The 125,080-nt window shown below is 43.6% G+C and overlaps 5 protein-coding genes, 1 long non-coding RNA gene, 1 other non-coding gene and 1 pseudogene across 25 annotated transcripts; 4 read left to right on the top strand and 4 right to left on the bottom strand.

Annotated features, from left to right (window-relative positions):
- The first annotated feature begins 11,798 nt into the window (after positions 1 to 11,798).
- On the top strand, positions 11,799 to 17,911 carry CORO1A (coronin 1A). Its single transcript, XM_017677114.2, has 12 exons — positions 11,799 to 11,817; positions 12,358 to 12,453; positions 14,059 to 14,257; positions 15,422 to 15,544; positions 15,629 to 15,758; positions 15,846 to 16,030; positions 16,180 to 16,299; positions 16,514 to 16,618; positions 16,740 to 16,885; positions 17,002 to 17,059; positions 17,172 to 17,387; positions 17,702 to 17,911. Exons 3-12 carry the CDS (start codon positions 14,060 to 14,062, stop codon positions 17,804 to 17,806), a joined length of 1,386 nt encoding a protein of 461 aa, XP_017532603.2. The 5' UTR covers positions 11,799 to 11,817; positions 12,358 to 12,453; position 14,059; the 3' UTR covers positions 17,807 to 17,911.
- Positions 17,912 to 20,283: 2,372 nt separating this feature from the next.
- Positions 20,284 to 21,663, bottom strand: BOLA2B (bolA family member 2B). Of its 2 annotated transcripts, XM_017677111.3 has the most exons (4): positions 21,537 to 21,663; positions 20,916 to 20,980; positions 20,723 to 20,820; positions 20,284 to 20,424 (listed from the first exon to the last, which is right to left on the bottom strand). In XM_017677111.3, the coding sequence occupies exons 2-4, from the start codon at positions 20,976 to 20,978 to the stop codon at positions 20,325 to 20,327; spliced, it is 261 nt and encodes an 86-aa protein (XP_017532600.2). In that variant the 5' UTR covers positions 20,979 to 20,980; positions 21,537 to 21,663; the 3' UTR covers positions 20,284 to 20,324. The 2 variants fall into 2 exon arrangements, with proteins under 2 accessions (XP_017532600.2, XP_017532598.2); XM_017677109.3 differs by lacking the exon at positions 21,537 to 21,663 and having other exon boundaries at positions 20,916 to 21,293.
- SLX1A (SLX1 homolog A, structure-specific endonuclease subunit) lies at positions 21,433 to 24,505 on the top strand. Of its 4 annotated transcripts, none has more exons than XR_012122243.1 (6): positions 21,433 to 21,620; positions 22,152 to 22,203; positions 22,292 to 22,630; positions 23,913 to 24,040; positions 24,146 to 24,297; positions 24,383 to 24,505. XR_012122243.1 is itself a non-coding variant. In XM_017677107.3 (6 exons), the coding sequence occupies exons 1-6, from the start codon at positions 21,433 to 21,435 to the stop codon at positions 24,410 to 24,412; spliced, it is 825 nt and encodes a 274-aa protein (XP_017532596.2). In that variant the 3' UTR covers positions 24,413 to 24,505. The 4 variants fall into 4 exon arrangements, 3 of the variants coding, with proteins under 3 accessions (XP_017532596.2, XP_017532597.2, XP_073071448.1); XM_017677107.3 differs by having other exon boundaries at positions 24,210 to 24,297; XM_073215347.1 differs by lacking the exon at positions 21,433 to 21,620 and adding an exon at positions 21,868 to 21,959 and having other exon boundaries at positions 24,210 to 24,297.
- Positions 24,506 to 24,953: 448 nt separating this feature from the next.
- On the top strand, positions 24,954 to 28,603 carry LOC108407623 (sulfotransferase 1A1). Of its 4 annotated transcripts, none has more exons than XM_036992058.2 (9): positions 24,954 to 25,224; positions 25,527 to 25,668; positions 26,337 to 26,485; positions 26,571 to 26,696; positions 26,785 to 26,882; positions 27,350 to 27,476; positions 27,569 to 27,663; positions 28,145 to 28,325; positions 28,401 to 28,603. In XM_036992058.2, the coding sequence occupies exons 3-9, from the start codon at positions 26,338 to 26,340 to the stop codon at positions 28,547 to 28,549; spliced, it is 924 nt and encodes a 307-aa protein (XP_036847953.1). In that variant the 5' UTR covers positions 24,954 to 25,224; positions 25,527 to 25,668; position 26,337; the 3' UTR covers positions 28,550 to 28,603. The 4 variants fall into 4 exon arrangements, with proteins under 4 accessions (XP_036847953.1, XP_036847955.1, XP_036847952.1 ...); XM_036992060.2 differs by having other exon boundaries at positions 24,955 to 25,224; positions 26,414 to 26,485; XM_036992057.2 differs by having other exon boundaries at positions 24,957 to 25,224; positions 26,302 to 26,485.
- Positions 28,604 to 28,763: 160 nt separating this feature from the next.
- SGF29 (SAGA complex associated factor 29) lies at positions 28,764 to 96,543 on the bottom strand. Of its 11 annotated transcripts, none has more exons than XM_036992056.2 (11): positions 96,358 to 96,543; positions 41,352 to 41,441; positions 38,846 to 38,947; positions 38,299 to 38,374; positions 37,528 to 37,600; positions 31,446 to 31,510; positions 30,406 to 30,535; positions 30,185 to 30,331; positions 29,958 to 29,993; positions 29,692 to 29,854; positions 28,764 to 28,966 (listed from the first exon to the last, which is right to left on the bottom strand). In XM_036992056.2, the coding sequence occupies exons 2-11, from the start codon at positions 41,424 to 41,426 to the stop codon at positions 28,850 to 28,852; spliced, it is 984 nt and encodes a 327-aa protein (XP_036847951.1). In that variant the 5' UTR covers positions 41,427 to 41,441; positions 96,358 to 96,543; the 3' UTR covers positions 28,764 to 28,849. The 11 variants fall into 11 exon arrangements, with proteins under 11 accessions (XP_036847951.1, XP_036847948.1, XP_073071444.1 ...); XM_036992053.2 differs by lacking the exon at positions 96,358 to 96,543 and adding an exon at positions 96,086 to 96,199; XM_073215343.1 differs by lacking the exon at positions 96,358 to 96,543 and adding an exon at positions 95,995 to 96,012.
- LOC140844072 (uncharacterized) lies at positions 41,410 to 76,948 on the top strand. 2 transcript variants are annotated; one of them, XR_012122245.1, is made up of 5 exons: positions 41,410 to 41,511; positions 51,702 to 57,580; positions 58,336 to 58,491; positions 59,265 to 59,424; positions 76,815 to 76,948. It is a non-coding gene; the product is annotated as an uncharacterized lncRNA (long non-coding RNA). The 2 variants fall into 2 exon arrangements; XR_012122244.1 differs by having other exon boundaries at positions 51,702 to 58,491.
- Positions 96,544 to 103,472: 6,929 nt separating the features above from the next.
- On the bottom strand, positions 103,473 to 104,742 carry LOC108407618 (protein C3orf33 pseudogene; annotated as a pseudogene).
- A 48-nt stretch (positions 104,743 to 104,790) lies between these two features.
- LOC118967319 (U6 spliceosomal RNA) lies at positions 104,791 to 104,897 on the bottom strand. Its single transcript, XR_005054239.1, has one exon. It is a non-coding gene; the product is annotated as a U6 spliceosomal RNA (small nuclear RNA).
- Positions 104,898 to 125,080: the final 20,183 nt, after the last annotated feature.

Raw genomic sequence — 125,080 nt, forward strand, 5'->3', positions numbered from 1 at the left:
ATATTCCTCTAGCAGAGGATGGAAACAACTCTCTTGGAAATGCGTTAAAAAGCCGTCCGTAACACCAACTGCTGACAAGAAATCAATACCCTGTAATTGCAATGCCACCAGCACCTTTACAGTCCAAGATCAAATGCATAGTAGTTGCTATGACTCTGTCCAGAGCTGTCATCATAAAAACCAGACTTATCTGACAGCCATTCTAAAGACAACCCGCTGAGGTGCTGTACAGACCCATTCCCATAAGTCACCACTTTTAGCTAGTTGTGCAGGAACGCCAGGAAAACCTGTTTGTTGGAAGGTCTTGTCACCTATTCATGTGTCCGATGGAGGAGGTCCATCGGATAGGGCTCGTGAACAACTCGTGCAACAGCGTATAGAGCAACTCATAGAGTATATGTATCCTTCCTTAAAATATCACCCCCTGGCTCTCCCAAAACCCAGAGGAATCGATCTGAATTCACCCATGAGCAGCCTGCTTAAAGAAACTCACAAACTCCTTAATCTTACCAACCCTGACCTTCCGTCCCATTGTTGGCTTTGTCTGCCTTGGGGAACACCCATGCCTCTAGCTATTCTCACACCCAATATCACACAAAATCTCCAAAATAATAACCATTGCTCACTTTACTCTCCTTTTAAAGTGCAACCAGTATTACTAGATAACATAACCTGCTTGTACCAGAGATTTCAAAATAATTCCTATGATATTGACCTAGGGAACATTTCTTTCGGTCACTGCTCAGAAATTCTTGTCACTAATATTACAAACAGTATCCTATGCCCCCCCCAAAGACCAAATCTTTGTTTGTGGACTAACATGGCATACACCTCTCTACCCACCAACTGGACAGGGCAGTGCACCACTGCTAGCCCTTTACCTGATATATCCTTAGTTGACAGAAAAGAACCGGTCCCTTTGTCAACCTTTGATTACTACCCCGTAAGACATAAAAGAGCAGTTACTGTCCTTCCTCTGTTAATCGCTCTTGGAGTCACAGGCGGTCACCAGACCCGTACCGCAGGAATGGGCATTGCCATACACAAATATAATCAACTATCCCATCAATTAATTAATGATATTGAGGCTGTTTCAGGAACCTTACAAGATCTTCCAGACCAAATAGATTCCCTTGCAGAAGTAGTCTTACAGAACAGGCGTGGCCTAGACCTTCTCACCGCGGACCAAGGCGGCATCTGCTTAGCCTTAGAAGAGAAATGCTGCTTCTATGCAAACAAGTCCGAAGTAGTTCATGACAAAATAAAAAGACTCCAAGAAGATCTCGTGCAAAGAAAGAAAAACCTGTTTGAAAATCACCTATGGACTGGGATGAGTGGGTTTCTTCCTTATCTTCTCCCTATACTAGGACCCTTCCTTAGTCTCATGCTTGTGCTCTCCCTTGGCCCTTGGGCCTTCCAGAGAATTACCACCTTCATTAGAGAACAGATCAATACTGCCCTCGGCAGACAGATACAAGTCCACTATCACCGGCTTGACCTGGCGGACCAAGGCTATGATGTGCCAGATGACTCCCCTCCTTTAGAAGCTGCATAGGATTCAGACCTATGCATATCGGCTCACAATAAAGTGAGTGCGATATGGGCACCAATGTGGGTGCGAACCTAAGCATCGCAAGGGAAGGTCTATGAACCGCCTCTGAATTCCCTGAGAGAAAAACCTGGCTTGCATGGAGGTTGGTATCTAAAATAAATACGCCCTTCCTCCCCTCCACAAAAGATACCAAGGGCCAACGTTGACCCCCATCAATGGGGAGTCTCGGAGGAGCCAGGTCACTACTTCCCCAATTGGTTAATGCCCACCGCTAAATAGCGGGCCTCCCCCTCTTTTGTATAAAAGAAGGGAGGAAATTTCGGGAGCCGTAGGCCATAGAAACAATGGTCTCGCCCTTTTCGCCTAGGTCTCTAGTTTCTCAAGTCTGCCCCATTTACGAAAGATCAATTGACCCAGCTTGCGATTAGACCACTGGGATAGAGATTAAGCAGTTGCCGTGATAACATCTCCTCCTTAGTAAAACATTCTGTCTTTTCTCAGTAATCCCCCACCCATGATCTTTTCCAGAGAACATTCTTCAGTTAGGTATCCTAGCAACCTAGATAACCCTTGCCACTTCAGCTGGGGCTGTTTCCCCCTCCTAGCTCCTATATAATCTACCTTGTAAGAATAAACCTTGAGACCTTGATCAGACTTTTGACTTGGTCTCCTTCTTTGTGTCTGGTTTGTCTCTCATCCAGGTTAACTTCCCCTCGAGCCCTTGTTGAACTTCCCGCCGGCCGGGGCAATTGGTAAGTTAAATTAGCAAAGTATCATTAAATTCCTATGTTAGCCATGATTAGTAATTTCTCATAATTATTAAGGTGTACTTCACAATTCTTGTCCAAAAAAAGGTTTGTATTTTAGAAGGGTAATAAAATAAGTTGACAAGAGAGGCTTTATCTTTTCAATAAATGGTAGGAAAATATAGCATTCAATTCCTTTAAATTAGGAACACAGGAAGGCCATGTGTAATCTTAAAAAAAAGTTTTATTGAAATAAATTATTGTAAGTTTACCTATTTAAGGTGTACAGTTCAGTGGTTTTGGTCCTTAGTATATTCACAGAGTTGTACATCAACCACCACTGATTCCAGAACATATTTATCACCCTAAGGAAGAACCTCATACTCATTAACAGTCACCCCTCACCCACTCCCCACACCCCACACTATGGCAACCACTAATCCAATTTTTGTCTGTATGGATTTGCCTAAAAGTTATTTTAAATTAAAGTGATTTATTTCAGCTTCCATTTAATTAAAGCTAGTTTCTCATTGGACACCTTGGGGACATTACCACTAACCTTATAGAAATAAAAGGCTTATGAAGGAATACTAGGAGCAATGTATTCACATACCAATAAATTGGGTAACCTAGATGGAATAGACAAAATCCTAGAAAGACAAAACTACCAAATTTCAAGAAGAATTATAAAATATGTCCAGACCTATATTAAGTAAAGGAATTGAACTAGTAGTTATATTTTTTTCCATAAAGAAAACTCCAGGACCAGATGTCTTCACTAGTACATTTAACTAAACACTTAAAGAATACCACTTCATAAGCTTCCAAGAAATAGAAGAGAAAGGCAACTTGCCAGTTCTTTCTATAAGGCCAGTATTACCCTGATAAAAGTTAGACAAAGACAGCACAAATAAAAACCTACAGATCAATATCCCTTATGAATTTAGAGGCAAAAATCCCAACAAATACTAGTAAACAGAATCCAGAAACTATAAGTAGGATAATAGACCATGACTAAGTGAGAATTATTTTAGGAATGCAAGGTTGGTTTAATACCTGAGAATAAAGTGATACACCATATTATTAGAATGAAGGAAATAAAAACACAGTTGTCATAATAACAGAAAAAACAGAAACGTTTTTGATGAAATCCAATAACCTTTCATGCTGAAAACCAACTAGAAGTAGAAGGGAACTTCCTCTACCTGATAAATGGCAATTATGAAAAGCCCACAGCTAACTTCATACTTACTGGTGTAAGTTCTTGAAAGATCATGAACAAGACAAGGATGTCCACTTTTGCCACTTCTGTTTGACATTGTACTGGAAATTCTAGCCAGAAAAATTAGGCAAGAAATAAAAGACATCCAGATTGGAAAGGAAGAAATAAATGATCTGTTCACAGAGGTCATGTCCTTGTATACAGAAAATCCTAAGGTATCCACAAAAAAACTTAAAGCTACATCACCAGTCTTCAGGGAAATGCAAATCAAAACCACAATGAAGCATCACCTCACACCTGTTAGGATGGTCGTTATTCAAAACAAACAAGCAAACAAAACGCCCAGAAAATAACAAGCGTTGGTGAGGGTGTGGAGAAATTAGAACCCTTATGCACTGTTGGTGAGAATGTAAAATGGTGCAACCACTACAAAAATAGTATGGAAGTTCCTTGAAAAACCAAAAATAGAATTACCATATGATCTAGCAATCCTACTTCTGGGTATTTATCCAAAATAATTGAAATCAGGATCTTGAAGAGATATTTGTACACCAAAGTCCACTGTATCATTATTCACAGTAGCCAAGATATGGAAATAACCTGAATGTCTACTGATGGATGAATGGATAAAGAAAATGTGGTAATACATACAATGGAATATTATTCATCCATAAAAAGACCCAAAACTGGCATTGGTTGGGTCTGCTTCCACCCCTGGACAGTCATGCTGGGTAGGCAAAAAATATATGTCCACTAATGCAGCCCATGGACTTTGGATTTTATTCTAGGGAATAGAGGAATCTTGGAACGGGACTGATGTGGTGAGATCTGGGCATTAGGGAGAAGTCTGGCTGAAGGGCAGGCATTGGGGCAACAGGGGAGATGAGTTGGGGAGACTTAACAGGCTCTTGGAATCATTCTGGGCAGAAGTGAGGAGGGTTGAACTAGGGTAATGACAGTGGGAATGGAAGGTGGATTGGCCAGGAAAGAAAATGGAGAAGGTAGAGAGTACAAGAGCCAGTGCTTGGTTAGGAAGAAGGACTTAGGTTTATTGAATACCAACCACATACTGGGCCCAGTGCTGGGGAAAAGAAACAGTCTGGCAGAGGAGCTGGACCTGTAAACAGTTACTACGGAGTATGATAATTACCATGATAGAGGGACGCACCAAGGGCCACACACAGCGTGGGAATAGAGAAACCATTTGAGTAGTGAATAGGGGGAGAAGGCTGTCAGAGGAGTCTTCATGGAGAAGGAAATTTTCACTTGAGTCTTTAAGGATCAGTAGGGCATGTAACAGTTTGGTGGCAAACAAAGAGTAAGAGGTTTCAGGTCTGTGTCAAGGGCAAAGAACAGAGTCCAAAAATTTGTTGGCCAGAAAAACCACATCCAAACCAAAGACATACTTAGTTTTGTTCATATAACATTTTTAGAAATTGTGAATTAGTTGCCAACATTGAAAGATCTGGAGTTTTCATATAAAAAATCCACATTATTGACTTGTCTTGAAAAACCAGAAGATTTAGTGACACAGGACCTGTGCTCCTGCATGGCGACAAAGGGCTAGTGCAGCCACAATCCTGCCACTCTATGTAATTTTATAATTCACCTGGCCCACATCAACTATCCATGTTACCTGCCTGTCCTCTGTGGTAGATTAAAGATGGTTGCAAATTCTAACTCCACATCGAAAGGAGGAGTTAATTTCCCCTCTCTTGGAAACTGGGCTGGGCCTGTGATTGCTTAACTAACAGAATGCGGCAGATGTGACACTGTGCCAATTATGGGCCTATCTCTTGGAGCCCTCTCTCCCGGGCCACTCCTTCCCAAAACCTTAGAATAATGAGAAATACAGAAGCAGTTGTCATTTTAAGTCACAAGGTTTTGGAGTGGTTTACTCTGCAGCAGATAACCAGAAGACCCACCTTCACTTCTGCCTTGTAGACAGTGGAGGGTCCAGTTTCTGGACCAAAGGAATAAGGGAGCACAGTGAGCTTGGGTGAGGAGGGGCAGCAAGGTCATAGAGCAGAAGATCATGAAGTGCTTTCTATACCATGCTGAAGGAGTTTCAACTTTTTCCGAGAGGGGTTGAGCTTGTAGGGTCTTTTAAGGTAGGCATATTATGGCCAGGAAGGTGACCTTGGCAATGCTATAAAAGATGAACCAGAGGAAAGGGATTAGTCAATGAGCTAGCCCAAGGGTCCAAGCAACACAACTCAGGCAGTGGTGGGGGCATGGAGAGAGAGGGAGAGGATCAAGGTCAAGATTTCTTCCCTGAGGTGTTAATGGGACATACAAGTTATGCCATATAGTTGGCAGTCAGAACTAAGGTGGCTAGTTTGGGTTACAGACAGACTGGGGTTGTCAAAGTTGGTAGTTGAAGCTGCAGATGTGGACAAGATGTTGGTGTAGGGAGTTTGGGGGTTAATGAGGAGAGGCAGAGTCCTGGAGAGTGACCTACAGGGAACTAAGAAAGCAAACTTCAGAGCAAAGAAGAGGACTAGGAGAGAGTGGGCCAGACACCATTGAAGGGAAAGACTCCAGAGGGAGGGAGTAGGCCAGAGCATCAGATGGTCACTAAAAACATCCTTGCTTGATTTAATGATCAGGAGATCACTGGTGGCCTTGGTCAGGGCAAGTCTGTGTGGAATGGTGGCAGCAGAAGCAGACTCATGTAGGTGGAAGACTAAGTAGGAAATGAGAAAGTGGGGACAGTGTGAACAGCTCTTTCAAGTAACTTGATTGTGAACACCAAGAGTGAGATAGGGAAGTGGTTTGAAGTTGCCAAGTTGACATAGCGTCCTCCTAACACACAGGGGACTTCAGCCTGTTTTTATACCCTAAAAGACAGGGTCTGTGGAGAGAAGAACTTGGTTGTGTGGGAGAAAGGGGTTAAGCAATGGAGGGAAGTCACTGAGGAAATGGGAAGGAATGTGTCCCAGGAAGGAGGAATCAGCCTTGGGCCCCTGGACTCCTCCTTTGTGATAATAGTCTGTGGCCATGTGTAGGAACTGGAGATGCAGTTGATGGTGGGAGCAGAGGGGTTGAGAGTTCTCACCTCTTTCCTCCATAAAATAGGAGCAGTGACCATCTTATTAAGGCAAGGAAGGCAGTGTGGGTAGATGGCTACTGGAATGTGGCTGTTGAGGTTATATTAGGTCTGGGCCTGTGGATGTGGCATCCTCACATACCTCCTGCTGAAGTCCAGGTTGGTTCTTGAATGTGGGTCAGGGCTAAACCTGCAGGTGAATGGAAGTTCACAGCTGTGAGAAGGGCTGGGGACCAGGCTACCAGAGTAACTTCTTGCAAATGATAACCTGTCATTTCTTTACTCAGAGACTTGTGTGGGCTTCTCCTTGCCTCTGGGTGCAGACTTCTTGCAATGAGGCTGAGGTCCCTCATGATCTGCCTCCTGCTGGTCCTCCCAGCTTTATCACTTTCTCTTCCTCCTAAATACCTGAGGCCCCAGCCATGGTGAAGAGCCCCCCATTCCCTAAAATGCCATTGTCTTCTTGCCTTTATCAGAATTGCTTTTCTTCCTCTCTCCTTCTTTCTCTGCTTGGCAAACTCTTATTCAAGACCCAGTTTAAATGTACCATCATTCATCCATTCCACCAGCATCTATGAGGTGTCTCATGCTTTGTTCCTGGTTTGTTCCTGGCTCCACCACTCTCCACTTCTGTTGCACACCTCTGCTTTGGGAGGTTACTGGACAGTCTGAGTAGGCTCATGGGTTTCAAGGTCAGGGGGAATCATATTTGGGTCCCAGTTTGTGCGACCTTGGATAAGTCTTTTATCTCCTCAGAGTCCCAATTTCATCAACTGTAAAAGAGGGACAATACAGTACCTCATAGGACCTACTATTGTTTGGAGCAGTCAGGACTCTTCATTGTTAAGTGGCAGAACCTAATTAAAAAACCTTTTACAGTTGATTTATTTGAATCAGGATCCAGAGAAAGTCCACGTAGTTGGTTGATATGTTTTTTTAGACTCTTTAAATGTTTCTCCTCTTTTTCATTTAATGCCACTTGTTTGTTGAAGTCAGGTCATTTGTCCTGTAAAGTTTTCAATATTCTAGATTTAGTAATTGCTCCCTTATGGTGTTATTTAACCTGTTTTTCTATCCCCCTTAATTCCTATAAACTAGCTGTTAGATCTGGAGGCTTGTTTAGATTCAGGATGATTATGATGATAAAAATGATTTGGCCAAAACACCACAAAGGTGTTGCTACATACTTACTGTGTCATTTTATAGGAGCCATATGATGTCTGGTCATTCTACTTTTGGTAATGTTAAGATAGATGGATTCTTTTCTTTAGGCAATTGTGAACATGCGAACACAATTTGGGTATTAGATGATATTAAGAAATTATTGCTAAAATTTTTAGATGTAATTATGTATCACATAATGGTATTGCATTTAGGTAAAATAAAAATATTAACCTGACATACAATAACATGGATGAATCTCAAAACATGCTGAGTGAAGAAAGCCAGACCCATACTGTATGATTTCATTTGTATGGAATATTCCAGAACAGGTGAAACTAATCTATACTGACAAAAAAGCAGATCGGTGGTTGTCTGGGGCTGATCTTGAGTGTGGGGGATTGATTGTGGAGGGGAATGAAAAAACTTTAGGGTGATGGAAATATTTCATATTTTGATTATGATGGTAATGACATGGATATATACACTTGTCAAAACTAATTTAACTTTACACTTAAAATGAGTGTGTTTTATTGTATGGAAAGATGTATTATGTTGTATATAAATAAAGTTTATTTTTAAAGGAAATAAAAGTCACAACTAGAGTAAAGAGGACACATTCAAAATAGCCACAAAACTACAAGAGACCTATAAGGAAAAAGATCTAATGATATATAAGACCTTTATAGAGGAAATTATAAAATTATATAAAAGAAGACATAAATGTACGGAGAAATATAGTACATTCATGGATGGAAGTCTTAATATCCTTCCCAAATTGATCTATAAAGTAAATGCAGTTTTATTAAGAACTCTAAGAGGTTTTCAAAAAGCCTTTATCTGTATTAACTGAAAAAAGGAAGTGAAACTGAAAGAGAACAAAGGCCTTTTATTTGGGGTCTAAGAATTGCAATTTGGGAGCACAGATCTAGGTTGATACCCAAATAGTGTCCCATTTGTAGGGTGAAAGCAAGGGGTTTTTATGAAGAAAAGGAAAGAGGGGTGGCAATTACAAGAGTTAGGAAAAAGAGAAGAAGTGTTCCATGGGGGTTTTAAAAGCCAAGCTACTCTGGCTTATACATTGATTGACTGCTATTTTCAGATGGATTCTATCTTCAGAAAGTTCACATCCATCAAACTGTGATCCGGGTATCTGTTCTCCTGCTGATTTCCCAAACAATTGCTTAGAACAATTGCTGTTTTGCAGAGTCCAAAGGTTTTGGCACAGTTCAAACAAGGGCCTCTCTACAGTGATCTCTCCAGCCCTATTTTAAAATGGCTCCAATCATGCCACTTTTCCATATCTGTTAGAGGTAAATCCTGAACTATTTAAGTTGCAATGCTATGATGTCTGGAATTTGTTTTAATAGATTCCAAGAAAAAAATGTGGAAGAAGAGTGAGTCGGTATTGGCCATGCGTTGATAATTGCTGAAGCTGGGTGGTGGGTATATATTCTAGAAAGCAAGCAGTGCTGTGCACCTTTACAGGCAAGGAAATGTCACCAGGCCAGGGTAACAGGAAATGGTAAGCTATGGTCTCCAGGTCAGTCTGATTCCATCAGGCACTACAGCTCTTCAGGGTGGGACAGACCAGAGAAGGTCTTACAGGACTTGTTGAGGAATTTGGACTTTATTCTATGTTCAGCAGGTCAGTCCCTCTTTCCTGTGTGTACCTGGCACCTTGGAAGGGTCTCTGGTCCTCCATGGAGGGTGTACCAGTCAGAACTCTTTCAGCTGTGAGTGCCAGATATCCAACTCAAACTTATTGGCTTATGTGGAAATAGGAACTTAATGCCTTGTGAAGCAGAAAGGTTAAGGGCTTCAGGTACAGCCTGATCCAGATACTCAAATGATGTCAAGAATATGCCTGTATTCATTTCTTGTCTCTGCAGTCCTCTGTATTGGCTCATTTTGGCTGTCTTTTCCTACATGGTGACAGGAGGTCATTGCTAGCACTGGGCTTACAGTCCATCAGTTTACTAACCCCTAGGAGCAAGACAGCTCTTTTCCCTAGTAGCTCTAATGAGTCTCCATCTGGTTACATAGACTTGAATTCAGTGCCAATCCTGAGCCAACCAAAAAAGACTGCTTTGATGTGGGAAGCACAGGCCATGTGCCTACTTTGGGCCCTCTTCTGAATGTCAGGGACTGCCAGTGAAAGAATGTTGGCTCCTCAAAGGAAATCCAGATGTGGACACCAGTAAAGAAGGGATGGTGAGATGCTGGGCTGGCAGCACATGGCAGGAACACCATCTCAACACCCTTCATAGGGAGGCGTCAGCCCCTTAAACATGAGAAAGGGCTCATTGCAGGGCCTTCACCACCCACCACTGAACTAACTCTCTCCCTTGTATTCCCGGACGTCTGCACCCATGACTCCCACCACTGGCCTTGCATCTGTGCTCTGCAGCAGCCCCAGCCTGTCTGCCCTCGCCCTACACTGCAGACCAACTGGAACACAGAAGCAGCATCTGTGTTTCCTGACTTCTCCCTCTCCAGGCCTGTCAGGCTTTTGCCTTTGGGGCATGGATCTCAGGTCCCGCACCCACATGCTTGTCCTCTGCTTGCAAATGAGGAGCTCTAGGGCATGTGTGCTGCAGGTTCCTCTCTAAAATGGAGGTGGTATCTCCACCCAGAGATGTGTGGATTAAATGAGTGTAGCATACTTAGAGTGTTTAAAACAGGGCCCGACATAGTAGATGCTCAGTAAATGCCAGCTGTTATTTTTACCCCTACAGCTGGAGACTGCACATCACAGTCCCTGGGCAGCCCTCAGGTAGAGTACAGCCTGTAGGGTTTTATAGTTGACTAACGTGTAGAACACTTTACATACATTGTCTCATTTGAACACCATAACTTGGTGAGGAGGGCAGAACAAACCCTGTTTATGTCCCAATTATAGACAAAGGAACTGAGCCTCAGAGAAGACAGACCGCTTACCCAAATTATGAGCCAATTGGTGGTGAAGGTAGGATTTGAACCAGTGCCTTGAAGAAGCATGTTACTGGGCTTTCACTTGGGCTGCCTCTCAGCCTTCAGACCTCTATCAGTCATGTCCTGTGGCTCTTTCTCACCCCTTTAGACCCAGCCCAGTACTCTATAAGCAGTATGATGAGTAGAACTAACACTTGCTAAGCACTTGATGCACTCTGGATGACATGCACAAGGCTTTCCTTTCCCCATAACCATCTGAGGTAGGTGTGAGTCTATTGCAGAGGGAGAAACGGAGGCTGAAAGAGGTTGAGTAATCTGCCCAGGTCACTCCAGTATGATAGCCAGGAGTCAGTCTGATTTCAGAGCAGGCCTTTCTTGCCCTCTGTGTTGCCACCTCTGATGCCAGGGTTCTTGTTTGCAGAGTCAAAGAATGAACTTAGCAAACACCCAAGGTAGGAGCTCCTGGCTCAGGCCAGGAGGGGACAAGAGAGCCCGGGGTGGTGCATTGTCTAGGGGATTTATAGGCAGTTGAGGATTTTGGGGAATTGAGGGCTTAGGGTGTGAACTTGTGCTACCTGCCCTGCCCTCAAGGTGGGCTGGGTTGTTGTCTGTTTGCTAAGGCTGTTTATAGTGAAGTCACGGGTTATGCTGAGATACCCTTGCGGAACACTCAAACATTTCAGGCCAAGTTGCTTCTGGCCTTTTGACCTTTAACTGATCTCACTGAAGGTGTCTGTATTCCTAGTCTGGTATCTTTACCCTAGAGAATTAGTGTGACCTTGACTTTATATAATGCTGAACACAGAGTTTCGATAGGGACTTCACATTGTTACATTGCTTTGACTGTAAATATCTTGCCTTGCTTTTTCCTGAGGCTCTCACCCTACTGTGTCTAAGCCCATGGTCCCTGTCTCACCTCCATGACCTGGTCTCAGAGTCCAAGGATGAGAAGCAGCTCATCTGTCTTCCTGAGCATGAGGTTCCGGCTTCTGCCTCTGCTTGGCATCCTTACTGCTGTCACGGCTCCTCTCCCTGCAGTGGGCTGAGAGCCCTCGAGCCCTCTGCAGCGGCACCCTGACTGACTCCCCTCTGTACCCTGCAAACAGAGGCGCTCCACAATGCCAAATCATCTCACTGCTTTCCTGTGCTGCAGGTAGGGCGGGGGCGCTCTGAGGCGAACACATGAGACACCAGACATGACTCCCCCAAGGCCGCCCACTTGGGGATGCAGGTGCATGGACAAGGCCCCAGGCCTTCTGGCTGCAGCTCGGTGCAGGGCTCTCCCCTCGGCTCCCTGGCTGCGGGGCCAAGAGGCAGCTCAGCCTTAGCTGGGGGTGGGCTGGGGGTCTGTGCAAAGGCCTGATGGGTGCTTTTGTGAATGCCAGGGAAAGGATGGTGAGAGGCTGGGGTGAACGGGAGGAGCGAGGAAGAAGCAGGGTATTTTTGCATTTTGACATTAAAAAATTGCAGATTAGATTTTCCGCAACTGGCCAGCAGCATCTGTTTCAGTTTGGAATCGGCAGGGAAGCTGCTGAGCTTCCCCTGGAGGGAGGGGAAGGGAGACTGCAGGCTGCTGGGGAGAGGTGGCGCCTCTGCCGAGAGAAGGGCTCTCCCCTTTAAGAGCTCCGCCCAAAGGGGCGCTGCCACCCCTAAGGAGGCAGGCAGCTGTGCTTCTCATTCATTGTCTTGACAGGAGCATCCTCAGTGGGCAGTCTGTCTCCTCCAGCACCTTCCTCCTCCTCCTCCTCTCCCTCTTCCATCTGGGGGGTCGCTCATCTCCCAGCAGCAGGTATGCCCGGGGGCCCTGGGGAAGGGACTAGGCATTGCTGCCTTGGACTACCTGTGGGGCGGGCGAGAGCTTGGCAGAGCCGGCTGTGGGGGCTGACAGGCCATCTGAGCAAGCTGGCTCTGAGATGGGGAGAGAGCTGGTCCACGTCCTGTGCGGAGGGGACCCACCTGCAGCTGTGGGTGCGCGTTGGGGGGGTGTCCATCTGTGTGTCCCAGGGCCACAGGCTAGGGTGAAGGACCACCACAGCCAAGATGGAGGTCGGGGAGCCAGGGGATACATGTGGGCCCTGACTCTCCCCAGAATGCGAGTCTTTGGGGTGGGGGCAGAGGCAGGGTGGGGTGAACTGAGCAGCTACCCCAGAGCTAGGAGACAGGAAGAGGGTGAGAGCAAAACAAGAAAAGACCAAGTTCCCCTTTCTGTGGTTTCTGGGCCTGGTACCTGTGGTGGGGGAGGAGGCAGGGTGGAGCGATGGCTTCCTGTCTCCCAGCCTCTGGTTTGGGGCTCACCTCTCCCCAGATGCAGGCCTCTCACCTGGCACTGATAACCCTTCCCCCAGACTGCTTCTCCTCACACATGTTCACCTCCTTTGTGGGTAGGGAGACCCAGATCCCCCTGTAGACTCAGTGTGGGTGAGGGTGGCTATAGCGCCTAGTAAGTGGGGCCAGGACCAAAGGTAGGGCTAATGGGTGAAGCTGGGGAGGTGGAGCAGAGGCCGTAGGGAGGGTGTCCTCTGAGAAGGAAGCATCGCCCCTGCACCGAGCAGGAAGGTGATGCAGTTGGCACCAGGATTGGTGTGGAGCCTGGGGGGCCAGAGGCAAGCCCCTCAGCTCCACTTGCTCTCCTCCCAGCCACAGTGGGAAAAACCATCCTAGCTGAACCTCAGCGAAGGCAGGGATGGCTTCTCCTTTCCTGTGTCTAGTTCCAGTGGGGGTGGAGATGGCACTTCAGGGCCCCTGTTTAAGCAGAGCAAGAGGCAGAGATGTGGAAGGAGGAAATGCTGGGGCCTGGGCCATCTGCCTGTTTCTGGTGTACCCAGAGACCTCCTGGGGAAGCCATTCTGCCATTGTGGACGTGCCTCTTGGACAGGCCCATATACCACTTCCCTCTGCCCATCCACCCTGTGCCAGGAGGCAAGGGAGGGCCAGCCCAGCCCAACCCCTGCCTTTGGGAAGCTCCCCAAAGTGAGTGTGAGGAATGTGAGGTCTGGACACTGTGACTGAGAACCCACACTCCCAGCTGTCTGCACCGAAGCCCCCAGAGTGTAAACCATCAGTGGAAGGGCTCTGTGTCATCAGGCTGTCAGTCAATAACTCAGCCCTTGGTGCTGCCTCACACCGGGCTCTGCTGTAGGGACTGAGGATGCAGGAGTGAGGCCTGGGGTGGGTGGAGAAGGTGGGCCTTGCATGTTAGCCAGGTGTGAGGAGGGCTGGGGGAGGCAAACACGAGGGTAGCAGGATGCCAGTTACCTAGGAGAGGAGCGGGGAACCCAGGGAGATGTTGTTGGGGAAGTTATGCCAGGCTGATAGGTGTCCCGGGGGGATGGGGGCCACTGAAGGTCAGAGTTGACCCAAAGAGAGACAAGCTATCAACCCGTGTGCCCTCCAGGATGAGCCGCCAGGTGGTCCGCTCTAGCAAGTTCCGTCATGTGTTTGGACAGCCAGCCAAGGCCGACCAGTGCTATGAGGATGTGCGCGTCTCACAGACCACCTGGGACAGTGGCTTCTGTGCTGTCAACCCCAAGTTTGTGGCTCTGATCTGTGAAGCCAGTGGGGGAGGGGCCTTCCTGGTGCTGCCCCTGGGCAAGGTGAGCCCCTGGAGTACTGGGGGCAGCAGCCCTTCACCTAAGGGGGCTTCTGGTCATCCAGTGGCGCCCAGGGGTCCTGATAAGGTGACTGTTAACAAACCTTTCTGGGCTGCAGCCTTGTCGTCTGTAAAACTGAGCTGGGCCAGATGAGCTTTAAACTTCCTCCATCTCCTACATGGCGATGGTTGTATGGACATAGCAGCCTAGAGGGCAGACAGATCACACAGTGAGTCCTGCAGACCTAGGGCCAGGCCTTCCAAGTCTCAGCACAGGGCTTTCTTCCCTGGGGAGCACTGAGAGGGCTGGGTTGGGGTCTGGGCATGCCCAGTAGTACTCGTGGGTTCTGGGTCTGGGTTCGTCTGAGCCCTTGGAAACCCGGCCAGCTCTGGCCCCCAGTTCATAAGCAGTGATGATGTGAGAGGCCCTCTCCCCTCCCCAAGCCCTGTCCTCTCTCTGATCCTACTCCCTCTTGCCTGCTGTCTGTTGACCCCCACCCCCAGCACACTCCTGTACTCCTGGTGGGTGAGACAGGAAGGGGAGATTGGCCCTAAGTTATTACCTTAAAAGGGTCAATGGAAGCAAAGAGAAGAGGAAGTGGTTGTTGTGTGAGAGCTGGGCCAGCTCTGCACACAGGAAGCCCTGCTGCAGCTGTCCCCGGAAGTGGCCATTTCCAAACCTCTGTGCCTGCTTGGGAGACAGTTATGACAGACTTCCTTGGTGCCTGTCCTTTTAGAAGGACCCATCTCCACAGCCAGACCATTCACACACTTTTCCCTGCAGAGTCTCAACCTGTTGCAGGCCCAGGGCCTTGGCCTGTCATCCCATGGAAGCCCCAGGGAGGCTGGGGTGGTGTGGGGGTGCTGGCCCTCAGGACACAGATGAGAAACAGATAGAGAAAGCTGGGCTTGGCCAGGGTCTGACAGTAAGGCAGGACCAGGGTCCTGGTGCCCAGCCCCACTCCTCCTTCCTGTGGCCAGCCCTCCTGAGTTGCCCAGACAACTCTGGGACAGGAGCAGAGGACCAAGCCCTTTCACCCTAGGGGCCCCCTGCCTCCCAGGGACTCCACAACCCTCCTCTCTGTACTTCCCTGAAGGAGTGTGGGGAGGTTGGACTGGGTTTGGACAGTGAAAGTGTCCCATTCAAAGGCCCTACTGTGCTCTCCAGACTGGACGTGTGGACAAAAATGTGCCTATGGTCTGTGGCCACACAGCCCCTGTGCTGGACATCGCTTGGTGCCTGCACAATGATAACGTCATTGCCAGCGGGTCTGAGGATTGCACAGTTATGGTGAGTCCTGGGGGCCTGTAACGAGGCATCAGATTTGGATCTAACAGTTGGAACCCCCAAGACTTACTAGCCTCTTCTCTGCAGGTGTGGGAGATCCCTGATGGGGGCCTGACACTGCCCCTGCGGGAACCTGTTGTCACCTTGGAGGGCCACACCAAGCGCGTGGGCATTGTGGCCTGGCACCCCACAGCCCAGAACGTGCTGCTCAGTGCAGGTGCCTGTGGGGAGAAGAAGGGTGGGCTGGTTGCCCAACAGCGAGGGTGGGAGGCCCGTGGCTTCTGACTCTGGGGGCATCACCCAGGTTGTGACAACGTGATCCTGGTGTGGGACGTGGGCACTGGGGCGGCTGTGCTGACACTGGGCTCCGACGTGCACCCGGACACAATCTACAGTGTGGACTGGAGCTGGGATGGCGCCCTCATCTGCACCTCCTGCCGTGACAAGCGCGTGCGCATCATCGAGCCCCGAAAAGGCACTATCGTAGCTGTGAGTTGCCATGAACTGTGATCTCTGACCCTGGGGCCTTCACCCACCACCAGCCAGGCCCTTAGATGCTGTCCTTTCTTGTCCCCAGCTCAGATCAGGCCCTTTGGACGTGTGTAGGTGCCTGGCCAACCACCTCTCTTTCCTTCCAGGAGAAGGACCGTCCCCATGAAGGGACCCGGCCCGTGCGCGCTGTGTTTGTGTCACATGGAAAGATCCTGACCACAGGTTTTAGCCGCATGAGTGAACGACAGGTGGCACTGTGGGACACGGTGCGTGTTGGGCAGGGAGCAGAGAATGACTGGAGGCTCAGTCCCTGCCTGCCACTTGCCTGGTCATATAGTCTTGAGCCTCAGTTTACCCACCATGGGATGGAGGTTTCTGTGGTTGGTCTGTGAAGACCCTCCCCAGGCCACTGACTAGTGAAGAGCACCACCCCTGGGCCTGGCCTGGCCCAGCTCACAGTTACCTCCCACCTCTCTACAGAAGCACCTGGAGGAGCCGCTGTCCCTGCAGGAGCTGGACACAAGCAGTGGCGTCCTGCTGCCCTTCTTTGACCCTGACACCAACATTGTCTACCTCTGTGGCAAGGTGACCCAATTGTCAGAGGGTCAGGGGAGGGAGATGGGCAGGGGACTTGGAAAAGACCATGGTTGAGGCATCTGTCAGAGGCATCTGTCATTCTGACCTTCTCTTGCATCCACCCCTGCAGGGTGACAGCTCTATCCGATACTTCGAAATCACTTCTGAGGCCCCATTCTTGCACTACCTCTCCATGTTCAGTTCCAAGGAGTCCCAGCGTGGCATGGGCTACATGCCCAAACGTGGCCTGGAGGTGAACAAGTGTGAGATTGCCAGGTGACTGACCCCTGACCTTGACCTGACCATGCTCCTTGGGCAGTGCTGACTCAGTGCTGACCTTGAGTTCCAGCTAAACCATGCTGCAGGCGCTGCTTATCTTCCTGTTTCCACAGATTCTACAAGCTGCATGAGCGGAGGTGTGAGCCCATTGCCATGACAGTGCCTAGAAAGGTGATGCTCCCATGATCCTCCTTGCACTCTGGGCTAGTTACTGACCTCGTGGAGGTGTAGCGGGGTGGTGTGGCCTCAGCACTCTCCTAACCAGCCTTGGCCTTGCCCACAGTCGGACCTGTTCCAGGAGGATCTTTACCCGCCTACTGCAGGGCCTGATGCTTCCCTCACAGCTGAGGAGTGGCTGGGGGGTCGGGATGCCGGGCCTCTCCTCATTTCCCTCAAGGACGGCTATGTGACCCCCAAAAGTCGGGAACTGAGGGTCAGTCGGGGCCTGGACACTGGGCGCAGGAGGACAGCACCAGAGGCCAGTGGCGCTCCAAACTCGGTGAGAGGTGAACGGAAGCTGGGGAAACAGGTCTGGAAGACAGGGCCGCTCTTGATGTTGTCATTGTCCCAGTTGGAGAAGGTTGTTGTTTGGGGCACCCTAACTCACAATGTTGGGGGTCCTTTGGGAGCTGGGAGTGGGTAATCCTGAGGCTTCAGAAAAGTTTCGGGCTTGTAGGCCTGCAGATTTCTGGGCAGCAAGCAGCTGAGAGACAGAGGGCCCAAGCCCTGGCACTCTTGTGAGGAGGCTTGGGAGATGTGAGGGTAAGAGGAATCCGGGATGGAGCTGGGCCTAAAGCAGTGCTGGCTCCCCAGGATGCCGTATCCCGGCTGGAGGAAGAGATGAGGAAGCTCCAGGTCACAGTGCAGGAGCTCCAGAAGCGCCTGGATAGGCTGGAGGAGACGGTCCAGGCCAAGTAGAAGACCCAGAGCCTTCAAATGGGCCCCCTCCCTTCTGTTTATGTTCCCTCCCTTCAGGCCACAGTGACAGATTAAAAAATAATAAAATGGCTCTATTTTCTGGTACCTCTTAGACTCTAATGACTGATCACCTGAATACTGAACTGATGTGCTCCTGAGCCTCCCCCTTGGTAACCTTGATGGGAATGTCCCATGGCAGGAGCTGGGAGGTGCTTCCAAATGCCTTAGACCACAGGAACAGGCCCTGGTGGGTGGAAGCCACCCTATGCTGGAGTGGGTTGGGAGATGGTTTCCCAGCTCCTGCTCTGAACTGGCAGATCTGAGCTATTCGAGGCCCTAAGCCTGAGACCTCAGTAATTCCCAGGATTACCCCCCCAAAATTTTTTTTTTTGTAGATAATTATTTTTTATTGAAGGGTAGTTGACACACAGTATTACTTTAGTTTCAGGTGTACAACACAGTGATTCAACATTTATATACATGATAATTCTAGGTACCAGCTATCACCATACCAAGTTGTTACAATATTTTGACATTTCTTATGCTATACATTACATCCAGTTACTTATTTATTTTACAATTGGAAGTGTGTACTTTTTTTTTTTTTTTTTTGGTGAGGGCATCTCTCCTATTTATTGATCAAATAGGATTACCCAAAATTTGACTTTCTTAGTCAACCACATCAGGTTGCATGCAACTATAGTGATAGTAACTACCATTTACATGACATCTTTCAAACTATAGGTCCAAGGGGCTCTTTTGTGAGGAAAAAGCTTCAAACAAGAGCAACAGTACAACCCTGGTTTACAGGTTGGTGTGGCTTAAGCACTCTTAGTGAGGAAACTGAGGCACAGAGCAGGGGAGAGGCTTGCTGATGGGTAGGTCCTGAGTCATGACCTAAGTCTCCCTTTTCAGTTCAGGGTGCTTTTGTCCCAGTGTGGCTGCCTCTTAAGCCCAGTACTGTACGGTGGGATCTGTCTGGCCCTATCAAGTGGGAGCTTAGGAGTGGGTTTCTGATGCCTGACTTTGCAAGTGACCCTTGAGCTAGGGCACAGGGATATTAGGGATGGGGCTCCAGATCATAGTGGGGCTTCATTCCTACCATTCAGGGGCCTTAGTAAGGACTAAATGCTCCACTTACAAGTTCCTCCCTCTGCTGGATGCCAGCGCTGGGTAGAGAGCCCCATGAGGCAGCTGTACACTTGTCCCCATCTGCCCAATTCAGTCCCACCCTTTATGCAAGCCATGTGACCCTGGGCAAGGCACTTCTCTCCAGGCCTCAGCTGCCTATGAATACAATGGGGAGGGCCACCATCACAACTCTGTGAACACATTGAGGGAATCCAATCAGGGCTGTGATAAAGACAGAATAAAAAATCTGAAGCCTGGGCCTCTTAAAGAGGTGAAGTTCCTTCTCCGAGCCCCTCCTGCACAAAGGTGGTGATGGGCCTTTACAGGGAAGTGAACTTGAGTTGACGTAGTCACTCATTCTCCTCCTGGCTGAGGGGAACTGACAGTAAGTTCAGGAAATGACTCCTGGAACTCAGAAGGGTTAACCCGTCATCACCCTGACTTCCAGCTTTATCTGCCCACTATCCCTCTGATAGGAGTAAGAGAGGGAGATAGTGGGGCAAGGTGGAGGTATGGCCTTGAAAACAGGAGAAGAGGGTGGGTGGGTTGGTTGAAACCTACAATTTCTCCCTCCCAAAGAGCCCTGGCCCCAACCAGGTCACTTGCTATCCCTTCTGGGCCTCAGGGACCTCATCTGTGCAAGGCCTTACCAACTTTGGCTCCCGTGTTTAAAACCGATACTAGGGGAATCACCTGCCTCAATTTTGTGGCTCAGGTGGTCTTATTTTCCTGCTCTAATCCTATCCCTATTTCCCTACCAACAACTCCATTCCTGAAAACTTAATGGTCTGCCCCAGAGGTGGTGGTGGCCATATCAAGTCTAGGGCTAAAGGGTCACTGGACCTTCTCCAGTGGGTCAGGAAGCATCAGCATTCTAAGTGTTGGGCAGCCCCTATTGGGATACCAAGTTCCAGAGGCTGTAAAGGGCTGGGGGAAGCCTGCAGAGATGTATGGAATCCTCTATTATGTCTCTGACACTGGGTGTAGGGGAGGAAAGGGAATGTTTTGTTCAATTGGCCAACACTCTGAAACACTAAGTACTTTCTCATCTCTGTATCTTGAAAGCTGCCAGAGGGCAGGAACTCACAGCAATGATCAACAAATGGGTGGGTTGAGTGGCTGGAGGCAGTACTCCTAGGGGTCTACCAAGAATTACAGAAGCCTGTGAGGCCCACTCTGGAAGGGATTTTAAGGATACAATTTCATTTTGTAAGTGGGAACTCAGAAGGTGGACAGGGACTTGACCAACTTAAAACAACGGAGAGTTGGCAGGGCAGGGAGAATCCGGGCACTGGACTCAGCCCTTCCTGCTTCTCAACCCATAACACAATGACACAGAAGCTGGCCCTGTTTCATAAAATTTAATGGCTGTGCAGATTGTGGTCCCTCATTTCTGCTGCTCACGGGTCCACTGTTCTGGGGTCAGGGTTTTCTGCTCAAAAGCATGGATGTGTAGGAGTTCTTCCGCTAGGCACGTGTTCACCAGCCTGCGGGAGAAAGAGGGTTAGCAAATGGCAGGCCAGGACTGAGTTGCAATCCCCAAAGCTAGGGTGGCCAGGGAGGCTGGCGATGTCTCCCCCAGGTATATTTCCTGGGTCCTGGGTACAAGAAAGGTAGTCTAAGTGTCAACACTCGAAGCAGGGGACGCGAAGGCGGGATCCTTGGGGTCGTGGGCCATGATACTGGGCAGTATTGGCGGGGTTGAGGACGTTAGGTTGCGGGGAGTGGCCGGGGTTATGGTCCCGGAGCTGTGACCACACTGTACGAGGTGTGCCAGAATCTCACCGGTGTCTCTGAAGCAGCGGCTTCCCCTCGAACTTTGATGAGACCACGAGAACTCGGAAGCTGGACGCGCAACGATTAGGAGTCGTGTCCTCCACTTCCTGTGGGGCAGAATGGTGTGGATGATGCTCTTTCCCTCCTCCCACTCCCAGGAGCCCTTTCCCCTTAGACTGGCGGATCTGGGCAGCTAACTCACCACGAGCTCGGCCTCCAAGTCTCGCTGCAGTTTCTCCCGTAGGTACTGGGCACTGAGTTCCATCGCTGCTGCCCAGCGTGGGCGGCAGCCCAGACGGGAAGGAAACAGTTCAGACCTCAGCCACACTGCTTCCGCCCTTACTGCGGCCACTTCCGCTGAGGCCTCTACTTCCGCCCTTACTAAGGCGTTCATGGGCCCAGCACTTCCGCCCTCACGCAAGCCCGGCTTTTCAACAGTTTAGGTTTTTCGCGCTTACTATCAGTCAGCCAATCAGAGTCTGCATAAAGACGAAATGTACCCAAGCGGATGCTAATTGGTGCTCGCCGCCTGCACAGCAGCCTGGGTTGTGTGGGTCGGTTTGTAGGCCCTAACTCCAGCCAGGAGAGGGCCTCTGCTGTGACCATTAGAGTACCCCGGGATCGCCCCTAAGCGCTTTTCCCGAGACAGTCATCTTTCGACCTTGGCAACATAGCTGTCCCTGAAGTCATAGGCCACAGGAATCAACCCACAAGTCCTGATGGACCCCGCAAAGGGCGCGGCGAGACCCGGGCGCTTTTTCGGCGTCTATCTGCTCTATTGCCTAAACCCTCGGCACCGGGGCGGCGTTTATGTGGGGTTTACCGTCAACCCTGCTCGTCGGGTCCAGCAGCACAACGGGGGTCGCAAGAAAGGCGGGGCTTGCAGGACAAGCGGGCGCGGACCTTGGTAAGAGGGGTTAGCTGATCACGGTCTAAAGGACTACAAGCCAGAGGCGGGGCCCGGCGGAGGAGAGGCCTGATGGAGGCGGGACCAGGCCGGTGATAGTGGGTGGGACCGGGTGGGGCAGATAAGCAGGGTTGGAGGAGGGATCCTAGTGACGAGGGCGGGCCTCCGGCAGGGGAGGAACCTGAAGGGGAGACAGAGTCCTGTGCTACTCTGTGGTTGTACTCAGAGGTGGGGGCTGGGTAGGAAAGCGACTGATGATCTGGGCTTGGGCCAGCGACTGATGGCTAGTGAGCGAGGCTGGCTTTGGGATAGAGGGAACCTGAAAGGCAGAGGAACTAGGTAGGGCGTACCTGTGTAGGAAGCGGTGCCAGAGGTTGGCAGATACGAGCACGGCTTCGTGGGCTAGCTTGAAACTGGGTGTGAGGACTCCACGCTAGGGTAGGACAGGAGGCGAACCAAGACGAGGGCATTCAGCTTGACATGGGGGTCGAGTTGAGGACTCAGAGGCTGCGCCCTCGTTCTTTTCCCCAGGGAGATGGTGCTCATCGTGCACGGCTTCCCTTCTGCCGTGGCCGCCCTTCGGGTAAGAAAGGAGCAGGGGCAGAGGGAGGACTGGCTGGGCCTTGGGGCCTTCCTGGGGCGGCCCCGAAGCCTCATACTCTTTTCTGCAGTTCGAGTGGGCCTGGCAGCACCCGCACGCCTCGCGCCGCCTGGCGCACGTGGGTCCGCGCCTACGTGCCGAGGCCGCCTTTGCTTTCCACCTGCGCGTGCTTGCGCACATGCTGCGCGCGCCGCCCTGGGCTCGCCTACCGCTCACCCTGCGCTGGTTGCGCGCCGACTTCTCCCGTGATCTCTGCCCGCCGCCGCCGCCGCACGTGCCCCTAGCCTTTGGGCCTCTGCCTCCCCGGGCTTCTGCTCCGAGGCGCCCTGCAGTTCCCTTTGCTGACACACAGTCCGAGCCGGACCAGGCCCCTGAGGCCTGTTGCTCCGTGTGTGGGCGTGTGCTCAAGGTGAGATACTCCACCTGGTTCCGCAGGTAGCAGGGCGTCTAGGGTCCGGAGGACTTAGGACCAAGCTATTTATTGAGGGATGAGGCTGTGCAGTGACCCTTTGGACACTGCCCTCATCTGCAAAATGGGGATGGTAGTACTTGGAGCCCCTCCTCAATACCAGTAACCTTCTGTTAAGGGCCTTTGACCGGAAGGTTCTTCCCTAGACCTTCAGTCTTAATAAATGATACCTTCTTTACGAGGTCTTTGGCTTTCCATCTAAAATTGCAACTTTCTTGTGCATGTCCCTGCCTTTTTTTATAAAAACCTTAATACTTTTGTCTGACATACAGATGATTCCCACCCCATCTTAACGATTTTTGGGCTTCACGATGTTGTGAAAGCAATACACATACAGTAATTTTGGGCTTTTCCTGGCCAAGTGATAAAGTCATTCTCTTGTGAAGCTGAGCAGCAGCAGTCAGCTGTAACTCCAAGTCAGCCACTGGGTCTTGAGCCTACTTAAATATCATTCAGTACCCATTCAACCACTGTTATTCATTTTCTGTGCAGTATTCAGTAAGTTAGGTGAGATACACAACACTTTACTGTAAAAAAGGCTGTCTAGATGATTTTGCCCAACTGTAGGCTAATAATGTAAGTGTTCTGAGCACATTTAAGGTAGGCTAGACTAAGCTATGATGTTTGGTAAGTTAGGTATTAAATGCACTTTTTATTTAAAATATTTTCAATTTACGATGGGGTTTATCAGGAGGTAATCTGATTTTAAGTGAAGGAAGAGCTGTATATTTTATTTAAATCTTACCAGCCTCTTCTATCCTCCATACTAAACTCCTCAAGGGCAGTTCTTGTTCACTACTGTAAACAGGGTTTGCCACAGAGGAGGTGGCTGATAAATATTTAATAAATTAACTGAAATGGTGGGTCTAAGTCCTACTGAGCTCTCAGTAAATCTAAGTTGAGTGGGTGGATACAGAGATTCAGTGGCCTGCCTGGGATCATCAGCCTGTAAGGAACTCTAGGGCTGGCCTCAGTGGCCATGCTGTTACATAATCACTGCTAAGGCCCAGGGAAAACTGGCCAGCTCAGTGCCAATGGGTAAGCATTTTAACTTCTCTGTGCCTGTTTCCTCATGTATAAAATGCAAATAGTAATATGTGCCTCATAGGGTTCTTTTATGTAAAGCCCTTGGGGCAGGGTTTGATCCATAGATATTTTTTATGAGTATTAGCTACATCATTTACTACCCATTTTCTCTCTTACCTGCCTGCCACCCTGACAGGATGAAGAGGGCCCCCTCTGTTGCCCCTATGCTGGCTGCTCCCTAAGAGCCCATATGATCTGCCTGGCAGGGGAGTTCCTACAAGAGGAGCCAGGGCAGCTTCTGCCCCTGGAGGGCCAGTGCCCCGGGTGAGTCCAGCACACCGACCCCATCCTGGTCTAGCTCTGGGAAGATGGTGCCCAGTTGTCCAAGTCCAGGCCCGGGGCAGCTGAGTCCTCATCTTGCTGCCCCAGAGCCTAGCCTGGAGGACGCTTGTGATCTTGACTCTGTGTCTTCTACCAACCACATCCCTGGTAGTTGTAAGAACTCACTGCTGTGGGGAGACCTGATCTGGCTGTACCACATGGGCACCAAGGAGGAAGAGGAGGACCTTGAATTAGAAGAGGTGAGAGGTGGCTTTGGCTGTAGCGTCCCTACTCTACCCCATTCCTTAGACTGCCTTCGACCAACCAGCCCTCTTGTCTCCACAGGAACACTGGACAGACTTGCTGGAGACCTGATCCTCAGTATCCCCAACCCTCCACACACTTCTGTGCCACCCCCTGTGGGTCTCGGCAGTTTTTACTTGAGCACAATAAAAAGTCTGAGTTAAGGGTACTGTCTAGTGATTGCTGGGTGGTGGAGCTGGGAGGCAGAGGCCCTGTCAGTCTCTGAGGCCTCCAGAGAACAGGGGAGGGATAGGGTGGGAGGGGGTGGGACACTTGGAGGGCTCTAGCCCCAGCATAGACCAGCCTCCCCTCTGCCTGAGCTTTCCCCAGCATGTCCCTGAGGTCACACAATTCCTTTGAGTGCTTGGAAGACTCACACCCTTGACTCAGAGCCCATCCACATGTGGTGCCCAGCTTGACTTTGGACTTTAATACAAATAGGACAAAGGTCACAGGGGAGATGGGAGGAGGATCTCCTTCCATGGGGCCCTGTGGCTCTCCAAGCCCCAAGTCCTCTTCTTTGTCTACAGCACTCCTTTCAAACCTAGGGTTGAGGTGAGGGAGTGGGGGTGGGGGAGAAGCACCTTCTGGGGGCCATTGTTTTTTCACCAGCCACAAGTGAGTCTCCATGAAGTCCCGGGTGGCATGGAGCCAGGCTCATTCTCAGGGTAGATCCAGTGCTCTTGCTCTTTCAAATGCTATGCTGCCTCAAAAAGAGCCTGCCTGCTCTCCTCTGTCCCAGTTCCCATTACAGCCTGCCTACCTACATGGCTCTGGACTGGCCTGTGGTCAGAGTCAGCAGTTCCTGGAACGCCTGAGGCCTCCAGACCACCCTGGACCTGAACCCTTGGCAGCTCTAAGGCTGGCCTGGAGCTAGCAGGAAGGTGAGTGTCCTACCTTTCCCCTCCACTCTGCCTTCTTTGCACCAGGTTCATTGGAAAAAGTTATCTGTTGACCTGTCCTGCAGAGGGTAGAGTAGAGACAGCAGGTCAGGAGCCAGAATTACAGCTCAAAAAACCCCAGAGAACTATTGGGCCTTTTTGTCTAGTTTCAGTCTTTCTTCTGTTGTTTTATATGCTAAGCCCACACCTTGGTTCAGACCGGCCTAAGCATGAGTCAGCTGGGGTGACCACGGGAGCAGAGAGGGGCCCTCCCACCCCTAAACTCCACCCTTTCCTTCCTGAAGGACAGCCAAGTCCCAGTCCTGGTTTTCAGATCCCTCCCACTTTGGACCTACAAAACCTTCGGCTCAGAGCAGTTCTGCACTCACCACGCCGCACCCACACTCAGCCACAGCACAGGTGGTCACAAGGCCAAGATCCAGAGAGGTCAGTGCCGGGGGCGGGGGGGGGATGGGCCAGACCTCCCACACCCTGTCCATCTCTCTGCTCCTACCTTTAATGTCCTGCCCTTTCCCAAGGATAGCCCATCTCGATCTGACTGGAAGCCCCCTCCCTCCCTTCTTCCAATGAGTCATCACAGTTTTGCTCATTCACATACCAGACTCTGGTCCCCAAAGAACATGCTCAGTTGCTCAGTTGGCGGTTTTTATCCCTGAACCTCAGGGAAATGTGGCTGGGCAAGCAGGATCACAGGCCTTTGGGAGGTTTCTGTATGTGAGGGGCCTAGGGAGTTCAAGGAGGGGACAACAGGGAGTGCCCAGGAAGTCCTAAGAGAAAGAAAACTGGTAGGCCCTAGAATAGTAGTTTTCTCAAGTGTACACTGGAATTTCCTGGAGAGCTTCCAAAAACATTACCTGGGCCCACTGCCAGACAGCGATTTAATTGGTTTGGGGTATGGCACTGCAATTTTTAAAAGGTTTGCAGGCAAATCAAAGGCACGAGCAGCTCTACTAATCACTGGCTTCATGAGTACGGGCAAGTTTGCTCAGCCTCCCTCAGCCTGTTCCTCATCTTGACACAAAGCATGATTTCAACAGAGAGTGTTGTTGTGATGTTAAGGTAAACAGGCCACACTTACCGGGCCCGTTCTGCAGCATGGAGCTGGTCCAGGACACCTCCCGCCCGCCACTGAAGTATGTGAAGGGGGTCCCTCTCATAAAGTACTTTGCAGAGGCACTGGAGCCACTGGAGAACTTCCGAGCCCGGCCAGATGACCTGCTCATCAGCACCTACCCCAAATCTGGTAGGTGATGAGGGACACCCACTCCTCTCCTGGGCTGCAGGGGTGTGCCCCAGGCCCTGCTCACCTCGCTTCCCTCCCTCTCCAGGCACCACATGGGTGAGTGAGATCCTGGACATGATCTACCAGGGTGGCAACCTAGAGAAGTGTCGCAGGGCCCCCATCTTTATCCGGGTGCCCTTCCTTGAGTTCAAGGCCCCAGGGATTCCCACAGGTGTGTGGCAAGGCATGGGGTACAAGTGGAGTGCTGGGAGCTAAGACTGGGGCTCCAGCTCAGCAGACTTTTCCAACCTTTGGCTTAGGTTTAGATGTTCTGAAAGATACGCCACCGCCACGGATCCTCAAGACACACTTACCCCTGGCCCTGCTCCCCCAGACCCTGCTGGATCAGAAGGTCAAGGTGAGTGACAAAGGGAAGGAAGCTGATGGGGCCATGCCAGCTTTGGCCCTGTCTTCTGGGCCAGGCTCACTCTCTCAGGCCTAGTCTCACCTGAAGTAGGGAGGCCATCTGCCTCATGCTCTGAGGGGGGTCAAACGACCAGTGAAAGTGAGACTCCTATGCAGAGCCGAGAAAAGCAGAGTCTGAGTGCCCATAGGCCTGAGGAGGAAGGGGCTGGTGGGAAACTGGCAATCTTATTCCAAATCTGGTTGTGGGTGGCACTAAGAGGATTAGATTAGTACAAAATGTGGTTCCAAGGACCAGCCAGGACTTTGGCATCAGGTCAGTCACACCCATCCCGTGGCACCATAAGCAAGTCAGCCTCTAAGCCCAATTCTTCCCTTGCCAAGCTGCTGTGAAGGGTGGAATATCTACTGCCTGGTGTGCTGTGTGGTGATGCTGGGGGTGGGGGTCATCTCTTCCTTCAGGTGGTCTATGTTGCCCGCAATGCAAAGGACGTAGTTGTCTCCTATTACCACTTCTACCGCATGGCCAAAGTTCATCCTGAACCTGGCACCTGGGACAGTTTCTTGGAGAAGTTCATGGATGGGGAAGGTAGGCCTGACTCTGGGGGAAGGAGGGAGGTAGAGTGAGGGGTAGCTGGCTAAAACTAATCCCCACCTTTGTGTCTGTGCCTCCTGCCCCAGTGTCCTATGGGTCCTGGTACCAGCATGTGCAGGAGTGGTGGGAGCTGAGTCATACCCACCCTGTTCTTTACCTCTTCTATGAGGACATGAAAGAGGTGAGAGCACCTGCTGCCACTTTCCTCCGTGTCACACGTGGGGAGGCAGGGACTTTATGGGGTCCCCCAAGGCCTTCAGCCCCCTTCTCCTAGTGCAGCCCTCACAATAGTCCTCTCAGCTCTCCCACCCCGCCCAGGAATTAGAGCTGCAAGGCCACCTTGGGCAGCACCTGAGTTAGCAACATGCTCACCACTGATCAGCCATTTGCTGCTATTGCTTCTCTCTGAAGGCCACAGTTACAAAAGAAGACTGACCCTGTCTGTTCTCAGCCATAAGGACCCAAGCACAGCTTATTATACGATTCCAGGGCAGAAGACAATTAAATTTGCCCCAGGGAGAGGAGCAGAGTCAAGGAGCTGGGCCTGAGAGGCCTCTATAAGTCAAAGTGGCCAGCTCCCTGAGAGGTTCGAGAGGGGCCTCCCTTTTGTTTGTTCAGTGAACAGTCCCTACCTCCACTGAAGAGCCCCTCTGCTGCTCCAGAACCCCAAGAGGGAAATTCATAAGATACTGGAGTTTGTGGGGCACTCCCTGCCAGAGGAGATTGTGGATCGCATCGTCCAGCACACATCTTTCCAGGAGATGCAGAAGAACCCCATGACCAACTATAGCACCATACCCCTGGACATCATGGACCACAAGATTTCCGCCTTCATGAGGAAAGGTGAGTGCCCATGCAGGATGGCCATTTGGGGAGGCCAGGCTGGAAGCAGCGGCTATAGCCAGCCCAGTGCCACAGGGGCCCTCCATCCTCCTTCCTTCCCTCCCTACCCAGGCATTGCAGGGGACTGGAAAACCACCTTCACTGTGGCCCAGAATGAGCACTTTGACACCGACTATGCTGAGAAGATGGCAGGCTGCAGCCTCAGTTTCCGCTCAGAGCCATGAGTGGTGTACAACAAGCCTGGTTATGCCCTCCAAAATAAAATGCAATTTGTGTTACATGGAGAGCCACTATTGGGAGGCAAGAGTAAACCTGAGCTGAAAAGAGTAAATGTCCACTGGGATCCAAGGAAGCCATCTCCCCCTCTGCCTCTGGTTCAGCTTGCCCTACATGGGAAGGGGAAGAAGGTCTGGACAAGTAAAACCCAGGAGACATGGGCAGGGGAAAGAGTATTTATTTGGTCACAAAATCTTTTTTTATTCCCCCTTAATGGTGGCAGGAGATTGCCAGTCTGCCAGCCTGCTTCACTTTTTCTTGGGCTCCTTACAAGCCACCACATACCTCTGCGCCACATTGAGGGGAGGGGAGTAGCCATCTGCATAGGAGGTGTCTTCAAACAGGACTGAATAATCATCCTGGGGCTGCAGCAGGGGCCAAACAGAGGGGCTGGTTAGAGACCCCCAGACGAGGCCCCCCAGGCCTAGACTGACAGGAACCTCTGGTGAGTGGGCTCCCAGTCCTTCATGACCTCATCTTCCCTCAAGAAGTCTAGATGTTTGAGCAGAGTCCCTGATCTTTTCTTAGCAACAAAGGGCCCAGGTCAGGGGATAAAAAACAGGGAAAAGGGAGACTGGCTACACAGGTGGGTAACTGCCAGCAGGTCTGATGCCATTCAGGGACCCTGCGTTAAAGGGATCAAGGACCACTGAGAAGCCAGCAGGCAAAGATCCTGGAGGAAGAGGGAGAACAGCCTTAAAACCACTGGGTGGGTGATGGTGATTAGGGTGCCAACAATATTCTCTCTAGTAGAGGGGGAGTAGCCTCAGGCAAGAAGGGATAGTAGTGCAGAGCCTGGGGCTAAAGACAGGCCCTAGGCACTGTGCTTCTGTCTCGGGACTCTGGACTCCCACTGCCCATGTCAACACAAAAGCAAGGGCAGACCTGAGGACACGTTGGTCCTCCTAGTGCTGGTGACAGCTCTGAAGGCTGGGAAGAGGCTGGGAACAGGGCTGGAGGGGTTACATGGCAGGGTGTGAGAGAGGGCATCATGCTCCACATAGTTCAGAGAGGCAATGAGGAAAAGAGGGATAGGGCACCTTTCCAGCCCAGCTGTCATGGATGGTCTCTCCCATGGAGGCTGCCTTACCCGTTGCGGGGGTGTGTGGATCAGAGCACGGTAGAAGCAGGTGGTCTGGGGATACAGGGCCAGCACGAGCTGCTCCTTCTGGAATAAGGCTTCAGGGTCCGTCTCAGGGTTGGCCTTCCACTGGGGCAGGGGTATGATACGCCGCCGGCTCAAGGTGTGTCTCCTGGAGGGGGGCGCTTAGGTCAAACCCTGGCCAAGGGGGCTCCTTCCCAACAGCCTGATTGTACCCCAGGCTTCCACAGCCCCTCCCTGGCCAGCATACTCACTCTTTGCCTTCTTCATCAATGTCATCTACCTCGTACCTGTGGGTGAACAATGGGAAAGGTGGAGGTGGGGAGGTGCAGTCTGAGCCAGGGAGCCATGGGGAAGGTAAGCAGCCCCAGAAGCCACTGCTTCACACACCACCCCTGTCCCCAGAGGCACCCCAGGGGGAGCTTTTCTCCCTTCCTGCAGATGGGTGATGGGGCAGCCCAGGGGCAAGGTATCCACTCACTTGTTGGTGGCATGGCTGTAACTGACCACCTCAGCCAGGATCCACTGCTCATCCCCATCCACAGCCTTTACCCGTGCGGCCACCTTGTCTCCAGGTTTGGCCACGTAGTCCCCAGAAGCCGGAATGGCCCCACAGAGGGGTGGGGGCCTGAGGGCGGAATAAAGTGTTAGTCCCAGCCCCTCCCTTGCCAGTTAGTTCCCCAACCCTGGGCCTGCCCTCACTTGTCGCCAGGCTTCCCGATCCACAGGGGCAGGGTCATGGCAGACTGCTGCAGCAAGGTCATCAGCACCCCCCTGCGCATGGTCTTCCGAGGGGGCTCCGAATCATTGTACAAGCCTGCAATCTTGGCCGCTGTGGGAAGGAAGCAAGCGCCTGAGGCACCAGGGACAGGGTACGTGCCCCCAGACCCACTCTAGCATACCTGCCCTGAGCTGTCAGGGGCTCAGTCTGGAGCCCCCTTCCTGGGCCAGCACCAAAGGCCCAGATGTGACCCCTGGCCCCTCCACTAGATGCCAAAGTGAGAGAGACTGCCAGGCCACACTAACCGATGGTGAGATGTCAGTAATGGAGGACTTAGAAAGGGCAGAAGGGGCGTTCTGAGGTGCCGGTTACATCATTTGTTCACTTAGTGAAAATTTCATTGAGCTGTACACTGATGTGTACTTTCCTATTAATATGTTTAATTCAGCAAAAAGTAAGAAAAAAAACAATCAAATACGAACAGACCTATGACTTTCTCAGGCTTGGCTCAGCACACCCAGTCAATTTCATTCAGACCCAGCTGGTGATGTGACATTTCTGACGAGTGGGGAGTCTGCCCATGGTGGGCTCAGTGAAGGGACCTGAGAGTGGGAGAGCCAGGCACTCTGAAGGGCTTTGGAGCCAGCACCCTGGGTAAGTTCCACCTGAAAGGATGGCTTCAAGACCACCAGGGTATGACTCCCAAAAACAGCCAGGTTCTCACCACAGCAGAAATGGGGGTTGGAGTAGGAGGAAGGAGGGAGGCAACTTCCCCAGGCAGTGGAGGAAGAGAAACATGGGTGTGGGAAGGAGAACTGGGGAGGCCCTGCCTTAGAGCACTGGGAACAGTCTCTACTCCATTCCTGGTCCCAGGCTGTCTAGATGTGCTCCTGTGTCAGCAGCCTGTGGAATAATCACACCAGGCTGAGGTTACAGGCTGCCCTGCAAGGAGACCCAACTGTTGCTCTCAGGAATGCCTGCTTTGCCTGGTCAAGAATCGCCGAATTTGTCTGCAACTCACCAATCCGCCTCTCTTCCAACAGAGACTTGATTTCCGCAATCTTATCTAGGGCTTTCCGGAGGATGCTGGGGGTGGGAGGAGGAAGAGAAGGGTCTGGATGAGGCACAAAGGACAGACTGCATTTCAGGTTACAGCTGGCTGAGTCATTCGGAGTAACGCCACTACTGAGAACTATAAACCGTAAGTATGTGCTTTTTAATCTTTAAGGCATAAAAGGACTAATAAGAGTAAGAAGTAGCAGGCCAAAGTATCTTAGGAGGGGCCCAGAGAGGTATAAGCAAAGCAGAGAGCTGCCTTTGCCTGAGTGCACCTGACAGGTCCTGAGGAAATGCTGCAGTACTGGCAGCCTTGAACCACCTCTTGCAATTGGAGGACAGAAATTAAAATTCGGGGCCTGCCTCAAGTGGGAATGTAAAAGGAGACAGTATGAGGATGGCAGGGAGCTGTCTCAGCTCAGAGCAGGACTGGGGTGGAGGGGACGTGACCCTGAAAGGCTGCAGCCCCAATACACCTCTGTAGTTAGTTTATGGGGGCCCCAGGGTGTTGGGCCCAAGCAACTTGGCAGAAGGAAACAATCAGGCTGGAGGAAGGCTGCTTTATCCTAGACCTTCGGGGATCTCCCCCAAAGAACATTTCAACAGCAATAGTGGCCCAGACTCTATTTTCGGTCATGGATTCTCTTCTCTGATGGCCAATCCCTAGTCCATTCCTCTTGCAATCTTTGAGTAAATGCCCCTGTGGTTCTGAAGCCTTCATTCAGCAGGAGGGACACATAAGAATATAACACACTATAGCATCACAGGTGTCCCAGTGGGTGTGTCTCCTGTGGAGCTAATCAGGCAGAAGCCCAAAGCCAGGGTAGGGGCAGCCTTGGCAGAAGGAACTGGGCAAACCAAAGCAGGGAGGGGCAAACCCTTTGCCTGACATGCTCTCAGCACTGTGGCTTCTACAGGGTGCATGGAGGGCTCAGCCAGAGCCACCTCAGGCTTTTGAGCACTGGACAATCAAGCAGCCAGGAAAGCAGAGAGATAAAAGGTAGAAGGCCAAAGGGAACTCTGTTAATTGCTTCCAGGCTTTGGAGGGCATGATTTCATGCAGCATGTCCTAAGCTAAACACTTGTGATTATTAGAGTGGTTCTCAACCCTAGCTGGACATCAGAATTCCCTGGGGGAGCTTAAAACAAAAATTGTTTTAGGCAAGAGTCATAAAATGATACCACAGCTGGTGAGTCTGATGTGAAAAAGGATATTTACATAATCTCAGAGTATGTCACATATAAAATACTTACTATTATACAATGGAAAGTAGCAAACACTTGACACTGGAAAACCTGGAAGAGACCTTAACCAATGCGGCAGCATCTGTGTCTTCTAATCTGATGACTGAGGACATTTTATGCTACATGACCAGAAGCATAAAACCTAAATCTAATCATGAGGAAACAGCAGACAAACCCCACAGTGAGGGGCATTCTACAAAATTACTGACCTATAATCCTCAAAATGGCAAAGTCATCAAAGGCAGACAGCCTGAGAACAGTTCTAGATTGAAGGAGACTAAATGTAATGGCAACCTGCACTAGAAAAATGTTCTTTTGCTACAAAGGACATTAGTGGACAGTGATGAAATTTGAGTAAGATCCGCAGATTAGTTAATAGCTTTATATCAGCATTATTCCCTGATTTAGAGAAATGTACCATGGTTGTATAAGAATGTCTTGTTTTTAGGAGAAATACTCATTGATGCATTTAGAGGTCAAGGGGCATCATGTCTGCAACAAACAGTTCAGGAAAAAAGTATGCCTATACAATGATGAAGCAAATGTGGTCAAGTATCATGTTTAAGTCTGAAATTATAATCAATACTATAATGTCAGAGCTCAACCCAATTAAACTAGAACCTCTGGGCACAGCGAGACTTGAGAACCAGGGTGTAAATGTATTCCATTGCTAATCAAGTTTGTGAAATACTGAGGTAAAGAAATTTTTAATTCTTTAATACTTTCATCTGCATTGTGACTCCCTAGAAGAGGAATGTAATACTCCATTTCCTAAAGTTACTGCAGTTCCACACATAAGAGATTCCAGGAACAATGTTTTAAGATCATTTGCTATTTAAAAAGTAGTTTCTGGAACCGAAACTTCCCTATCTCAGAACCCCAAAAGCTTCAGGTTATCTAGTATGACCTCCTAGGCAAAGAGTGCATCTCTACCTTCTAGTAGCAGCCAGCCAGCCTGGCAGCAACCCTTAGGGATGATGTCACCTTCAGAGGCAGGCCCACTTCACTGGGGACAGCTGAGGAAGGGCTTCTTTCTAGCAGACATTTCTTTAGATGCAGTGAAGAACCCAGAACCCTATTCTCCCTCACCCCAAATCCCAGCACCGTCCCTTGAGCAAGGGGCTAAAATGGTGTGAGCCCTTTAAAACAACCCAGTACTGCTGCATACAAATTCATATAGTAATTATTTGATTAGCGTGACCTTTTAAAAAGAAAAAACAAAAGTAATCTCTTTCAGGTGTTCTAGCTTGCTGAGCTAGTGGTGCTGTGCTTGCAGCGCTAGAAGGAAAAAAGCTCAGCTGCAGGGGTGCTGTGCAGGTGGACCTGACTGGAGCTGCCCTCACACACCCCCTGCACCCACCCAGAGCAGAAGGAACCTGCAGCTGCTCTGTTGGCTTCTCAGCACCCTTGGCCCCAGGTTGCAGTGGGGGAGGAGGCTGCATTGGAGGGTATGGGGAACAGATGTTAGCTTCTCCAGCACATGGCTTTGCCTACCTCCAAGTGGTGTATGTATTGTCTATGTCAGGGGTGGCAAGGGATAAATACCTTCCTCTGGCTTCTCAGCTAATACATCCTGTGATGTGTCAAGATTAGGGCATCATCTCTGGTCAACAACCTGGAACAATATTCATGCTACAGGGGCCCACAGGCATTTTGGTCTGCTGTCTAGGCCCCAGTGTCCATCTCAGAATGATGGTACTGGCACTGTGGCATTCATTGTCTCCTCCAGCACTTGACATTAAAGCCCATGAGTCTGTGGATAAAATGAAGGTTCCTGTGGCCAGGATTTTCACCAGGCCCTGGTTGGCTGGCTCACTACCCACATGTGAGGCAATGCGTTGTTATTGACTCTCTATGAAGAGCTCCGTCCAGTGCTCTGGGTGATGTGGTGGCACAGCTGCAAGGCTGCAGGAGAGCAGAGCAGAGGCTGGAGTGGTGGCAGCACGGAGGACAGAGCCAGAGGATGGCTGTGCGGGCCGAGAGGCCCAGAGAGAGAGACCAGCTTGCTGCATGCAGACTTGTTCTGAGTGAATGGGATTTTAGTGACTGACCTGCCACCGTGGAAATAAAATTGGTATAACCCTTTCACCCCAAGAACATTTTACTGTCATTTGTTTGGTCACATTGAATCCATAGTGAACTTGCCCGGGGATGAAACCCATTGTCAAGACAAGTCATTCAGGCCCTTGGAGAGCTAAACTGTACCCCCACTTGCACTGGCTTATCCACTCATAAAACTACCCTCCCTGGCTGGAACTCAGAGTGGCTGAGGCTGTCCAAAGAAAAGTTATCCACCATCTGTGGCCAAAGTGTCACCGAGGACACCATCCCTTCCACTATCACTGTGCCCTTAAAAAGCTGCATCCTAAGAAATGCCTTTTGAAGTGTTAGATAATAACTTGTTCCCGCCAGGGAATGGCCACCAGTTCTCCGCTACAATATGGAGAATGAGAGCTTTGATACTGTTTCCCTTTGACCCCTGCTGCCAGTGTGCTACCTCAAGGCCTTTTAAAAAAAGAGATGAACTGTTAAATGAAGACACTGGTTCCTTCCCATTTTCTGCAAAGCAAGAGGAGGAAAACCAGCTGGGAGGCAGCACATCACAGGATGTGGGATAGTTAATGAACCTAGGTCTTGGCACCTCTTCAGTTTCCTGAGGGTTTAATTAATCTAGTCAAGAAATGAGCTGATGCCATTTATAGCACCCATCTGAGTGCGGTAAGAACATACAGTAATGTGTGTACCCCACCAAACTTGGGGCCCCTGTGGGCAGGGGTGGTGTCAGTCACCTCCCATCCCCAGTAGGACGTTTGGTGAGAGGACTTAGTGTGTAGTGAATGAATGTATGAACGCTTTAGTCTCAAAAAGTGAAATGGCAGCCACACTGCAGGAGGCTGGGACTTGCAGTTATGAAACAAGCTTATGTATGTTTAACTATGGGTAAGCCAATGCCAGAGAAGAGCCCATCCTAAACTGGTTTCAGAAGCAGTCACCTCACTACCAGCAATTAAGCTGGGAAGGCACAAGTTTGCCTTTTCCTGTCAAATGAGTACGAGTCCTCTGACTTATGCAAACCAAACTCCAGCCCCAGTGAGTAGGAAAGGGCCCAACTATAGCCAGATGATATATCTGCAAAGTAGGATGATCATAAGGTGGGAGGGACGGGCTGGAATGCCAAGAAAGCAACACCTGTGAACAGAATTCACTGCTTCTCTGCAAACTGGCCCCACCCTTTTGTTCTTCCCCAACCTGGTATAGGAGCCCCATCAGATACCTTTGTTCAAGCTGAAACCTTGGACTCTTCAACTTCTCTCCCAACCGGTCCCCCAGTTTGATGTCAGAAACTGCCCGTGAACCCACCCTTGCTTCTCCAACCCACTGCCACTGTCTCAGCTCAAATCCATCACCATCTCTTGCCTGATTTCCTAACTAGCCTTGAATCTTACCCTGTCTACTTTCCACATGGCAGCCAGGATAAAGTCCTGGTATGTAGCCCACATCCCCACCCAGCCATCCAGACTAGTTCTCATTCCCCAAATGCACATGCCCTGAGTGGGCTTTGCACATTCTGTCCTCTCTGCCTGGGCTCTTAGCCTTATCTGCCTGCTGGTCCCCAGTTCACATTTCTCTTCCTCTCTGAGGCTATCCCCAATCCCTGGGCACAATGTGCCCCATCTCTGCTGGCCCACCAACTACCCTATCCTGTAACTTTTTCTTAGAGTATCTCCCCTTTCTGAACTGTCTTGAAGGCAGGATCCTTGCTATTCTCATGTCTCTATCTGGAGACTGCCAAGCACTAGTAATGCTTTGGGCGCTTACTCTGGTGCATGGCTGTCACCCCTATGGGGCTGTGTATAACCTCCAGGTGCAAGGCAGTTATGTAAATAGTAGGCTTAGGCTCATTAGTGAGTCATGAAATTAATTTCTTGGGTGGCGACATTAAAAAAAAAACAGAATAGACTATACATAGTAACAGTAAAAACTACTTCTTATCCTAATTCTGTGTATATGTATACATATAAAATAAATGTGTATGCTGTGGAGGGGCACCATTATATATCATTCTTTAATACCACTATTAAAGAATTAAAGAATATGGACTTAACATTTCACAATGTATATAAGCCAAACCATCATGTTGTAGGCCTTAAAAGTTACTGATGTAAAAATTATTCCTCAATAAAAATGGAAAACAAAAAGAATATGGACTTGGGGTTTAAAATTGGACTCCTTCACTTACGAGTTGCATGGCCTTTGGCAGATTATACAACCCCTCTATGTCAGTTTCCTCACCTGAAAATTGAGGGTAACCCATTTTAGGGTTTCTCTGAGGATTAAATGAGGTAAATATACCAAGTATTTGAAATAATACCTGGCACACAGTAGGGATACATAAAAGTCTTTATTACTAATATTATTAGTATTATGTCACAATAGAGAATATATTTTCTACCATGAGTTATGGTAGAGCTTGAAAAACATTGGTCTTAGGTGCTTTGTATGCATGACCTCACTTTATCTTGACAACTCTGTAGGTAGTTATTTCCCCAGTTTTGGTGATGCAGCAACTGAGTCTCAGCTGAAGTGACTGCTGAAGGTCACATGACTAGTAAATGGCAGCACTGGGATTTGCCCCTGCACCTTGCTGCCATCTATAAAATGGCAGGGCTCGGGGAAGAGTGGGGTTAGAACTGGGCTGCAGGGAAGGTAGGTACCAAAGGAGAGGCTGGGGAAGAGTCTGCTTATCCATGGCAGGAAAGGCAGGCTGGGAGGCAATGGCTGGGTGGTGGGATGGTACTCACTTGCACTCGGCCTCTGCATCGGCCTTGGCAGTTGTATAGAGGCCACGCAGCTTTGTCCGATAATAGGGAGAGACTGCAGGGTAAACACAGGGAGAAAGGCATGGGCATGGGGCAGCAGGCAGCCATGTGGCACTACTTCCAGTACACTGAAATTAGTCTTTTAGAGGAACAGAGAGGTCATGAGCCAAGGTATGAGCTTTATTGGCTCAGAAGTGCTCCCTGAGGCTAACACCCATGTTCAGTAGGCTCACATTTCATACAGTATGAATGCCATCCCTGCACCTAAGAGAGGACCTTTTAACCTTTGCCATAGCATAAAGCAGGCATAAATTATTTCTCAGCACATGGGAAAACAGAAAAAAAATTCTTGAAGCTGCTCAGAGCTGGAAGTACCAGCCCAGGAGCCAGACCACCTGAGGGCCTTGGGTCATGTGCAGGGCCCACTGGGAGGGAGCTCTCTTCTAGGAGACACCGGCTAATGGGGGCGTCTGTGTGCTCTAAGCAGTCTCCCGGGATGCAGCCTCATTTCACTGACTTTCCAGTTGCTAGAGTTGGGGGATTTTAAGGTTCGTTAGTGCTAAACAGTCTGTCATCTGTCTCCTGGCTCACCTTAGGTCACCCAGCCTAAGGGAAAACTGTCCCTCTGGCTAAGGGGCATTTGGATGGTGCAGATCCATGCAAAAGTCCCTTTGAAAATGGTAAGAGCCATGTTCCCTGTCTTGGCCTGTAACCCCCACTCATCCCCTTTTTCTCCTGAGTCCAGCTACTCACTCTTGTTCTCTGTCTGCATCCGCTCATGGGTCTTCTGGATGTTCACTAGGTTGTGTTCACTCCGTGAACGCTCTTCCTGCAAAGATGAGGTCAATAAGCCATGAAGGCAGCCCCTACCCTGCTGTGGCCCTGCATCCATGCAGAGGCCCCCAAACATAGCCCTCATTTTCTAAATCCACATTCAGGGTAAGTTCAAAAGGATTTTATTCTCTAATACAAAAGCATTATAAAAGGTATAAAGTTAAATCATAAGTTATACATAATGACTCTCCTTTATCAAAAAGAGACAAACTGATCTACAGATTTAATGCAACCCCCAACCAAATTCCAGCTGACTTCTTTGCAGAAATTGACAAACTCATTCTAAAATTCATATGGAAATTCAAGGGAACCAGAATAGCTAAAACAAACTGGAAAAAGAAAAAAACAATGAAAATCACATTTCCTGATTTCAAAATTCACTACAGTAATCAAACAGTGTGGTACGAGCATATATGTCAATGGAATGGAACTGTGAGTCCAGAAATTAACACATACATCAATTCACCTGGGAAGAGATTGTGGGGAAGGATGCTGGTACTGTTCTTCCCCACATCAGTGGTCCTGGGATCAGGGTTGCAACTGAAGATGCCAGAAGCAGGGATGATTCCTAAGGAAGCAATTGTAACTATCCCTTTGAACCTTTATGTCAGAATTTCTAAGTGCCTGAAGGTACAGGCATTAGCCCTTGTAGCTCTTCCTACACAAATGGGAGTGGACTGAGTGGAGGCCTAGTATTGCTGCTGGCAATCTGGACCAGCACAGTGGCTGAGCCTAACACATCCCTCCAAGGGTAGAAGAATTTGGGTAAAAATCAATGATAAATGGAGAGAAGGAAAAATAGTAGCCAAAGGGTAAAAGAATTAATAAATGGGTTTTCCACTGAGGGAAATACAGCATTATATTACTAATGCAAGAGAGGCTCAAAGCAAGAGAATACTGGCTCTTCACTCAGTTACCAGATGCTCCAAAGGGTGAAGTCATGTTTGCCGAGACCACCCCTGCTTTCAGCACCTGCAAAGCCAAACAGAAGCCCACAAACCTGAATGGCCTCCCTCTAGGAGACATCCCGGTTATATACTATGATGATAAACTAGACTGACTATGATGACTGAATGGCATTCTAGTAACGTGCCAGTATCTTTTTCGTATTTTTAATTTTTATTCATAAACTATTTTTAGAGGACTTTTAGGTTTACAGGAATACTGAGCAGGTAGTAGACAGAGTTCTCATATAACTGCTTTCCCTGCACCCAGCTTCACTTGTTAACTTCTTGCATTAGTACAAGTAATTAACATCTTACAGTTTTGGTTATTATTAACATCTTGCATTTGTTACAATTAATGAACCAATATTGATACATTATTATTAACTAAAGTCCACATTTTGCAGTACAGTTCACTCTTTCTGTTGTACAGATAATGTCATGTCTCTACTATTATGGTATCATATAGAATAATTTCACCTCCCTAAATATCCCATGCACCCTGACCCACCAGGGCCTCTTGACTATTTTAATAGAGATGGAGGCTGAAGTAGCCATGCAGCAATAGCCCTCCCTCCTAGCTGCTGAACCCCAAGGACACATCTATAGGATTGGTGGGCATCCAAACCTAAGCAAGCCCACTGAGACACCTGTAATTCACAACAGTACACAATGACTACCCTTCACTCAAAAACACATCAAATATCCTGACATGCTTTTAGAAGAGATAGGGCTCTTTGAATACCACCAGTGTCCTCCTCCAAGTAGGTGGGAGGTGGGCTCTGCTATACAAGAACGCACAATGGAAACTAGGCTCAGTATGAGCCTAAGCTGAGACAGGGTGACCAGCTTTCTCCCCAGCTGACTTGGAACCCAGAAAAAGATGAATTATGGCTAACTGTAATAAAGCCTGTCCATAATATCCAGCAAATGGAAGGGCAAATTCTATTGGAAAGGCATAGCAAATAGTTCTGTAATTCTTACTAATTTGTTCTATAATGAAACTGAATTCTACCATTAACACAGTGCAATATGGTATGACACACTGGCACTCTTGGTAAGATTCCAGTACCTTATGTAAATAAGTCACACGATAAAAATGACATAGATGACTGAGTATTTATTGGGAGACTGAGTCAAAGCCTCTTCAGCTTGTAATATTAAGGAAGAACTGGATTTAGCTAACTATCAGCTAATCTATCCTAAACAGTTCTACACAAATTTGTCATTAAGTTCAAATGAGTAGAAGGGGAAAACTGGTCATGAAATCAGTGTAAAAACATGAATATGAACGCAATGGCTCAGTAGGACAGATTGGCTGTTGCTTTAAGTATGTCTCCGCCCCACACTGGCTCCCCCAGCTGTGAAGCATATTCATACTGGTAGTATCGCTGTAGTTATGATATGAAAGCTATGCTGGAATGTAGGTGCTCAGACACAAAAGACTGTTTTGCTTGAACCAGGACCAAGGCTGGGTGAGAGGTGACCTGTGCTGTAAAAGATTAACTCAGCAGGCCTGGGTTTTCAGAGCCTGCATATTCCACAAAAGTTTGGCCCTTGACCAGCTCCTGGGAAATAACCTCTAAATTCTTGGAATATCTTGCCTGATAAGAGAATCTTTGTTTACCTGAGACAGGGAGTAGGGGAAAAAGGGGAATGGGAGGAAAAGGGGAGTGACCACTAGTAGGTATGGGGCATTTTTTCAGGTGATAAAATGTTCTGAAATTGATCATGGTTTGATGGTTGCATAATTCTTTGATTATATTAAAACCCACTGAATTGTGTAACTGTACACTTTAAACTGGTGAATCACATTACATCTCAATATAGCTGTTATTAAAAAGAATCACAAAATCCTGCACATGATAGAAAATCCAGCAGGAATAGTAATCATACCCAACATTCCCCTCCTTCTCTTGCCGTCTTGGTTGCTGCAGGTCCAGTCTCTCTGAACACACGCTCTCCACCCCTCCACAGCTTGGCATCAGAGCCCGTGCTTCCCTGGAGTGGAGAACTTTGGCTTTTTACCTGGGTTTGTTTGATCAGCTGATGGAGTTCTGTGAGAAGTTCTGCAATGCGGGAATCAGCAGACACCAGGGCCATGGTATATGAGGGCTCCTGAGGTGGACGGAAAACAGAAGAGAATCCCATCAGTGGCTGCTATGGGTTAAATTGTGTCCTCCAAAAGGTACGTTGAAGTCCTAACCTTTGGTACCCATGAATGTGGCCTTATTTGGAAATAGGTCTTTGCAGATGTAACTAAGATGTACTTGAGATGAGGTCTTGCTGGAGTAGGGTGGGCCCTTAATCCAGTATGACTGGAGTCCTTATAAGAAGAGAAGAAAAGACAATGGAAACAGACACACAGAAAGACAAACACAGGGGGAAGCAGCCCTGAAGAGGCAGAGACCAGAATGATGCAGCTGCGAGCCAAGGAATAAACACTGAGGATTGCTGGGAACCGCTCGGAGCTGCGAGGGGATGGGACAGACTCTCTGAGGACCCAAGGAGGGCCTAATCCTTGATTTTGGAATTCTAACCTTCAAACTGAGAAAATATACTTCTGTTGTTTTATGCCACCCAGTATTGGGTATTTGTTACAGTAGCCCTAGGAAATGAATACAGTGGCAAAATGCCCTGAAATTCTAAGCCAATGATATGTTTGTATTTGATACATTCAGCCAAGTCAAGGAGCACTTATTAAGTACCTTCCAAAAGCAGCATCCCTAGCACTAGTTCTGCAGTTACTGTCCTGACAAATGATTCAAGTATTCATGTCACCATTTTTTAAAATCTGTAAAATGGGATTAAAATAAGATTTTATATGAAAACGCTTTACAAGTCATAAAGCATTGTTACTTTCTTACTGCAGAGGAAAAGAAATTAAGTACTAAATATCTGACTTAAGATGGATGTATTCTGATGAAAATAAAATGTAGCAAAAGATAATCAGAGAAGAATAAAAGACAATAAAAGGTATGGACATATGCCTAAAGATAAAGGCAGACTGGAAAAAAGTATGAGATTTTTAGAGTGCTAAAATACTGCATGATACCTTTCTTCTTCTTTTTTTTTGGTATCATTAATCTACAATTACATGAATAACATTATGTTTACCTCACCACGTCCCCCCTTCACCATGCCCCCCCCATATACCCCTTCACAGTCACTGTCCATCAGCGTAGTAAGATGTTGTAAAATCACTACTTGTCTTCTCTGTGTTGCACAGCCCTCCCCGTACCCCACCCACACTATACATGCTAATTGTAATACCCCCTTTTTCTCCGCCCTTATCCCTCCCTTCCCACCCATCCTCCCCAGTCCCTTTCCCTTTGGTAACTGTTAGTCTATTCTTGGGTTCTGTGATTCTGCTGCTGTTTCGTTCCTTCAGTTTTCCTTTATTCTTATACTCCAAATATGACTGAAATCATTTGGTACTTGTCTTTCTCCGCCTGGCTTACTTCACTGAGCATAATGTCCTCCAGCTCCATCCATGTTGTTGCAAATGGTAGGATCTGTTTTTTTCTTATGGCTGACTAATATTCCATTGTGTATATGTACCACTTCTTCTTTATCCATTCATCTACTGATGGACACTGAGGTTGCTTCCATATCTTGGCTATAGTAAATAGTGCAGCAATAAACATAGGGGTTCATCAGTCTTTTTCAAACTGGAGTGCTGCATTCTTAGGGTAAATTCCTAGAAGTGGAATTCCTGGGTCAAATGGCATTTCTATTTTGAGCATTCTGAAGAACCTCCATACTGCTTCCACAATGGTTGAACTAATTTACATTCCCAGCAGCAGTGTAGGAGGGTTCCCATTTCTCCACAACTTCACCAACATTTGTTGTTGTTTGTCTTTTCGATGATGGCGATCCTTACTGGTGTGAGGTGATATCTCACTATGGTTTTAATTTGCATTTCTCTGATGACAAGCGATGTGGAGCATCTTTTCATGTGTCTGTTGGCCATCTGAATTTCTTCTTTAGAGAAGTGTCTGTTCAGCTCCTCCACCCATTTTTTAATTGGGTTATTTGCTTTTTGTTTGTTGAGGTGCGTGAGCTCTTTGTATATTTTGGATGTCACCCCTTATCGGATGTGTCATTTATGCATATATTCTCCCATTCTGTATGATGCCTTTTTGTTCTATTGATGGTGTCCTTTGCTGTACAGAAGCTTTTCAGTTTGATATAGTCTCACTTGTTCATTTCTGCTTTTGTTTCCCTTGCCCAGGGAGATATGTTCATGAAGAAGTTGCTCATGTCTATATTCAAGTGAGTTTTGACTATATTTTCTTCTAAGATTTTATGGTTTCATGACTTACATTCAGGTCTTTGATCCATTCCGAGTTTACTTTTGTGTATGGAGTTAGACAGTAATCCAGTTTCATTCTCTTACATGTTGTAGCTGTCCAGTTTTGCCAACACCAGCTGTTGAAGAGGCTGTCATTTCCCCATTGTATATCCATGGCTCCTTTATTGTATATTAATTGACCATATATGCTTGGGTTAATGTTTGGAGTCTCTATTCTGTTCCACTGGTCTGTGGCTCTGTTCTTATGCCAGTACCAAATTGTCTTGATTACTGTGGCTTTGTAGTAGAGCTTGAAGTTGGGGAGCAAGATCCCCCCCCTTTATTCTTCTTTCTCAGGATTGCTTTGGCTATTCGGGGTCTTCGGTGGTTCCATATGAATTTTTGAACTATTTGTTCCAGTTCATTGAAGAATGCTGTTGGTAATTGACAGGGATTGCATCGAATCTGTATATTGCTTTGGGCAGGATGGCCATTTTGACAATATTAATTCTTCCTAGCCAGGAGCATGGGATGAGTTTCCATTTGCTAGTATCCTCTTTAATTCCTCTTAAGAGTGCCTTGTAGTTTTCAGGGTATAGGTCTTTCACTTCCTTGGTTAGATTTATTCCTTGGTATTTTATTCTTTTTGATGGTATTGTGAATGGAATTGTTTTCCTGATTTCTCTTTCTATTAGTTCATTGTTAGTGTATAGGAAAGCCACAGATTTCTGTATGTTAATTTTGTATCCTGCAACTTTGCTGAATTCCAAAATTACTTCTAGTAGTTTTGGAGTGGAGTCTTTAGGGATTTTTATGTACATTATCATGTCACCTGCAAATAGTGACAGTTTGACTTCTTCTTTACCAATCTGGATTCCTTGTATTTCTTTGTTTTGTCTTATCGCCATGGCTAGGACCTCCAGAACTATGTTGAATAACAGTGGGGAGAGTGGGCATCGCTGTCTAGTTCCCGATCTCAGAGGAAAAGCTTTCACCTTCTCGCTGTTCAGTATGATGTTAGTTGTGGGTTTATCATATATGGCCTTTATTATGTTGAGGTACTTGCCCTCTATGCCCATTTTGTTCAGAGTTTTTATCATGAATGGATGTTGAATTTTGTCGAATGCTTTTTCAGCATCTATGGAGATGGTCATGTGGTTTTTGTCCTTCTTTTTTTGATGTGGTAGATAGTGTTGATGGATTTTCGAATGTTGTACCATCCTTGCATCCCTGGCATGAATCCCACTTGGTCATGGTGTACGATCCTTTTGATGTATTTTTGAATTCGGCTTCCTAATATGTTGTTGAGTATTTTTGCGTCTATGTTCATCAGGGATATTGGTCTGTAGTTTTCATTTTTGGTGGGGTCTTTGCCTGGTTTTGGTATTAGGGTGATGTTGGCTTCATAGAATGAGTTTGGGAGTATTCCCTCCTCTTCTATTTTTTGGAAAACTTTAAGGAGAATGGATATTATGTCTTCTCTGTATGTCTGATAAAATTCTAAGGTAAATCCATCTGGCCTGGGGGTTTTGTTCTTGAGTAGTTTTTTGATTACTGCTTCAATTTTGTTGCTGGTAATTGGTCTGTTTTGATTTTCTGTTTCTTCCTTGGTCAGTCTTGGAAGGTTGTATTTTTCTAGAAAGTTATTCATTTTTTCTAGTTTTCCAGCTTGTTAGCATATAGGTTTTCATAGCATTCTCTAATGATTCTTTGCATTTCTGTGGGGTCTGTCATGATTTTTCAGTTCTCATTTCTGATCCTGTTGATGTGTGTTGATTTTCTTTTTCTCTTAATAAGTCTGGCTAGAGGCTTATCTATTTTGTTCATTTGCTCAAAGAACCAGCTCTTGGTTTCACTGATTTTTTCTACTGTTTTATTCTTCTCAATTTTATTTCTTTCTTCTCTGATCTTTATTATGTACCTCCGTCTGCTGACCTTAAGCCTCATTTGTTCTTCTTTTCCCAATTTCGATAATTGTGACATTAGACTATTCATTTGGGATTGTTCTTCCTTCTTTAAATATGCCTGGATTGCTATATACTTTCCTCTTAAGACTGCTTTTGCTGCATCCCACAGAAGTTGGGGCTTTGTGTTGTTGTTGTCATTTGTTTCCATATATTGCTGGATCTCCATTTTAATTCGGTCATTGATCCATTGATTATTTAGGAGCATGTTGTTAAGCCTCCATGTGTTTTTTATTTCTTTGTACAATTTATTTCTAGTTTTATACCTCTGTGGTCTGAAAAGTTGGTTGGTGGTATTTCAATGTTTTGGAATTTACTGAGGCTCTTTTTGTGGCCTAGTATGTGGTCTATTCTGGAGAACGTTCCATGTGTACTCGAGAAGAATGTGTATCCTGTTGCTTTTGGATGTAGAGTTCCATAGATGTCTATTAGGTCCATCAGTTCTAGTGTGTTGTTCAGTGCCTCTGTGTCCTTACTTATTTTCTGTCTGGGGGATCTGTCCTTTGGAGTGAGTGGTGTGTTAAAGTCTCCCAAAATGAATGCATTGCTTATATTTCCTTCTTTAATTCTGTTAGTATTTGTTTCACATATATTGTTGCTCCTGTATTGGGTGCATATATGTTTATAATGGTTATATCCTCTTGTTGGACTGAGCCCTTTATCATTATGTAATGTCCTTCTTTATCTCTTGTTACTTTATTTCTTTTGAAGTCTATTTTGTCTGATACTAGTATTGCAACACCTGCTTTTTTCTTTCTGTTGTTTGCATGAAATATCTTTTTCCATCCCTTGACTTTTAATCTGTGCATGTCTTTGGGTTTGAGGTGAGTCTCTTGTAAGCAGCATATAGATCTTTTTTCTAGGTTTTCCAGCTTGTTAGCATATAGGTTTTCATAGCATTCTCTAATAATTCTTTGCATTTCTGTGGGGTCTGTTATGATTTTTCATTTCTCATTTCTGAATCCATTCTGTTACTCTGTGTCTTTTGATTGGTGCATTCATTCCATTTACATTTAGGGTGATTATTGAAAGATATGTACTTATTGCCATTGCAGGCTTTAGATTCGTGGTTACCAAAGGTTCAAGGTTAGCTTGTTTACTACCTTACTCTCTGACTTAACTCGCTTATTGAGCTGTTATAAACACAGTCTGATGATTATTTCTTTCCCTTCTTTTTCCTCCTCCTCCAGTCTTCATATGTTGGGTGTTTTGTTCTGTGCTCTTTTTAGGAGTGCTCCCATCTAGAGCAGTCCCTCTAAGATACCTTGTAGAAGTGGTTTGTGGAAGGCAAATTCCCTCAACTTTTGCTTGTCTGGGAATTGTTTAATCCCTCCTTAGTAATTAAATGATAATCGTGCTGGATACAATATCCTTGGTTCAAGGCCCTTCTGTTTCATTGCATTGAATATATCATGCCATTCACTTCTGGCCTGTAATGTTTCTGTTGAGAAGTCTGATAGCCTGATGGGTTTTCCTTTGTAGGTGACCTTTCTTCTCTCTGTGGCTGCCTTTAATACTCTGTCCTTGTCCTTGATCTTTGCTATTTTAATTATTATGTGCCTTGGTGTTGTCCCCTTTGGATCCCTTCTGTTGGGAGTTCTGTGTGCTTCCGTAGTCTGAGCAACTATTTCCTTCCCCAGTTTGGGGAAGTTTTCAGCAATTATTTCTTCAAAGACACTTTCTACCCCTTTTTTTTTCTCTTCTTCTTCTGGTACCCCTATAATGCTCATATTATTCCTTTTGGATTGGTCACACAGTTCTCTTAATATTGTTTCATTCCTGGAGATCCGTTTATCTCTCTCTGCGTCAGCTTCTACGCGTTCCTATTCTCTGGTTTCTATTCCATCAATGGCCTCTTGCATCTTATCCATTCTGCTTATAAATCCTTCAAGAGACTGTTTCATTTCTGTAATCTCCCTCCGGATGTCATCCCTTAGCTCTTGTATATTTCTCTGCAGCTCTGTCAGCATGTTTATGATTTTTATTTTGAATTCTTTTTCAGGGAGACTGGTTAGTTCTGTCTCTGCAGATCCTCTCTCAGGGGTTGTCTGAAGTATACTTGTACTGGACTAAATTTTTTGCCTTTTCATGGTGATAGTGGTGGCTGTAGGCAGGTTGCGGGTGTGTCAGCTGGGAGAAGAAAGTCCTTTCCTGCTTGCTGGATGCCTTGCCTTTCTCTGCTGCCTGTGTCGGTTACCCACAGTCCTGGAGCAGCCACCAGGTTAATCCCCTAAGCTGCTGTGCGCGGGGTCTCCGTCAGAGCAGCACAGAGCCCTGTGGGGAGTGACAGGCATGCCATGTGCGCTCCTTCGCAATAGCGGCACCCCTGCCGGACAGATGTGTGCCAGCAGCAGCCTTTGGGTCTGGCCCAGGTGGCTATGCATTGGGCTGGGATTCCGGTCAGCTGCTGGGAGTGCGGCTGCTCCCTCTAGCATCACTGCAGGTGTGTGCGGGCCTCTCCCATGTGGACCTCTCCCGGGCTACTTTGGCGCAACTGCTTCCGGTGCGCGTGGGTCGCTCCTGGGCTGTTTGGTCTCCACCACGGCGGGCTTGCATGAGCCGCTCCCAGTCCCCTCTGGCATCGCCAGCACATGTGGGTCGCTCCTGGTCCCCTCCAACCCCACCGCCCCTGGCGGGCACTGCCACTCTCCCACTACTGGGCCGGTGTGTCGGGGGCCGCACCAGTTGGAGGAACGACTGGCAGGCTGCTTAGTGCTGTGAGGGTCTTCACAGCTGCACTGCCACCCAGGGGTTTAGGGCACCTAAAGTTCCCTGGGATTCCCAGCTGCTGGCTAAGTGTTCTGGGACGACTTCATGCAGCTGTAGGGTCCCTGTCTCTTTAAGACTTGCAAAAAGCACTCACTTTTCTTTTGTCTCTGGGGTGCCCTTTGCAGGGACCTGCCTGCAGGTTTTGCTTTTCCGTTTCTGTAATATCCAGTACCCTGTGCACCTTGTGTCTGCACTCCGGGTGTGGATTTCTAGAGCTGGTTGTTTAGCAGTCCTGGGCTTTCACTCCCTCCCTGTTTCAACTCCTTTCTTCCCGCCGGGTTTTGAGGTCACGGAGCGTTTGGGTACTGCCTGGCTGCGGCTTGTATCTTACCCCCTTCGTGTGATGTTGAGTTCTCGCAGATGTAGATGTATCCTGGCTGTTGTACTGCATCCACTGGTGTCTCTTTTACGAATAGTTGTATTTATTGTATTTTCATAAATATATATGTTTTTGGGAGGAGATTTCCACTGAACTACTCACGCTGCCATCTTCCCATGATGTCCACCTATCTTCTTAAAAAGGTTGTTGAATTAATACATCTCCCTACCCACAAAGATCAGATTCACACTGAGGAACCATCCCCCTGAACTATTGCTGAACTCCATTTATTTAAATATTTATATCTTTGTAAAGTCTCTGCTTCTGTTTATTTAAAAATAATACTACAAACTAGGAACAGAGGAGATCTTCTTCAACTGATAAAGGCCGTCTATGAAAAGCCCATAGCTAACATCACACTTAATGTTGAAAGACTGAAAGCTTTCCTTCACAAGATCAGGATCAAATCAACACTGTTCTCAAGGTTACAGCAAGGGCGGGTAGGCTATAAAATGAAATAAAGAATTGATTACAAGGGAAGAAGTAAAACTATCTCTATTTGCAGATGGCATGACCTCATATATAGAAAACCCTAAGGAATCCACAAAACAACTACTAAAACTAATAAAATGACTAGAACTAATAGTAAGGTTGCAGGACTCAAGATCAGTAGATAAACACATCACTTATATTTCCATATACTTGTAATGAGCAGTCCAAAATGAAATTAAGAAAACAATTTATTTACAGTAGCATCAAAAATAAAATACTTCAGAATAAATTTAGTAAGTGCACAATTTTTACTCTGAAAACTACAGTTGTCAAAAGAAATCCAAACCTAAATAAACGGTAAGACATCCCATATTCAAGGACTTAATATTGTTAAGATGGTAATACTGCTCAAAATGATCTGTAGTGCAATCCCAGCTGGCTTCTTTGCAGAAATGAAGAGCTTACCCTAAACTTCATATGGAAATTCAAGGAATCCAGAATGACTAAAACAATCTTGAAAATAAAAAGTGAAGGTTTCCCAATTACAAACTGTACTACAAAGCTACAGTCCTCAAGATGGTGAGGTACTAGCATAAGGAGAAACCTAAAGATCAATGGAACCGAATTGGGAGACCAGAAATAAACCCTTATATCCATGGTCAACTGATTCTCAACAAGGGTGCCAAGACACCTTAATGGGGAAAGAAGAGTCTTTTTGATAAATAGTGCTGGGAAATGTTTATCCACATGTAAGAGAATGAATTTGGATCCCTACTGCAGACCATATACAAAAATGATCTGAATAGACAGTTCTCCAAAGAAGATAAACAAATGGCCAAAAAGCACATGAAAAGATGTTCCATATCATTAGCCATCAAGGAAATGCAAATCAAAACCATAAGGAGATAAAATGTCACACTCACTAGGATGGCTATAATCAAAAACAGACATAATAGTAAGGGTGAAGAAATTGTATGAATGGATTAAAATGTGGTATAATTCATACAATGGAGTATATTACTCCACATTAAAAAAAAATGAAGTACTGCTATATGCTACAACAGGGATGAACCTTGAAAACACTGCTACCTGAAGAAGCGAAACACAACAGACCACAAATTGTATGATCCCACTTACAGGAAATATCCAGAATAGGCAAATCCTTAGAAAGCTGGGGGAGGGGGAGGATTGAAGGAGAAAGGGAAATAACTGTGAATGAGTAGGGGGCTTTTGGCCAGAAAATGAAAATGTTCTAAAATCAATTGTAGTGATGGCTGCACAACTCTGAAATACTGAAAACCAATGAACTGCACATTTTAGATGCATGTACATCCCTAAATCCTTAGCTCTAGGCAAACACTAGTCTACTTTCTGTCTGTATAGATTTGCCTATTCCGCACTTCATATCTTTTTATTTTTGAATATTCCATTGTTTGCATACAGCACATTTTGTGAATCATCAGTTCATAGACAGTTGGGCTGTGTTCATTTTTTGTCTATTACGAGTAATGCTGCTATGAACACTCTCAGACAAGATTTTGTGTGGACATGCTTGATTTTCTGGGTATGTGGAATTGCTAGATTATATGGTAACACTCTACGTTTAACCTTCTGAGGAACTGCCAGACTGTTACCAAAGTGAGTGTACCATTTTACATCCTCAGGAGCAGTGTATGTGGGCTCCAATATCTCTGTATATGCACCAACACATGTTATTGTCTGCCTTTTTCATTAGCACCATCTTAGTGGGTGTGAAATGGTAGCTAGTGGTTGTGATCTGCATTTCCCTGATGGCTAATGTTGCTGAATATCTTTCCATGTGTTTACTGGCCTCTTGTGTGTCTTTGGAGAACTGCCCTTTGCCCATTTTTATTGGACTATTTGCTTTTTTTATTATTGAATTGTGTCTTTTGAAGCACATTTTTAATTTTTATGAAGTCCCACTTACTTTTCTTTGTTCATGTCACAGATCTGCTTTTTCTCACATGTGCAACACTATTCTTACCATCATAGCTTTATGTAGTGCATTTTAATACAGAGTAGAATGTTTCTTTAAAAAATCTAGCTGTATTAGCTAGAACCACAAAATAATGAATCTAGAGTTTATATTAGAGATTGGTAGTGGATATATTTGAGAATGATCAGCATAAAGGTTGCTGTTAGTTTTTGGATTTGATGATGTTAGGGATGATCTTTTGGGTGATGAAGAAGAGGAAAGAGCCCCACTGAGCTACAACAAAGGTGAAGGTGTGGACCCAAAATAAGAATTCAGTGGACAGATCCTTGGAGGAAATGAATTAGCATGGAAAATGGTTGTTCTCTCCTGGTAAATAAAGAAGGAAGCCTGCTCAGAACCATCAACCTTCTGCATGCCCACACCTGTACACAGTAAAATTGGGGGAAGCCCCAAAACCAGACAGGTGGGTTTTACTTTATATTGTACCATCAAACATCGACAGCAGGCACTCCTGTTATGTTGCCAGATAAATCAGTTACCCTTCCCTAATGATTCTGACATTTCAAATCTCCTCTCTCCTCAGTGTCTGTGCTCCTGCCCTCAGACCTGGGTCTGGGTGCCATTAGCTGATGTCCAAGGTTGCTATTTTGCTCAGAAGAGAATCCAGAGACCTTATTTCCCACCAGCAAAACAAGTACATGAGCAGCACCTGTCACCCAGAAGGAAGTACTGCCCCTGTGCTGACTGAACACTAACCCTTCATCTGTGCTCTGAACTCCATCTCCTCTTGGACCATCTCATACTCCTTTCTGTGTTTTACAAGCAAATAAGTATACTTTAGGAGAGCCATCTTAAAAAAATGTAACTAAAGAGCTTCTGAACCCCCAACTCACCACCAGCTCCCAGCCCTCTCTGTTTTTCTCCATAGCAAACCTGACACTGGCCAGTGGCCCTATGTCCTCATTCGTTTTACTTTTCAACCCCACTTCAATCTACCTTTGTCCTCACAGTCCAGTATGAGAATGCTCTCGAGAGAAATTTCCTTAGGGAAACACTTTCAGTGGCAGAGGGAGGGAGGGTGTGTGTGTGTGTGTGTGTGAGTGTGAGTGTGTGTGTGTGTGTGTGTGTGTATACTCAAGCAGCAAATGTAGATATTACTTCCATCAGTGGGATAGGCAGAGCAGACAGAGGGTTTCCAGGTACAGCAAATGGGGCAAAGCATGTTGCGAACAAGTCCAAAGACAAGAGAACTGGGCTGCATCTGAAGAGGAGAGAGGAGTTTGAGGGATGGGACCTGGTCCAGAGATATAGCCAGTGCCATCTCTCATTATTTGCTACCATTTCCTCTGGCCTATCCTATCCACACACTCAAACGGACGTTCTGTCCCATCCCACCCTGACCTGCTAAAGAGGTGGAACAGCATGCACTTTCTCCTCCTTGCCAGGAAAACAAATGTTACACTTTTCTCAAGGACCAGCTTAAGACTTGTCTTGACTAACCTTAAACAAGCCAAACTTTTCTCCTCTGATACTCCCTAGTACCTACCTAGACTTCGCACCTACATTTATTAAAACCGGCTTTCTAGCCATTGATATAGAAAGATCTTTTCTTTCCCAACTGGACTAGAAGCTCCTCAGAAAAGAGCAGACTCCTCTGCTTTCATCAACAATCTGCCACAGAGGAGCAGGAACTTAGTAGGACTTAGCAGGAACTTAATTTTTTCTACTTCAGACACCACCTTCTCCCCTGACCTCCATCCCCACAGTTAGGCCCATTTTGAAGTTCCCACAACTATTCCAAACTTCTTTAAGTGTAAGCTTTTCCCTTGGCTTCTGCAGGCTATTGCATTATCAACTATGAACCACATGATACTGACTCCCAAAGCCAGCTCCAGCCCAGGCAGCTTCCCCAAGGTTTGAAAAAGTCTATATTCATGCCAACTGGACAGCTCTACCTGAGAATACCAAAAATAACTATGCCCAACATAAGAGATTTTTTTTTAAACTGAAGTATCATTGATACATAATCTTATATTGGTTTCAAGTATACCACATAGTGGGGTCTACCCCTATTATTAAATCCTCACTCTCACTAGTGGAGTTACTATCTGTCAACATAGGAAAGTGTTACTGAATCATTGACTATATCCTCCATGCTGTACTACCATCCCTGTAACCAACTTACATTATGACTGAGAATTTCTGTGCTTCTACTCCCCCTTCCCCTCCTCACCCACCTGGACTGACCCTTCCCCCATGGTAACCACTAGTCATTTCTCAGTGTCTATGAGTCTCCTGCTGTTTTATTCATTTTTTTGTATTCCACAAATAGGTGAAATCATATAGTATTTGTTTTTCTCCACCTAGCTTATTCATCTTAGTCTAATACTCTCTAGGTCCATCCATGTTGTCAAAAATGGCAGGACTCCTTTTTTAATGGCTGAATAATATTCTATTGTATATGTACCACTTCTTTATCTAGTCATCATCTACTGATGAACACTTAGGTTGCTTCCATATCTTGGCCATTGTAAATAATGCAGCAATAAACACAGGGGTGCATATATCTTTTCAAAGCAGGGATTTCATTTTCTTTGGGCAAATTTCTAGAAGTGGAATTACTGTGTTGTATGGTATTTCTATTTTTAGTTCTTTGAGAATCCTCCTTACTGCTTTCCACAGTGACTGCATCAATTTACATTCCCACCAACAGTGTAGACAGTTCCCTTTTCTCCACATCCTTGCCAACACTTGTTATTTCTTGTCTTTGGGATAGTGGCCATTCTGACTGGTGTGAGGTGATATCTCATTGTAGTTTTGATTTGCACATCCCTGATGATTAGCAACATGGAGGATATTTTCATGTACCTGTTGGCCATCTGGATTTCTTTGTAAAAATGTTCAGGTCCTTTGCCACTTTTTAATTGGGTTGTTTCTTTGGTGTTGAGGCATTATGAGTTCTTTATATATTTTGGATGTTAACCCTTATTGGATAAATCATTTACAAATATAGTGTCCCATATTGTAGGTTACCTTTTAGTTCTGCTGATGGTATCCTTTGCTGTACAGAAGCTTTTTTAGTTTGATGTAGTCCCACTTGTTCATTTTTTATTTTGTTTCCTTTGCCCAAAGAGATTTGTCCAGGAAAACATTGCTCATGCTTAGGTTCAAGAGATTTTTGTCTGTTTTCTTCTAAGAGTTTTATGGTTTCATGTTTTACATTTAGGTTTTCGGTCATTTCAATTTTACTTTTGTGTATGGAGTCAGACAGTAATCCAGCTTCATTCTCTTACATGTAGCTATCCAGTTTTCCCAACACCAGTTTGTTGAACAGCTCTTTTTTCTTTACCCCTTTTGTTAATGTGGTATATGATATTGATTTTTGACTATTTTACCATTCTTGTATCCCTGGAATAAATCCCACTTGGTTGTGATGATCCTTTTGATGTATTTTTCAATTTGGTTTGCTAATATTTTGTTGAGGATTTTTGCATTTATGTTCTTCAGGGATATTGGTCTGTAATTTTCTTTTTTTGTAGTGTCTTTGTCTTTGGTTTTGGTATTAGTGTGATGCTAGCCTCATAGATTGAGTTTGGAAGTATTCCCTCCTCTTCTACTTTTCTGGAATACTTTAAGAAGGATGGGTATGACCTCTTTTTCAAATGTTTGGTAGAATTCAACTGTGGAGCCATCCGATCCTGGAATTTTGTTTCTTGGGAGTTTTCTGATTACCAATTCAAGTTCATTGCTGGTAATTGCTCTGTTCAGATTTTCTGTTTCTTCCTGAGTCAGTCTTGGAAGGATCTATATTTCTAGGAATTTGTCCATTTCTTCTAGGTTGTCCAATTTATTGGCATATGATTTTTTACAGTACTCTCTAATAATTCTTTTTATTTCTGTGGTATCCATTGTGACTATTCCTTCTTTGTTTCAGATTTTATTTGTGTCCTCTCTTTTCTTCTTGCTAAGTCTGTCTAGGGGTTTATCTATTTTATTTTCTCAAAGAACCAGCTCTTGGTTTCACTGATTTTTTTCTATTGTTTTATTCTCTATTTTATTTATTTCTGCTCTTACCTTTATTATGCCCCTCCTTCTACTAACTTAGGGTTTCATTTGTTCTTCTTTTTCTAATTTCTTTAATTGCAAATAAACAAACTATTTGGGATTGTTCTTGTTTCTTGAGGTAAGCCTGTATTGCTATGTACTTCCCTCTTAGTACTGCTTTTGCAGTGTCCCACAAGGTTTGGACTGTTGAAATTTTGTTTTCATTTGTTTCCATTTACTGCTTCATTTGTTTTAACTTGGTCACTGTTCCATTGGTTATTTAGAAGCATGTGGTTTAGCCTCCATGCATTTGTATGCTTGTTTTTTTTTTGTGTAATTTATTTCTAGTTTCATACCATTGTAGTCTGAGAAGTTGCTTGATACAATTTGAATCCTTTTGAATTAATTGAGGCTCTTTTTGTGGCCTAATAAGTGATCTATTCGGAGAATGTTCCATGTATAGTTGAGAAAAATATGTATCCTGCTGCTTTCGGGTGGAATGTTCTGTAGATATCTGTTAAGTCCACCTGATCTAATATATTGTTCAGTGCCTCCATTTCCTGATTTATTTTCTGTCTGATCTATTGACATGAGTGGTGTGTTAAAGTCTCTTAAAATGAATGTGTTGCAATCTATTTTCCCCTTTAATTCTGTACTTGTTTTACATATTTAGGTGATCTTATGTTGGGTGCGTATTTATAATGTTTATACCGTCTTGGACTGACCCCTTTATCATTACATAATGTCCTTGTCTCTTGTTACTTGTTTTGAAATCTATTTTGTCCAATATAAGTAGTTACTCCTGCTTTTTTCTCCCTATTATTTGCATGAAATATAGTTTTTATCCCTTCACTTTTAGTCTGTGTATGTCTTTGGGTCTAAAATTAGTGTCTTGTAGGCATGAGTCTTGTTTCTTTATCCATTCTGTCACTTTGTCTTTTGATTGGTGCATTCAGTCCACTTACATTTAAGGTAATTACTGACAGGTATGTACTTATTGCCATTTTATTAATTGTTTTCTGGTTGTTTTTATAGCTCCTCTCTTCTCTTATACGCTTGTTAATTGTTTCTTTAGTGTTGTGGTTGGATTTTTAAAACTTTGTGTATCTATTATAGACTTTTAGTTTGTGGTTATCATAAGGTTCAAGGATAGCTTCCTGGCTATATAATAGTCTATATTAAATTAATGATTGCTCTATTTCAAACACAACTGAAAGTACTTTTTTCTTCTTCCTCCACCAAACTTGATGTATCAGATGTCATAATCTGCACTTTTTGTATACCCTTGAGTGATTTTGTGTATAGTTGGTTTTACTACTTCTATTTTAATTTCATACTTGCTTGGTAATTAATTGGTCTACTACCTTTATTGTGGGTTTATCTTCACTGATGAAAACTAGCCTTAGGACATTTCCATCTATAGTGGTCTCTTTAACATATCCTATAATGCTGGTTTAGTGATTATAAATTCCTTGAACTTTCATTTATCTGGGAATTGTCTAATCTCTACTTCAAATTTGAATGACAATCTTTCTGGGTAGAGGATTCTTGGTTGAAGGCCCTCCTGTTTCTGTTACAGTACATCAATTATTTCATGACTTCTGGCCTGTAAAATTTCTGCTGAGAAGTCTGCTGATAGCCTGATGGGTTTTCCTTTATAAGTAATCTTTTTTCTCTGTCTAGCTGATTTTAATACTCTCTCTTTATCCTTAATCTTTGTCATTTTAATTATGTCTTAGTGTTGTCTTCCTGAGGTTCCTTTTGTTAGGGGCTCTCTGTGCTTCCATGACCTGAATGTCTATTTCCTTCCCCAGACTGGGGAAGTTTTTGAAAATTTCCTCAGACTTTCTATCCCTTGTCTCTCTCTTCTCCTTCTGGTGCCCCTATTATGCAAATATTGTTTATCTGGATTGGTCACACAGCTCTCAGCATTATTTCATTACTAGAGAGCCTTTTTTCTGTATTCCAGCTTCATCATATTCCTGTTCTCTAATTTCTATCTCATTGTCTCTTCTACTTGCAGCAATCTACTGTTCATTCTCTCCATTGTGTATTTCATTTCAGTTAATGTATTCTTCAGCTGAGTGGCTCTTTTTCAACTCTTTGTTGGAAGTTCTCCCTGAGATCTTCAGTATTTTCTGCACAGCAGTGAGCATATTACTTTTACTTTGAAATCTTTATCGAGAAGATTGGTGATCTGTTTCATTTAATTATCCTGTAATTTTGTTTGGAACATATTCCTCTGCCTTCTCATATTGTCAGGGTTCTGTGTTTCTTCCTGTGTATTAGATGGCTCTGCTATGCTTCCTGATTTGGGAAAGTAATGGCTTTATGAAGAGGGTATCCTGTGGGGCCCAAAGATTCAAGACTCTTTCCAGTGCCTGGTCCTTCTTTGCAGTGGAGCCCCAGCTGCTGTTGGTAGGTAGTGGGTGGGGCTGTCTTTCTATATGCTGGCAGTGGTTTATCTCAGTCTGCTGAAGCTGGCAGTTTGCCTCAGCCAGACCTCTGTAATCAGAGCAGTGGCTTGTGCTGGGATCATTGTGGGGTCTTTATCTGCCTGTCCTGCAGTGATGGTGAAGTTGCTAACTTCAAGGGGTAGGCAGGGTGGTGGTATGGCAAGGTATGCAGTGGCAGGGTATGCTGGCACATGGCAGTGGTCACATAGTTGCAAGGTGGCAAGTAGCTCAGTGGCAGAGCATGGGGGTGCACCGAGGTGGCAGGTTGCATGGTGTGACGGCACACAGGTGCACAGAGGCACTGAGTGACACTGTGGTGCCCCATGGCAGCAGCAAGGTGCATAGTACCAGGCTTGGCCATTTGCAGGGAGGAAGGAGCATTGCAAGTTGGCTCCTATAGGTGCCTCTCTAATTGGGCTGAGACAGTGCCAAGAAAATTGAGAGAGCGTCCCTCTGCCAACCAGGCAGCAAAGTCTGATGCTGCTGCTGGGCCGTGGGCTGGCACTCTGGTGGTGAGCAGGGAAGTGCCTCAGCTGAGCAGTCAGTGAGGGGGATGAAGCATTTGGGGCTCCCACAAATACCTGATCTGCTGGGCCAAAGGAGGGCTAAGGAAGTGCCCACCTGCCCTTTCTCCTGCAGAGAGCCCTGCCCAACCCTCAACCTTCTGGCACCCCTCCCTTTGCTGGCAAATCGTTCAGACTGCCTCCTTTCTGTCAGGTCTCAGCAGGACCAGTGGAATGTGTCTGTCTTCCACAAGCAGCTGGAGTCTCAGCCTCACAGAGTGCTTGGACTCTCCCCGATGTCCAGCCCCACTAATCACCAGAACCCAGTGCACTGTGGACTTGTGCTCTCACAGCAGATCTTCAGGGCCAGGTGTGCAGAGTTCCTGAGTGCCTATCCCCTCCCTGCTCAGTTCCTTTTCCTCCTGCCTGTGGGCTGGGATGGGAGAAGGGCTAGGTTCCCAATTGATAGTGGCTTTGCTACTTCACCCTTCTGTGTGTGGTCTCTTGTTCCCCAGGAGTAGGTGATCTCTTCCAGTCTTCAGGACATTTTCAGGTTTAGTTGTATTTGTTGTAATTGCTTCCTTGGTGTGTGTGTGTGTGTGTGTGTGTGTGTGTGTGTGTGTGTGTGTGTGTGTGTAAGTTTTCACCTTGCATTTGTACTGAGTCATCTTTTTTCCCCAAATTCCAGGCATTTCTAATGATTTTCTCTACTTCCATATATAGAAACTTTCAATAATAGAAAAACCTTTTTTAAAAATGGTATGTCCAGGAAGTATTTTAAAATTAGATTTTGGTAATGGTTGTACAACCCTGTGGATAAACTAAACAAAAAAAATTGTACATTTTGAATGTATGAATTATACAGTATGTGAATTATATCTTAATAAAACTGCTAAAATAATCAGTAAGTCTAAAACCAAACTCATCATCTCCCTAGCCACTCAACCTCCCAAACACCTATGGGGTCAGATGCTCCTTCTCTATTGATATTACCATAACCCACTCAGCCAACTATGCTGGAAAATGAGTCCTTTTCCAAATACCCCTTCTCCCTCTATCCCCATACACAATCAATCACCACCCTGCTGATTTACAACCCTAATAATCTGTCCACTCCTTTTCATCCGTCATTCATTGTTTCAGGTCACACTGGATTGGTCTCCCTGAACTTACACAGCAGCCTTCTGTCTGGTCTTCCTTCTCATCTCCATCAGACCCATCCTCTACACAGCTCAGAATCATCCACCTGAAAGACAAGTGGTCATATTCCCCTACAGAAAGCTTCCAACTCCCTGCCTTCAGAGTAAGTTAAGCCCTTAACACAGAAGATGAGGACTCCATGGAGAGGGTGCCAACCCCATTCTCCCTTAACCCCATGACCTCCTGTCACTGTCTGTCTCACATTCTATATTCCAGCAAATTCTGAACTGCTCTGCTTTTGATCACACTCCACGTACTTTTTTATCCCCATGGCCTATGTTCACGCTGTTCCCTCTAACTGGATGAAGTCACCACAAACAAATCACCCTTTATGCTCTACCTATTTAACTACTTATTCTCTAGGACTTGGCTTACTACCACAATGCCTCTTCCATCAATCATGGCAGATATCTCCAGTCTCCTACAATGGGTGAACTTACCTTCTCTGTATTCCCATAATATCCTGTGCATTTCTCTACCACTGGGCCTGTCAAATCATATTAAAATTGTTTTTGGACATACTTTTTTCTTCCACCAGCTTGTCCAATCTCTGAGGGTGGAGATCACTCTTTCCGCTGTCCACAGCACAGGGCTGGCACACAGTGGGTTCTAATAAATGCTGACTGAATTGCCAACTTTTTCGTTACCACAAAACCACTATACCCACTATCATCACTACTCCCATTCACTCCTCAACCTACTAGAATAGGGCTGTATATCAGTGATCTACTGCCAGCTCCTGGGTCTTTACACTGCTGGACACTGACTACACACATTTTCTCAAAGCTCTGCTCTCTGGGTTTCCAGGCTGCCAGTTTCCCCTATTTCGCTAACCACCCTGCATGATGTTTCTGCTGTCCTCTTCCTCCACCCCCATGGAAAATCACCAGGATACTCTTCTCATTCTTTTTTTTTCTTGGTATTATTAATGTACAATCACATGAGCAACATTATGGTTACTAGACTCCCCCAACTATCAAGTCCCCACCACATAACCCATTACAGTCACTGTCCATTAGTGTAAAAGATGCAATAGAATCACTACTTGTCTGAGCTATCCTGCCTTCCTGGTGTCCACCCCACACATTATGTGTGCTAATCATAATGCCCCTTTATCCACCTTATCCCTCCCTTACCACCATCCACCCCACTCCCTTTCCCTTTGGTAACTGTTAGTCCATTCTTGGGTTCTGTGAGTCTGCTGCTGTTTTGTTCCTTCAGTTTTTCCTTTGTTCTTATACTTCACAGATGAGTGAAATCATTTGATACTTGTCTTTCTCCACTTGGCTTATTTCACTGAGCATAATACCCTCTAGCTCCATCCATGTTGTTGCAAATGGTAGGACTTGTTTTCTTCTTATGGCTGAATAATATTCCATTGTGTATATGTAACACATCTTCATCCATTCATCTACTGATGGACATTTAGGTTGCTTCCATATCTTGGCTATTGTAAATAGTGCTGAGGTAAACATAGGGGTGCATATGTCTTTTTCAAACTGGGCTGCTGAATTCTTAGGGTTAATTCCTATGAGTGGAATTCCTGAGTCAAATGATATTTCTATTTTGAGTTTTTGAGGAACCTGCATACTGCATTCCACAATGATTGAACTAATGTACATTCCCACCAGTATAGGAGGGTTCCCCTTTCTTCACATCCTCGCCAACATTTTTGTTGTTTGTCTTTTGGATGGTGGCCATCCTAACTGGTGTGAGGTGATATCTCATTGTGGTTTTAATTTGCATTTCTCTGATGATTAGCGATGTGGAGCATCTTTTCATGTGCCTGTTGGCTATCTGAATTTCTTCTTTGGAGAACTGTCTGTTCAAAGCCTGTGCCCATTTTTTAATTGGATTATTTACTTTTTGTTTCTTGAAGTGTGTGAGCTTTTTATATAATTTGGATGTCAACCCCTTATCAGATGTCATTTATGAATATATTCTCCCATACTGTAGGATGTCTTTTTGTTATACTGATGGTGTCCTTAGCTGTACAGAAGCTTTTTAGTTTGATATAGTCTCACTTGTTCATTTTTACTTTTGTTTCCCTTGCCTGGGGAGATATGTTCATGAAGAAATTGCTCATGTTTATGCCCATCTGATTTTTGCCTATGTTTTCTTCAAAGAGTTTTATGGTTTCAAGACTTACATTCAGGTCTTTGATCCATTTTCAGTTTACTTTTGTTTTTTGGGTTAGACAATAATCCAGATTCATTCCCTTACATGTAGCTGCCCAGTTTTGCCAATTCCTGCTGTTGAAGAGGCTGTCATTTTCCCACTGTCTATACATGGCTCCTTTATTGTATATTAATTGACCATATATGCTTGGGCTTATATCTGGGCTTTCTAGTCTGTTCCATTGGTCTATGGGTCTGTTCTGTGCCAGTACCAAATTGTCGTGATTACTGTGGCTTTGTAGTGGAGCTAGAATTTGGGGAGTGTAATTTCCCCACTTTTATTCTTCCTTCTCAGGATTGCTTTGGCTATTTGGGGGTCTTTTGTGGTTCCATATGAATTTTAGAACTATTTGCTCTAGTTCATTGAAGAATGCTGTTGGGATTTTAATAGAGATTACACTGAACCTGTAGATTGCTTTAGGCAGGATGGCCATTTTGACTATTAATTCTTCCTATCCATAAGCACGGGATGTGTTTCCATTTATTGGTATCTTCTTTAATATCTGAGTGTCTTGTAGTTTTCAGATTACAGGTCTTTCACTTCCTTGGTTAGGTTTATTCCTAGGTATTTTATTCTTTTTGATGCAATTGTGAATGGAACTGTTTTCCTGATTTCTCTTTCTGCTAATTTATCTTTAGTGTATAGGAATGCAAGATTTCTGTGTATTAACTTTGTATCCTGCAACTTCACTGAATTCAAATATTAGATCTAATAATTTTGGACTGGATTCTTTAGGGTTTTTTTATGTACAATATCATGTCATCTGCAAACAGGGACAGTTTGACTTCTTCCTTGCCAATCTGGATGCCTTTTCTTTCTTTGTGTACCTGATTGCCATGGCTAGGACGTCCAGAACTATGATGGGGAGAGTGGGCATCCCTGTCTTGTTCCCAATCTTAGGTGAAAATCTTTCAGCTTCTCGTTGTTAAGTATGACGTTGGCTGTGGGTTTGTCATATGTGGCCTTTATTATGTTGAGGTACTTGCCCTCTATACCCATTTTGTTGAGTTTTTATCATGAATGGATGTTGAATTTTGTCAAATGTTTTTTCAGCATCTATGGAGACAATCATGTGGTTTTTGTCCTTTTTGTTGATATAGTGGAGGATATTGATGGATTTTTTAATGATGTAACATCCTTGCGTCCCTGGAATAAATCCCACTTGATCATGATGGATGATCTTTCTGATGTAGTCTTGAATTTGGGTTGCTAATACTTTGTTGAGTATTTCTGCATCTATGTTCATCAGGGACATTGGTCTGTAATTTTCTTTTTTTGTGGTGTCTTTGCCTGGTTTTGGTATTAGAGTGATGCTGGCCTCATAGAATGAGTTTGGAAGTATTCCCTCTTCTACTCTTTGGAAAACTTCAAGGAGGATGGGTATTAGGTCTTCACTAAATGTTTGATAAAATTCAGCTGTGAAGCCATCTGGTCCAGGAATTTTGTTGTTAAGTACTTTTTTGATTACCAGTTCAATTTCATTGCTGGTAATTGGTCTGTTCAGATTTTCTTTCTCATTCTTGGTCAGCCTTGGAAGGTTGTATTTTTCATGTCTTCTAGGTTATCCAGTTTGTTAGCATATAATTTTTCATAGTATTCTCTAGTAATTCTTTGTATTTCTGTGGTGTCCATAGTGATTTTTCCTTTCTCATTTCTGATTCTGTTTATGTGAGCAGACTCTCATTTTTTCTTGGTAAGTCTGGCTACGGGTTTATCTATTTTGTTTATTTTGTCAAAGAACCAGCTCCTGCTTTCATAGATTCTATTGTTTTATTCTTCACGGTTTTATTTATTTATGCTCCAATATTTACTATGTCCCTCCTTCTACTGACTTTGGGCCTCATTTTTTCTTCCTTTTCTAGTTTCGTTAATTGTGGGTTTAGACTGTTGATTTGGAATTGTTCTTCTTTCCTGAGGTAGACCTGTATTGTAATATACTTCCCTCTTAGAATGGCCTTCGTTGTGTCCCACAGATTTTGCAGTGTTGAATTATTGTTGTCATTTGTCTCCATATATTGCTTGATCTCTGTTTCTATTTGTTCCTAAAGAACATGTATTTGTGGGCTTTTTCATTTTCTTTGTGTAATTTATTTCTAGTTTCATACCTTTGTGATCTGAGAAGCTGGTTGGTACAATTTCAATATTTCTAAATTTGCTGAGGCTCTTTTTGTGGCCTAGTATATGATCTATTCTTGAAAATGTTCCATGTGCACTTGAGAAGAATATGCATCCTGTTGCTTTTGCATGGAGTGTTCTGTAGATGACCATTAGGTCCATATGTCTCATATGTTGTTCAATGCCTCTGTCTCTTTGCTTATTTTCTATCTGGTTGATCTGTGTTTTGGAGTAAGTGGTTTGTTTAAGTCTCCTAAAATGAATGCATTGCAGTCTACTTACCCCATTAATTCTGTTAGCACTTGTTTCACATATGTAGGTGATCCTGTGTTGAGTGCATAGATATTTATAATAGTTATATCCTCTTGTTGGACTGACCCCTTTATCATTATGTGATGTCTTTGGCTCCTGTGACTTTGTTTTGAAGTTTATTTTGTCTCATACAAGTACTGCAACTCCTGCTTTTTTCTCCCTGTTATTTGCATGAAATATCTTTTTCCATTCCTTTACTTTCAGTGTATGTGTTTGGGTTTGAAGTGAGTCTCTTGCAGGCAGCATATAGATGGGTCTTGTTTTTTTATCCATTCAGCGACTCTATGTCTTTTGATTGGTTCATCCAGACCACCTTCATTTAGGGTGATTATCAATAGGTATGTACTTACTGCCACTGCAGGCTTTAGATTCGTGGTTACCAAAGGTTCAAGGGTAATTCCCTTACTATGTAACAATCTAATTTAACTCAGTATGCTATTACAAATACAACCAAAAGGTTCTTTTCTTTTCCCTCCTCCATTCTTTATATATTAGGTATCATATTCTGTACTCTTTGTGTACCCCTTGATTGACTTTGGGGGTAGTTGATCTGATTTTGCATCTGCTTAGTAATTAATTGTTCTACTTTGCTGTGGTTTTATTTCCCCTGGTGAGATCTATTTAGCCACAGGAATACTTCCATCTATAGCAGTTCCTTCAAAATGCACTGTAGAGGTGGTTTGTGGGAGGTAAATTCTCTCAGCTTTTGCTTATCTGGAAATTGTTTAATCCCTCCTTCAAATTTAAATGATAACCTTGCCAGGTAGAGTATTCTTCGTTCAAGGCCCTTCTGCTACATTGCAGTAAATATATCATGTCACTCCCTTCAGGCCTGTAAGGTTTCTGTTGAGAAATCTGATGATAACCTGATGGGTTTTCCTTTGTAGGTGATCTTTTTTCTCTCTCTAGCTGCTTTTAAAAGGCTGTCCTTATCTTTGATCTTTGCCATTTTAATTATTATGTCTTGATGTTGTCTTCCTTGGGTCCCTTGTGTTGGGAGATCTGTGCACCTCCATGGCCTGAGACACTATCTACTTCCCCAGTTTGGAGAGTTTTCAGTAATTACCTCCTCAGTGACACTTTCCATCCCTTTTTCTCTCTCTTCTGTTTCTGGTACCCCTATAATGCTAATATTGTTCCATTTGCATTAGTCCCACAGTTGTCTCAATATTCTTTCATTCTTAGAGATTCTTTTTTCTCTCCATGCCTCATCTTCTTTGTATTCCTCTTCTCTAATTTCTATTCCATTTACTGTCTCTTCTACTACATCTAATCTGCTTTTAAATCCCTCCATTGTATGTTTCATTTCAGATATGGAATTTCTTAATGATTGAATCTGTCTTAAATTCATTACTGAGTTCCTGAATAGTTTTCTGTATCTCCATGAGCATGTTTATGATTTTTATTTTAAACTCTCTTTCAGGAAGATTGGTGAGTTCTGTTTCAGTTGTCCCTTTTTCTGGGGTTTGTGAGATTTTGGTCTGAACCAGGTTCCTTTGACTTTTCATATTTCTATGTGGCGCCCTCTAGGGCCCAGCTCTAGTCTCTGGAGCTTCTCAGCCCCTAGAATGAGGTTGGGCATCATTGGGGAGTGGTGCTGTTGCCTGGAGAATAGGAAAGATGTTTACTGATTCTCGGCTGCAGCACCTGCCTCCAGTATCAGAGCCAGTGGGCCGAGCATACAGGTGTAAGCCTCTGTGCTTTGCATCTCTAGCTTTTGTAGGTGGGGCCTCCCTCTGGATGGCCTGATGCCAGCGCAGTGACTTCCAGTAAGCCAGTGCCAGTAGGCCAGGAGGGAGGCACAGCAGGCTGCATGTCACAGTTTGGGGCCTTAGAGCTGAGTAGCCAGCCAGGGAGATGGAGCACCTGAAGCTCCTCAAAGTTCCCAACCTGCTTGGCAGAGCCTACCCAGACAACCTTGTTCACCTATCCCATCTCCCATGCAGCAACCTCAGTGGAAACCCCACCCCTTCAGCAGCCCTCTTGCTGCTAGGAAAACTCAGACCGCCTGCCTTTCCTTTGTCCCAGAGTGGCCAGATGTGGATCCTGTCCTCCACAAATGGCTGGAATCTCAGTCTTTCAAGCACTCTGCCTGTCCCAGCTCCCCAACCTCCCCAACCTCCAGAACACCACACAATGTAGGTTTGTGTTCCAAAGCAGGCCTCCAGGGCTGGGTGTTCAGTTCTAGGCTCCCACCCCCTCCCCACTCCATTTCTCTTCCTTCTGCCAGTGAGCTGGGGTGGGGGAAGTGCTTGGGTCCCACCAAATCAAGGCTTTGGTATGTTACCCTGTTTCATGAGGTCTGTAGGCAGTCTGGTGCAGCCTTCTTTCCTGTTGCTGTTTTAGGGTTAGTTGTATTAACTATATTTTCATACTATATGTGGTTTTGGGAGGAGTTCTCTGTCTCACTTCTCACGCCACCTTCTTGAATCCTCAGTCTCTCCTCATTCTTAAAGCACTCCCTACATATTCCCATCAGCTGGCAGCCCACATGTTCTCAAGCTTCCAAATCAGTATCATCAGCTCTGACCTCTCTCCAAGGTTCCCAACTCAGGCTTCCAGCTGCCAACTGACTGGCTCCACTAAGATGTTCCCCAGACATGTTACACTCCCTGTCCTGCATTGTTGTGCCATCCAGATGTGGGTTAAGGGTGTCCATCACTGTCCAGACAGCTTCTGAAGCTGGAAATCCTGAAACCACCAACTCCTCCTTCTTGGTTATCTCCAACCCCCCACACCTCCCTGGTCAACCCCCATTCAAACAAATTGTGCCTCAGCAATTTCTCTCAAACCCAATCCCTTCTCCACCACATCTACCAATATCTTAGTTTAGGGTCTCATCACATTTTTCACAATTGTTATCCTGTCTCACCATGTTTGGACACAAAGCCTGTTTCTCTTAAAAAAAACATGAGTATTATATGTACAGAGTAAAAAATATTCAAATGATTCAGAAGTACAATGAATCTCACACCCCTAAAGTAACTACTGTTGTTTCTTAGGTGTTTCTCCAGAGATTCCCCATGTATGTACAAGAAAGAAAATGTGTATCCCATAAAACCTTTTGCAAATGATAGGCACACACACACACACACACACACACACACACACACACACACATGATTGAGGCTGAAACATTCAGCAAACCATAGTGAAAAAGATGATGTGCTATGGAAGGGAAGGAGTAGGTCAAAATGAGAGCAGCAGGCAGCAGGACCCCATTTTTGAAGATACCCTACACTCAGCCCCTACACCAATTATCAAGTCCCCTCACATATAAATGATGACTGGAGACTTTTAACATGGTTTCACCTCACCTCATTTGTATCCGATGTAAAGTAATTGGGAGGTGCAAAGATGACAGGATTCTGGAGGGTCACTTTGCCTCCTGAGTAGTAACCTGTATAGAACTCATTTCATGACTTTAAAAAAATAAACTACTGCTATCTCTAGAATCAGTCAGTCATGACCTCTCCAGTGGACCAAAAGTTTTTTCCATTACCTTGATGCCCCTTGCCCTGGGACTTAACCGACAAATGGCAGCATGTTCTTCCTACTCAAATGCCCTCTTATTTTGGGGCACTCCTTAACCACCGAGGCAGTCAGTAAGTCTCCTGGTTCCCCAGAGTACTCTGGCCATGTCTGTTTTTCCAGTTTTTCTTAATTTAGGTGAAAAAATAGTAAAATATTCAAGAATATCTTAAAGCAAATGCCAGTGTGGGATTAATATATAAATCAAGTATAGAAATAGAATATATTATCATATCTGACTTGATTATTTTTCTTGTGACCAGTTTCTGTGACATGGTCTTCTTCTGTTCACCAGGCAGGACTTATTCACCATGTAAGAACTTGGTCACCATGTAGGAACATCATGCCCCAGAAGACTGGAGACTGTTGAGAGTTAGGCTTGGAGTTGATTAATGATTGTGTGTTAGGTCCCTCATGCAAAGTTCTAGTTATTAACATTTATTTGCTCAATAAATGTGAGGGTACCCTCTCAGCACCACTCTTGCGCTGTTAGGCCTCGAGTCCCCTGGCTGGTCCTTTCAGATCTTCAATACCTCATCGTATCTCCTCCCTTATTTGCAGGTCAGAAGCAGGGAGGGACAGACAGGTGGTGCCCAAACAGGGACCTGAAAACTCAGAGCAGGGAAGCTTTGAAGATCATCTATCCAGTGACTCCTGGGAAAGCATATGTAGGGATAGGGTTGAGACATCAGGGACACTATAACAGAACTAAAGCAGCTAAACTGGAAGATTATTTAAAATTACTCCGTGCCCTCCTAAAAACATCAGGAGTGAAAACTTCTAAAAAGGACTTTGCTCAACTTCACAAATACATTAAAAAACATTGCTACTGGCTGCCACCACAGGGAACCCTTAATCAAGCTGATTGGGTAATGTATTAAGAGATTTTAAAAAGGCTCATAGACAAAGAGATGTTATCCATGTGCCTGTCTAGTCTTTATGTAATTTGATCACTCTCGCCTTGCAACCTTTGCAAACTCCCCCACTGTCTGAAACCAAATTAGACACACAGCAGTGAGAGAAACTTTTAGATGATGTGGTGAAGTAGATGATCTTAATCCCCACAACTGCCTGACTCTTCTTCCTCTTCCTCTTCTTCAGAGACTGATGACGAGAGTCCCATTCGTCCCTCTCATAAAAACCCCTCAGCTCCTGTTCCTACTGCGTCTGCCTTCACGGCAGGAATACTCAAAGCCCAGAGGGAGGGTGATATAGATGCTTATCTGACACCTTTAATGGCACCAGTTAATTTAGCTCCTTTTGGGCCAAATGAGGATTTTTCACAGGGAGGAATCAGAGCACGTTATACACCTATTCCAAACAAGACATTGAAAGACTTTAAACAGGCTATTTCCTCTTATGGTACTAATTCTCCATATGTTGTGGGTCTCTTGAGGGGGTTGGCAGAACAAGAAAGGATGATCCCTCATGATTGGGCTAGTATGTGGTCTATTCTGGAGAATGTTGGGTGCATATATATTTAGAATGGTTATATCCTCTTGTTGGACTGAGCCCTTTATCATTATGTAGTGTCCTTCTTTATCTTTTGTTAGTTTCTTTGTTTTGAGTCTATTTTGTCTGATATTAGTACTGCAACCCCTGCTTTCTTCTCGCTGTTGTTTGCCTGAAATATGTTTTTCCATCCCTTGAGTTTTAGTCTGTGCATGTCTTTGGGTTTGAGGTTTCTTGTAAGCAGCATATAGATGGGTCTTGCTTTTGTATCCATTCTATTACTCTGTGTCTTTTGATTGGTGCGTTAAGTCCATTTACATTTAGGGTGACTATTGAGAGATATGTACTTATTGCCATTGCAGGCTTTAAATTCGTGGTTACCAAAGGTTCAAGGTTAGCCTCTTTAGTATCTTACTGCCTAACTTAGCTCGCTTATTGAACTGTTATATACACTGTCTGAATATTCTTTTCTTCTCTCCCTTCTTATTCCTCCTCCTCCATTCTTCATATGTTGGGTGTTTTGTTCTGTGCTCTTTTTAGGAGTGTTCCCATCTAGAGCAGTCCCTGTAATATGCCCTGTAGAGGTGATTTGTGGGAAGCAAACTCCCTCAGCTTTTGCTTGTCTGGGAATTGTTTAATCCCGCCATCATATTTAAATGAAAGTTGTGCTGGATACAGTATCCTTGGTTCAAGGCCCTTCTGTTTCATTGCATTAAATATATCATGCCATTCTCTTCTGGCCTGTAGGGTTTCTGTTGAGAAGTCTGATGACTGCCTGATGGGTTTTCCTTTATAGGTGACCTTTTTCTCTCTAGCTGCCTTTAAAACTCTTTCCTTATCCTTGATCTTTGCCATTTTAATTATTATGTGTCTTGGTTTTGTCCTCCTTGGATCCTTTCTATTGGGGGTTCTGTGTATTTCTGTGGTCTGTTTGCTTATTTCCTCCCCCAGTTTGGGGAAGTTTTCAGCAATTACTTCTTCAAAGACACTTTCTATCCCTTTTCCTCTCTCTTCTTCTTCTGGTACCCCTATAATATGGATATTGTTCCTTTTGGATTGGTCACACAGTTCTCTTAATAGTTTCATTCCTGGAGATTCTTTTATCTCTGTCATCTTCTATGCATTCCTGTTCTCTGGTTTCTATTCCTTCAATGGCCTCTTGCATCTTATCCATTCTGCTTATAAATTCTTCCAGAGTTTGTTTCACTTCTGTGATCTCCTTCCTGACATCTGTGATCTCCCTCCGAACTTCATCCCTTAGCTCTTGTATGTTTCTCTGCATCTCCATCAGCATGTTTATGATTTTTATTTTGAATTCTTTTTCAGGAAGACTGGTTAGGTCTGTCTCCTTCTCAGGTGTTGATTCTGTGATCTTTGCCTGTAATTTTGCCTTTTCATGGTGATAGAGATAGTTTGCAGAGCTGGCACGAATGACGGCTGGAAGAACTTTCCTTCTTGTTGGTTTTTAACCTTCCTCTCCTGGGAGAACAGCGACCTCTAGTGGCTTGTGTTGGGCAGCTGTGCGCAGACAGGGCTTCTGCTTCCTGCCCAGCTGCTATGGAGTTTATCTCTGCTGTTGCTGTGGACGTGGCCTGGCTCAGGCTGCTGCTCCAAAATGGTGGAGCCCCGTTGGAGGGGGAGCGGCCAGGAGGCTATTTATCTCGGTAAGGGGCCTCCGTGTTCCCTGTTGCCCAGAGATCCCCAGATTCCCTACCTCTGGACTAATTGTCCCGCCCTGCCCCTTTAAGACTTCCAAAAAGCACTCGCCAAAACAAAACAACAACAAAATTTGTTTATAAATAATTTTTAAAAAAACCACTCACTTTTCTTTGTCCTCAAGGCACCGGCCTCAGTCATCCACTCACCAGTTTTGCTGCCCTGTTTCCCTAATATTGGGGTCCCTGTCCCTTTAAGACTTCCAAAAAGCACTTGCCAAAAAAAGAAGAAAAAGAAGAAAAAAATTGGCTGCTCGCGTTTCTTTGTTCTCCGGCACCGGCCTCAGGCACCCGCTCACCGGTCTTGCTGCCCTGTTTCCCTAGTATTGGGGTCCCTGTCCCTTTAAGACTTCCAAAAAGCACTCACCAAAAAAAGAAAAAAGAAAAAAAAATGGCCGCTCGCATCTCTTTGTTCTCCGGTGGTGGCCTCAAGCACCCGCTCACCGGTCTTGCTGCCCTGTTTCCCTAGTATTGGGGTCCCTGTCCCTTTAAGATTTCCAAAAAACACCCGCCAAAAGAAAATAACAACAACAAAAAGAAAAATGGCCACTCGTGTTTCTTTGTTCTCTAGCGCCGGCCTCAGGCACGTGCTTGCTGGTCTTGCTGGTGTGTTTCCCTAGTATCCAGGACCCCACGCATGCACTGTGTCTGTGCTCTGGTGCAGATGGCTGGGGCTGTGTTCAGCAGTCCTGGGATCCCTCTCCTTCCCTGCTCCGATTCCTCTCCTCCTGCCAGGAGCTGGGGGGAGGGGCGCTCAGGTCCTGCAGGGCTGGGGCTTGTATCTTACCCCCTTCGCGAGGCACTGGGTTCTCGCAGGTGTGGATGTGGTCTGGATGTTGTCCTGTGTCCTCTGGTCTCTGTTCTAGGAAGAGTTGTCTTTGTTATATTTTCATAGATATATGTGGTTTTGGGAGATTTCTGCTGCTCTACTCATGCCGTTATCTTGGCTCCGCCCCCTCAAATTTACTTTTGTGTATGGGGTTAGACAATGATCCAGTTTCATTCTCTTACATACAGCTGTCCAGTTTTGCCAAATCCAGCTGTTGAAGAGGTTGTCATTTCCCCATTGTATGTCCATGGCTCCTTTACTAATTGACCATATATGCTTGGGTCAATATCTGGAATCTATATTGTTCCATTGGTCTGTGGCTCTGTTCTTGTGCCAGTATCAAATTGTCTTGATTACTGTGGCTTTGTAGTAGAGCTTGAAGTTGGGGAGCAAGATCTCCCCTGCTTTACTCTTCCTTCTCAGGATTGCTTTGGCTCTTCGGGGTCATTTGTGGTTCCATATGAACTTTAAAACTGTTTCTTCCAGTTCGTTGAAGAATGCTGTTGGTATTTTGATAGGGATTGCATTGAATCTGTAGGTTGCTTTAGGCAGGATGGCCATTTTGACTATAGTAATTATTCCTAGCCAAGAGCATGGGATGAGTTTCCATTTGTTAGTGTCCTTTTTAATTTCTCTAAAGAGTGTGTTGTACTTTGCAGGGTATAGGTCTTTTATTTCCTTCATTAGGTTTATTCCTAGGTATTTTATTCTTTTTGATGCAACTGTGAATGGAATTGTTTTCCTGATTTCTCTTTCTGCTAGTTCATCATTAGTATATAGGAATGCAACACATTTCTGTGTATTAATTTTGTATTCTGCAACTTTTCTGAATTCAGATATTATTTCTAATAGTTTTGGAGTGGATTCTTCAGGGGTTTTTTTTATGTACAATATCATGCCATCTGCAAATAGTGACAGTTTGACTTCTTTATCAATCTGGATGCCTTGTATTTTCTGTTTTGTCTGATTGCTGTGGCCAGGACCTCCAGTACTACGTTCAATAACAGTGGGGAGAGTGGGCAATTATGTTGAGGTACTTGCCCTCTATACCCATTTTACTGAGTTTTTATCATGAATGGATGTTGAATTTTGTCAAATGATTTTTCAGTGTCTATGGAGATGATCATGTGGTTTTTGTCCTTCTTTTTGTTGATGTGGTAGATAATGTTGAGGGATTTTCAAATGTTGTACCATCCTTGCATCCCTGAGATAAATCCCACTTGATCATGGTGTATGATTCTCTTGATTTATTTTTGAATTGAGTTTGCTAATATTTTGTTGAGTATTTTTGCATCTATGTTCATCAGGGTTATTGGTCTGTAATGTTCTTTTTTGGTGGGGTCTTTGCTTGGTTTTGGTATTAGAGTGACACTGGCTTCATAGAATAAGTTTGGAAGTATTCCCTCCTCTTCTATTTTTTGGAAAACATTAAGGAGAATGGGTATTATGTCTTCCCTATATGTCTTATAAAATTCAGTGGTGAATCCACCTGGCCTGGGAATTTTGTTCTTGGGTAGTTTTTTGATTACCTATTCAATTTCGTTGCTGGTAATTGGTCTGTTTAGATTTTCTGTTTCTTCCTTGGTCAGTCTTGGAAGGTTGCATTTTTCTAGGAAGTTGTCCATTTCTTCTTGGTTTTCCAGCTTATTAGCATATAGATTTTCATAGCATTCTGTTATAAGTCTTTGTATTTCTGTGGAGTCCGTCGTGATTTTTCCTTTATCGTTTCTGATTCTGTTTATGTGTGTAGATTCTCTTTTTCTCTTAATAACTCTGGCCAGGGGTTTATCTATTTTCTTTATTTTCTCAAAGAACCAGCTCTTGGTTTCATTGATTTTTTTCTATTGTTTTATTCTTTTCAATTTTAATTATTTCTTCTCTGATCTTTATTATGTCCCTCCTTTTGCTCACTTTGTGCTTCATTTGTTCTTCTTTTTCCAGTTTCAATAATTGTGACTTTAGACTATTCACTTGGGAGTGTTCTTCCTTCTTTAAATAGGCCTGGATTGCTATATACTTTCCTCTTAGGACTGCCTTCACTGCGTCCCACAGAAGTTGAGGCTTTGTGCTGTTATCATTTGTCTTCATAAATTGCTTGATCTCTGTTTCAATTTGGTCATTGATCCATTGAATATTTAGGAGCATGTTGTTAAGCCTCCACGTGTTTGTGAGCTTTTTTTGTTTTCTTTGTACAATTCACTTCTAGTTTTATACCTGTGTGGTCTGAGAAGTTGGTTGGTAGAATTTCAATCTTTTTGAATTTACTAAGGCTCTTTTTGTGGCGTAGTATGTGGTCTATTCTGGAAAAATGTTCCCTGTGCACTTGAGAAGAATGTGTACCCTGCTACTTTTGGGTGTACAGTTCTGTAGATGTCTGTTAGGTCCATCAGTTCTTGTGTGTTGTTCAGTGCCTCTGTGTCCTTATTTATTTTCTGTCTGGTGGATCTGTCCTTTGGAGTGAGTGGTGTGTTGAAGTCTCCTAGAATGAAGGCATTGCATTCTATTTCCTCCTTTAATTGTTAGTATTTGTTTCACATATATCAGTGCTCCTGTGTTAGGTGCACAGATATTTATAATGGTTATATCCTTTTGTTGGTCTGTGCCCTTTATCATTATATAATGCCCTTCTTTATCTCTTGTTACTTTCTCTGTTTTGGAGTATTTTTGTCTGATACTAGTACTGCAACACCTGCTTTTTTCTCCCTATTGTTTGCATGAAGTATCTTTTTCCATCCCTTGACTTTTAGTCTGTGTATGTCTTTGGGTTTGAGGTGAGTCTCTTGGAAGCACCATATAGATGGGTCTTGCTTTTTTATCCATTCTATTACTCTGTGTCTTTTGATTGGTGTATTCCATCCATTTACATTTAGGGTGATTATTGAAAGATATGTACTTATTGTCATTGCAGGCTTTGGCTTCATGGTTACCAAAGGTTCAAGGGTAGCTTCTTTACTATCTAACCTTCTAAGTTAACTCGCTTATTAAGCTATTATAAACACAGTGTGATGATTCTTTCTCTCCCTTCTTATTCTTCCTCCTCTATCTTTATTTATATGTTAGGTGTTTTATTTTGTACTGTTTTGTGTTTCCTTTGCTGCTTTGGTAATAGTTGATTTTACTTTTTGCCTGTAGTTTGTATTTGGTTGGTCTGCTTTCTTTGGTGTCACTTTATTTTCTCTGGTGACATCTATTTTGCCTTAGGAGTGCTTCCATCTAGAGCAGTTGTTTTAAAATATCCTGTAGAGGTGGTTTGTGGGAGGCAAATTCCCTCAACTTTTGCTTGTCTGGGAATTGTTTAATCCCCCCTTCATATTTAAATGATAATCATGCTGGATACAGCCTTCTTGGTTCAAGGTCCTTCTGTTTAATTGCATTAAATATATCATGCCATTCTCTTCTGGCCTGTAAGGTTTCTGTTGAGAAGTCTGATGATAGCCTGATGGGTTTTCCTTTGTAGGTGATCTTTTTTCTCTCTCTGGCTTCCTTTAATACTCTGTCCTTGTCTTTGATCTTTGACAGTTTAATTATATGTCTTGGTGTTGTCCTCCTTGGTTCCCTTATGTTGATAGATTTGTGGGCTTCCATGGTCTGAGAGACTATTTCCTTCCCCAGTTTGGGGAAGTTTTCAGCAGTTATTAATTCAAATACAGTTTCTATCCCTTTCTCTCTCTCTTCTTCTTCTGGTACCCGTATAATGCAAATATTGTTCCATTTGTATTGGTCACAGATCTCTTAATATTCTTTCATTCCTGGAGATCCTTTTCTCTCTCTCTGCCTCAGTTTCTCTGTATTCCTGTTTTCTGATTTCTATTCCATTAAAAGTCTCTTGCACCTCATCCAGTCTGCTCTTAAGACCTTCCAGAGATTGTTTCATTTCTGTAATCTCCCTCCTGACTTCATCCCTTAGCGCTTGCATATTTCTCTGCAGGTCCATCAGCATGGTTATGACCTTTTATTTTGAATTCTTTTTCAAGATTAGTTATGTCTCTCCCCAGGCCCTCTCTCTGGGGTTGTCTGGGTGATTTTTGACTGGACCAGATTCTTCTGCCTTTTCATGGTAATAGAGGTAGTCATAGGCAGGTACCGCATGTGTCAGCTGGGGAGAACAAAGTCCCTTCCTGCTTGCTGTTCGCCTTGCCCTTCTCCACTGTGTCAGTTACCCGCACACCGGGAGGGGCCTCCACGTTAATCCCAAGCTGCCATGGGCGGGGTAGCCCTCAGGGTAGCCCCAAGCCCTGCAGGGAGTGGCAGGCGTGCCGGGTTTGTTCTCCTGCAAGAACAGTGCCCCTTCGTGCTTTACCCCAGCTTTCTCTGTCTGTGCTGGGCAGTTGCACATGGGCGGCAGCCCCAGTGTGTCTTAGTTAGCTGCACACTGGGCGGAGACTCTGGGTGGTTGCTGTCTGCAGGGCTGCTCTCTGGCTACTCCGCCACTGTGGGCAGGGCAGCACTGGTCAGGGGAAATGAATGGGGACTTCAAAGCTGTGTTGCCACCCAGGGAGTTAGGGCACCTGAAGTTTGTTAGGATTCCCAGTCTGCTGGGTTGAGTGTGCCAGAACGATTCCTTCCAGCTCTCAAGTCCCTGTCCCTTTAAGACTTTCAAAAAGCACTTGCTTTTCTTTTGTCCCAGGGGAGCAGGCTGTGGGGACCTGCTCACAGATTTTACTTTTCTGTTTGCCTAATATCCTGTACACCATGCGATGTGAGTCTGTGCTCCCAGTGCAGATTACTAGGGCTGGTTATTTAGCAGTCCTGTGATTCCACTCCCTCCCCATTCTGACTCCTTTCCTCCCGCCGGTGAGCTGGGGTGGGGGGAGTGCTCAGGTCCCTCCGGGTCGCAGCTTTGTATCTTACCCTTTTCATAAGATGCTGAGTTCTTGCAGATGTAGATGTAGCCTGGCTGTTGCACTGTATCTTCCGGTCTCTCTGTTAGGTGTAGTTATATTTGTTGTATTTTCAAAAATATATGGTTTTGGGAGACTTCTGCTGCCCTACTCATGCGGCCACGTTGGCTCCTCCCCTCTAATATCACTCTTAAAACAGGCATTCCTTACAATTTTACAGGTCAAGCTCTAATTGAACATTATCATCTTACTCTTAAGCATGATTTATTAAAACAAAAAGGGGGATCACTCCCCGATATGATAAAATTAACTGCAAACCAGCGATTAATACATGCTTTACATATCCTTAATTTTTATCTTTTAAAGAATGACGGACAAACAGCTATGGAAGTACATTTTTCTGATATTTCTTTTTCTAAAACAATAGCAGTCCCTGTGTGGTGGTCTCCAATAGGTTCTTCACAATGGTATAAAGGTCAGATCAAAGTGTGGGGCAAAGGGTTTGTTTGTGTTGTTACAGAGGATCAACGACTAATTTGGCTACCCAGAGAACAAATCAAGATATGAAGAACTTCAAACGTCCGCATCTTCTGGAGGAGTCATTCCAAAGGATGACCGTCAAAAAACTTCAACAAAGGCCTGTACATCAGACACAGAAAGTTGAAAGTCATAAAAAGATAGTATCTTTGTTTTTATTCCCGATAATGGCACTTCTGCATGTATATACTACACAAACTTGCATTACAACAGCAAGCATAGTTAGTCCTCCTTACTTAGGCCATGGTGTAGTTCTTCATTGCTTATCTACTTGCTCCACTCCTGTGGGCCCTATAGTATGGAAAAAGAATGGTGAAGAAATATACAGACAAAAGAATGGAGGGAAATTTGGATGGTTTAATGTTACTGACAAATCTGTTAGAGATAATAATCGTTATGATATTTATAAGGCAGTTTTGACTCAAGAAGATATAGACAATTATACCTGTGAAAAGTTTCAAAAGGGAACTGCTGACATGTTATATAAAAGTAGTTATGTGTATTTAAATATATCACTTATTCCAGAAAATAATTTCTCTTCACCTAACTTGTGGTTACAACTTGTGAGCCAAGGATTGCACAAGTCATCTTTTTGTGTGGCAGGAAATTCCTCTATTAGTGGACTGTTGAAGAATTTAATAGGCATAGGACTTCCTCTTACAGTGTTTACTAACATATCAGGCATAAATATTACTCTTCCTCCTAAGACTCTCACTTCTGATGCTCAATTAAATTTACCTGTTAGTACTACTATAATCACTGACTGTGTATGTATTAATTGTACTCATGTACCCTTCTTATTGCAATTCTACAATTAATGTAACATGGTCTTCTGGATATAGACTCCCAAATGGTTGGGTGTTTTTGTGTAATAACAAAACATATCAAGCCCTCTCTTCACATTATCAAGGTGTTTGTGGTGTGGGACGCATTCTTCCTGCTCTAATAAATCATCCTGGAAATAATCACAAAAGATTTCTCCAAGCTCTGCCATCTGATTGTGACGACAACTTGAAAGTTTTAGATCCCACCTCTGTTGCAGATGCATTCCTTCTGCCAGTTCCTGGACTTGTCAGTGGAATGCAAAAGGAGATATCTAAATTGGCTTCTGCGTACAGTAAAACAACAAATTTGACTACTTCTATATTATCTGAACTCAATCAAGAACTAGGAAAAGTGCAAGTTGCGGTATTTCAGAATCAGGCTACTATAGATTTTCTGCTGTTAAAAGAACATACAGGATGTGAACAGTTTCCAGGAATGTGTTGTTTTGTCTGATTTTTCTCAAACTATTCAAAATCAATTAGATAATATTTATCATATTATTGATAAGTTTTCACAAGTGCCTGGGTTACCTAATTGGTTTTCTTGGTTTCATTGGATATGGCCAGTAATTGTAGGTCTGCTTTTGTTATGTATCTGTATTCCTGTTCTGTTAATGTGTATACGTAATTTAATTAGTAATTTGTTAAAACCTATACATGCTTACATTACTGTACAAGAGGTTATGTCAAAGAAATAATCAATCTTCTCATATTTTCTTCCTTTGCTACTTCTATAGCTTTTCTTTTTCCTTCTTAAATACAGCCCTTTTCTAGAATTTGTGCCTCATACTTAAAAGTACTGTGTATCATAATCCTTCCGGCTGGTAAAGATACAATAAGACATGTGCTGGGCATAGAAGCCACGGGGCATAAATCTGCAAAGAAGTAAAAGGCTAGCTTTTCAAAGAATATTGCTTCTCTCTTACTTACCAACTTTACTTCTCCCTGTATGGCCCTGGAAGATGGCTTGTTAGCCAGAGACAGGTTAAGATTCCTCAAGGGAGAACAACCTAAGACAGGCACAGTCACAGGGGGGCCATCAGGTGAGAAAATGGGTGTCAACAGAGGTGAAGCTTAGAACCTCAACCCCCACAGTTTTGAGAGAAATCTTCTACACCCATGGCTGTTTTGTTGCCCTTGTCTAGCCCAGATCAATACCTAGTCTATAGGCACAGACCTGATCATCTACACTTGCCTTCCTACTGCACTAAACTCTACTTTCCATCTTCATTTCACATCACGAGATTTAAAAGATAGATTATCTTTCATGAAAAAGTGAATTGTGTTAAAAAGCTTTCTATTAGAAAGTGTAATCTTTATTATGTCTACTTACTACTTAAACATTTTATTAAAAAATAAGGGGAAATGTGGGATTAATATATGAATCAAGTATAGAAATCAAATGTATAATCACATCTGACTTGATTATTTTTCTTGTGACCAAAACAGTTTCTGTGACATGACTGCCCTTGCATTGTTCACCATGTAGGAACTTGTTCGCCATGTAGAAACGTTCACCATGTAAGAACTTGTTCAACCTTTTAGGAATGTCACACCTCAGAAGACTGGAAACTGCTCAGAGTTGGGCTTGGAGTTGATTAATGATTGTGTGTTATGTCCCCCATGCAAGGTTTTATTGTTATTAACATTTATTTGCTCAATAAATATGAGGGTGCTCTCTCAGCACCACTCGTGCGCTGTTGAACCTTTAGTTCCCTGGCTGGTCCTTTCAGATCTTCAATATCTCATTGTGTCTCCTCCCTTATCTCCAGGTTAGAAGCAGGGAGGGACAAACATCCCAGCAACCTAAAATGACTTCCATTTTGTATGCCACTTTCTATATATGCCATATAATTGCAATCAGAGTGTATATGCTCATTCAAGACTGCTTTCTATTTATGTAGGAATCCACTTTTCAGACTTCCAGCCCATTTAATATAAGAACTGATTCTTAATTATCTTTGTATTCTGGTACCCAAAATAAAGCCTGAGAAATAAAAGGGCTTGCAGTTGTTTGTCAAAACCTACTCTGGAAAACAGGGAGGCAAACAGCATACCCAGCACTGATAGAAGCATAAAGTCACATAAAGAAATCAAGTATAACACCTGCAACATAGACACCAGGAAAATGGACTGCTGTGTGTATTTCAGGAATGTTCTAAGGAGGGGAATGGGGACAGAATGGTGGTAAGGTTCTCATCAAGCCACGCCTTCACCCTAGGGGAGGTCCCTAGCCTTCCTGAGTCTCAATGAAAACCAGAGCACCTCATTAATGTAAGGATTAACGACATAAGTTAAGTCCCAGGCAGGGCCTGGCACAGTAAGTTTGCATTTGTGGATAGGCTCTGCCCCTCCTTATCTGCAGATGTGAGTCAGGAAACTGCCAGGAAAAAAGACAGGTACTGCAGTGAGCTAAGCAACGCAGTCAGAGGCACCATACAAAGAAAATACTACATCCCAAGTCCAGGGGAGCAACCCTGAGATGACTTACTGTCCAAAAACCATTCTACTTAAGGGTGCCCTCCTCTGCAAGCTTTGCCTGCTGGGCATAGAAGCCTGGGAGAACCACCTCATTTGATGATTTTACAACAAACTACTGCTATTTCCAGATCCAGTCAATTGTGAACCTGAATTTCCCCAGAAAACACCCTCTAAGTAGAGGCAAAGGTTTCTGTGGCTCTCCACACACAGAACACCAAGCCTCCCAGAGCAAAGCAAGTAGATACAAGGCACCAGGGACTGGAATCATACTTGGCTGAAGCCATACCTGCTTCCAGGTAGAAGGAAACAGCTTCCAGCCTAAGCTGCCCATTATCAAAGTCCAGCCAATTCAATTAGTATTCTTAAACCTTGAGAGGCTAGGCAACTCCTGCAAGGTTTCAGGAATGCTTCTGAATTTTGAGGTGACAGCCAGCACTCTATAAACATTTTGGTTCCTAGCACTCTCACTTCTGCTGATGTAAAAGGCCATACCTTCTATTTCTATCTATAGAGGGAACCACTGTTCTGATATTTTTCACTATAGATTAGTTCTGCCTGTTCCAGAACTTCAAAGAAATGTAATCATGCCACCCATAATGTCTACCATCTGGATTCTTGCATTTAACATGTTTTTGAGATTCATCTGTCTTGTGTGTATCAACAGTTTGTTCCTTTTGATTGCTGAGTAATATTCCATTGTATGAACAAACTTGTTTAACCAGTTCTCTTTCATGGCAACTGAATTGTTTCCAGTTTGTGGCCATTATGAATAAAACTACTATGAGTAGTCATATGTGAGTCTTTTTTAAGACATCTGTTCATGTTTCTAGAGTAAATAGTTAGGTCTGAGACATATGTTTAATTTCATAAGAAAGTGCCAGACCAGACCCTTTTCCCAAACAGTTGTACCGTTTCCACTCCCACCAACAATGTATGGAAGTTCCAGTTGCTCTATATCTCTGCCAACATACAGTGTTTTCATTTTTATTTCATTTAAAAAAGTATTGCCAAGGAGGATTAAAGATGAGAGGTGAGAAAGAAACCTCCTCCTAAAACCACACATAATATGAAAATATACCAAATATATCAAATCCTGAAAGAGCAACAGGAAAGAAGGCTGTAACAGACTGTCTACACCTGGGGAAACCAGCAGACCTCAAGGAAAAGGGTAAAGTACCAAAGCCATGATCCAGAGGGATGCAAGCCCTTCCCCTACTCAAGCTCACTGGAGGGAGGAAGAGAAATGGAGCATGGACGTGGTGGAGGCCTAGGACTGCTGAAGACCCTGCCCTGGAGATCTGCTCTGGAGCATGAACCTACATCACATGGTGCTCTGGAGATTAGTGGGGTTGAAAAGCTAAGAAAGGCAGAATACTTCGAGAGACTGAGATTCCAGCTGCATGTGGAGAACAGTGATCCACATCCAGCTGCTCTGGGACAAAACAAACACAGGCAGTCTGAGAGACTTCCTAACAGCAAGAGAGCTGCTAAAGGGGTAAGGATTGTACAGAGCTTGCTGGTCAGGAGAAAGGACAGGTGGACAAAATTGCCCTGGTGCACTAAGCCCAGCAGGTTGGGAACTTTCAGGAGCTTCTGGAGCTCCATCTCCCTGGCTGGTTACGTAGATCCAAGGCCCCCTACCATGATATGCAGCCTGCTGTGCCTTCCTCCTGGTCGGCACCCAGTTACAAACTAGCTGCCCCCGCCACTGTGCTGGGGCAGACAGAGGGTGGGCACGCCTACGGCAGCTACAAGTGAAAAGCACAGAGGCTTCTCCCTGTGCACATGGCCCAATGGCCCTGGCAATAGAGACGGGCACTGCAGCTGGGAAGCAGGAAACACATCTTTCCTCCTGACAGGCATCAGCACTGTTCCACTGCGACCCCCGCCATTGCTCCAGAGGCTGAGCAGCTCCAGAGAGTAGAGCTTCTGGGCACTAGAGGGTGCCACCTACAAATATGAAACATCAAGGGAATCTGGTTCAAACTAAAATCCCACAAACACCAGAAAGAGGGCCAAGTGAAACAGAACTCATCAACATTCCTGAGAGTTCAAAAGAAAAATCATAAACATGCTCACTAGGCTACAGAAAAATATTCAAAAACTCAGGGAAGAATTCAGGAATGAGATACAAATGTTCAAGAATACAGTATCGGAAATGAAACATACAATGGAGGGATTTAGAAGCAGATTAGATACTACGCTGATGGACAGTGACTGTAATGGGATTTGTGGGGGGGACTTGGTGAAGGGGGGAGCCTAGTAAACATAATGTTCCTCATGAAATTGTAGATTAATGATACCAAAAAAAGCGTATCAGATGAAGAAGAGGAGACAGTAAATGAAATAGAAATCAGAGAACAGGAATACAAAGAGGCTGAGACACAGAGAGAAAAAAGGATTTCTAGGAATGAAATAATATTGAGAGAACTGTGTGACCAATCCAAATGGAACAATATTCACATTATATGGATACCAGAAGAAGAAGGAGAAAAAGGGTTAGAAAGTGTCTTTGAGGGGGTAATTGCTGAAAACTTCCCCAACCTGAGAAAGGAGATAGACTCTCAGGCCATGGAGGTGCACAGATCACTCACCACAAGGGACCCAAGGAAGACAAAACCAAGACATATAATAACCAAAATGGCAAAGATCAAGGATAAAGACAGAGTATTAAAAGCAGCCAAAGAGAGGGAAAAAATCACATACAAAGGAAAACCCATCAGGCTATCATCAGACTTCTCAACAGAAACCTTACAGGCCAGAAGAGAGTGGCATGATATATTTAATGCAATGAAGCAGAAGGGCCTCGAACCAAGAATACTCTATCAGGCAAGATTGTCATTTAAATTTTAAGGAGGGCTTAAACAATTTCCAGATAAACAAAAGCTGAGAGAATTTCCCTCCCACAAACCATCTCTACTGAGTATTTTAGAGGGACTGCTATAGATGGAAGAGTTCCTAAGGCTAAATAGCTGTAACCAGGGGAATAAAACCAGAGTAAAGAACGTAGACCAATTATTACTAAGCAGATGCAAAATCAAATCAACTACCCCCAAAGTCAACCAAGGGATAGACAAAGAGTACAGATTATGATATTTAATATATGAAAAATGGAGGAAGAAAAAGGAGGAAAAAAAAGAACCTTCAGGTTGTGTTTGTAATAGCATACCAAGTGAATTAAATTTGAATGTTAGACAGTAAGGACGTTACACCTTTGAACCTTTGGTAACCACAAATGAAAAGCCTGCAATGGTAATAAATTCATATCTATCAATGATCACCCTAAATATAAATGGTCTGAATGCACCAATCAAAAGACATAGAGTCACTGAGTATAAAAACGCAAGACCCATTTAGATGTTGTCTACAAGAGATTCACTTCAAACCCAAAGACATACACAAACTGAAAGTGAAGGGCTGAAAAGACATTCCATGGAACTAACAGGGAGAAAAAAGCAGGAGGTGCAGTACTTGTATCACACAAAATAGATTTCTAAACAAAGAAGGTAACAAGAGGCAAAGAACGACATTATGTAATGATAAAGGGGTCAGGCCAACAAGAGGATATAACCATTATAAATATCTATGTAACCAACACAGGAGCACCTACATATGTGAAACAAATACTAACAGAATTAAAGGGGAAATAAAATTCAATGCATTCATTTTAGGAGACTTCAACACACCACTCACTCCAAAGGACAGATTAACAAGACAGAAAATAGGAACGGAGACAGAGATACTGAACAGCACATTAGAACCGATGGATCTAACAGACTGCTACAGAACACCCCACTCAAAAGCAGCAGGATACACATTCTTCTCAAGTGCAAAATGGAACATTTTCAAGAACAGATCATACACTAGGCCACAAAAAGGGCCTCAGTAAATTAAAAAACATTGAAATTGTATCAACCAGCTTCTCAGACCAGAAAGGTATGAAACTAGAAATAAATTACTCAAAGAAAATGAAAAAGCCCACAAACACATGGAGGCTTACCAACATGCTCCTAAATAATTAATGAATCAATGACCAAATAAACACAGAGATCAGGTAATATTTGGAGAAAAGAAAACAATAACTCAACACCACAAAAATACGTGGGACACAGTGAAGGCCATGCTAAGAGGGAAGTATATAGCAATACAGGCTTACCTGTAAACTCACAAATAATGAAACTAGAAAAAGAAGAATGAGGCCCAAAGTCAATAGAAGGAGGGACATAATAAAGATAAGAGCATAAACAAATAAAATTGAGAATAAAACAATTGAAAGAATCAATGAAAGCAGGAGCTGGTTCTTCAAGAAAATAAACAAAATAGATAAACCCCTAGCCAGGATTATCAAGAAAAAAAAATTATCTTCACTGTTGTATTAGTGAAGACCTAATACCCATCCTCCTTAAAGTTTTCCAAAAAGTAGAAGAGGAGGGAATACTCCCAAACTCATTCTATGAAGCCAGCCAACATCACTCTAATACCAAAACCAGACAAATACACCACAAAAAAAGAAAATTACAAACCAATATCCCTGATGAACACAGATGCAAAAATACTCAATAAAATATTAGCAAACTGAATTCAAAAATACATAAAAAAGATCACTGATCATGGCCAAGTAGGTTTTATTCCAGGGTGCAAGGATGGTACAATATTTGAAAAGTCATCCACATCATATACAACATCAACAAAAAGGAGGACAGATACCACATGATCATCTCCATAGATGCTGAAAGAGCATTTGACAAAATTCAACATCCATTCATGATAAAATCTCTCAACAAAATGGGAATAGAGGGAAAGTATCTCAACATAAGAAAGGCCATATATGACAAACCCACAGCTAACATCATACTTAACAGGAAGAAGATGAAAGCTTTTCCCTTAAGATCAGGAACATGACAAGGATGCCCACTCTCCTGACTTTTACTCAACATAGTTCTGGGGGTCCTGGCCACAGCAATCAGACAACACAAAGAAATAAAAGGCATCCAGATTGGTAAGGAAGAAGTTAATCTGTCACTGTTTGTAGATGATGACATAATATTGTACATAGAAAACCCTAAAGAATCTACCCCAAAACTACTAGAACTATAACTGAATTCAGCAAAGTTGTAAGATACAAAATTAAAATCTGTTGCATTCCTATACACTAACGATGAACTAGCAGAAAGAGAAAGAAAGAAAACTCCATTCACAATTGCGTCAAAAAGAATAAAATATCTAGAAATAAACCTAACCAAGGAAGTGAAAGACCTGTACCCTGAAAACTACAAGACACTCATGGGAGAAATTAAAGATACCAATAAATAGAAATACATCCAGTGCTCATGGACAGGAAGAATTAATATTGTCAAAATGGCCATCCTATCTAAAGCAATCTACAGATTCAATGCAATCCCTATCAAAATACCAACAGCATTCTTCAATGAACTAGAGCAAATAGTTCTAAAATTCATATCGAACCACAAAAGACCCTGAATAGCCAAAGCAATCCTGAGAAGGAATAATAAAGATGGGGGATTATGTTCCCCAACTTCAAGCTCTACTACAAAGCCACAGTAATCAAGACAAGTTGGTACTGGCACAAGAACAGATCGATAGGTCAATGGAACAGAATAGAGTCCAGATATAAACACAAGCAGATATGGTCAACTAATATACAATAAAGGAGCAATGGATATACAATGGAGAAATGACAGCCTCTTCAACAATTGGTTCTGGCAAAACTAGACAGCTACATGTAAGAGAATGAAACTGGATTACTGTCTAAGTCCACACACAAAAGTAAACTCAAAATGGATCAAAGACCTCAATGTAAGTAATGAAACCACAAAACTCTTAGAAGAAAACATAGGCAAAAATCTCCTGAATATAAACATGAGCAGCTTTTCCTGAACGCATCTCCTTGGGCAAGGGAAACATATGGGACTATATCAAACTAAAAAGCTTCTGTACAGCAGAGGACATCATCAGTAAAACAAATAGACATTCTACAGTATGGGAGAATATATTTGTAAATGACATATCCGAAAAGGGATTAATATCCAAAATATATAAAGAACTCACATGCCTCAACACCCAAAAAGTAAATAACCTGATTGAAATATGGGTGGAGGATATGAACAGACAATTCTCTAAAGAAGAAATTCAGATGGCCAATAGGCACATGAGAAGATGCTCCACATTGCTAATTATCAGGGAAATGCATATTAAAACCACAATGAGATCACCTCACACCAGTAAGGATGGCCAACACTGAAAACAGAACAACAAATGCTGGCAAGGATGCAGAGAAAGGGTAACCCTCCTACACTGCTGGTGGGAATGTAAATTAGTTCAACCACTATGGAAAGCAATATGGAGGTTCTTCAAAATGCTCAAAATAGAAATACCATTTCACCCAGGAATTCCACTCCTAGGAATTTACCCAAAGAAAATAAGTTCTCAGATTCAAAAAAACATACGCACCCCTGTTTACTGCAGCACTATTTACAATAGCCAAGATATGGAAGCAACCTAAGTGTCCATCAGTAGATGAATGGATAAAGAAGAGGTGGTACATATACACAATGGAATACCATTCAGCCATATGAAAACAAATTGTACCATTTGCAACAACATGGATGGAGGTAGAGGGTATTATGCTCAGTAAAATAAACTGGGCAGAGAAAGACAAGTACTAAATGATTTCCCTCATTTGTGGATTTTAACAATGAAGCAAAACTAAAGGAAGAAAAACAAAACAGCAGCAGACTCACAGACTCCAAGAAAAGACTAGGTGTTACCAAAGGGGAGGGGTGGGAGTGGGTGCATGGAGGGAGAAGGGGATTGAGGGGTATTATGATTAGTATACATGGTGTGTGTGGTGGTCACGGGGAAGACAGTGTAGCACAGAGAAGACAAACAGTGACTCTGTGGCATCTTACTACAGTGATAGACAGTGACTTCAATGGGGTATGGGTGGGGTGGACTTGATAATATGGGTGAATGTAGTAACCACAAGGTTTTTCATGTGAAACCTTCTTAAGAGTATATCAATAACAACTTAATTAAAAATAAGTGTTGCCATCCTAGCCAGTGTGAAGGGGTATTTTGCTGTGGCTTTAATTTATGCTTGTTTATGACTAATGACATTGAGCACGGTCTCATGTGCTTACTTGGTAGCTTCCTTTATGCTTTTAGTATAATCATAAGGTTGTGCAACAATCACTACTTAATCTGAGAACATTTTCATTACCCCAAAAAGAAACCTTGGAGGGAGAAGCCAAGATGGTGGCATGAGTAGGACAGTGGAAATCTCCTCCCAAAACCATATATATATTTGAAAATACAACAAATACAACTATCCCTAAAAGAAAGACCAGAAGATACAGTACAACAGCCAGGCTACATCTACATCTGCAAGAACTCAGCGGCTCACGAAGGGGGCAAGATACAAGCCACAGCCTGGCAGGAGGAAAGGAGTTGGAGTGGGGAGGGAATGGAAGCCCAGGACTGCTAAATACCCAGCCCTGGTCATTCGCACAGGGAGCACAGACACACATGCGTGGTGTGCTACATATTAGGGAAACAGAACACTAAAACCTGCGAGCGGGTCCCCGCAGCCAGTGCCCCTGGGACAAAAGAAAAGCGAGTGCTTTTTGAAAGTCTTAAAGGGACAGGGGCCTCACAGCTGGATGGAAGCATCCCAGCACACTCAGCCTAGCAGCTGGTAATCCTGAGTAAATTCAGGCGTTCCAGCCCCCCAGGAGGCAGCGCAACTCTGAAGCCCCTCACGGTGATAAACAGCCTCCCGTCCATTCCCCCTCCAGTGCAACCCTGCCATAGCGGGGGAGCAGCCTGAGTGGCCATGCCCACAGCAACCACCCAGAGCCTCCTCCACAGCTGCCTGGGACAGAATCAGAGGCCCCGCCAGCGGACACAGACAGACGAAGCCCGGACAGGACTCCAAGGGTCGCCATTCTTGCAGGAGAGCACACCCAACACACCTGCCCCACCCCACAGGGCTCTGGGTCACCCCGATGGCTGCCCCGCCCACAGTGGCTCAGGAAATAAAACCATAAGATGCTCCGAGGACCTGCAAGGTGACCAGCCATCAGGAAGGGACTTTGTTCTCCCAGCTAACACACACGTCAACTGTCCAGGACTACCTCTAGGCAGAAGAATTTGATCCAGACCAGAATCACATAGACAATCAATGAGAGGGAGACTGGGGAGATAGATTTAACCAATCTTCCTGAAAAATAATTCAAATAAAGATCATAACCATGCTGATGGACCTGCAGAGAAATATCCAAGAGCTAAAGGATCAAGTTGGGAGGGAGAATACAGAAATGAAACAATCTCTGGAAGGACTTAAGAGCAGACTGGATGAAGTGCAAGAGGCCATTAATGGAACAGAAATCAGAGAACAGGAATACAGAGAAGCTGAGGCAGAGAGAGATAAAAGAATCTTCAGGAATGAAAGAATACTAAGAGAAATGTGTGACCAATCCAAACGGAACAATATTCGCATTATAGGGGTACCAGAAGAAGAGAGAGAAAAAGGGATAGAAAGTGTATTTGAAGAAAGTGCATTTCTCAGACCATGGAAGCTCACAGAACCCCCTACACAAGGGACCCAAGGAGGACAATACAAAGACATATAATAATTAAATTGGCAATGATCAAGGACAAGGACAGACAGCCAGAGGCAGCCAGAGAAAGAAAAAAGGTCACCTATAAAGGAAAACCCATCAGGTATCATCAGACTTCTCAACACAAACCTTACAGGCCAGAAGAGAAGGGCGTGATATATTTAATGCAATGAAACAGAAGGGTCTTCAACCAAGAATACTGTATCCAGCATTATTATCATTTAAATATGAAAGCAGGATTAAACAATTCCCAGACAAGCAAAAGTTAAGGGAATTTGCTTCCCACAAACCACCTCTACAGGATATTTTAGAGGGACTGCTCTAGATGGAAGCACTCCTAAGGCAAAATAGATGTCACCAGATAAAATAAAATCACAACAAAGAAAGCAAACCAACCAATACTAACAAAAAGCAAAAAATAAAATCAACTACTCACAAAAGCAGTCAAAGGAAACACAAAAGAGCATAGAATAAAACACCTAATATATAAAGTATAGAGGAGGAAGAGTAAGAAGGGAGAGAAATAAAGAATCATCAGACTGTGTTTATATTAGCTTAATAAGCGAGTTAAGTTAAACAGATAGTAAAGAAGCTACCTTTGAACCTTTGGTAACCATGAATCTAAAGCCTGCAATGGCAGTAAGTACATATCTTTCAATGATCACCCTAAATGTAAATGGTCTGAATGCACCACTCAAAAGACACAGAGTAGGGGGATCACGGGAAGATGGCAGCAGGCATTTCTGAGAATAGACCACATACTAAGACACAAAAAGAGCCTCAGTAAATTCAAAAAGATTGAAATTCTACCGACCAACTTCTCAGACCACAAAGGTATAAAACTAGAAATAAATTGTACAAAGAAAACAAAAAGGCTCACAAACACATGGAGGCTTGACAACATGCTCCTAAATAATCAATGGATCAATGATCAAATTAAAATAGAGATCAAGCAATATATTGTGACAAATGACAACAACAGTACAAAGCCCCAAATTCTGGGGGATGCAGTGAAAGCAGTTTTAAGAGGAAAGTATATGGCAATCCAGGCCTATTTAAAGGAGGAAGAACAATCCCAAATGAATAGTCTAAAGTCACAATTACTGAAATAGGAAAAAGAAGAAAAAATGAGGACTAAGTCAGCAGAAGGAGGGACAGAAAAAGATCAGAGAAGAAATAAAATTGAGAAGAATAAAACAATAGAAAAAAATCAATGAAACCAAGAGCAGTTTCTTTGAGAAAATAAGCAAAATAGATAAACCCCTAGCCAGACAATTAAGAGAAAAATAGAATCTACACACATAAACAGAATCAGAAATGGGAAAGGAAAAATCATGATGGACCCCACAGAAATACAAAAAATCATTAGAGAATACTATGAGAATCTATGCTAACAAGCTGGAAAACCTAGAAGAAATGGACAACTTCCTAGAAAAATACAACCTCCAAGACTGACCAAGGAAGAAACAGAAAATCTGAACACACCAATTACCAGCAACGAAATTGAATCAGTAATCAAAAAACTTCCCAAGAGCCAAACCCCCTGGGCAGACGGATTTACCGCAGAATTTTATCAGACAAAAAGAGAAAACATAATACCCATTCTCCTTAAAGTTTCCCAACAAATAGAAGAGGAGGGAATACTTCCAGACTCATTCTATAAAGCCAGCATTACCCCAACACCAAAACCATGCAAAGACCCCACTGAAAAAGAAAATCACAGACCACTATCCCTGATGAACATAGATGCAAAAATACTCAACAAAATATTACCAAATCGAATTCAAAAATACATCAAGAGCATCATACACCATGACCAAGTGGGATTCACCTCAGGGATTCAAGGATGGTACAACATTTGAAAATCCATCATCATCATCCACAACATCAACAAAAAGGACAAAAAACACATGATCACCTCCATAGATGCTGAAAAAGCATTCGACAAAATTCAACATCCATACATGATAAAAACTCTCAACAAAATGGGTATAGAAGGCAAGTACCTCAACATAATAAAGGCTATATATGATAAACTCACAGCCAACATCATACTTAACAGTGAGAAGCTGAGAGCTTTTCCTCTAAGATTGGGAACAAGACACGGATGCCCACTCCCCCCACTGTTATTCAACATAGTACTGGAGGTCCTAGCCATGGCAATCAGACAAAACAAAGAAATACAAGGAGTCCAGATTAGTAAAGAAGAAGTCAAACTGTCTCTATATGCAGATGACATAATATTGAACATAAAAACCCTAAAGACTCCACTCCAAAACTACTAGAACTAATATCTGAATTCAGCAAAGTAACAGGATCCAAAATTAACACACAGAAATCTGTTGCATTCCTATACACTAACAATGAACTAATAGAAAGAGAAATCAGGAAAACAATTTCATTCACAATTGCATCAAAAAGAATAAAATACCTAGGAATAAACCTAACCAAGGAAGTGAAAGACCCATACCATGAAAACTACAAGACATTCCTTAGAGAAATTAAAAAGGACACTAACAAATGGAAACTTCATTTCCATGCTCTTGGCTAGGAAGAATTAATATTGCCAAAATGGCCATCCTGCCTAAGGCAATCTACTGATTCAATGCAATCCCTATCAAAATACCAACAGCATTCTTCAATGAACTGGAACAAATAGTTAAAAAATTCATTTGGAACTACCAAAGACCCTGAATAGCCAAAGCAATTCTGAGAAGGAAGAATAAAGTGGGGGGCACCTTGCTCCCCAACTTCAAGCTCTACTACAAAGCCACAGTAATCAAGACAATTTGGTACTGGCACAAGAACAGAGCCACAGACCAGTGGAACAGAACAGAGACTCCAAACATTAACCCAAACACATATTGTCAATTAATATACGATAAAGGAGCCATGGATATACAATGGGGAAATGACAGCCTCTTCAACAGCTGGTGTTGGCAAAACTGGACAGCTACAACATGTAAGAGAATGAAACTGGATCACTGTCTAACCCCATACACAAAAGTAAACTCCAAATGGATCAAAGACATGAATGTAAGTCATGAAACATGGGCAAAAATCTCATGGACATAAACATGAGTGACTTCTTCATGAACATATCTCCCCGGGCAAGGGAAACAAAAGCAAAAACACACAAGTGGGACTATAACAAGCTGAAAAGCTTCTGTACAGCAAAGGTCACCACCAATAGAGCAAAAAGGCAGCCTACAGAATGGGAGAATATATTCATACATGACAGATCCGATAAAGGTTGACATCCAAAATATATAAAGAGCTCACGCACCTCAACAAACAAAAAGTAAATAATCCAATTGAAAAACAGGCAGAGGAGCTGAACAGGCACTTCTCCGAAGAAGAAATTCAGATGGCCAACAGGCACGTGAAAAGATGCTCCACATCACTAATTATCAGAGAAATGCAAATTAAAACCACAATGAGATATCACCTCACACCAGTAAGGATCACCCCCATCCAAAAGACAAACAACAACAATTTTTGGCAAGGCTGTGGAGAAAGGGGAACCCTCCTGCACTGCTGGTGGGGATGTAAATTAGTTCAACCATTGTGGAAAGCAGTATGGAGGCTCCTCAAAAAGCTCAAAATAGAAATACCATTTGAGCCAGGAATTTCACTTCTAGGAATTTACCCTCAGAATGCAGCAGCCCTGTTTGAAAGGTACAGATGTACCCCTATGTTTTTCGTGGCACTATTAACAATAGCCAAGAAATGGAAGCAAGCTAAGTGCCCGTCATTAGATGAATGGATAAAGAAGATATGGTACATAGACACAATGGAATATTATTAAGCCATAAGAAGAAAACAAATCCCACCATTTGCAACAACATGGATGGAGCTAGAGGGTATTATGCTCAGTGAAATAAGCCAGGTGGAGAAAGACAAGTACCAAATGATTTCACTCATATGTGGAGTATAAGAATAAAGAAAAATGTGAAGGGAAAAACAAGAGCAGAATCACAGGACCCAAGAATGGACTAACAGTTACCAATCGGAAAGGGACTGGGGAGGATGGCTGGGAAGGGAGGGATAAGGGGGATAAAAAGAAAGGGGGCATAATGATTTGCATGTATCATGTGTGTGTGGGTCACAGGGAGGGCTGTGCAACACAGAGAAGACAAGTAGTGATTCTACAGCATCTTACTATGCTGATGGACAGTGACTGTAATGGGATTTGTGTGGGGGACTTGTTGATGGGGGAAGTATAGTAAACATAATGTTCCTCATGTAATTGTAGATTAATGATACTAAAACAAACAAACAAATAAACAAATAAACAAACCTTGTATCCATTAGCTGTCACTCCCTAATTCCTTCTTCTCCTCAGCCATTGGCAACCAGTACTCTACTTTCTGTCTGTATGGATTTGCCTATTCTAGACATTTCACATAAACAAAATCATATAACATGTAGCCTTTTGTGATTGGCTTCTATCATTTAGCATAATGTTTTCAACTGTTCTCGGATGTTGCAGCATATGTCAGTACTTCAATTCTTTTATGGCTGAAAAACATTCTATTGTATACTTCACTTTGTTTTTTCTATGGAGCAGTTGACAAACATTTGGGTAAAACAACTTTTATATAAAGAATTTGGAGCTCCTTCTCGGTGGCTATTGTCTTTCCGAGACAGGACTTAATGATGTGAGAAGGCACAAAACAACAGAAGACTCACCAGTGCCTCTCCTTTCTTCTGGGTATGAAGTCTTTTCCAGTAACTGCCTGCTTTTGGTTGCTCTCCAGAACCTTCAGATAGTTTTTTGTTTCTTTAACATTTTGTGCAGAATTTATAATCATTCTTTGCTGGAGGGCTGGCCGGAGATGAGCCATTACTGGAAGCAACCTCCAAGTATACTGCCCAGCACCTTTTGTCCATTTTTGTAATAGCACTTCAATTTCCCTTTGGGAAACCATCCCCCACTTTGGCTCCAATGACGGGTACCCAACGTGGGCCCACAAAGGTGTTACATTCTCCCTGACCACCAATGACTGGTTAAGGAAGAGGTATGTGACCCAAATCTGGCCAAAATCAATTTCAGAGCTTTTGCTGAAGCTATCTGTAAAAAGATCTCATCTTTCAGTTGGTTATTATGAGAGTGGCATGAAGCCTGGAACTGATGGAAGCTTTTGACTGCATGAGAGACGAACCAACATGGAGAAAGGCAGAGCTGAAAGGCAGAAAATACTGTTGACATAATTTAGGCTTCTTATTCAAATAATGACTGTAGCTAGTATACTCAGGACTTCACTAAGAGTTCAACAGATACTCATTTTCTGCTTAGGCTAGTTTAGGTCAGCTTTTTGATATCTGCAACTGAGCAGTTTGACTAATAGGTAAAAGGGAGACAAAGTCTGTAAGGTCAAAGCACATATTAACTGCTAAATACCTAGTCCAAAACTGTTCTCTTGCCCCTTGCCTAGCAGCCAAGGCCTCATACAGACAAATCCAAACACTCTACATTTAAACCACTCTAAAATTAATCCCACAGGGCTTTAAACAATAAGAGCTTTGTCCTGAGTCAAAGGAAAGCAAGACATTTCTTCTGTCCCTCTAAAACAGCCTTCTCCCACTGGCCCTGTCCTACAATAACCACACTGAAAAATTCCAGTGCCCCTAACCCAGTTGGGCAGACCTTCCATGCTTCAGTAGTGCCTAAAATGTTCTGTTTCTTCCCTTTGCCCCTAATTTACTTATCTTTCAGGGTCCATATCAAATGGAAACAAAATTAACACGTTTACAGCAGTACTTGCCAACCTTTCCATACTATGGCACACAGAGAACATAATTTTATTTGTACGGCATAATGGGATGAAAGGAAAAAGCTGCTCACAGCCAGAAAATGCTGGCAGAAGGAGCTGGCTGCACCAGGCACCTCTCATCTGCCCTGACACCAAAGACAACCAAAGCTTCTAAAGCACTGTACACTAACTTCTGGTCACATGTACACAGAGAGACTGTTTCACTTGTCTCTCCTGCCAGACTACAAGCTCTTAGAAGAGAAAAATGTAGTTGGATTCATCTTTATATTCTCAGCAACCAGCACAGGGCTTGGCATCTATTATGTCCTCAAAATAGATTGCTTAACTGCACTGAATCCTAGAAACCTCTTCAAGCAATCTTTTAACTTAGAAAACATGCAACAATTCTGAAGCTGTGCTACTCAGTATCTTATCTACCAGGAACCCAGAAAAAAAAATTATTAGCTCTTAACATACTCTAAGAAGGCCTGTCTACTTCCCCCTTTATAAATTCATTTGATCAATAATATTTATCAAGTACCTACTCTGTACCAGGCATGAGGGATATTTAACAGTGATAGAGACAAACAGTCCCTGCCTTGTTCTTAGGAAACTTAAAGGAACACAGACATTAAAGAAATAGTTCCATATACTTATTTGTAGGTAAATAAACACTCTACAAGAGAAAGAGAGGACAGAACAAATGGATAAATCTGAATAAATAATGACAGAGAATGTCAAAGAACTGAAAACACAAATTCTCAGGCAGAGAGGACCAAGTGCCAAAGCGAATACCCACAATTAGACAACTAGCAGTGAAACCCCAAAGCCTCAAGAATAAACATACGGTTATAGATTGATTGGGGTGGGGGAATGCGGGAGGAGGGGGTCCGGGCGGGGGTGAAGACACCACGAATAACTCGAGGTGTTTGGCCTGAGCAACTAGAAGCACAGAACAGTGGGGGAGGTGAAGGTTATGTTAAGTTCTGGACATGTTTGAGGTGCAAACTATACATTTAAGCCCTTCAAGAGTTCAATATAAGAACCTGGGGTTCAAGGTGGAGCACTGGGTTGCACATGGAAATTTGAGGATTAGCACAATAAACGGCATTTATATTTAAAGCTTTGAAATTAATAAACTCCTAGGGAGAGTTTAGGATGACCTAGGATGAGGTTTTTCGGCAGTACAACCATTCAAAATAAGCAGGAAGGACAAGAATCAGAAAGAAGCAGAGACGGCGGAATCTAAGGATGAGATGTTCCACAAGCCGAATGAACGCGTGTTAAGAAGGTGCAGTGGTCAACTGCATCAAATACGGAACTGAGAACTAACTTAACACTGAATTTGGCGACTTAGAATTATTGGTGGCTTTGACAAGGATCCATTTCAGTGGAGCGGTAGGGAACAAGGCCTGACTGGGGCGGGTTCACAGACTTGGAGAAAAGGCTCTAGTGAGTACAACCTGAAGCGCTGGCTGCAAACGAAGCTGTTTTGTTAAGATGGACGCATCTTGTACATATAATAAAAACCGTCGGACGTCGGGGGGTGGATACCTTCAGTCCTCTCGTACTTGGGCTTCCCAGCCCACCTCTGCGCCCATCTTCCCCACTCCCGGCTTCCCAGCCTTGGAGTGCCCGGCGCATGCGCAAGATGCTAAGCCAGCAAACTGGTCCTTCCTCCCAGCTCTGCCTCTCCCCGCCCAGGGAGCCTGAGCGCCGCCTCGGGAGCGCGGCCTCGGCTAGGCCGGCAGTGGGGACGTCGAATGGGGGCCCCATCCCTTCGCTCCCGCCATTCCCCAGGATCCTAAATTACGACTTTTCCTCACCTACAGAGCCACGGGCGGAACAAGCGTTGGAAATTGTGACGGCAGGGGCAGGCGCGTTCTTCCTGTGCTTTTTCAAAGTCTGAGGATAATAACGAACTTGCATTAGAACATTCGCGGGACGTCGAGAACCACAAGCGCTTTTTCCTTTTTATGAGCTTAGTCGCGGAGATTTCCCCCTACGCATGCGCCTTCCCGCTTCTGTGACGTGCCGCGGTCCCCCCTGGGAAATGTAGTTTTTTGGCTGTTATTTCTTGACGCCTCACTGAACCTTAGTTTAACAAACTAGGGTCCTTTTGTGTTTTAGGTATTCTCTCCCACTATGAAAATAATAGTAATTTTTTTAAAAAGAGCAAACTGTTGATTGAGGGAGGAGCAGCAGGTATATGAGTACTCTGTACTTTCTGCCTCAATTTTGCTGAGAACCTAAAACTATTTCAAAAAGTCTATTGAAAAATAAGAACAAGCAGATCTGTAGAACTAGAAATCGCGATTTGGGGAAATCTTCCCAGGAACGCATTAAGCATGTGAGCGAATACTTATCTATAATGTTTACATCCTATTATCTTACGATTTCTGGCATTAACCCTGCCGAAGGTTATGATTTTAAATTTATTTTGGCTATTTGAATCATTTGCCAGCTCAGTAAGTTCAGCATTATTTGTTTGTTCACCAATGTATTCCCACTCCCTAGCATATAATAAGCCCTTAAAAAAATTTTTTTAATGGTAGGAAGCACCCAATGACATCTGCCTCCTATTTCTTTTTTTATATTTTATTTTATTTATTCTTTTGGTATCATTAATATACACTTACATGAACAACATTGTGGTTACTAGATTCCCTCCATTATCAAGTCCCCACCACATACCTTATTACAGTCACTGTCCATCAGTGTAGTAAGATGCTATAGAATCACTACTTGTCTTCTCTGTGATATCCTGCCATCCTGGTGCTCCCCACCTACATTATGAGTGCTAATCATAATGCCCCTTTTCCCCCTTAGCCCTCCTTTCCCACTGATCCTCCCCAGACCCTTTCCGTTTGGTAATTGTTAGTCCATTCTTCGGTTCTGTGAGTCTGCTGCTGTTTTGTTCTTTCAGTTTTTGCTTTGTTCTTATACTCCACAGATGAGTGAAATCATTTGATACTTGTCCTTCTCTGCCCAGCTTATTTCACTGAGAAGAATACCCTCTAGCTCCATTCATGTTGTTGCAAATGGTAGGATTTGTTTTCTTCTTATGGCTGAATAATATTCCATTGTGTATATATACCACATCTTTATCCATTCACCTACTAATGGACACTTAGGTTGCTTCCATTTCTTAGCTATTGTAGATAGTGCTGCAATAAACATAGTGGTGCATCTGTCTTTTTAAAACTGGGCTGCTGCATTCCTAGGGGAAATTCCTAGGAGTGGAATTCCTGAGTCAAATGGTATTTTTATTTTGAGCATTTTGAGGAACCTCCATACTGCTTTCCACAATGGTTGAAGTAATTTACATCCCCACCAGCAGTGCAGGAGTGTTCCCCTTTCTCCACATCCTTGCCAGCATTTGTTGCTGTTTGTCTTATGGATGGTGGCCATCCTAACTGGTGTAAGCTGATATATCATTGTGGTTTTAATTTGCATTTCTCTGATGATTAGTGATGTGGAGCATCTTTTCATGTGCCTGTTGGCCATCTGAATTTCTTCTTTAGAGAAGTGTCTGTTCAGCTCCTCCACCCATTTTTTAATTGGGTTATTTGCTTTTTGTTTGTTGAGGTGCGTGAGCTCTTTGTATATTTTGGATGTCAACCCTTATCGGATGTGTCATTTATGCATATATTCTACCATTCTGTATGATGCCTTTTTGTTCTATTGATGGTGTCCTTTGCTGTACAGAAGCTTTTCAGTTTGATATAGTCTCACTTGTTCATTTTTGCTTTTGTTTCCCTTGCCCAGGGAAGATATGTTCATGAAGAAGTTGCTCATGTCTATATTCAAGTGAGTTTTGACTATATTTTCTTCTAAGACTTTTATGGTTTCATTACTTACATTCAGGTCTTTGATCCATTCCGAGTTTACTTTTGTGTATGGAGTTAGACAGTAATCCAGTTTCATTCTCTTACATGTTGTAGCTGTCCAGTTTTGCCAACACCAGCTGTTGAAGAGGCTGTCATTTCCCCATTGTATATCCATGGCTCCTTTATTGTATATTAATTGACCATATATGCTTGGGTTAATGTTTGGAGTCTCTATTCTGTTCCACTGGTCTGTGGCTCTGTTCTTATGCCAGTACCAAATTGTCTTGATTACTGTGGCTTTGTAGTAGAGCTTGAAGTTGGGGAGCGAGATTCCCCCCACTTTATTCTTCCTTCTCAGGATTGCTTTGGCTATTCGGGGTCTTTGGTGGTTCCATATGAATTTTAGAACTATCTGTTCCAGTTCATTGAAGAATGCTGTTGGTATTTTGATAGGGATTGCATTGAATCTGTAGATTGTTTTAGGCAGGATGGCTGTTTTGACAATATTAATTCTTCCTAGCCAAGAGCATGGGATGAGTTTCCATTTGTTAGTATCCTCCTCAATTTCTCTTAAGAGTGTCTTGTAGTTTTCATGGTATAGGTCTTTCACTTCCTTGGTTAGGTTTATTCCTAGGTATTTTATTCTTTTTGATGCAATTGTGAATGGAATTGTTTTCTTTCTTTCTCTTTCTGCTAGTTCATCATTAGTGTATAGGAATGCAACAGATTTCTGTGTATTAATTTTTTATCCTGCAACTTTGCTGAATTCCAAAATTAGTTCTAGTAGTTTTGGAGTGGAGTCTTTAGGGTTTTTTATGTACAATATCATGTCATCTGCAAACAGTGACAGATTGACTTCTTCCTTACCAATCTGGATGCCTTTTATTTCTTTGTGTTGTCTGATTGCCATGGCTAGAATATCCAGTACTATGCTGAATAAAAGCAGGGAGAGTGGGGCATCCCTGTCTTATTCCTGATCTTACGGAGAAAGCTTTCAGCTTCTCACTCTTAAGTCTGATGTTGGCTGTGAGTTTGCATGTATGGCCTTTATTATGTTGAGGTACTTGCCCTCCAAACCCATTTTGTTGAGAGTTTTTATCATGAATGGATGTTGAATTTTGTCAAATGCTTTTTCAGGTTCTATGGAAATGATCATGTGGTTTTTGTCCTTCTTTTTGTTGATGTTGTGGATGATGTTGATGTATTTTCGAATGTTGTACCATCCTTGCATCCCTGAGATGAATCCCACTTGATCATGGTGTGTGATCCTCTTGATGTGTTTTTTAATTCAGTTTGCTAATGTTTTGTTTGGAATTTTTGCATCTATGTTCATCAGGGATGTTGGTCTATAGTTTTCTTTTCTTGTGGTGTCTTTGCCTGGTTTTGGTATTAGAGTTATGCTGGCTTCATGGAATGAGGTTAGAAGTATTCCCTCCTCTTCTATTTTTTGGAAAACTTTAAGGAAAATGGGTATTATGTCTTCTCTTTATGTCTGATAAATTTCTGCGGTGAATCCTTCTGGTCTGGGAGTTTTGTTCTTGGGTAGTTTTTTGATTACCCATTCAATTTCATTGCTGGTAATTGGTCTGTTTAGATTTTCTGTTTCTTCCTTGCTCAGTCTTGGAAGGTTATATTTTTCTAGAAAGTTGTCCATTTCTTCTAGGTTATCCAGTTTGTTAGCATATAGATTTTCATAGTATTCTCTCATAATTCTTTGTATTTCTGTGAGGTCCATAGTGACTTTTCGTTTCTCATTTCTGATTCTGTTTATGTGTGTAGACTCTCTTTTTTTTCTTAATAAGTCTGGCTAGGGGTTTATCTATTTTGTTTATTTTCTCAAAGAACTTCTCTTCTTTTCAGTAACTTTTTCTATTGTTTTATTCTTCTCAATTTTATTTATTTCTTCTCTGATCTTTATTATGTCCCTCTGTCTGCTGACCTTAGGCCTCATTTGTTCTTCTTTTTCCAATTTCGATAATTGTGACATTAGACTATTCATTTGGGATTGTTCTTCCTTCTTTAAATAGGCCTGGATTGCTGTATGTTTCCCTCTTAGAACTGCTTTCACTGCATTCCACAGAAGTTGGGGCATTGTGCTGTTGTTGTCATTTGTCTCCATATATTGCTTGATCTCTGTTTTAATTTGGCCATTGTTCCATTGATTACTTAGGAGCATGTTGTTAAGCCTCCATGTGTTTGTGAGCCTTTTTGTTTTCTTTGTACTATTTATTTCTAGTTTTATACCCTTGTGATCTGAGAAGTTGGTTGGTAGAATTTCAATCTTTTTGAATTTACTGAGGCTCTTTTTGTGGCCTAGTATGTGGTCTATTCTGGAAAATGTTCCATGTGCACTTGAAGAGAATGTGTATCCTGCTGCTTTTAGGTGGAGAATTCTGTAGATGTATGTTAGGTCCATCTTTTCTAATGTGTTGTTCAATGCCTCGGTCTCCTTACTTATTTTGTCTCTGGTGGACCTGTCCTTTGGAGTGATAGAGCATCGAACTCTCCTAGAATGAATGCATTACATTCTATTTCCCCTTTTAATTCTGTTAATATTTGTTTCACATATGTAGGTGCTCCTGTGTTGGGTACACAGATATTTATAATGGTTATATTCTCTTGTTGGATTGACCCTTTATCATAATGTAATGTTCTTCTTTGTCTCTTGTGACTTTCTTTGTTTTGAAGTCTATTTTGTCTGATACAAGTCCTGCAACTCCTGCTCTTTTCTCCCTATCAATTTCATGAAATATCTTTTTCCATTCCTTCACTTTTAGTCTGTGTATGTCTTTGGGTTCAATGTGAGTCTATTGTAGGCAGCATATAGTTGGGTCTTGTTTTTTATCCATTCTATTACTCTGTGTCTTTTGATTGGTGTATTCAGACCATTTACATTTAGGGTGATTATTGATAGTATATACTTACTGCCATTGCAGGCTTTAGATTCATGGTTACCAAAGGTTCAAGGGTAACTTCTTTATTATCTAAGAGTCCAACTTAACTCACTTAGTATGTTGTTACAAACACAATCTAAAGGTTCTTTTTTCTTTTTTCCCTCCTTTTATTCCTCCTCCATTCTTTATATATTAGGTATCATGTTCTGTACTCTTTGTCCCTTTTTATCACCTCTGGTGAGAGCTATTTAACCTTAGGAACACTTCCATCTATAGGAGTCCCTCCAAAATACACTGTAGAGATGGTCTGTGGGAGCCAAATTCTCTCAGCTTTTGATTATCTGGAAATTGTTTAATCCCTCCTTCAAATTTAAATGATAATCTTGCTGGATAAAGTGTTCTTGGTTTGAGGCCCTTCTGCTTCATTGCTTTAAATATATCATGCCACTCCCTTCTGGCCTGTAAGGTTTCTGCTGAGAAGTCTGATGATAACCTGATGGGTTTTTCTTTGTATGTGATCTTATTTCTCTCTCTGGCTGCTTTTAATAGTCTGTCCTTATCCTTGATCTTTGCCATTTTAATTATTATATGTCTTTGGGTCCCTTGTGTTGGGAGTTCTGTTAACCTTCATGGATGTTACCCTGTTCTGTGAGGTCTGCTCTTTTCTCCAGGTATATACAGTCTGGTGCAGCCCTCTTTCCTGTTGCTCTTTCAGAATTGGTTGTATTAATTATATTTTCATATTGTATGTGGTTTTAGGCAGTAGTCTCTGTCTCACCTCTCATGCTGACATCTTTAATCCAAGCCAGCCCGTAAAATTTTTGGGTTCATTAGAAGACTTGAACACAAACTGTTCCAGCCTGAAACTAAACCCATTATTTTCTTCTGTCAAGCTTGCTTTTATGTGGACTCTATCTCAATGAATAGCATAATCATCTACCCAGACTCAGTTCTATATCCTGCCCTATGAAGCTTATGCTAGGAGGGATTTCACAAAGTTTACATTTGTAAAGGATATCAGGACCTATTTCTCCCAAATGTCAGATATCAACCTTCATTGCTCCTCAGGAGAGATTTGGAGCTCACAATTGTTTGAGTTTATCTTTAATTTTTGATGTTTGTCCTGTTAAGTGCCAAAAATTTAACTAAATTAAAAGATCCAGTTTGCTTTATTGAACAATTCTTGAATCAGGCAGCATTCATTCATTCTAGCAAATAGAAAGGAGCTCCACCGAACTGCAAAAAAGAAAAGGTTTTTAAATGCAGAGAAGGAGCAGAAAAAACCAGATTATTAGCAAACAATGCATTGTTTTAGGCAAGGGAAACAGAAGGAGTCTATCAGTAAATATCCTAGTGCTGGCCAGGAACTTCCATGTTTATTGGTTAAAAGGTCACACTGAGGGTCGGGGGTGGGGGTTGAAACTGCAGTTAGATTGGGTATTATATCTTGTTTGTTGACATGAGGCCTTAACATATGACTTCATTTTGGGTCTGTGGTTTTCTTTTTAACACTACAATAAACATATATTACTTGATTAATTATTTTAAAGTACTTTAGAGTGTTGCTCATATGCAAGGGATAACTCTGTCTTCCTCTTCACATCCAAATTTTTCAAAAGAATTTGCCTCTCCTCAAATTTTCACTTTCTCACCTCACTTTTGGCAGGAATGGCCTGAACAACTGCAAAAGATTTTTGTTTGTTTAATCGCAGATGTAGAGGTTGGGTTGTTCATTGTTCACTTTATGGCACACTATAGTCATTGGGCTCTGTGTGTCCTCTCATTTTATATACTCGCGGCTTTTTTCCTCTTTTCTCCAGTCCTCTTCCCCAATGTGCATGGGAGTGCCTTTGTAAAACATATGTGTTGTTTAGTATGCAAGCATTTTTTAAATAAAGAGAGTCCTTTATTATAAGCAAGCAAAGCTGATAAAATTTAAAAAACATTCCTTTTAAACAAAACTAAATATGGCTTCCAAAAATAACTAAAAGAACATTATTTGGCCAATAGTTAAATTCTCTCTTCAAATATTAGTACATCATGTATATCCTTCAACCTGGTAACCTTTTATAGAATGTTTTATTTTTCCTAAAAGCATATTACATGAATCACAATTCGTTTAAATTATTCTGATACTATATTTATAATAAGCATCTCTGAAATATTTAAATGCTGTTAGAATACACCTTTGATCACTGATGAAATTTTCATTTCAACTCAATGAAACATATCTATATATTTACATATTTTGCTCCTTTCAAAGTAGATCACCTCCAGCCCTCTTGGAATATTTTGCCCTTTTCTACAAAAGTGTATGCGACTTATAAGTTCTCTGAACTTCAGTATTAAAGAGTAATTATTCATGTTGTCTTTCCATGTTTCATAAGTCCATCTAAATTTGTCATATCTTTCTTTTTTCAAGTTGAAATCTAATCCAGTTTTTTTAAACAACTGTCTTTTTTCCACATTTCTCTCCAGGAACCTTTGAATTTTTCCAAGTATGTTTCCTTTTCAGATTCTTCTTTCCATATTCCTTCTCCTTTTTTAAGGCTGTTAATTCAGCTTTAAGTAAGTTTCAGTGAAATTTCCAATAGAATTTAGAATCATAATTTAGCCCTTTAACAAGAACAGTTTTGCCAAGGCCTCTTCTCAAAATTTCTTCATTCAGAAAAATACCTACCTTTATTCACTAAAAGATAGCAAAACAGTGCTGAATTCTCCTTTCTAAGAAGTTGGAACCATAGTAGTTGGGAACGTTTTTGCAATCACACCTTCCCAGATTCGGTGAGTTCTACTCTGGCCAATTTAACTAGCAAAACACCACATGGCTCTTTTCTCCAAGAAGATATAATAGGTAAAGTAATGGGAATATGTTCAATTTCTAAACCATTCTCAGTTATTCAGCAAACTCATCCATGTAGTTTAACATTCCTCCATAGAAATCCTAGTGGAATATCTGAAGAACTCGTAAATTTTGATGTCTGGTCATCTAAGATGTCCCTCTCTTGCTTGAACTCCAGTGGCCTCTCACTTCACTTACAAGCCAAAAAAACTCTCCCTGGGCTACAGGACCTTCATGCCATGCCTCCCCTGGTCTCCTCTGCCCTTCCTCCAAACTGCTCTAAGGGACCCATGGGCGCCTGCAGCTGGGCAGTGTCTCGCTCTCTGGGGCACGCCCAGGCCCCGCTCATGGCCGGCAGTCCTCAGGCCGAGCCAGCCGCCTCCCTGGCCTGTGGGCTATGCCCCGCCACCGGCACACGCACCTCCTCGGCGATGCAGCCTCCTGCCAGGGGTCTAACTGGCCTGCATGCCCCCCAGGCTCACACCACAAGGCCCAGCACCCATCACTGCCCAGGTGGTGGGTCGGTGGTACCCGGACGAGCCACAGTTGGTCGTCGGCCCACTGCGAGATCCGCACCACCACATTGGGTGCCACACGGTCCTGGTCTGGCAGCAGTGAGGCAGGGGCCGCGGGCCACCCCGCCATGTTCCCAGCTTCCCACAAGCCTGCATCCATTATGCAAGCATTTTTTTTTTTAATATGGAACGCTTCACGAATTTGTGTGTCATCCTTGCCCAGGGCCCACACTAATCTTCTCTGTATCGTTCCAATTTTAATATATGTACTGCCAAAGCAAGCACGCAAGCATTTTTAATTTACCTAAATGGTATTGTGTTATCAACCTCATTCTATTTCTTACTTTGTCTACTCAGCACTATGTTTTTAAGACCTGTCTTTGTTGTGTTCACCTAGCCTGTTATTTACAACAATCATGCATTATTTCGTATCAGACACCCACATTTTAGTTATTTGCACCCATGGTGATGGGCCTCTCAATTGCCTCCAACTACTGGCTACACAATGACATGGTGAACAACTTTGTGCATGTCCTGTTGTGGCCTGGGTGAGGATTTTTTCTGGGATGTACATCTGGTAGTGGGGCAGTAAGAACCTCTTCAATTCTGTTCCCTCATCATTCTGATCAGGACAACCTTCTTAAAACACAAATGTGGAAGGGAGGAGTCAAGACAATTGTGTGAGTAGTTCAGCGGAAATCTCCTCCCAAAAACATATATTTTTGAAAATACAACAAATACAACTATTCCTAAAAGAGACACCAGTAGACACAGTACAACAGCCAGGCAACATCTACATCTGCAAGAACTCAGCATCACACGAAGGGGGTAAGATATAAGCCGTGGCCCAGAGGGACCCAAACGCCCCCCTATCCCAGACCCTGGAGGGAAGAAAGGAGATGGAGTGGGGAGGGAGTGAAAGCCCAGCACTGCTAAACAACCAGCTCTAGAAATCCGTACCAGGAGTGCAGACACACGGTGCATGGGGTGCTGGATATTAGAGAAATGGAAAAGCAAAACCTGCGAGCAGGTCCCTGCAACTGGCGCCCCTGAGACAAAAGAAAAGCGAGTGCTTTTTGCAAGTCTTATAGGGACAGGGACCCCACAGCTGGACAAAGTTGTCCCAATGCACGCACCCCAGCACCTGGGAATCTGGAGAACTCTAGGCGACCTAACCCCCTGGGTGGCAGTGCACCTCTGAAGCCCCTCACAGTGATAAGGAGCCTGCCAGTCATTCCCCCAACTGGCACGGATGCCAACACAGCAGCCCAGTAGTGTGAGAGCAGCAGCACACACCAGGGGAGGCAGTGCCAGAGGAGCTCGGGAGCAGTCTGTGCGAGCCAGCGGCGGCAGCCGAGCAGCCAGGGGTGGGCCCACATGGGCCAGCAGTGGCAGCTGGGGGCTGCCTGTATGAGCCTGCAGTGGCAGCACCAGAGAGGACCGGAAGCAGCTTGTGCGAGCCTGTGGCAGCGGCAACCAAACAACCCAGGAGCAGCCAGTGCGTGCCAGTGGCGGTGACACCAGAGGGGCCTGGAAGAGGCCTGCATGAGCCCGCAGCAGCACCAGAGGGGCCTGGGAGTGGCCTTCAGGAGCTGGCAGCAGCAGCAGAGGAGCAGGCCAGGAAGAGCTGCATCCCCAGCAGGCGCCCAGAATCTCAGCCTGGTGCACAGCTACCTGGGCCAGACCCAAAGGCCACTGCTGGCACACAGCTGTCTGGCAGAGGTGCTGCTTTCACAGGAGAGCACACCCGGCACGCCTGCTGCTTCCTGCAGGGCTCTGTGCTACCGTGACTGAGACCACACCCACAGCAGTTTAGGGGATTAATCCAGAGGCTGCTCCAGGAGTGTGGGTAACCAACACAGGCAGCAGAGAAGGGCAAGGTGACCAGCAAGCAGGAAAGGACTTTGTTCTCCCAGCTGACACACACACTACCAGCCTACGGCCACCGCTATCACCATGAAAAGGCAGAAGAATTTAGTGCAGTCCAAAATAGTCCAGACAACCACTGAGAGAGGGCTGGGGAAGGTAGGTTTAACCAATCTCCCCAAAAAAGAATTCAAAATAAAGGTCATAACCATGCTGATGGAGCTGCAGAGAAATATGCAAGAGCTAAGGGATGAAGTCCGGAGGGAGATTACAGAAATGAAACAATCTCTGAAAGGACTTAAGAGCAGACTGGATGAGGTGCAAGAGGCCATTAATGAAATAGAAACCACAGAACAGGAATGCAGAGGAGCTGATGCAGAGAGAGATAAACGGATCTCCAGGAATGAAACAATATTAAGAGAACCGTGTGACCAATCGAAACAGAACAATATTCACATTACAGGGGTACCAGAAGAAGAAAAGAGAGAAAAAGGGATAGAAAGTGTCTATGAAGAAATAATTGCTAAGAACTTCCCCAAACTGGGGGAGGAAATAGTTGCTTAGATCACGGAAGCACACATAACTCCCAACAGAAGGGACCCAAAGAGGACAACACCAAGACACATAATAATCAAATTAGCAAAGATCAAGGACAAAGGCAGAATATTAAAACTAGTTAGAGAGAGGAAAAAGGTCACCCACAAAGGAAAATCCATCAGGCTATCATCAGACATCTCAACAGAAACCTTACAGGTCAGAAGAGAATGGCATGGTATATTTAATGCAATTAAACAGAAGGGCCTTGAACCAAGAATACTGTATCCAGCATGATTATCATTTAAATATTAAGGAGGGATTAAACAATTCCCAGACAAGCAAAAATTGAGGGAATTTGCCTCCCACAAACCACCACTAAAGGGTATTTTAGAGGGACTGCTTTAGATGGGAGCACTTCTAAGGTTAAATAAATGACACCAGAGAAAATAAAATCACAACAAAGAAAGCAAACCAACCAGATACTAACTAAAGACAAAAAATAAAATCAACTACCCACAAAAGCACTCAAAGGAAACACAAAAGAACACAGAATAAAACACCCAACATATGAAGAATGGAGGAGGAGGAATAAGAAGAGAGAGAAATAAAGAATCACCAGACAGTATTTACGATAGTTCAATAAGTGAGTTAAGTTAGACAGTAAGTTAGTAAAGAAGGTAACCTTGAACCTCTGGTAACCATGAACCTAAGCCTGCAATGGCAATAAGTACAAATCTTTCAATAATCACCCTAAATGTAAATGGACTGAATGCCCCAATCAAAAGACACAGAGTAACAGAATGGGTGAAAAGACAAAACCCATCTATATGGTGCTTACAAGAGACTCACATCAAACCCAAAGACATGCACAGACTAAAAGTCAAGGGATGGAAAAAGATATTTCATGCAAACAACAGGGAGAAAAAAGCAGGTGTTGCAGTACTAGTATCACAGAAAATAGACTTTAAAACAAAGAAAGTCACAAGAGATAAAGAAGGACATTACATAATGATAAAAGGATCAGTCCAACAGAGGATATAACCATTATAAATATATATGCACCCAATACAGGAGCAACAATATATGTGAAACAAATACTAACAGAATTAAAGGAGGAAATACAATGCAATGCATTCATTTTGGGATATTTCAACACACCACTGACTCCAAAGGACAGATCCCCCAGACAGAAAATAAGTAAGGACGCAGAAGCACTGAACAGCACAGTAGAACAGATGGACCTAATAGATGTCTGTAGAACTCTACCTCCAAAAGCAACAGGATACACATTCTTCTCAAGTGCACATGGAACATTCTCCATAATAGGCCACATAGTAGGCCCACAAAAAGAGCCTCAGTAAATTCAAAAAGATTGAAATCCTACCAACCAACTTTTCAGACCACAAAGGTATAAAACTAGAGATAAATTGTACAAAGAAAACAAAAAGGCTCACAAACACATGGAGGCTTAACAACATGCTCCTAAATAATCAATGGATCAATGACCAAATTAAAATAGAGATCAAGCAATACATGGAAACAAATGACAACAACAGTACAAAGCCCCAACTTCTGTGGGATGCAGCAAAAGCAGTCTTAAGAGGAAAGTATATAGCAATCCAGGCATATTTAAAGAAGGAAGAACAATCCCAAATGAATAGTCTAAAGTCAAAATTATCGAAATTGGAAAAAGAAGAACAATTGAGGCCTAATGTCAGCAGAAGGAGGGACATAATAAAGATCAGAGAAGAAATAAATAAAATTGAGAAGAATAAAACAATAGAAAAACTCACTGAAACCAAGAGCTCATTCTTCGAGAAAATAAACAAAATAGATAAGCCTCTAGCCAGACTTATTAAGAGAAAAGAGAGTCAACACACATCAACAGAATCAGAAACGAGAAAGGAAAAATCACGATGGACCCCACAGAAATACTAAGACTTATTAGAGAATACCATGAAAACCTAAATGCTAATAAGCTGGAAAACCTAGGAGAAATGGACAACTTCCTAGAAAAATACAACCTTCCAAGACTGAACACGGAAGAAAGACAAGATCTAAACAAACCAATTACTAGCAACAAAATTGAAGTGGTAATCAAAAAACTACCCAAGAACAAAACCCCCGGGCCAGATGGATTTACCTCAGAATTTTATCAGACATACAGAGAAGACATAATATCCATTCTCCTTAAAGTTTTCCAAAAAATAGAAGAGGAGGGAATACTCTCAAACTCTTTCTATGAAGCCAATATCACCCTAATACCAAAACCAGGCAAAGGCCCACCAAAAAAGAAAACTACAGACCAATATCCCTGATGAATGTAGATGCAAAAATACTCAACAAAATATTAGCAAACTGACTTCAAAAATACATCAAAATGATCATACAGCATGACTGAGTGGGATTCATCGAGGGATGCAAGGATGGTACAACATTCAAAAATCCATCAACATCATGCACCATATAAACAAAAAGGACAAAAACCACATGATCATCTCCACAGATGCTGAAAAAGCATTCAACAAAATTCAACATCCATTCATGATAAAAACTCTCAACACAATGGGTATACAGGGCAAGTTCCTCAACATAATAAAGGCCTTATATGATAAACCCACAGCCAACATCATACTGAATGCGAGAAGCTGAAAGCTTTTCCTCTGAGATTGGGAACAACACAGAGATGCCTACTGTCCCCACTGTTATTCAACATAGTAATGGAGGTGCTAGCCATGGCAATTAGACAAAACTAAGAAATACAAGGAATCCAGATTGGTAAAGAAGAAGTTAAACTGTCACTACTTGCAGATGACATGATATTGTACATAAAAAACCCTAAAGACTCCACAGCAAAACTACTAGAACTAATATCAGAATTCGGCAAAGTTGCAGGACACATAATTAACACACAGAAATCGTTGGCTTTCCTATACATTAACACTGAACTAACAGAAAGAAAAATCAGGAAAACAATTCCATTCACCATAGCATCAAAAAGAATAAAATACCTAGGAATAAACCTAAGCAAGGAAGTGAAAGACCTATGCCCTGAAAACTATAGACACTTTTAAGAGAAATTAAAGAGGACTCTAACAAATGGGAACTCATCCCATGCTCCTGGCTAGGAAGAATTAATATAATCAAAATGGCCATCCTGAGAATGCAGCAGTTTGAAAAAGACAGATGCACCCCTATGTTTATTGCAGCACTATTAACAATAGCCAAGAAATGGAAGCAACCTAAGTGCCCATCAGTATATGAATGGATAGAGAAGATGTGGTACATATACACAAGGGAATATTATTCAGCCATAAGAAGAAAACAAATCCTACCATTTGCAACAACATGGATGGAGCTAGAGGGTATTATGATCAGTGAAATAAGCCAAACGGAGAAAGACAAGTACCAAATGATTTCACTCATATGTAGAGTATAAGAACAAAGAAAAACTGAAGGAACAAAATAGCAGTACAATCACAGAACCCAAGAATGGACTAACAGTAACTAAAAGGAAAGCGATAGGTGAATGGGAGGGAAGGGAGGGATAAGGGCGGGGAAAAAGAAAGGGGGTTTATGACTAGCATGTATAATGGGGGGGTGAATGGGGAGGGCTATGCAACACAAAGACAAGTAGTGATTCTACAACATCTTACTATGCTGATGGACAGTGACTGTAATGGGGTTTGTGGGAGACTTGGTGAAGGGGTGACCCTAGTAAACATCATGTTCTTCATGTAATTGTAGATTAATGATAACAAAAAAAATGGGCAGAGGAGCTGAATAGACAGTTCTCTAAAGAATAAATCAGATGGCCAACAGACACACGAAAAGATGCTCAACATAGCTAATCATCAGAGAAATGCAAATTAAAACCACAATGAGATATCACCTCACAGCAGTAAGGATCACCACCATCCAAAAGACAAACAACAACAAATGTTGGCAAAGTTGTGGAGAAAGGGGAACCCTCCTGCACTGCTGGTGAGGATATAAATTAGTTCAACCATTGTGGAAAGCAGTATGGAAATTCTTCAAAATGCTCAAAATAGAAATACTATTTGACCCAGGAATTTCACTTCTATGAATTTACCCTAAGAATGCAGCAGCCCAGTTTGAAAAAGATAGATGCACCCCTATGTTTATTGCAGCACTATTTACAATAGCCAAGAAATGCAAGCAACCTAAGTGTCCATCAGTAGATGAATGGATAAAGAAGAGGTGGTACATATACACAATGGAATATTATTCAGCCATAAGAAGAAAACAAATCCTACCATTTGCAACAACATGGATGGAGCTAGAGGGTATTATGCTCAGTGAAATAAGCCAGGTGGAGAGAGACAAGTACCAAATGATTTCACTCATATGTGAAGTATAAGAACAAAGAAAAACTGAAGGAAAAAAACAGCAGCACAATTACAGAACCCAAGAATGGACTAACAGTTACCAAAGGGAAAGGGACTGAGGAGGATGGGTGGGAAGGGAGGGATAAGGACAGGGAAAAAGAAAGGGGGCATTACGATTAGCATGTGTAATGTGGGGGGGGTGGCATGTGGAGGGCTGTACAGCACAGAGAAGATGAATAGGGATTCTGCAGCATCTTACTACACTGATGGACAGTGACTGTAATGGGGTTTGTGGGGGGGGACTTGGTGAAGGGGGGAGCCTAGTAAACATACTGTTCTTCATGCAATTGTAGATTAATGATACCAACAACAACAAAAAAGCAGAAATGTGTTCAGGTCCTGGCACGGCTGTCTCCTCCCCCACCGTCTCCTCTCCCAACCCATTCCACCTCCCTCCCCACTGCAGCTCCTGGTTTAAGTCTCTCATACCTGCCATATCCCTCCTCCTACAAGGCCTCTGCAAAGATTGCCTGGAGCAGTTTCCTCCCCTCTTTCTGTCTGTATCTCCTACTCTCCTCAGATCTGCCTGACTGGGTCAAATCCCTTTGTTTTCATCTCTCAAAGCACCCTGTAGACCTCCTGTAACTGTGACAGTAGTACAAATGTCACAATTTTACCTTTCTTTGTGACATAATTTGACTCATGTCTTTCTTACCCCTCACCCCTTAGATTATAAACTGCATGAAGTCTGGGCTCATATCTGTTTATTCCCTTCACTGTATCTTTAGCACCTAAACTTGTACTTGGCACACAACATAAATATTTGTTAGATGAAAGAAAATGAAGGTTATCTCTGCTCAAGGGTTACCACTGAGGAGGGATCTTGGTAGGGTGACTGCTATAGAATTTGATCCTCAGCTCTGCAGACCCAGAAATTCCATTTTGTCAACAACCTCTCAGGGTAGACTCACAGTCCTGCAACTCACAAGAGACAGATATATAAACCAGGAGCCCACTCAGCCATATGGAGACAGAACTGTGGAGGTGACGAGAACACTCCCTTTCCCCTTCTCACAGTCCTTTCCTATGAGAAAGCCACAGCATGGCAAAGAAATCTGGACCTTCCTGGTCTTTCTTTTAGTCTCATCACTTCAGAACATCACATATGAAATCCTTTCCAAAGAGCCTTGAAAAGTCAAGGGATCTTTACTGAAGGTCTTTTGAGAATATAAGGAAGGAGTTACATAGCATGCCTTCCTATCAATGTCTTTACAAATCCCTCATTTCACAGAGTTCCACTATGGAGAGCAATGCTCACATCTCTCTCTTCCTCTGCATTCTCCCCTATCAGGATTGGCTTTTTGCACAGGGGCTTCAGGCCTCTTCTGTGTAGAGCCAACTATCCATCTCTCAGCTTGTCTCTGTTCATGCCCACTCACCATCCACTTTAGCAAAACAGAAAAAATCTCCCTTTGGATCTGACCTCCCAGGGCCAACAGGTGGGGGAGTATTGTAAATGTTCACAATTACTGGATTTTGCCCCAAACACATTCAAAAGAAGCTAAAGCGTGACCAGAGGTGGCATAGTATGCATGGAACCCAAGGGTGGAAGAGGGTGGATGGAATAAATTAACTCTTAAAATTGCTCTTTTTACCCCCTGCTTCTCTAATAGGTAAACACTGTGAAAAGTCAAACATCACAGATATCTTGAATCTATAATGGAGGAAGTCAAAGTTCCCTATAATCCCAGTCTAGGGTCTAACCATTATGGAGAGTTTAGTACACACCCCGTTGCCCCCTTCTTCAATACCTAAAATAACTTTTTTGTACAAAAATAAGATTATAGATGCTCTGCCGCCTGCAAGCCTGGGATTTGCTCTAGGAGGTGACAAGGTCTGTGGGCAGCAGGTCAGGGTGCTTTTGCCTCCTGGGGGGCAAGTACAGGGACCTGGGGCTGTGCCCTGCTCTCCCTCCCAACTCGCTTAGATTTCAGGACTCTGGTCATCCCCAGCAAGAGAGTACTCAGGTCGGTTTTCCTCTGCAAGAATGGGGTCATGTTGACAAGTTTAAGTGTTAAAGATACAGTGACAGGAATAAACAGATATGAGCCCAGACTTCATGCAATTTGTAATCTAAGGGGTGAGGGGTAAGAAAGACATGAGTCAAATTATGTCACAAAGAAAGGTAAAATTGTGACATTTGTACTACTGTCACAGTTACAGGAGGTCTACAGGGTGCTTTGAGAGATGAAAACAAAGGAATTTGACCCAGTCAGGCAGATCTGAAGGTGAGTAGGAGATACAGACAGAAAGAGTGGAGGAAACTGCTCCAGGCAATCTTTGCAGAGGCCTTGTAGGAGGAGGGATATGGCAGGTATGAGAGACTTAAAGAACACCCAAGTGGCCCTCAAAGATCACCCAGGCTCCTCTTGACTTTCCTCAGACCACCTTTTAAGATGAGTAGTCACTCTACAGGGGGCCTCAGGAACACATGGGCATCCAGCTGTTGGCTCATAGAAAGTCATCTAGAGGCTATGAAACCAGGATTGGCATTTATACAGTTGAGGGTTGTTATCCTGTCCAGGAAATCTTCACCAAAAATTAGTGTGATACTGTCCACCCAGCAGCTGGTTGTTAGACATACAAATGATTATTAAAGAGCCACCGAGCAGGTGCCAGACTGCCCATGGGGGAAGGTGAGCCTGTGAACTACAGTACTGACAACATCCACATCTGATGCCACTGGCCCAGTGGGAAACGGATTTGAGACTTGAAATGAGACTCTTCGCTGAGCTAAATATATTAATTTTAGGAATATAAACATTGTATTTTGTATGTATGTATTTTGGCTACTCAAGACTATGTTTACAAATTGGCATTGAATGGAGACTACGTGGTAATGTTAGGTGGGAAAGTAGATATGAGCAGGGTGGAAAGAAAATAAGGCCAGTAAAACCCACTAGAAGGGACTCAAAGAGTTAACCAGTTAAAAATAGAAAGCTAAGAAGGCCAGGAGCAACTTGGCCTCGAAGTTTGAATACGCCCCAGATAAAGAAAAGTATCTCAGCATAGCCTGTGTTTTCACTGTGTCAGTTAGAACATAACATTGTAAGATCTACTTGAGCCTGCTCAAAGGCCCAGCTTATCTAGGAAAAATTCTACCTTAAAGCTAAGATTGCATTTTAATCAAGCAGACAGTGGCTTAGCCCACCTTGGACGCAGGACAGACAGTCTTGATTGATATGCTTCCAGACAGAAGTTGATATACTGGAAAGGAATCAAAGCAGTATTTTTCTTGTGTTAAGTTAAAAAAAAAAAAAGAACCTTAATGTCTTGTCAAAGATGAGCATTCTGGGACCATTTGGCAGGTCCATACCTGGCCCTTTGTCGCTTTCCTAAAAATCTCAACGGCCTATAAAGCCCCAGACCCTAAACTTTTCAGTGCGCTCCTCTCTCTGAGGTGGCCCTCACTTTCTAAGTGCATAGCCTGAAAAATTTATTTCAACCCTTCACCGCACCTCTCCTATGAGGTAGCTCACACTCCCCTCTCCCCAAGTGTGCACTTGCTCTCTTAAATAAAGCTTAAACCTTTCAGGGTGCCTCTCCTCCCTGAGGTCGTCCGTACTTTTTCTCTGTTTAGGTAACTTTAAATAAAACGTTTACTCTGCTTCATTACCGTTTCTCTGCTCTTCAATTCTTTGTTGCCATGGGGACAAGAACCAAGGAAAATATACACCACTCCCCCCAACAGTAATGTGAGCTGAATAGATGGCTAATATGGATACTTCAGATTTTTCTGAAGTCCATTTGGTCCTCATGCCTAGGCAGGTATATACTAAGTGTCATAGCGTACTAAGGGGTAAGGGGTCTGCAGGAGCAGTTTGATGTGGTGGGGAGGTATATTTTATTACTAACATTACTGAGAATTGATGTTGATAATAAAAAGCAGATGATTTTGGTTAGTTTACAGACAACAACCCCTTTACTTCCTGCACCAGAGTGTCCAACTGCTCCCATTGCCACCCTCCTGTCACTGACAAAAGGACCCTTTAAAATCCCTTCCAGATTTAAGGGCTCTATGACATGACCTGATTGATATAAATATTTTAGTTTAAATGGAAATCTGTAATACTCCTACGAAGAGACATTTTAAGCAGCAGGTTTTGGAAAATCTCAATGTCTACATCTGGGTAAGCATGAGCCATGTATGCTTCTTTTTTTCTATGCCAGAGTATTGATACACGTGCTGAAACATCACGAACTTGTTAACAGACCCTGAGGGACAGGTAGTATTTAAAAAATAGCCCTGAACTGGGAGATAGGAGACTCTTCTCTCCTAAATCCAGGACTAGAATGCCATTGTATTCCCAACTTTTGGTTAAGGAAATGCACGGTGCTTTCCTTTCCTTTGGTCTTCTTGGGACTCTGTTACCTGAGCTCCTGGTCTATCTGACTCCTGCTTTTCCTTCCCAGGTTGGCTCACCCATGACCTTCCCTGAGAGTTGCTCACAAGCCTGGGTCAGGTGCAACCTTGCAGCTTGAATATGCTTTTCTTACATTAATATGTGTGGTAATGTCCTGCTTATTGTATACTATCATCCACTGGCCTGTTCATGAGATCCTTTAACAGGTACCATGTTTTGTTTGCTTTTACATCCCAGCACTGAGTAAGTGCCTGGCATCTAGTTAGTGCCCTAAACATAGAGCGGAGAATGCTAACCTCTCTGGTTTTTGCTTCCTCATCTGTTACATGAAGTTGGTTTGGCTAATCTCTCAGGACACTTCCTGTAACATAATTTATAATTCTAGAGTCTATTGTTTTATTCTTAACTTAGATTACTAATTAGAGTATTATAATTAATAACTATTAATTGATTATTAATCTAGAATCTATTATTGTTTTATCCGGCCATCCATCTCCTTTAGCTACCAGGAAAAATGTGTGACACCTATATTATGCTGAAAACAATGTATCACTCACAGTTACCTATATTATTTCAATAAATTTAATGTAAAAATTAGGATTGTAGTATACATAATTTCTGCAAACTGCTTTTTTCATTTGGCAATGTATTATGGACACCTTTCTCATCAGAGCTAGAGGCATAGCTTATTCTTTTTAATGGTCATAGAGAATTTCACAGAAGGCTACTATTCAGTCACCCACTGTGGACACTTAGGGTTGTTTATTCTTTTTCACTACTACAGACAAGGCTGGGAGTATTTCTAAAGGAGACTCCTGTAAATGGAATTGCAATACCAGGAGTTAAGAGCAGTTATCATCAGAGGATCATGGGAAGATGGCAGTGTGAGTAGTTCAGAGGAAATCTCCTCCCCAAAACATATATATTTATGAAAATACAATAAATACAACTATTTGTAAAAGAGACACCAGTGGATTGAGTACAACAGCCAGGATACATCTACATCTGCGAGAACTAAGCATCACACAAAGGGGGCAAGATACAAGCTGCGGCCAGGCGGGACCCTAATGCTCCCCCACCCCAAAACCTGGCAGGAAGAAAGGAGTCGGAATGGGGAGGGAGTGAAAGCCCAGGACTGCTAAACAACCAGCTCTAGAAATCCACACCCAGAACACAGACACAGGTGCACAGGGTGCTGGATATTAGAGAAACGGAAAAGCAAAACCTGTGGGCAGGTCCCTGCAACCGGCGCCCTTGAGACAAAAGAAATGTGAGTGCTTTCTGCAAGTCTTAAAGAGACAGGAAGCCCATAGCTGGACGATGTTGTTGCGGCACACTCAGCCAGCAGCTGGGAATTCTGGGGAAACTTAGGCGCCCTAAACCCCAGGGAGGAAGTGCAGCTCTGAAGCCCCTTATGGCACTAAGCAGCCTGCCAGTCATTCCTCCAACTGGTGTGGACCCCAACACACCAACCCTGTAGCAGGAGAGTGGCAGCGTGTGCCAGGGATGGCGATGCTGGAAGGGACTGAGAGCAGATCCATGCACCGATGGCACCAGAGGAGACCAAGAGAGGCTTGTGAGAGCCCACAGCAGTGCAACCGAACAGCCCGGGCACGGCTTGCATGCACCGGCTGCAGGGGAGCCAGAGGAGACTGGTAAAGGGCCGTGTGCACCTGCAGCGGAGCCAGAAGGAGCAGGAGCACTCCCAGCAGCTGACCAGAATCCCAGCCCAAGGCACAGCCACCCGGGCCAGAGCCAAAGGCCACTGCTGGTACAGAGCTGCCTGGCAGGGATGCCGCTAGCACAGAGAAGTGCACCTGGCATACCTGCCACTCCACACAGGGCTCCATGCTGCTCTGACGGGCACCCCACCCACAGCAGCTTAGGGGACTAACCTAGTGACTGCTCCAGGAGTGCGGGTAACTGTCACAGGCAGTGGAGAAGGGCAAGGCATCCAGTAAGCAGGAAAGGACTTTCTTCTCCTAGCTGACACATCCACAACCTGCCTACAGCCACTGCTATCACCATGAAAAGGCAAAAAAATTTGGTCCAGTCCTAGATAATTCAAACAACACCTGAGAAAGGATCTGCAGAGGCAGACCTAACCAGTCTCCCTGAAAAAGAATTCAAAATAAAAATCATAAACATGATGACAGAGCTGCAGAGAAATATGCAAGAGCTAAAGGATGAAGTACAGAGGGAGATTACAGATGTCCGGAGGGAGATTACAGACATCCAGAGAGAGATTACAGAAGTGAAACAAATTCTGGAAGGATTTATAAGGAGAATGGATAAGATGCAAGAGGCTATTGAAGGAATAGAAACCATAGAACAGGAACACATAGAAGCTGACACAGAGAGAGATAGAAGGATCTCCAGGAATGAAACAATATTAAGAGAACTGTGTGACCAATCCAAAAGGAATAATATGAGCATTATTGGGGTACCAGAAGAAGAAGAAGAGAGAAAAAGAGGTAGAAAGTAAGTGTCTTTGAAGAAATAATTGCTGAAAACTTCCCCAAACTGGGGGAGGAAATAGTTGCTCAGACTATGGAAGCACACAGAACTCCCGAGAGATGGAACCCAAGGAGGACAACACCAAGACACATAATAATTAAAATGGCAAAGATCAAGGACAAGGACAGAGTATTAAAGGCAGCCAGAGAGAGAAAAAAGGTCACCTACAAAGGAAAACCCAGCAGGCTATCATCAGACTTCTCAACAGAAACCTTACAGGCCAGAAGAGAATGGCATAATATATTTAATGCAATGAAACCGAAGGGCCTTGAACCAAGGATGCTGTATCCAGCACGATTATTATTTAAATATGAAGGAGGGATTAAACAATTCCCAGACAAGCAACAGTTGAGGGAATTTGCCTCCCACAAACCACGTCTACAGGGTATCTTAGAGGAACTGCTCTAGATGGGAGCACTCCTTAAAAGAGCACAGAACAAAACACCCAACATATGAAGACTGGAGGAGGAGGTAAAGAAGGGAAAGAAATAATCATCAGACTGTGTTTATAACAGCTCAATAAGCAAGTGAGGTCAGAAAGTAAGGTAGTAAACAAGCTAACCTTGAACTTTTGGTAACCACAAATCTAAAGCCTGCAATGGCAGTAAGTACATATCTTTCAATAATCACATTAAATGTAAATGGACTGAATGCACCAATCAAAAGACACACAGTAATAGAATGGATAGAAAAGCAAGACCCATCTATATGCTGCTTACAAGAGATTCACCTCAAACCCAAAGACATGCACAGATTAAAAGTCAATGGATGGAGAAAGATATTTCATGCAAACAACAGAAAGAAAAAAGCAGGTGTTGCAATACTAGTATCAGACAAAACAGACTTCAAAATAAGGAAAGTAACAAGAGATAAAGAAGGACATTACATAATGATAATGGGCTCAGTCCAACAAGAGGATATAACCATTATAAACGTATATGCACCCAATACAGGAGCATCAATATATGTGAAACAAATACTAACAGAATTAAAGGAGGAAATACAATGCAATGCATTCATTTTGGGAGACGTTAACACACCACTCACTCCAAAAGACAGATCCACCAGACAAAAAATAAGTAAAGACACAGAGGCACTGAACAACACACAAGAACTGATGGACCTAACAGACATCTACAGAACTCTACATCCAAAAGCAACAGGATACACATTCTTCTCAAGTGCACATGGAACATTCTCCAGAATAGACCATATACTAGGCCACAAAAAGAACCTGAGTAAATTCCAAAAGATTGAAATCCTACCAACCAGCTTTTCAGACCACAAAGGTATAAAAGTATAAATAAATTGTACGAAGAAAGCAAAAGGCTCACGAACACATGGAGGCTTAACAACATGCTCCTAAATAATCAGTGGATCAATGACCAAATTAAAATGGAGATCCAGCAATATATGGAAACAAATGACAACAACAGCACAAAGCCCCAACTTCTGTGGGACGCAGCAAAAGTGGTCTTAAGAGGAAAGTATATAGCAATCCAGGCATATTTAAAGAAGGAAGAACAATCCCAAATGAATAGTCTATTGTTCCAATTATAGAAATTGGAAAAAGAAGAACAAATGAGGCCTAAGGTCAGCATAAGGAGGGACATAGTAAAGATCAGAGAAGAAAGAAATAAAATTGAGAAGAATAAAACAATAGAAAAAATCAGTGAAACCAAGAGCTGGTTCTTTGAGAAAATAAACAAAATAGATAAGCCTCTAGCCAGACTTATTAAGAGAAAAAGAGAGTCAACACACATCAACAGAATCAGAAACGAGAAAGGAAAAATCACGACGGACCCCACAGAAATACAAAGAATTATTAGAGAATACTATGAAAACCTATATGCTAATAAGCTGGAAAACCTAGGAGAAATGGACAATTTCCTAGAAAAATACAATCTTCCAAGACTGACCCAGAAAGAAACAGAAAATCTAAACAGACCAATTACCAGCAACGAAATTGAGGCGGTAATCAAAAAACTACTTAAGAACAAAACCCCCAGGCCAGATGGATTTACCTCGGAATTTTATCAAACATACAGAGAAGACATAACACCCATTCTCCTTAAAGTTTTCCAAAAAATAGAAGAGGGAATACTCCCAAACTCATTCTATGAAGCCAACATCACCCTAATACTAAAACGAGGCAAAGACCCCACCAAAAAAGAAAACTACAGACTAATATCCCTGATGAATGTAGATGCAAAAATACTCAAAAAAATATTAGCAAACCAAATTCAAAAATACATCAAGAAGATCATACACCATGACCAAGTGGGATTCATCCCAGGGATGTAAGGATGGTACAACATTTGAAAATCCATCAACATCATCCACCACATCAACAAAAAGAAGGACAAAACCACATGATCATCTCCATAGATGCTGAAAAAGCATTTGACAAAATTCAACATCCATTCATGATAAAAACGCTCAACAAAATTGGCATAGAGGGCAAGTACCTCAACATAATAAAGGCCATATATGATAAACCCACAACTAACATCATACTGAACAGCGAGAGGCTGAAAGCTTTTCCTCTGATATTGGGAACAAGACAGGGATGCCCACTCTCCCCACTGTTATTCAACGTGGTACTGGAGGTCCTAGCCACGGCAATCAGACAAAACAAAGAAATACAAGGAATCCAGATTGGTAAAGAAGAAGTCAAACTGTCACTATTTGCAGATGACATGATATTGTACATAAAAAACCGTAAAGACTCCACACCAAAACTACTAGAACTAATACCGGAATTCAGCAACGTGGCAGGATACAAAATTAACACACAGAAATCTGTAGCTTTCCTATACACTAACAATGAACTAATAGAAAGAGAAATCAGGAAAACAATTCCATTCACAATACCATCAAAAAGAATAAAATACCTAGGAATAAACCTAACCAAGGAAGTGAAAGACCTATACCCTGAGAACTACAAGACACTCTGAAGAGAAATTAAAGAGGTCACTAACAAATGGAAACTCATTCCATGCTCCTGGCTAGGAAAATTAATATTGTCAAAACGGCCATCCTGCCCAAAGCAATATACAGATTCGATGCAATCCCTATCAAATTACCAACAGTATTCTTCAATGAACTGGAACAAATAGTTCAAAAATTCATATGCAACCGTCAAAGACCCCAAAACAGCCAAAGCAATCCTGAGAAGGAAGAGTAAAATGGGGGGGGGGGAATGTCATTCCCCAACTTCAAGCTCTACTAGAAAGCCACAGTAATCAAGACAATTTGGTACTGGCACAAGAACAGAGCCACAGACCAGTGGAACAGAATAGAGACTCCAAACATTAACCCAAACACATATGGTCAATTAATATACGATAAAGGAGCCATGGATATACAATGGGGAAATGATGGTCTCTTCAACAGATGGTGATGGCAAACCTGGACAGCTACATGTAAGACAATGAAACTGGATCACTGTCTAACCCCATACACAAAAGTAAATTAGAAATGGTTCAAAGACTTGAATATAAGTCATGAAACCATAAAGCTCTTAGAAAAAAACATAGACAAAAATCTCATGGACATAAACATGAGTGACTTCTTCAGGAACATATCTCCCCGGGAAAGGAAAACAAAGGCAAAAATGAACAAGTGGGACTATATCAAGCTAAAAGCTTCTGTACAGCAAAGGACACCATCAATAGAACAAAAAGGTATCATACAGTATGGGAGAACATATTCATAAATGACAGATCTGATAAAGGATTGACATCCAAAATATATAAAGAGCTCACACGCCTCAACAAACAAAAAGCAAATAATCCAATTAACAAATGGGCAGAGGAGCTGAATAGACACTTCTCTAAAGAAGAAATCCAGATGGCCAACAGGCACATGAAAAGATGCTCCACATGGCTAATCATCAGAGAAATGCAAATTAAAACCACAATGAGATATCACCTCACACCAGTAAGGATCACCAACATCGAAAAGTCAGACAACAACAAATGTTGGCGAGGTTGTGGAGAAAGGGGAACCCTCCTACACTGCTGGTGGGAATGTAAGTTAGTTCAACCATTGTGGAAAGCAGTATGGAGGTTCTTCAGAATGCTCAAAATAGAAATACCATTTGACCCAGGAATTCCACATCTAGGAATTTACCCTAAGAATGCAGCACTCCAGTTTGAAAAAGACAGATGCACCCCTATGTTTATCGCTGCACTATTTACAATAGCCAAGATATGGAAGCAACCTCAGTGTCCATCAGTAGATGAATGCATAAAGAAGAAGTGGTACATATACACATGGAATATTACTCAGGCATAAGAAAAAAACAGATCCTACCATTCGCAACAACATGGATGGAGCTAGAGGGTATTATGCTCAGTGAAATAAGCCAGGCAGAGAAAGACAAGTACCAAATGATTTCACTCGTATGTGGAGTATAAGAACAAAGGAAAACTGAAGGAACAAAACAGCAGCAGAATCACAGAACTCAAGAATGGACTCATAGTTACCAAAGGGAAAGGGACTGCAGAGGATGGGAGGGAAGGGAGGGATAAGGGTGGGGAAAAAGAAAGAGGGCATTACGATTAGCATGTATAGTACGTGGGGGGTACGGGGAGGGCTGTGCAACACAGAGAAGACAAGTAGTGATTTTACAGCATCTTACTATGCAGATGGACAGTGACTGTGAAGGGGTATGTGGAGGGGCCATGGTGAAGGGGGGAGTCTAGTAAACATAATGTTCTTCATGTAATTGTAGATTAATGATACCAAAAAAAGAGCAGTTATCAATATTGCCAAACCACCCATGGAAGGAGTGCATACATTTATATTCAAGGTGATACATAGCACAGCCCAGTGCAGTGACCAGTATTGAGGGATTCTCAGGACTGCAGCTACAGTGCCATACAGGCACATCTTGTTTCACCTCACTTAGGCTTCATGAGTCTCCTAGGTACACAGTGATGTCACCAACCCACCTTGATTACTTATCCTCCCTTAGGTCTGGGAAAGCCCATCCTTTGACCCAACGATGTCTGCACAGCCATCAGACTATCCAGGCTTTTCCAAGTCAGGTGGTTTAACTCTTGGAGTTGGGCGTTTCTTGCTGTCTTTCTCACAGTCTCTCTTGTGCAAGTTTCACCCCCTCCAGGAAGTCTGCGTTGATCCTCTCCCCAACCCCCTTTGTCCACCCCAATCCTCATCCCACTGGGTTAGGTGACCTCTTGAAGCTCCCCCACCACCACCTCTGTTTAGTCCAGGCTGATCACACTGGGCTGTAGTAGGTGTGCCTGGCAATCTCCTGAAATGTCACAAAGGTATAGTCATAAATAGAAAGAAAATAAACTTCCTCTGGTTGCACACACACCTGGAGGCTAGGGAATGGGAAAACACATCTCAGCTTTTCCCACTGACTCACCTTTTGTCTTCCCAGACTGTCACTGTGTCTTCCCAGTCCTCTGTGGGTCTTTTAGTTCCCTCAGAGCAGAGCATCTGAAAGCTGAAAAAGCAATACCAATCTTAGCATAGCTTCATGTATTAACTAGTCGTTTATTGAGCACTGTGTGCCAGGCATTGGGGATACAACTATGATAAAATAGATGATACTCCTGCCCTTGAGAATATTAATAATCATTAATTATTATTTAACATTTATTGAGCACTTACTCTTTTCTAAGCACTGTACTAAGCCTTTGTAAGAAGTGGTTTCTTAATCCTTGCAAGAATCCCACTAGATAGGTTCTATAATTAATCTCATTTTACATATGAGGAAATTGAGGCGCAGAAAGGCTAACTAACTTGTCTAAGGGCACACAGCTAACAAGTGGTAGAAACAAGCTTTGGACCCAGGCAGTCCCGGTGCAGAGCCTACTCCTTTAACCACTGACTGAACCAAACCAACGACTACATTCTAATGCAGACAAATCATGGAGAAGCAAACAAATAAAAAAGATATTTTCAATTAGTGATAACTGAATGCTATGGAGAAAGTAAAATAAAATCAGGGTAATGGGGTGAAAGATAACTGGGTGTCCTCAGCACCTGGCCTGGTCCCAAGTAGGCACTGTTTAGAAATAAAGGAGGAGGGGACAGCAGGGAGGGAAGGAGGAGTCCTTGACAGGTACCTCCACATACAAGGCTGCCAAACCTTTGCAGTGTTTGACCAGCTGTGCAGACTTAGAATGAGCCCTGGAACTGGGGGCAGGCAAACATAGGAGGAATCCTTCACCACTCACCAGCCTTACGACCTTGAGAAAGTCACTCTCCAAGCCTCAGTTTTCCTTTGAAGAATGGGGGAAATAACAGTACACTGTGTGCAGCTCTGGACAAAGCCCCTTTTACATTGGGTACTGTCACTGTATTCCCTTTACAGATGAGTAGACTGAGCTCAGAAGTGAGCCCGTGATCCCCAAGCTAGTACAGGGCAGAGAAGGGGGGGCTTGGTGGCAGAGGTGAATGAGTGAAACACTGCCCCCTACAGGCAGCTCGTGAATTTGTGGGGGCGTTCCTGTTAGCCACAGTGACGAGAAGGTGGAGCAGGACAGTCGCACACAGAATTGTCCCACATCCTGCATGACATTTGACTGTCCTGCTAGACACTCATGAAACTAAAAAATTTACTTACAATGACCTGAGCCTAGAACCTACCCCATCCCTGCCTTGATCCTCTCCCCAACCACCTTTGTTCACCCAACCCTCATCCCACTGGGGTTGCATCCTACTGCACACACTTAAGGTAATCACTCTTACCCACCACTTTGCAAGAGCCCCATATTTCCCCATTCTCTCCACTTCT

This window comes from Manis javanica, chromosome 10, assembly GCF_040802235.1.
Source record: "Manis javanica isolate MJ-LG chromosome 10, MJ_LKY, whole genome shotgun sequence".
NCBI lineage: Eukaryota > Metazoa > Chordata > Mammalia > Pholidota > Manidae > Manis > Manis javanica.

Excerpts from the sequence above, each read along its gene's own strand:
- CORO1A (XM_017677114.2), top strand. The coding sequence starts at position 14,060 with ATGAGCCGCCAGGTGGTCCGCTCTAGCAAGTTCCGTCATGTGTTTGGA. Across the intron at positions 15,759-15,845 it reads GAACGTGCTGCTCAGTGCAG|GTTGTGACAACGTGATCCTG; the intron begins GTGCCTGTGGGG and ends GGCATCACCCAG. Across the intron at positions 16,886-17,001 it reads AACAAGTGTGAGATTGCCAG|ATTCTACAAGCTGCATGAGC; the intron begins GTGACTGACCCC and ends CTGTTTCCACAG.
- BOLA2B (XM_017677109.3), bottom strand. The coding sequence starts at position 21,107 with ATGAACGCCTTAGTAAGGGCGGAAGTAGAGGCCTCAGCGGAAGTGGCC. Across the intron at positions 20,821-20,915 it reads ACTTGGAGGCCGAGCTCGTG|GAAGTGGAGGACACGACTCC; the intron begins GTGAGTTAGCTG and ends TCTGCCCCACAG. Across the intron at positions 20,425-20,722 it reads CCGCTGCTTCAGAGACACCG|GCTGGTGAACACGTGCCTAG; the intron begins GTGAGATTCTGG and ends TTTCTCCCGCAG.
- SLX1A (XM_017677107.3), top strand. The coding sequence starts at position 21,433 with ATGGACCCCGCAAAGGGCGCGGCGAGACCCGGGCGCTTTTTCGGCGTC. Across the intron at positions 22,631-23,912 it reads TGTGTGGGCGTGTGCTCAAG|GATGAAGAGGGCCCCCTCTG; the intron begins GTGAGATACTCC and ends CCACCCTGACAG. Across the intron at positions 24,298-24,382 it reads AGGACCTTGAATTAGAAGAG|GAACACTGGACAGACTTGCT; the intron begins GTGAGAGGTGGC and ends TTGTCTCCACAG.
- LOC108407623 (XM_036992058.2), top strand. The coding sequence starts at position 26,338 with ATGGAGCTGGTCCAGGACACCTCCCGCCCGCCACTGAAGTATGTGAAG. Across the intron at positions 26,697-26,784 it reads GGCCCCAGGGATTCCCACAG|GTTTAGATGTTCTGAAAGAT; the intron begins GTGTGTGGCAAG and ends CCTTTGGCTTAG. Across the intron at positions 27,477-27,568 it reads GAAGTTCATGGATGGGGAAG|TGTCCTATGGGTCCTGGTAC; the intron begins GTAGGCCTGACT and ends CTCCTGCCCCAG.
- SGF29 (XM_036992053.2), bottom strand. The coding sequence starts at position 96,175 with ATGCGCCGGGCACTCCAAGGCTGGGAAGCCGGGAGTGGGGAAGATGGG. Across the intron at positions 31,511-37,527 it reads GATGCAGAGGCCGAGTGCAA|CATCCTCCGGAAAGCCCTAG; the intron begins GTGAGTACCATC and ends TCCCACCCCCAG. Across the intron at positions 30,536-31,445 it reads GTTGGAAGAGAGGCGGATTG|CGGCCAAGATTGCAGGCTTG; the intron begins GTGAGTTGCAGA and ends TCCTTCCCACAG.